General features: G+C 47.1%; 1 protein-coding gene across 1 annotated transcript; it reads right to left on the bottom strand.

Moving 5' to 3' along the window:
• Window positions 1–23,466: 23,466 nt before the first annotated feature.
• Window positions 23,467–59,485, bottom strand: KLF13 (KLF transcription factor 13). Its single transcript, XM_055003035.1, has 2 exons — window positions 58,436–59,485; window positions 23,467–24,848 (listed from the first exon to the last, which is right to left on the bottom strand). Exons 1-2 carry the CDS (start codon window positions 58,977–58,979, stop codon window positions 24,556–24,558), a joined length of 837 nt encoding a protein of 278 aa, XP_054859010.1. The 5' UTR covers window positions 58,980–59,485; the 3' UTR covers window positions 23,467–24,555.
• Window positions 59,486–121,896: the final 62,411 nt, after the last annotated feature.

Raw genomic sequence — 121,896 nt, 5'->3', positions numbered from 1 at the left:
CCATGCAAAGTGGCTCACAATTAAAACAGCCCAGCATATCTCATTTCCTCCCTACGCATCCTGTCTCCACTTTCTCCGCTGTCTTTCCTTCCCTCCCTCCCACTGACCTTTCTTGGTTCCCTCCCTTCACTGCCTCTTTCCCTCCAGTCACTCCTTCCCAGCTCTTTGCATCTCCTCCCCTCGCTCATCCCAAACCAAGAAAGATCTTCCATCAGAACCAAAATGAGACCAAGCCAAAGGCAGGATCAACCCCTCCCCCCAGTTTTCAATGGGCATCTCAATGCCATTAGCAAAGGTGTCCGGCAAAAGATGTTCCAGAGGTGTGGCACCAGTGTCAAAAACGCTTCTTAAGAAGGACCAACAAACAAGCTCTGGAATCTAGTGGAAAACTCCCAAAGAGTTCCTGTTTATGGTTGGCTTCCCTTTCTGATCACCTTTGTGTAGAGAAAGAGGCTTAACCAAAAAGGTCTCGCAGACTCCTGCCGGGTCCCTATTGGGGGACCAACTTGATTGATTAGATTTTTAGCCCACCCTCCCCGCAAGCAGGCTCAGGGCGGGTTACAATCATAAATAAATTACAATGGATTGCAATGGATAAAAACAATAAAATAACATCTCAGTACAAACATGAATTTCAGTATTCCAGGTGGGGTACCCTTCCCCATTTCCCTGCCCACCATACACCAAGGAAGAAAAGGGTGGAGGTGTGGGTTGGTGAAACTCTAACTCCCCAAGCATAGCATGGGGGGGGGTAGATGAACCATATGCTCCCCCCCATTGGTAGGAGACTGGCAGACCAACTTCTAATCCTTCAAGCCATGCTTGGCCCCCTAGTCACCCCAGGGAAGAAGAAGTGCATTGCACCATTCATAGTAAAGAGAGGCAGGATGGAAGGGAGAGAGAGCTCACGGCAGGAAAGAGTTAAGCGGCTATAATGATTCACAAGGGAGGGTTCCGTTTGGCACAACGAATATTCCCCGAGGACTTCAGCGCTAGGCTGTCATTAAAGTGGTGCCAAAAGACTTTCTAATTCACTGTAGATAAAGGCACCAGGAATTAGCATGAAGCCTATGATCAAATGACCCTCTCGCATTGCTGACTGCAGCGGAAACCTCCCCTCCGCCATAAAGAGCTCTCTTGTTTGGCTTCTGCTTTTGTTTGTTTTTTTTAAATTTAAAGAGTATATATTTTCAGGGGGAAGCAAAGTGAAGGTGAAGCCAATTTCTCTTGAACTGTTTTGGGTTTGTTTCATGGGGAGCAGGCGCATGTTGGTCTGCGTTTTTTCAGGTGCTATAAACCAGCTGAAACTCTAAAGAAATGTGTGACACCGTGTTCTGTTCCTTTGGCTTGGGATCTAGCTTGCAGCAGGCAAAACTTGATGTTTTAAACCAAAAGTATTTACTCTGAACTCTGCTGAGGGACAAAAGCGTACAATGAAGGCAGTAAGGTGACAATGAGCTTTAACACAGTCCATGTTATAAAGCAGTAAAGAGTACAGTAGCACCTTTAAGACTAACCAACTTTATTGTAGCGTAAGCTTTCGAGAACCACAGCTCTCTTTTCTCTCTTGACAAAGAGAGCTGTGGTTCTCGACAGCTTATGCTACAGTAAAGTTGGTTAGTCTTAAAGGTGCTACTGGACTCTTTACTATTTTGCAACTACAGACGTAACACAGCTAACTTCTCTGTTATAAAGTGGAACCTTTGCCAGCTCATTTGCCATCTTGTGTCTTCAGTGGCCTTTTTTTATACAATTTTTCCTGCATTTCTCACAAAGTGGGGGCACTAGCACAGACAACAACGAAAATAATTACACAGGTGGGAAACTCTCATTAAGAGTGTGTGTAGCAGGCCGGCTGCCTTTTTTGTTTCTCTACCTGTGGCCTCCTCTGACACCCAGGTGAAATTTTACCCATCACTGCAATTGATCTTGGCATGCCTTTTAAACATAGCCATTTCTGCTCTGGGCAGGCAGGTGGTCTCAGGGCCGGCACCAGGGTTTCTGGTGCCTGAGGTGAAATACCTGCCCTGTGCGATGATATCACTTGTGACATCATCGCGCAGGAGCGTCCCCCTCACCTGAGGCAGGCGGCAGTGGCGAAGGGGCAGAGAGGTGAGCAGGGACGTTGTCCACTTTCCCACTCGCCTCCCCACTCGCTGCTGCGCCACCGGGGCACCTGGCTCACCCGGGGCTGAGCTGAGGCGGGCACAGCCGTGAAGGGGCAAAGAGGCAAGTGTGGGTGCAGCCCAGATGGGGGGGTCATCGGGAGCTGGCTCGGTGCCTCCTTCAGACTTCAGTGCTCAAGGCGGCTGCCGGCACGGCCTCCATGGACGCACCGGCCCTGGGTGGTCTGACTCATTTGCCAGAAGCAGGGATGTAACAATATAAGTGATGAATAAGCTGCTGCAGTGAGCAGAGGTCTCATTTGCAGTGGCCCTTGGGAAACAAAGGGCTCGGCTAACCAGGTTGTCCATCCTGCTTCATGTTAACTTGGATAGCGTGAAAATTAGGATTTCCGTCTTGGTTCTAAAACCTTGGTTGTTCCAACATGGTGAGGCTTTGCTTTGGTTTTGAACTGAAAATTGTAGACATTTACCAGAATATTAGCAAAATCCTGAACAGAGTTATACCTTCTTAAATCCATTGACTTCAACAAACTTAGAAGAATGTTTAACACTGGTTGGGATTGCACTGCCTGTAACACAACCCTCCCAGAGCTTTGGTTAAGGTTGTGAGGTAGATTGATGGATTAACTCCAGGAGTCCAAATTCTTAGACTTGATCTTAATATGTAGCAGAATAAGGTGGGGCTGAGTCGGTAAATTCATAAGGCGGTAGAATGGACTATATAGTATATCTGACGGCAGGTAAGTGTTGACGGGAGAATCACAGCACGGAATGCTTCTTTCTATAAAAGGAAACTATTTGCAAACAGGAGCGGGTTGGCTTAGAACGTTTCTGTCTGCGCTGAGCCCTTTGAATCTCAAGGAGTGGCTTGTTTGATTTTTTTAAATGCGTGGGAGCATTATAGGGGGGGGGAAATGGTAGTTCTTACTTGCAGTATGGAGAAGTCCAACTACTCGACCTCCTTGAGGATTCTTCCACCACACCTAAGCTAGACCTTAGCTGCTAGCAGATGCCCTCTACCAAGGCTTTCTTCTCCCTATCCTTTTCAATATACTTCTGTAGATTAGAGCCTTGTAGCAGAATATGCTTGTGGGCCAGCAGAGAGGGCGCATTTGGCCTTTGAGCCCTTCCTTGCAAGGCCCTCTCTGGGCATCTGGTTGGCCACTGTGTGAAGCTGGACACTGCGCTAGACGATCCAACAGCCAGAGAGAGAGAGAGAGAGAGAGAGAGAGAGAGTGTTAACGATGGCTTTATTGCAGCGATCTCCCCCATGAATAAATGAGGATGTGTGTGATCTGTCCCGTGTTTTTTAAATTCCATTTTGTAAGCTTTGTTTACAACTCAGCAAGCGGGGTGTTTTCCATCAGCCTCAAAAAACACAGATGACTCAGTGAAGTTGGTTAAGCTTCCTGTGGAATTGGGAAACTTCCCTCAGACGGCGCTTGAGTCATCATCGTCGTCACTTCTTGTGTGCCAAAACCTGGCCTTACAGAAAACTCTGATCAGGAAAAAGAAAATTTTGCGGAGAAGGTTTTTCTTCAGCCTGTTAGACTCGGCACACAAATTGCTTGTCCGGGGCCTTGTTAGCAGCCGCCCCTGAACCCAGGTCTGATTTGTTTGCATATTCAGGAGCTGAACCGGAGTTTCAACATGGCTGAAAGAGGGACAGAACTTACTAGTTTCCCTTCCCTTTCGTTGTATTATAAGTGATGAAGGTGGACGGTCATCTATTTATTTATTTATAGTCCGCTTTTTTCATCAAGACTCAAGGTGGCTTATACAGTGTGAGTCAGTATAGTCAGTTTCAAGGACATTTCAAGAAACGATGTCTATAAATGCAAATTTGCAAAGATTTAAAGCCAGCGGAAATCCAATACGGAGTTGAATAAATGCCGAAACAGAGCGTAAGCAATTTTCCAAGACGGACACATTAAAATGCATAGAACTACCCAGTTGGATCATACTTAAAGCAACAAATAGCGCATAGCAGTAATCCCTGGTGAATATCTCTGAACCCACTTCCTTATAGTGCAGCCCTCCTATCTGAGTAAAAAAAACCCTCTTGAATAATTCAGTTTTGCATCATTTGTGGAAAGCCAGGCAAGTGGGAGCTTTCCTGACCTCCTCAGGTAGGCTATTCTATAAGGTTGGGTGCCACAGCAGAGAAGGCACATGTACGGTCAGCGGTCGATCATGCCACACTTCTATGCTTGACATGCGGCACTGTTCTCTTAATTGCCTGGCAAGGTAATAAGCGCAGCCCTCTGACCAAGTGTGCACAGTGATAAATTATCCCTTGATAAAAGGTCGTCTGTGCCCATCCGTCTGCTACTGCAGCCATTTTCAAGCTCTCCACATTAAGAAAACTCTGCATTGACTTGTCTGTTCAGTGAAGCTCTTTACATTGGCTGTGGAATTCCAGTGTCTTGTGGAGGTTTCTAAGGGCGCCTGCACAGCCGCCAGGCATGTTGGGCCCTCGTTGTGGCCTCACTGAGATGAAAGCACGCGCAACACCATGCAAGCTGCATGTGGCAGATGGTACTTTGTGGAAAGCGGCTTAAGGTGATACCCCTGCTATTTGAGCTCCCATACTTGTTATGGAGTTCGCACTGGATCTTTATAAGTGCATCAGGGAGCGGAACCACAAGTGACAAAAGGCACAGGTTGGACACTTGCCAGCTTCCCTCTAGTTTTGATGGGAAAAGTAGGCAGCTTGGCGAAATGTTGGACAAGTGACAGTTGAAAAGTCCGTTGGACAGCAGACAGAGAGCCGAGCTGCAAGACCAGGACGCCTACATTTCCCATCAAAACTTGAGGGAAGCAGACAAGTGTCCAATCTGTGCCTTTTGTCACTTGTGGTTCCGCTCAGGGTCTCCTTATTGATAGGATCTGTAGTAGCAGATAACCTTCCCACCATCAGGAAATGTTCTTCCAAATGTGACCAGTCCAAACCTTCCTCCGGCCTTCTTCAAAGTTTTTATTTCTTTATTTATTTTATTTATATCATATTTGTATTCCGCCCTCCCCGCAAGCAGGCTCAGGGCGGATAACAACCTTAAAATCATTTAAAAATGTTCCATATTAAAACATTAAAACATCATATAAAAATAGCAGCACTCTTTGCCTGTCGGCAGCAATACAACCATTAACGAACAATACAGCAGTACAACTAGATATAGCAGCACAGTAACAGCAGCTGAAAAACAAACAGTGGTGGGCAGCTTTCACAGGGGGGGGGGCGGGTAGACGTTGCAGCCTCCGGCCAGGGGAGGCCCAACCTCAGCCATGAGCCTGGTGGAACAACTCTATCTTACAGGCCCGGCGGAAAGATAGTAAATCCTGACGGGCCCTGGTCTCAGTAGACAGAGCGTTCCACCAGGTAGGAGCCAGGACTGAGAAAGCCCTGACTCTAGTCGAGGTGAGGCAGGCCTCCTTGGGGCCAGGGACCGATAACAATTGTTTTTCTCCTGATCGGAGGGTCCTCTGGGGAATATACGGGGAGAGACGGACGGTCCCTCAAGTATGCTAGCCCCAGTCTGCACAAGGCCTTATAGGTCAATACCAGAACCTTGAACCTGATCCGGTACTCCACTGGCAACCAATGCAGCTCGCGCAATATTGGTGTAATATGCGCCCTATTTGGTGCTTTCATAATGACGCGCGCCACTGCATTTTGCACCAGCTGCAATCTCCGGGTCAGGCTCAAGGGTAGGCCCGCGTAGAGCGAGTTACAGTAATCTAACCTAGAGATGACCGTTGCCTGGATCGCTGTAGTTAAGTCACAGGCAGACAGTTGCCCACAGTTCTGAGCGCAGTGACTGCTCACCCATCTTCTCTCTCCCATCAATGTGTTCGAAAAGAAGTTCAGCTGCTGCAGCACCCCCCCCCCCCATTTCCCAGACAAACTATTTGGTGCCAGAGAGGAGCAAGATGTAATTTCAGGTCTCCTTTGCTTGCACTTCAGAAAGCAGCTTCCATGAGTCATTCCGCTGAGATCTTCCGTGACATCCTTGTTTTTGGACTTTCAACAAGGGTTTTTTGTCCTTAGAGGAAATGATGGACCATCCTTACCCTCGCCACCTGAAGGACAAAGCTGGCTATTATGCTGCTAAAGCTTCAGGCACTGAAGTCTCTGTTGGTTGCTAATCATATATGCTGACTTGTTCATATTCAGAACGGTTCTATATCAGCAGGATTATGATGTTGGTAAATGAAACAAATGTTAACTGGAAAGGGGTTGGTGGGGGGGTGAGGTTTGTATGCGTTTGCATTTATTAAAGCAAATCCCGTAGGATGTGTTACAATGACTAGAGCAGCGGTGTGGATAACTGAGGGATACGTGGGCAAGGGATCTAGATGGGAAGTGAGGATAACTCTGGAGAACAGAGAAAAAGAGGGGTGTTTCCACAAATTCAAATCTCTGAAACTCTCTCCAAGTAAAATGAATGTATTTATTTACATTTATTTATGTTATTTATAGTCCTGCCTTTCTCACTGAAACTCAAGGCAGATGGAATAAATAATATACAGTGTAATTCAACACAATCAACAGCTGGGACATTCAATAAACAATACAATATAGAATGAAGAAATAAGCAATTTAACGTGACATATTCAACAACAGTAACAGCCTTTATCAAATCATATCTTTGAACTGTTTCCTAACAGTACAGCCCTATTACATCTGTATTACAGTCCTCCTGAATATAATTAGGTTTTGCACAGTTGGCAAAAAGCTGGGAATTACAATTTAGTGCAGTTATATTTTAGTAAAGAAGCCATTTACAGTGTATATACTTTGAAAAAATATTCTATGCCAGAACAGCTTAAATGCTATTACTTAGGGTGGAACTACATGTTACGTATAACCAGGGCATGCGTTAGACAGCCTTTTAGGCCCCCCCCCAGTCCCCCAACTTCTACTGTGAATATGTTGGTGTGCTGCTATATAAAAAGGGGAAGAGACCAGGGTTGTACTTCTGCAGATGCAAACTTGGGGGAGGGATAAACAGACCCAGGGACTCTGTCGGGGCCTCAGGAGCTCAGCTCAACCCTTGGGATGGAGATCTTGCCTATGCAGTGTCCAAAATGTTGCAACGTGCCACTGTTTGGCAAGAGTGTCAAGGATTGCCTATCCTCAAGGATCATTTAGGATTAGATGTGATGCTGCCGTCGCTGGGCATTTCCTCCGGTCCTGCCGTCGGTAGCCAATCACGTGTGCTCGATGTGGTATCGGAACACAGCCTGAAAGATCTCCGCTTAGAGGGAGCAAAGAAGAATTTGATTGTTCTTCAAAGCAACTGTGGGTCAGGCTTCACGCACTGTAGCAAATTGCATGGCATTGTATGGATTTTCTTTGTATAGCTTAATCTGCTCCTGCCAGTTTGGGGGAAAGATAGAGCACTGGAGCCTTCTGGGGAAAAAAATGATAGCCTTTCAAGTACCCTATTAACTTTGTGTGTGTGCGTGCGTGCGCGTGCGTGCGTATGTCTTTGTGGTATAAACACACAAACCTTCCTGTAGTTACTTCTTAGGCGTTATTTCATGATGCGAGAGAATCGGCTTGGAACGTTTGGCAAGGCATGTCCAGGCAACAACTTTCCAAGCTCCTGGTTTGGCACTGCTGTGACAGTCAGGAGGACGGGAAGGATTTCTAGAAAAGGCTTACGGTGGGAAGCGAGCCAAAGGATTACGCAGCCTGGGGTGGTCTTCATCGGGCTTGTGAACTAGGGACTCCAGCCCAGGAGGAAGGGCCTGGCCTTGTCCCTTAGAATTACAACCAACTAGCCGAGGCCTCAGTAGAGTAGATGCCTGCCGAAGTATTCTTGCCACTCAGAGAGTATCTTTTTGAAAGAAGGTCAGTTGGCACAGTTTTTCATTTTTTAATAGAACCTAAAGCAACAAAATGCCTTGATCTTTGCCTGCATAGTATTCTGTTGCCCGTTGCCCGTCCAAACGGATCTTTTTCAAAAATACCAAACCTGTGCTGCAACCTCTCTGACAATTTGTAAAGCACCATCAATTAATGCTACAGAGGACAGGTCCCTGCCCCAGCGAGTTGACACTCTGAATTTCAGATGTGCGGGGAAACAATGGTAAGGGCTGAGGGAAGGAAACGTTTGGAGTAACAAGGGTTGAAGTTAAACAAACAGAGTTGGCCCACAAGCGTGGAGCTGACCAGGCTTATACCTCTTCTGCAAGACAATGCAGTTCTATGGAGAGTTACTCTCGTCTAAGCCCGTTGACTTGCTTATCCGCCCTGAGCCTGTGAAAGCAGGGAGGGCGGAATATAAATATAATAAATTAAATTAAATTAAATTAGACGGGAGTAACTCAACATAGGATGGCACTGAGCGTTGAGAGAGTCCTGGTTCTGGCCCAGCAGGTGGCAGTGTTAGCCTCGCTTCTGATAAAGATGGGAAACCCCTTTGGCCGCTGAGTGTTTCGCTGCTTAGGAGAAAAGGCCTTGTGCAACTTCTCAGGGTAATTAGGAGCCCTCATGACTCGATTTTCCTTTGCACAGCTACTTTCCCCCCATGCAAAAGCTGCTTAATCATGGGTCTGGGTGGGTTTCGTGCAGCAGGAGTTCATTTCCTTCTCTGTGGTATAATTCTCAACATGGTTTTTCCCATGCTGGTTTTCCCCCCCAGAATGCCCATTTTATCGACCTCAGCCATTATTCCAGGACAGCACTCCATAACATTTTTTCTATACCTCTTGTCATGATGGACTTGTCCTCAGTAAAAGTCCAAGGAAAAGCACCTTTTGAATCATTCCTGGCTAGCTGCTGCTAAGAGGTGACTACAGGGTTACACGGTTGGGTCTACAGACTACGTGGTGTTGGGTAGCAACACAGATAATGTGGCCCAAGACTGCGACGGGCTTTCCTTGTGCAAACTGGAGAGCTGCACCACGCTTGATGTGATGATGGGGCTCGCTGGGCATGCCTGGTGCATTTACTGCCCAAACCACACATAGTGTGAAAGGGACAAGCGTCTCCCAACACAAAGTGAACGTGCATGTCAGAGTTGTGGCCAGCTGTTGTTCCCAAGTATTTGCAGACATGTTTCCCCCATATGTTACACACAGGGCTTTTTTTCAGCTGGAACGCAGTGGAACGGAGTTCTGGAACCTCTTGAAAATGGTCACATGGCCGGTGGCCCAGCTCCTGATCTGTGGAGATCTGGGAACGGGGCCACCAGCCATGTGACTGTTTTCGCCGAAGGTCATTTAAACTTTAAAAAACTCCCCTCTTGTTCCAGCTGACCCCAAGTGACATCATTGTGCGGTCCTGAGTTCCACCACCTCTTTTCCCAGAAAAAAGTCCTGGTTACACATCTACTCCAGGCCAGTTTGGCCAGGGATCCTGGAAGTTTTTTGCTATCTTCTGAGCATGGAGCAGAGGTCAGCGAGGATGCAAGTTAGTTTTGAGTTTCCTGCATTGTGCAGGGGGTTGGACTAGATGACCCTGGAGGTACCTCCCAACTCTATGATTCTGTGAAACCCCCAGAGGTCCATAAATGTGCTATGATGCCGTGGGGAAGCAGGGGAAAAAATCAGCTTCCCCAAAGCACTGAACTCAGGACAGATAGCCCGTGCGGAAGCCCCCGGTGTCTGAGAGTGCATGAGCGAGAGTGAAAATGTTCCTCTGGTTTATTTTCCATCTCCTCAACAGTTAATTCATGTATTCTTGTGGGGCTGTGTTCCAAATGGAATGTTTCATATCCTCTTCAAAATCACTGTGATTACCCAGCTGAAAAAGGAAAGTTTTGTGTTTGAGAAGCATATAAATACACGGCACGTCACTATGAAAATAAGGTGTGTAATCATACGTTTGCTGGAGGAGGGAAGGGAAAAGTTCCACAGCTTACCAACTTTTCCTTACTAGTTTTTTCTGCAATGGATAGATGCAAAGGCCAGTACTGACACGTACAGCAGAATCTTCCCCCCTCGCCCCACCAGATTCCCTGTTCTGTTTTTGAGTAGGGGGAGAAAAAACCAGCCCAGCTGTCTGCCTCTTCAAAGCTTCCTACTTGGGAGAAAACGCTTATCTTCGTTTCCCTTGCGTAGTAGCAGTGAATCTTTCCAGCTCCTGGACCCACCTTAACAGTGCAATTCTAAGCAGAGTTATGCTAGTCTGAGCCCACTGATTACAACAGTCTTAGACCAGAGTAACTCTTCTTAGGATTGCACTGTTAGCCCCTTAAATCAGTGGTTCCCAAACTGGTGGCCCAGAAGTCCAAATTTATTTGGTATTGTGACCTGCTTTTTAAAAAATCCAGAGTATTTATGAATCAAACCTCAGAAGCCCGGGACTCATTTTCACTGGCTCCACAACCCACTTTGGAGTCCAGGCCCACAGTTTGGAAAATGCCGCTCTTGCTCTCTCTGAGCACAACTTGCCTTGCCTTCTTATCCCCTCTGTGCTATGTAATCAAGCCTAAATATATAGGCTGTGAGTAGAAATCAGGAGCCATAAATTTGGTTTTTCAAAAGAGTGAAGAAATCGTGTGGGAAATTGGTGGGCAGATCGTACCTGATTTGCCCCTTGGCTGATTTCCCAGCAGTGGGGAAAGTCAGGCAAAAAGCACTGGAAAAATGTAAGCCAAAGAGCTCTTCTGGGTCTGAGATTGTTTCTGTTCCACTTGGACTCTTTTGGTATGTAAAGAACGTTTATGTAAAATGTGCCTTGAGTGAGAGGGAGTTGGCAAGGGGAGGAGTTGAAGAGCTCCAGTTGCTGTTGTTCTGTTCTGTTTGGTGTCCATGTAATTTTGTCTCCAGGATCTTGCAGGAGTGACTCATTTGTTGAGCTACCCGCAAGTACAGAGCCTGGGAAAGTGCAAACATTCACCTCTTAAAGACACATTAACCCATTAACGAAAGAACAGTGGAGCAAATGTGCTGGGTTCTCTAAGCCTGAGAGCTCTACGTCAGCATTCTCACATAGTAGGAGGTCAAAACAGCATGCCACTTCTGACATCACAGATTCCCCGTCCACCAGTAGTGCAATTTAGAGCCCTCCCTCCCCGTTGCACAGCTTACCCACCAACTAGAGCACCCTTGAACGTTTGGCAGCTGTGGCAAGATGTTAGGGGAGGCAATCATGCTTCTAAAAACCAGGGCCACATATGTGACTTGTGTGGAGCACATGCACCTTTTAAAGCAGTTGGGCAATGCATTGCAGTGCCTTACCATTGCCTTACTTTGTTGCTATTTCTGTCACAAATACATTGTAGTAGCTGTACATGTGGTGGGCAGACTCTGTCGCTAAAAACTAGCCTGTAGATCAGCATAACACCACCAGTGTGGCATGATCACATGTACATGGCTAGATGGCATGCTAGAGGGGTTCTGCTCCACCATATATGCATGCCAGGTCTCTGGTGCACCACGCAGAACCATCGCACTCTCTTTCTTGCAACCACTGGAGTGTAGGTTGGTAAGCGTTGTACATTGACCCCCCCACACACACACTTAAGGGGTGGCAATAACTGAGCAGATGTTCCAAACAGATTGCAAGTGGTTAACATAGGCACGAAAGGGAGAAGAAGGCGTGTCGGTGTAACCGAGTGGTTCCTCCCACCCCTTGGCACATTGCCGATACCCATCTGTTCCCCCGCCCTTGGCTCCTAAGGAACATTCGCTTCTGCCAACGAGAGCAAAACAGAGCCATGCGAAAATTTCCTCTGCCCTGATCAGGTTGGGCAGGTTGACATGGTAGTTCACCTTCTGCTGAGGCACCTCTGATGCTTTGCAGATGTGTGTCGTCTCTCGTTAAGCAGAGCGATTAAGTTCATATTGATTATCACGCCTTCACCTTTAGCAATGCTGTTTGTAGGCTTTCGGGGCTTTCCCCCTTTCTGAACATCCCACAGTGTGAGTGTGAGTCTTCACCTTCTCTTTGCCGGTTCACTTGAGACAGGTTCCTGCTTGCTTGCCATCCCCGAGGAAGGCCCGTTCTCTCAATCAGATTCTCCTCCCGCATAGGGAGCAAGGATTAATAAGTCTGTTAATGGTTCTCTATCATCACCTTTTGTTTGGTGGCAACCAGAGGTCACAGTGCAGGGACACAACCAGATGCGCAGTATTCCCTTCCCCGCTTCTTTTGCATATCTGGTTGTTCTCCCTGGCTTTCTGTAAAGCCCATACTCCAGTTTCGTTCTAGCTTTCTCAAGGTGGATCTTGACAGCTGTTTTCCAAGCAGTGACTTACCCTAGTGTGTATGCAGCTCCTCAGCACATTGGTTGTTCATGTCTGCATGGACAATGATTTTACCAAACTTTTGCACCTTCCCAGATCCATGAACTTTCAATCTCGAACAAGCCATGTCCATGTCCTCATTAAAAAAAAACCAGGTTTGTTTCAGTGTCTGAATACAGCCTCTGCGTGAAGAGCAAAGAAGCATTCGGCTCGTAAGGCGACAGTTTAGGGGGACGTGGCCCCAAATAGTTCTCTAGCTTTGTTTGACATCATCCTCAATGGGGTTGGGGCAGAGCCAGAAACCAGGGACTGGGACAGTGGCCTCCCTGGAAGACTAACTCAGCCACGTTTAGCCTGGAGAGGAGACGACTGAAAGGTGATATGAAAACCATCTTCAAGTACTTGAAGGGCTGCCATATGGAGGGAGGCGCGGAGTTGTTTTCCACTGCCCCAGAAGGTCAGACCAGAACACATGGGCTGATATTAAATCAAAAAGAGTTTTCAGCTAAACATTAGGAAGAACTTCCTGAGAGTTAAAGCCGTCCCTCAGTGGAACGGGCTTCCTCGGGAGGTGGTGGGTTCTCCTCCTTTGGAGGTTTTTAAGCAGAGGCTAGATGGCTATCTGACAGCAGTGCTGACTCTCTGAACCTGGGCAGATCATGAGAGGGAGGGCAGGAAGGGTTGCATCAGTGCTTAGTTCTCGTGGCTCCTTCTTACATGGCCCAGGGTCATGCCAATCACCACCTTGGGGTCAGGTAACAATTTTTCCCCAGGCCAGTTCAGCTGGGGATCCTGACGGAGATTTGCCATCTTCTGGGCATGGAGCGGGGCGGAGGGGGGGATGGCGGGTGTGGGGGGGGTAGTTGTGCATTGTGCAGGAGGTTGGACTAGATGACCCTAGAGGTCCCTACCAACCCTATGATTCTGTGAATGAACCGGCTAAAGTGCTTGCAGTCACCACTTTCAGAGGTTCTTAAGGAAAGGGTGGTCTAGCATTTGTTAGGAGTATTTGCCAGCCCTGTCTAAGAGCACCGGGCCATCATCTGCCCAACTCAATAGTCCTCTTTCAGTCCATTGTGAAATCATGCATCCTATAATATCTTTCACATGTGAAGAGTTGTGCAAGTGGCTGTGCTTTGTTTGAGCTGAATAGGCAAGCCAATTTGTGTGTGTCCCTTCACATGTGATGGGGCATATGCTTTTCCGTAGAGGCAGGGGGGAACAGTGGTTACTCTTGGCCCATTTGATATATTTTGGGGGCTCAGCCACTCCCAAAGGTGACCTAGCTAACCAAATAGCTGGGTGGCAGGCAATTTCTGTAGAAGATGTGGGGAAAGGTTTGTCTTTGGGAGGGGGGAATCTACATAACAGAATTAAGCTATCCCCTCTCCCTAAGAAGCTCTGCCAACCGTAGTTCTTTGAGGGAGTGAGAAATCTCTAGGAGGCAAAGGGCTGCTCTCACTCCAAGCTGCAATTCCCAAGGTTCTTTGGAGAAAGTTAGGGGATATCAGCTGGTGTACTACAGATTTAAATCTGTAGGATGCATTGTCTGGTAAGTGCTACTTGAGGTAGGGAACGTTCTGCTCAAAGGTGAAATCCAGTTGGTGGATTCCTTTTCCCAACAGTTGGGGAGTGACACTGTGACTGTCGCAGCTCATATGGTGTGTGTGTGTTTTTTCTCATTGTGTTTCCATCTCCCCTCCTCTGTGCCATCATTCTTCCCTGTACTGTTGTGTTTGTTGTAGCTTTAATTAGTCTCCAGTGATCAGCAGGTGGACATACTCTGGGGCTGTTTCCTTGAAAACCAGAGGCACGGTTAACCTTACGGAACACCCCCCTTGTCAGTCCCACATTCATTATCTCTGGCACAGATGGATGCGGTCCAAGGCTCTTCAGAGTTAATGATAAAGTGTTGAGTCAAGGGCAAGGCAGAAACTCCCATCAATCTTCCTGCCAACAGTGTATACATTCAAATGCCGTGGGTGTTTGGGCGTGTAAGCAGCTAGCGCTATCACATCTGAGGAGGAAACCCATGCTCAAAAGTTTCCAAAGAAGGTAGAGTTCTAGAAGGAAGGATTCGTGTGGCGCTTATCCCAGGTAACAGTGGGCATTCCTTGAGTTCAAGGCTCGTTGATAGCAGCCTGAACGTTCAAATAAGCGCCACGGGGCACATTGAAAGTACCGAAATGGTCTTGCAAGACCCCTATTGACCTCACTGTGGTTTGTACAGATGTTCTTCCAGATAAACTGTGCCCCTTCGCAGTACTTGAACATGTGAAGCTGCCTGATAATGAATCAGACCAGCGGTCTACTCAGACTGATGGTGACTATCTAGGGTCTCAGGTGGAGATCTTTCATGTCACCTCCTACCTGATCCCTTGAACTGGAGATTGAACATGATATCTTCTGCATAGCGAGCATATCCTATACCACTGAGTCACAGTCCCTTCCCCATTTGTTCTGTCAACTGTATATTCTTCTAGAAATCTGTAGCTTCTGCCCATCATAAATGCATTTCACAGGGTCACTGGGGGAAGAGTATCAAATTTGGTTATCAAATCTGGCGCATGATGTAGATAACAACCTGCACATTGTTTCACCTTGCAGCAATAAATGCCTCCTTCTTGATCATTAATTTTATTTAGAAATGCAAACATCACTAACCATGCATACAAGTTGACATTTGACATTTGTTAGTTTTCTGAATTGTATTTTTTTTCCTGTTTGTTGCATAGGAACATTGTCACACAATATATAAAATCTATGCAGTACAAAATACATTTTTTAAAAAAGATTACAGCAAAGTGAGGCGAGATCAAGATATCACTGTACAACTGCAATACTTCAATGTAGTGATTCATGAAAAAAAAATCCACAAAAGTGACCCATGAATGCGCCAAAGTGCTATTGCCAGAAGGGAGGAAGTGACAAGAAAGGGATTTCTTTTATCCCATACTAGGAAGAGACGTGCGGACACCTTTGGAATATTGCATACTTCCATTTGTGTATAACCGCACAGAGAATGTATAGCTATATCTCTATAGTTGTAGCTTCAACAATGGTGGAGTTTGGGGGGTGGGCGGTCTACATGTTGCGTTTGCCACACAGAAATGCTTCTGTGACATTCCTTGACTATGTTGCCTCTATAACATCACTGCTGTTTCTTTAGTGCCATCTGCATACCCAACACCTTACAGGAGTGACTTTTTTTTTCCTTTTAAAAGAACAAGTCCTTAATGGGTTTACAGTCTGAATTTTAACAGTGGCTGCGATAGCAAAGGAAAGAGGAGGGGAAGTTGGCAGTACCAGAGAAGGCATGCAAAAGATTCAGCCCTGGATGCATGTCATCCCAGCAAGTACGCCTTCTTCCCCAGCCAAGGATGCAAATATGTGCCATTTCCTCCTTGGCAAGTTGTTTGGATATACTCCATATCAGGGCTTTTTTTCTGGGAAAAGAGGTGGTGGAACTCAGTGGTGGAACTCAAGACCGCACAATGACGTCACTTTGGGTCAGCTGGAACAAGGGGGGAGTTTTTTAAAGTTTAAATCGCCCTCGGCAAAAATGGTCACATGGCTGGTGGCCCTGCCCCCTGATCTCCAGACAGAGGGGAGTTTAGATTGCCGTCCGCGCTGCTCGGCGGCGTGGAGGGCAATCTCAATTCCCCTCTGTCTGGAGAGCGGGGGGGGGCACCGGCCATGTGCCCATTTTTAAGAGGTGCTGGAACGCGTTCCACCGCGTTCCCACTGAAAAAAAGCCCTGCTCCACGTGACGAAGAAGTGGGATGTGTTTATCAGTGGCACTACACCAGTGATGGGGACAATCTATTCCACAGAAGGATTTCTGTATGTTAAGTGCCACATGTAGACCAACCTTAATACATGGAGGGGTGCTTCACTTTAGTCAAAGTCAAAGATATTTGAGCCTGGAATTTTTTGCCGGGCTCATCTCTTTTTGTAATAAAATAAATATCCATAGTTATTCTGAAGGCATTCTTGCTCCCCCCTCCCCAGTGTAGAGAAAATATAGATATATTTTAGTAGGGACTGTACTTGGATAGATTTGAGAGAAATAAATGCTGCTCAGATATTTTCTGCACTGCCTGTGTTGCTGTCCCTTTGCTTGCCGGAAGTTGTTACACTGTTCTCTGCCATGCACTCTGTCTACACAACAAGCACAATGCACTGGCAACTTCTCTCGAGCAACCAGAGAGCCGCACAGCGTTTGTTTCATTTTAATTGATCAGGGACCCCACAGATGCAGTCAGCAAGACCAAGACATAAAGGTTGTCACTGAACATTGGGAGGAGTTTGTTTCTCCCGTAACACACAAAATCGTATCGAAAGAAAAGAATGGAAGGAAGATGCTAGGCTACTTGAGAGGCTACTGCAGAGGAGGTACCCCGCACGGGGAAGCACGCAAACCACCCCTACCATCCCCATAAGTAGCTTGAATTGGTACAGTCCTGAAAAAGCATTCTTGCTTATTTCTGCAAACTGTATAAACTGGCCCTCAGTGGTAACCCGTACAGAAAACCCCAGTGGGGTTTTTTGTTTTTTTTTTTGCATTATTCAAGTTTTACATGGGAATAATAGCGCATTGGGAAATCAGTGTGCATATGTTGCTTGGTTAAATTAGCCATCCAGGGGAAAAAACGATTATGAGAAGGCAAGCTTCCTAGTTATATACAGCGTTTGTTTTCCTTACACCTGGCTACATTAAAACATGTTTTCGAAGGAATGCTTCATTCAAACTGCTTAACTTCTAGAACTCCCATCACTACCACCTCGAGGAGCTCCTAAAGCCAACGCAAGCCCTGCAGGCCGGTGCCTTAAAACCAGGCTCAGCGTTTATTACAAAGCACTCCAGTTTGTTTTAAGGCAGTGAGATTTTAAAACCCCGACAGGAGGCGGGTGTTATTACAAGGGGCACGCAGTAGCAAAGGTAAGCCTATTATAGTAATGCGAGTGATAAAGTACAGAAATCATATCAAACATCTATGTGCTCAGTTATAAATACATGGTTAGATACACATTTCTTGAGACACAGTTGGCAGAAGGGAGGGGGGCCAGATGTGAAACCTGGGGCCATCCAATATCGTGGAGCCTTCCAACCTTGAGTTTCTCTAGGCGGTCTTTCACGTGAGCTCAGCTGTAGCTTATCAGGGCTATAGACCAACATAATAAAATTCTAAATCTCCCCAATTTCCCCTGGTGAGCTTTTTAAGGGTAGTTTCAGATAAACAGGTGACAACTGGGGCGGAGGCACCATGTGCTTTTGGTCTGGATGGAACGGTGGTGGTTGGGGGGCTGACATGGCATCGGTTTAGCTGAGTGCTCTGGAACCTCCTTGATACACAGGGAGGGTGGTGGGGTTGAAACCCACCACAGCCTGGCTCATCCCAGGTTTTGGGTGTATTCTATGAGCTGGCGTCCAAGGAAGCATCCATCTATTGGAGCACTTGAGTGGCAGCTGCGCCCTTGTTAAGAAGTGCCATGGCTGGCCCTACCTCAGCAACTGGCCGGACTCCACTCTTGGAGTTCTTGATGGAAGCACCCAGGAAGTGGCCTACATGAGCACTCTCAGGTAGTAGCCCTGTTCTCAGACTGTACCTGCCCTTCAGGCTGCAGGTACAGGGAGTGGCTGTTAGCGTGCTCTCCTGCGCCAACCTCCCTGTGCACAGCACGTCAAGGGAGCAAGAACATTTTTAATAGGCAGCTTGAATAGACTCTTTCTAATCCAGGTCTGTTCCAGAGCTCTGGTGAGACCAGGCAGTTGCTAACCTTGTGGCTGAACCTGGCCTGCTCTCAAATACTGGTTGGATTGAGATGAAGAGTGGGGTAGATAATCCATCAGGATGGGAGGGGTTCCTTTCCTTGGTGGGGGGAATCTAGAGATCATTCATGACAATCGTCTCCGCGCTGATTTTTAAACACCCCGTTTTAACATTGGCCTGACTCCACTCTTGTCCTAGCACCTGCAAGAACCAGTCCAGGGTCTCCTATATTGCATACGACAACCCTAGAGAGCACTCCAAGGCAGTGATTGCGCTCACTGTTTTGAGGGTGCTGTTGTGGAATGAAAAAGGATTAACTGGTTAAAGGAGAATCCAGGCGAGACGAGGTGACATTCTCCTGTCCCCGAGAAGCAATGGATTCAGGGCATGGGGTTATTTGTGCAGCTGCCCGCCTAACCCACCCTTGGTACGCATGCATCAAGGGAGTGTGCTCACTGGGCCATGCACCCAGTGTGTGCATCAGACTTGCAGATGTGCACTAGTCAGTGCAGAGGGAGCCAAAGAAGCAGGAAACTGAACCCCCCCCCCGAGATTAATGCTTTATCACCTTTTGCACAGGAGGCCCTAATCGCTTTACAAATATGCTACATATAATTAACAGGTTCAGATTAAAATCCAAACCACGCAGACCTCCACACAAAGAAAAAAAAAAGCGTCTCCCCGTAACTGCTCTCATGCCTTGCTGGTATGAGCCCTTTTCCATTTAAAAATCCCAAACAGAGTTTACATCAGGCTAGATGCAGTTTACTCTAATGACAAGGGGTCAAACAAGTTGCTAGTCAGGCTAAAAGGAGGTTTTCTGATGCCTCTGACAGCAGAGAGGCAGCTTTTCTTAGCAAACCCTGAGTGTTTTGTTTTCTGGTTACTGTTATTTATGATATTAAAAAGAACGGAAATAATTTTGTTTAAATCTCAAGAGGGAGAAGCTTTGTTCATAATGAGCAGTGTTCCAAGTTAAATACATATATAACTCATTGCCTATTTTGATAACATACCTAAGGGCCAGAATTCTGACCGTTGTTGTTCTAGTATACCACGTTGAGGGGGAATTTTAAGTAGTTATGAGAGCTGCCTGTACCACTTTATGTCGGCACCCCTAAGGAGAGGATCCACAGCTCGGGCAGACAGCACCTGCTTTGGATCTGCAAATTCCTAGATTCAGCCTCTGGCCTCTCAGGTAGCATGCCTAGGAAAGATGGCGGAGATACGAAACCTTTGCAAGCCCACAGGCCTATATGGATCACTGATCTCAGCCAGTATACTGAAGCATCGTATGTTTCTACAAGCAACTCAGCTCAGATAAATCAAGCAAGGTGGGAACACCGCTGGACCACTTACACTGACCCGCATGCAGTTATTAAGAAAGCTTTTGGGTTACTATACCCTATGGATGACTGCTTGTTCATAATAGTAAAGAGTCCAGTAGCACTTTTTAAGACTAACCACCTTTATTGTAGCATAAGCTTTTGAGAACCACAGCTCTCTTCATCAAAAGACAGCTGTGGTTCTCGACAGCTTATGCTACAATAAAGTTGGTTAGTCTTAAAGGTGCTACTGGACCCGTTACTATTTTGCAGCTACAGACGAACACAGCTAACTCCTCTGGATCTAGGCTTGTTCACAAATATCTTTAATGACTAGCATCTGCTCAACTACAGCGGGGATAACAGCCACAGAGAGGCTCATGGTGCCCATGGATTGCAGGAGGAACTGATCCATAACCTTCCCATTCTGTCCCATCTTTGCTTTGGTTACTTAATACCAAGTACACTGACAAGCTGTATTGTCACTTCAACATGAAGGGGGTCTTTGCAAGATCAGCCCTGTGAACTTAATGCCGGAAATACAGAAGTCTAAACTTACGGCTTTGGTCAGTGGCTATTGAAATCCATGAAAACTTGAGGGGGGGGGCAAGATATAATATCTTGCTGAGCTCCCCTCCAAGGCCCACCTTTGCAAAAAAAAAAGAGAGAGCTTTAAATTAGATACAGAAGGCATTCAGCTCCTTTGCAAAATTTATCCAGTAAGTGCTTCCAAACTTCAAATCAAATTTTCTTTATCATTACTCTATTGGTAATTAAACATTTTTTTTCTGGAAAGAGCCATCTGCTGTATGTATCTTTGATATCTGGCTCTCATCTGAGGGCATATCTACACTGCTGATTTAAAAGTCATTCCTTCTCATTCTGTGTAAGAATGGCAGTTCTGTGCAGACCTCTACTTGAATTCTGTGTACCACACCAAACTCTAAATCCCAGAACTCTTTAGTGGAAGCCGTTAACAGTTAAACCATTTGAAGCGTCGATACGCCCTGAGTCAAAATACTTTGTTTTAAGCCTACTTGGTCCTGCTGCCTACAGCATTAGTCTGTCTTGGATTCCCTGTATTGTGAACTTGGTGCAAGAGCTGCGCAAAACACGTTGCCATGGTTGTATGCCTTATAATTGCATCCCTCAAGATCTCTTGCAGCAGTGGCAGACACACGGTTGCTGCCGTGTAACGCTTGGATCATGCAGGGCACACCCCATGAAGTCACAGCTGCTTTTAGCACCACTGAAAATAGATCCAGCCCAATGACCTTTGGGTTCATTGGTGCCCTTGGCCAGCCTTCAATGCAGGGGAAATTTCTTAATGCGGAATGATTTCGCGCAGCGAATGAATGAGAAATTTAAGAAAATAAATACAGTTTCCTTGGAGTAACAATGCCTCTTAAATGGTTTGATACCCAAGGCTAGATTAGTTGCTTATATCTCACTCGGCTTTTTTTCAGCTGGAACGTGGTGGAACGGGGTTCCGGAACCTCTTGAAAATGGTCACATGGATGGTGGCCCCTCCCCATGATCTCCAGACAGAGGGGAGTTGAGATCGCCCTCCACGCCGCTGGAGCAGCGCGAAGGGCAATCTCAACTCCCCTCTGTCTGGGGATCAGGGGGTGGGGCCACCAGCCATATGACCATTTTCTCCGGGGGCAACCCACTGAGTTCCACCACCTCTTTTCCCAGAAAAAAACCCTGATCTCACTTATTGTTTGGTTCAGGTGGGATAGCTGTGTTAGTCAGCTGTGGAACAGCAGGATTTGAGTCCAGTGGCACCTTGAAATCCAACCTAGGCCGATTCCAGACGGCCCCCCGCCTCGCGAAACGTCGCGTGTCGTCGCACAGAAAACGCGAAATATCGCGTTTTCTCACACGAGTTTTGCGCAATGTCGTGCAAAACTCGCGTGAGAAAACGCGATATTTCGCGTTTTCTGCGTGACAACGCGTGACGTTTCGCGAGGCGGGGGGGGCGTCTGGAATCAGCCCTATTGATATGCTCTTAAATTTTACCAACTAATGTAAAGGAAGAACAAGGAGACCTCTTCCGTTATATGGTGATGGCAGCAAGAGTAATATTCGCAAGAAAATGGAAAAACAATGCTTGTCCGGGTCTCCCAGAGTGGAGAGAGAGGATTCAGAAATACGCTTCAATGGCCAAATTGACTACCTACTTACAAAATAGACCGATAACAAGAGTTTTGGGAAAAAATTGATTTCTTTGATTACTTAGGCTAAACTAATTGACATAGAAGCTTAGAGGGAGGGAGGGAAGGAGAGAGAAGGAGAAATGTTATGTATTTAGGCTTAGGGAAAACAGAAACTTAAATGTATTGCTTGTTTTACTCCCAAAACTATTATAACTGTACTGTTTATATACTTATTGGTTGCATAAGATTGTATAATCTTTTAATTTAAGGTATAATTTAGAATATGCATAACTTTTATACTATGCACTTTACTTTCTTTATTTTTTTAAAAAAGAAATCTAACCTATATTCTGAAGGGGAGTGCCTATAGCCAGTAAACACCCCTTTCCTAATGGCCTTGAATTCTCTGTCGTCCACCTCTCTGGGCAGAGCTGCCATTTTGTTTGGAGTATGAATTTTGCTATCCAGATGGCCTCACATGGCCATCTTTTTGGATGCTACTATGGATCTTAAGTGCCTTCGTTCTGGGAACAGGGTGTTGTGCTTTTCTCCAGACCTACAGTAATCTGGCAACTCAACGCACAAACCCAGTGGAACTTTGTCCTCCTAAACCCGTCCTTTCATTCCGCATCCAGTTGTAAATCCACACCAACAAGCTTTGTGCTTAGCTAATTTTATAGCTGCACAAAGTTGGAAGTGCTCTTCTAAGGTGAACTTTGATATTGATGCCCATAAAATACTGAAGTATCTACATTTTGACCTTTGTTTGTATAGTAGATGGCAATACCGTACAGAGGGTGCCTGGTACTAGGAAGAATATTTGCATGTACCTAGAAGCTAGTTGCAAATTGATGATGTATTATTTTTCTATGACAGTTAATACACAGTACATTTTTAAAAAAAATAAGCTAGCAAAACAGAATCACTGCAAAGCAAGAACATCTTGGTGAAGACACCTTGGAACGTAGATAGGAGCCCATATTTTGTAAACATCGGGGGCGGGGGGTGACAGAGTCCATTTTACTGTGCTACAGTCGACTGCATTTATCACTTACAGTATTTTTTTTAAAAAAAGTGGAATATGACCACAAAGAGAAGCACCTGAATCTTTGATATGCAGCATCTGAACCTGTCGATCCAACAATGACAAGGTCTCTAAAATCTCTTAACTTTCCCTGTACCCCTTCAACAAATTGGTAAACCAGAGAACAATTCCTAGTTAAGGCATCTCTGGTCATGATGATCCAGTGATAGCCACCGGCAACTAGTTGCAGATGCCACATCCCCCTTTGCATCAAAAGATGGACCCATCCAATTCAGTGAACCCAGATGTGCATGAATAGGCACATCGGAATCGGCAAGGCGCGTGGAAGGCAGCTTGTGCACACAGATTTGGCTTGCTGTATGCTTATTTTTGAAATGGTCCCCATTCCCCAATCCTTTTGAAGATCATCTTACTGTATCATGTGGGCAACGCTGGCCTGTCCCGCTGCGGATGGGGGCTGTTCTCTTGTGCACCCCAGGCCTAAAGGTGTCAGGTGAGGCTTATGTGAGAGGCTATTGCAGCAGCCAGGAGGATGGGCGGGAGACCAATCTAGGACCCTTTGGGGGGTTCTCAAGACCATGCAGAATTGCTAAGGATGTAGGAGAAATATGACGTACTGTAGATCTAAACACTATTTTTGTAACACTTTCTAGATGCAGGTTTTGCTTGGGTTTTTTCCCCAGTAAGAAAACATTTTCTGATTACGACTACTTGGTACAACTACAGTTGCAGTATTGAATAGATGCTTTCTGCTTGTGAACATTGTGTTTAGCTTACCAAAATCCAGCAACTTTAGGGCCAATGAGTACCTTGATAAAGTTTTGATGAATTCAGACATACAGTTTCCCCAGTTTTGTTTATTTTTTTAAGTAGAAGCAGTTCAAGTTGATTAAGCCCTGCATGCCTTGTTCTTTTTGTTTGTCACATCATAGACAAGCAGTGCAGACTCAGGGACACAGGAGCAGTCCTCCGGGAAGGCCTTCTGCCCCCTCCATTTCAGGAAGGCTTGGCACAAGCAAACTTCCAGGAGGCACGGAAGTTGTAATGCCTCGAAAGCATGATCCTGCCATTGTGTACTTTAAATAAACTGTTCTTCAGTGTAAATACATTCCCCTCTATTTAAAAAAAAAAGATTAAGGCATTTTTTAAAAAAGAACTTACCATCCCACCCCAAAGTTTCTTTTAAAAATTAAACTTTGTAGACAAACTCTTTTGCAACAGGAAGCTGGTGTGGTGGAATCATCTCAGAACGAAATGGCATTCAGCAATTAAGAAAAATGGAATGAGAAAACATAGGGGCATGCCTCATAAGGTCCAGTTCCCCCCCCCCCCCAATATATTTGTATCAACTGTGAAACCAAATGGTATGAGCACAAAGTCCAGGACTGTTTTCCATCTCAGTTTGGGGGGGGGGGGAATTCAACACAACTGTTTTGAGTGCAAATTGGTATAGCAAGTGAGACTGCAGGCAGGTGCGTCTTCATTGTACTTACTGCGTTACATAAATATGAATCCCTGAGAAAGGTGAGAGGAGGAGGGGGAAAAATCCAACCCGGTTGAATGAACTGTACAGGCATTCCTGTTATGCAATCTCTTTCAACAAAATTTGCTTTGACACCTGAGCAAAAGCCTTTAAAAATATAAACGACCAACAGGAGCATCTTGTTAAGGCTTTAGGGAGGGGAAATGCCCCCCCTCCCCGAAAATATTGACCCAGAGAAAGTTGCTGGTGGAGGAGACGGGTGCATTTAGTTCCACTGTCTCCTTGGCCACGTTGAAGATTTTCTGCTTGAGAATTGCAAAAAGAGGAGACTGCGTACAAAGCAAGAGAGGTTTTTTTTTTTTTTTAAAGCAGTGTGCAATGCAGGTGAAAAATTCCAAAATATATAAAACCATAAGAGCAAAGTGCATCCAGTGCAGGCAGGTCTACGGGGAGCTTGCGGGACTGGTGGTGGGGCTGGAGGCATCCGAACGGCTGTAGTCACTCACAGAACCCGTCCGGGAGCTGCTTCCGCTCCTCCTCTTGAGCATGCTCGGGTGGAAGTTGGCATGCCGACGGGCGTGCTTTGTCAGGTGGTCGCTGCGCATGAAGCGCTTCTCGCAGAGAGGACAGCCGAACTTCTTCTCTCCTGTGTGAGTGCGAAAATGCCGCGCCAGCTCATCAGAGCGGGCAAATTTCTTATTGCATTCTTCCCAGCGGCATTCAAAAGGCCTCTCACCTGTGGAAAGAGAGGGAAAGTGCACAACCAGATTGGTCATGGGTTTCCTGCGTGGGAATGCTACAGGGGCCCCCCACCCACACACTGTCCATGCCGTTTCCCCAATAAGCATTTCTTTTCCTTTTCACACTGCCACTTTTACCAAAAGAGCAGTTACCAGGCTTTCTACATTAAGGGAACCCTTTCAATGCCTGCCAAGGAATTTGTGCATATCTGCCATGGAATCCCTTTCTGTTGCATTTCCTAGAGCACATGCTCAGCTTGTGCTTCAGAACACTCATCAGGTCTGTCACCTCAAGCTTAAAACCATACCCATTACACTCCTGTGGCAGCACGTGATCGACAGTAACAGGCAAGTTGACTCCCGAGAAATTCCACCCCTCATCCCTGCCCCATCCCTGCTGATCTTATTGGGAGTCATCTATGAAACGTTCAGTGAACACACATGTTCCCCAGAATGCAATTGCAAGCCGCCATTCTAAAAAACCCCGGAAGCCTCCACAGTCCTATTTCTGGGAAAAACTGGACAATATTGTCCTCCTAAAAGGAGAAACTTTTGAAGGGAGAAGATTTCCCATGGCTCATGTGTATTGTCTGACTGCCTTGCATGCTCTCTAGCTCATCTCCAACATCACAATGGGAAAATGGTTTCTCAGCAGAAGTGTTTTAAGGCCTGGGGTCTGCCCCTCTTCCCAGACAGCAATAATGCTATCAAGTTACTGTGTTGTGCCAAGTTAAGCAAAGGCTTCTTTCCTTAGAACTGGCATGGCTCAGTCCTTGTTGGGTGATAATGGACTTAAATGGGAATCACCATTGTGCCCACAGACACCTTTCTTGTCACCTGCCAAGTGTTTTTAGTAAGTTGGTGGGCCAGCTGGTTTTTTTGCCAAGCATGGCTTCTGATTGGCCATTGGAGATTTGATTGTATTGTCGAAGCCTTTCACGGCCGGAGAACGATGGTTGTTGTGGATTTTCTGGGGTGTATACGCCAAGACCATGGCTATACAGCCCGGAAAATCCACAACAACCATCGGAGATTTGATTGGCTGTGCGGGTATTTAAAAACATGGCTTTGGCAGAAGCTGCTTCCACAGCACAAGGATCTTCACTGTGTGACAGAAGGTAAGTGGTGGCAGCCATTTTGAGCCCTGCTTCGCCTCCTGCAGCAGCCATTTTGTGGGTGCGCCCTCCACATTGTGTCAGAATTCCAAATGTGTACCAGACTCAAAAAGCTTGGGGGCTCCTGGTCTAGAACCATCTTGAAATATGTCATGAGTCTCAAATCTGCAATGCCTTCTAGTAGAGTGGCCTAGTTCACCGGAGGGATGCATGTTTATGTGCCTTGGGCTGATTATGTCAGTTCCACAGCTAACAGGAAATACAAGAGGTATCTGAAGAAGTGAGCTGTGACTCACGAAAGCTCATACCCTACCGCAAATTTTGTAAGTCTTATTATGTGCTACTTATTATAGGTGCTACTGGACTCTTGCTCTTTTCTACTGCTACAGACAGACTAACACGGCTACCCATCTTAATCTATCTCCACAGAGGAGATACAAACAGCGTTCAAAATATGGGTTTGGCGCAAAGATTTTTGTTTTGTTGTATTTAGAAATTTTTGCATTAAAACTATAGAACTGTTTTGTATTCCTGTCTCTGAATGCCGTTTATATTTCCTGTTAGCTGACAGGTGATCAAGATATTCAGTATCTCTCGGCTTCCGGTGTTCATGATATGATATGCTGCTGTTGTACCCTCCACTTCACCTGTGACATTAAGCGATCTCCTTTCTTAGCAAAAGGGCTACCCCTCCCAACTTCCCCTTAATGGAAAGAATAAATAACAAATTTAATTCATGCATCATGACCAGGAGCAAAGGTTTGGCAGGAAGACAAATGAGTCGGCATGATGAGGGTGTCACCCTTCCTCTCCCCCCCCCCCATTATGTCACACGGGTTCCTGTTACTATAACAAGCACCCTCGAGTTTTAATCCAATCAGACCAGGGAAGCTGAGGACAGCGTCAAACTTTAATAATGCTTAACGATGGAGGGAAGAATCTCGGCCAAGTTGCCAGTGACATCTCCCACCCCCACGCCGAATAGACAATTAAATTAATGAACAGCCAGAAGCAGCCTGTCTATTCCTGTGTGTCCCCAGAGCTCCCACTTCCTCCCTCCCTCCTCAGCTGAGCATTCAATTCAATGATGCTCCCTTGCCTCATCTCTGCAGACTCGTGTGAGATTTTCTGCATGGTGCGAGCCCACTCGTGCCGTTGATTTTCCAGATATTGGGGTGAGGGTGTTATTGCAGTTCACAAGGGATTCTTTACGGTTTCTCACTGAATGTGTTCTCAGATACTCTTTGGTAGTTGCATCAGCCTAGTCAATGCCCATTGGTAAGGTAGTGGGCGGTGTCTTGGGAGTGCCAGATCTGAGAGCTCCAAACAGGCTTCCTGCCTAAGAAGGTGAGGCTGCCTAGCATCAAAGAGCTTGGAGGGTTGCCGTTCACTTATAGGGGAGAGAATAAAGGGGCTGTCATACTTTGGTCATCTCATGAGAAGACGAGACTCTCTAGAAAAGTCAATACTGCTAGGAAAAGTTGAAGGAAGGCGGAAAGAGGAAGCCCCCAAATGAGATGGCTTGACTCAATAAAGGAGACCACGTCCTCCAGTTTGCAAAATCTTATCAAGGCTGTTAGTGATAGGACGTTGTGGAGGCCTCTCATGCAGAGGGTCGCCATAAGTCAGAAGCGAGTTGACGGCACATAACACACACAATAAAGGGACGTCGCCGAGGCAGGGCTTAATCCTGTTCCTGGATTCCAGCCGCTGTGATTCAAGCTCATTCCTACTTGCTTAGCTCCACCCTTTCATCTGCCTAGCCCCCTCCCCCTCCCTCGGTTCTGTTTCTCGGCCACAGGGCAATATGAAGGGATGACAGAAATTGACCTTTGACCGTTAAGATTCCAGTCCCATTGCAACTGCTGATTCTGTTTCATTTGCAAGTTACTATTCATCATTTACTTCCGTCGTTTAGGCATTTCTAATGAGCATTTTTAATAATTATAATTATTGGTGTGCATTAGCTGCATGGCGGGAACCCTGCTTTCCCGAAGCCATCCAAATCTCATCTCTGTGGAAAAGCCACCGCCTGGATCAAAATGTAGCTGAATGTATGTTGGGTTCCAGGTTGCCAGCCTCCAGGTGAGGGGCTCGAGATCTCCCGGACTTACAACTGATGAGATCAGTTCCCCTGGAGAAAATGGCTGCTTTGGAGGGTGGACTCTCTGTCATTATAATGTGCTGAGTTCCACCCCTCCCCAAGCTCCACCCCCAAATCTCCAGGTATTTCCCAACTCAGAGCTGGCAACCCTAGTTGAATTTGACATTTGTTTTAAGCAACAAGGAGTCTTACGGCTCTTTGAAAGACTATTGTAGTGGCCTTTTTGCAACACTTCCTAAGAATTTCTGAATCGTCTGTCTCTTCCAACAGGGCAAAAGCGTTTGCTGTAAGTCTTGAGGCCAAGAATACCCCACACGTGGCGCAAGAGCTGTTGCCGGATCTTCCTGAAAGATCATCATTGGCTCTTTGTAGGAGCTTTTCCAAGGTTAGCTCTGGCAGTAAAGCACAAGCCACCCCCATCTCAAAGACCAAGGTTCATGTCAAATAACCTTCATTGACCTTCCAGAGTTCATTTGAGGCGGTTACTTGATCCTGCAAACACCTCCCCCCACAGTGGGCTTTTAGATGCCTCCTTTCCGCCAGAGGGGGTGGGAAGGGGCACGATTTATGTTCTCTCTGGTGCTTAAGTGACCCTGTGGAGAATGCAACGTGTCCTTAGGTTTGTTTTCCCCCTGAGTGCAATGCACATATGTTACCATGATGAATAGGCTTAAACTTTTGCACTAGCTGCAACCGAGAGAGAGCGTGAAGGGAGGTTCAGGCTTTATTGACCATAGTTAGGATGTGTTTTCACAGCAACCCCAGTCAGAAGCTGCCCTTTGGCAAGGAGGATTTTCTTTCTAAAGTTGAAACGAATTGCAGTGACGGGTAGGCGAAAATTCGCCGTCACGAATCTTCGCGAATTCCTCTGTGCAATCCGATGGCTGTTTGACTCCAAGTGCTTGCCTTTTAGCACTGGGACTTGCCAAAAGCTCAGACTTTCCTGCCCAGGGGAATGGTGGGTGTGGTATTTCCAAAAGCGTACAAGTATGGGCATTTGAATGTGTATCCTTTGTGTGCAAGGCCATGCCCAATACAGCAAATTATTTAGGGGTCTGCAGAGCTAGCAACAACCAACTCTGCGAAAACAACTTTGGAACAAACCTGCATTGTTTGGGAGGGGGCTTCTTAACGTGGCCACATTGCACCAGCACCTGGCATGGAAACATAGTCGTTGTCGGCTCTCAGACCGGGGTGGGTGGGGGGGGATGTGGTTTTTCTGGGCAGGTGAGGTTATAGAAAGCGCTCTGTTACTGGCAGGAAAGTGAGCAATCGAGAGGAACGGAGATCATAACAATACATTGTGTCATGTTTATTCAGGAACCAGCAATGTGGCAACAGCCTGAATTCTGCAGAAATTTTGTGCTGCAAAATAGCACCATCCAGAACTCATGTGTGGGGAAAGTGGCCCTCCGTGGTTTGCGGCCACCTGAATGGAGTTCCTTTAGCTGGCCGAGGATCCGTTCAGCCTGTTCCACAGTCTTTCATGCTCCTAGTTGTCAGCTTGCCTTTTTAGAAATATTTGGTTATGGCTTCTTCTTGCCAAGACACCAAGAGGAAGGTGTGGTCATGACACAAGTTGACCTCCTCTGCCAATGCCAGCTCAGATTTGCAAGAGGCCAAGGATATAGCCAAACACACACAAACACACCTGTTCAGTCAGTCTGAAGAACATTTATTACACATTCACATTCGTACATTCCCCAGAGAATGTGAAGTCTGAGTGCTGTCCATCTGCCCTGTTTCTTTCCTCCCTTGGGCTCACGCAATTCACAGCCTACTTCTCTCCCTCAATGATCTATTGCAGACAAGAAGACCATGCAAATTTAGTGTATGTAATTGCATGGAAATCAAGGTCAAAGGGGGTTACTACAGCAGGAAGGAGCTGTAGTAACCTTCCTCCACCCCGATGCCTTCCTTCCATTTGCATGAGCAAGTGGTGCACCAGTCAGTTTTAAATTTCTGTAATTTTATATTCTATAATCTGTATCACGGTGTAGGGAAATTTTGCAGGGGCAAGCAAGCAAGATTGCCCTGGTTGTGATTTATATCCCACTGTTATGCAGGTCCCCCCCCTCCTTATGTACCTTAGTCATTATTCAACATGTTTTAATTATGTGCGTAACCCTCAAGTCATTCACATAATTGAAAGAGATGTCAAAACCAGAGCAATAAACATAATTTTAAAAATTAGTAAAATAATTTCTTAGACATGTCTCTGTGGCAGTTTTATTTCTATCCACAGAGCATGCATAACACTAAGTACAAACTCCACCGACAGGTGATATTTATGTTGGATCACCAAAAATTCTTAGGAGTTGTGGCAGTTGACAGGAGGCAAAAGGTGTTTGATCCAAAGCTGCTGAAGCAGCAAACGCTGGTCATTCTCAGACTGAAGGAAAGGAGTGAGAAAGTGAGGAGGAAAAAGGGGAGTCTTTGTCTCTTGAACAGGAGCCTTCACGGTATTCCCCAGGTTATCCAGGAGCCATGCAAGTGCATTGTATGTTCACAGAATCATAGTGTTGGAAGGGACCTCCAGAGTCATGTAATCCACCCCCTGCACAATGCAGGAAATTCACAACCACCTCCTCCCCACACACACCCACAGTGACCCCTGTTCCATGCCCAGAAGATGGCCAAAAAACCCTCCAGGATCCCTAGCCAAATTGGCCTGGAGAAAGTTGCTTCCTAACCCCAAAGCGGCGATCGACAATACCCTGGGCGTGGAAGAAAGGGCCACAAGAACTAAGCACTACGAAAGGGCCACGAGAACTAAACCCTAAGAAACGGCCATGAGAACTAAGCACTAAGAAAGGGCCACGAGAACTAAGCACTAAGAAAGGGCCACGAGAACTAAGCACTAAGAAAGGGCCGCGAGAAAGTACTAAGAAAGGGCCACGAGAACTAAGCAGGTTGATGTCTGGACGCCACAGATACTATATGAAGACTTAAGGCCCATTTTTATGTGGCTTTGGGGACAGCACAGAAATGGCTGAGGGCGCTGATGCTCTGGGGAATGAACATGCACACGTTCTCGTTCCGAATGAATCTAGAGGGGGAAACCTAGTTAATGGTGTGATACCTTTACAAGGAGGATGCTACCTCCGATATAACCCTTATGCTGACAACCCTCAGCATAAGTTGGGTGAGGAAGAGGCTTGGTTCTGTATTGTGTGCATCTCCTGAGCCTTGCTTAGTCATATAACCACACAGAATTTTCTTTCACCAGAAGACGGGGGCTGAGGGGAGGAGGTGGAGGGAAGCTTCCAAATATAGATCAAGGGTACGTGATTTCTTGGGGTGGGACCATGGCTTCTGTCTGACTGAGCAAACCCAGAAATATTTTTAAACAAAGCATCCTGAAATAACGCTTGGTGTGGTTTGGGAAAATGTTTCCACTTCCACTGTTTTATATGGGCACTTCCAACTGACCAAAAAGCCAAACCTCCAACCCTCTTCAAGGCAACTGAGACATTAAGGCTCTCACTTTTGTGCTGTATAAAAGGTGCTTTCTTCTTTGGAGCATGTGTAGAATAAATGAAATCAGATCTCGTGGTCTCCAGTTTCCTTAAGCAGAAAGCAGTGCTATTTCAAGCTCAAGAATTTATTTATTCCTCTTAATGTTTTCATTTATCTAGAAATGGTTCCCCTGCCACAAGTAAAAGTTGTAAAGCCCGAGGGAGTCTCCAGTGCATACAAATGCCAACATTTGTTTAATCCCAACTTGATCTCATTTTTAATTGAAGAATTGGTGGTACTATTTTTCACTCCAAGCTCTGTACCACCCTGATGCTGGAAAGATGACTTGGAATAGATCTTACGTTTTTTCCATGAAAAATCTGAAAATAAAACCTCAAGCTCCCCTCTTCCTCCTCCACTCCTGAATTACTCATTTTCTCTGGTTCTCCTGGCTTATGCCTCCTTTGCAAATATTCATGAAAGTCATCTTGACTTCAGTGTTTTGTTTTTTTCCCCAAAGGAATATTGTTACGTACTGGGTGACTCCTGAATGTTAACTTTCTTGTTCCAAATAAATGATCTAAGAGGATCTGCTTCTCTGGAAATTCCAGGTCACAGCAAAGGTAAAAGTTCCCATCTCAAGCTTGGGAACAGATTCTACAACCATTTCCATTCTGATTCTGTTTTTTAAGCTGTATGCTGGGCAGTGAACTGAAGCACAGCAAGCTTTAAGCCTTGGAAGAGGATTGATTTTAGATGCTGAAAGTGAAAGAGGGAAAGCTTTTATTCTGGAAAACTCAAGGATCATAAAATCATAACAAATACCTTAGCAACAGAGAAACGAATACTTTTCATCAGGTTTTTTTTTCTGGGAAAAGAGGTGGTGGAACTCTCAAGAGCGAAAAGAGGAACACACACACAGGATTCTTTGAAATCATATTATTTTCAAGCGCTGTTGCTGAGTATTTTCAAGAGGTGCCGGAACTCCGTTCCCCCTGAAAAAAAAGCCCTGCTTTTTGTGATAAAGTTGCATGCTTGTGTTTTTGGAGAAGTGAATCAAAAGGACCTATCATGTCCCTGTGGATAATTCTAGCACTCTTTAGGTGGGGGAGATAACGACATTTTATGGAGCAGAGGAAAGTGGCGTGCAGACTGTCGAGCCGAAAAAGGGAGTGGCAGAAACCGAAAATAAGAAACTGGAGAAAGGAAGTGTTTTTGAAATGGAGTTCACTCAAGGTTATCGTGTCCCTCCAGAGTTTCTTCAAGTCCCAGCAGAGAAGTCAAGAACAAAGGAGTTTCAGAAGCATCTTTTTTGTCTTGTTGGCTGAACCTTAACAAAAATTAAAGTTCTGCACCCAGGCAATCTGTATTCTGTGCAATTCCATGATCTTTATTAATTATTCAGAATCACTCCATGCCCTGTATTTTGCATAATTCATTATTCTTCTGCAAGTCAAGAGGAGGAACAAAGATCTATGCAGGACCCTGAATCCCAGACTCCACCCGTAGAAAATCTCATTCCTCCATAGACAGACAGGTTTCTCGGTGCGGAATATTCATTTAACTTATTTCCAGCTTGCCTTTCCATCAATAATGTTTCAAGTACCTCACAGTAATTTAAACAGTCGTAAAAGCAAAATCAAGCAACAAGAAGCAAAAAGCAAATTCGAGCAAAGTGGACCAATGGCTCTTTAAAATGATCCATCTCCTAAGCCTCAGGACGGTTGTAGCGTCTTGGGCAGAGTTCTCCCCCACACCCCTGTGTTTCTGCTGCTGGCTCCCATTTGCCTGGCTTGTGTTGCCTGCAGGGGAAGGACTGCCACAGAGGTCTTGGCTGTTTCCACACTACTCACCTTCATCCGGAACGCTGTGGAACGTCATGAAAAAAACGCCGAAGATGGCATCTTCTCGTGCGAGTTTTGCGCGACATTGCGCAAAACTCGTGCGAGAAGATGCTATCTTCCGCGTTTTTTTCGCGACGTTCTGCAGCGTTCCGGATGAAGGTGAGTAGTGTGGAAACAGCCAATGTGAAGAAAGAGTTCTGCGGTTTATCTCACTGGGGAGGGAAGGGGCTAAAGAGTCTCTTCTTCAGTTTGTTTAGTGGACAAAGCCAAGGCAATATCATTAGCCCCTTCAGAATATTAAAAATTTGGACCCTCGTAGTGGTCAAAGATTTTGTGAACTCTACACGTTGTCAGCACAAGGGCTACCACTACGCCAAAAAAAGGTTGTAGGTGTAGCCGGTAGCTTTAGGATGTGAATTCTACTGCTAATGAAAGCTTGTGAGGAAGGTGTTCCTGGCATCTTGCGTTCATGAGGTCCCACCTGCTTTGAGCATAAATAAGTTGGTCAATGGAAAAATTACGTAGGCAGGCAAAGAAAGCCAGAAGGGCGTCCCCTGTTCCTTTTTCACACATACACATCAGGAGGGAGCAAGCCCTGCCAGGATGAAGAAAACGGAACACCTCTGCAAGGAACCTCTTAACGGAGAGGCCAGGAAACACACCGTTGCCATTAACACACAAGCTGTCCACATTCCTCCTGCACAAACCCTTGCGGCTTTTCATTTCACGGGGGTTTGTGCTGAAGAACTTTACGGTGGCCTGTACCCCAAGGCTTTCTTCAAGCCTCGGCTCCTCATCATGGGAGAAATTCTGCAACACTTTCTGGGACATTGGGAAAGATTTATCTGTTGACTTGTGTTTGCTGGCACATTGTAGGGTGACCCGAAGCCTTTTTTGGATTCACAGCGCACCTGCATCTGACTCATTAGGAGTCCACGTGGGTAGAAATCCTACTCATGCGAAAAGGTTTTCATCGTGGGATATCATTTGCCAACAAAGTATTGTGAACAAAGAAACACAAGCAGACAAATCAACCTTTGGAGCCCCTCCCAAGGAGCTGAGCAACATCTGCTCTTCTGCGTCAAGAAACGCCAAACTCTTCAGCCTGTATACATTACACAAAAGATTATTTGTTCATCGGCAACAACAAAAATTTAAAAGAGCACAGAAGCAAAAATAATCCAGATGGCCTATTTAGGGAGACTGAAAAATTGAAGGAAGCCTAGCAACCTAAGTTTGGTTTAGGTTTATTTGATTGTTAGCCCTCCCTCCCTGTGAATGGGCTCAGGGCGGGTTACAACAATAATAGAAATACAGGAATAAAACCATAAAAATCACAAATCACAAAAAACATAACTTCAGAATTGAAGAACTCGACAATATATTTTGCGGCATCCCAGGATGGGGCCCCTTTACACTTCCCTGCCCACCAAACATAGAAAGAGGGGAGGTGCGGGTTGATAATACTCTGTAACATCACGTTTGTGGTGAAAGATCACTATATAGACAACCATATAGCCCCTACGCTGGCAGGAGACTGGTAGGGAGGCTCATTTGATGGACCTAACACTGGCCTGAACCATGTGCCTGGTGGAACATCTCTGTCTTACAGGCCCACAGAAAGGATGCAAGATCTTGGCTGGCCCGAGTATCCTCCAACAGAGAGTTCCACCAGGTTGGGGCCAGGACCGAAAATGCCCTGGCCCTAGTCGAGGCCAGGGGCCACCAGCACATGTTTGCCCACTGATCTCAGCGCTCTCTGGGGTACATCCAGGGAGAAGCGATCCCTCAGGTATGCTGGTCCCAGTCCATTTAAGGCTTTGTAAGTTAAAACCAAGATCCGATGAGGCTGTGAACGATCGGATGTTTTGGAGATCTTTCATTCATAGCGTCTAGGGATGTGCGTTTCGGCATTCAGAATGCCGAAAGAATGCCGAAACAAAAGTGTTTCGGCTTCTTTCGGGGAATGCCGAAACGTTTCGGGGAATGCCGAAACGTTTCGGGTAGCCGAAAGAAAAAAGCCGAAACGTTTCGGGATTCTTTCGGCTTTCTTTCGGCTTTTCTATGGGAAAATGCCTCCGTCTTCCAGGACGCCTGGAGGAGGCATTTTCCCACCGAATAAGCCCAAAATTGGTGGAGACCTTCCTCTAACCCTTCTCTAACAACCACCCAAGTTTCAGACAGATTGGACTTTGGGGGGCCATGTTATGGCCCCCCAAAGCAGGTCCCCCCATCCTCCCATAAGAAAGCGAAGGAGCAGCATATTGTTAGCATGCTGCTGCTGATCTTTCTTCATTATTTCCTATGGGGAAAAAATGAAGAGGCAGGCTTCCTTTGCCAGGGGTGGCATTTTGCATGCAAAATGCCCCCCAGCCCTCAGGGGCCCTTCTCCCACCCCTCCTCCCACCCCCCACCAAGGCTCAGCCTGCTCCCACTTGGGGGGGGCCATTTCATGGCCTCCCCAAGTAGGTGCTCTAATCTCTACCACTGACAGCTGGGGGAGGCTTGTGTTGCCAGGGGTGGCATTTTGCATGCAAAATGCCCCCCAACCCTCTGGGGCCCTTCTCCCACCCCTCCCCCCACCCCCCACCAAGGCTCAGACTGCTCCCACTTGGGGGGGCCATTTCATGGCTTCCCCAAGTAGGTCCTCTCAGCCCCTAAAGTCCACCCCTTACAGCCCCACACAAACCCAATTCCCCCCCAGCTGCCACACACAGACCCAAATCCCCACATTAGCCCCTCACAGACCCAAATCCACCCCCACCTGCCCCACACCCATAACCCCAGGAACAGGCTGGCAAAGGCCAGCCCTCTCCCTTTGTTCCCTATGCTGGGAACTTCTAAACTCTCTTTCCCTGGGCAATTCTGCACAGCCCAGGGGTGCCACAATGGTGGGCACACTTCTGAGTGCCAGCTGGTCCCTGTGAAAGAGCACCTGAACCACAGACACCCTCCCTCAAATTCCCCCACCACCTACAGATAGTGTAAGATAGTGCTGCCATGCCCTTTGGTGTCCCCCCCTGCTGTGTAACCTAAAGCTGTTCAAGAAATAAAGTGTTTTTGACAGGAATCCTGCTTTGTGATTCTCTGATGTTAAGTGAGTTTTGTTTTAATTTTTCTGTGTGGGGGACTGCTGGTGTAATGTGTCATAATGCTTTGCCTACTTGTACTTTGGAAGGGAGAATATAATTTTTTTAAAACTTTATTTTGTGTTGTTCTTGTTTTATTCTTTGTTGTGCAGTTGGTTCCCATCATAGGGAACAATGGGGCTGGCTGGCCAGCCATCTCTGTAGGTGGTGGGGGAATTTGAGGGAGGGTGTCTGTGGTTCAGGTGCTCTTTCACAGGGACCAGCTGGCACTCAGAAGTGTGCCCACCATTGTGGCACCCCTGGGCTGTGCAGAATTGCCCAGGGAAAGAGAGTTTAGAAGTTCCCAGCATAGGGAACAAAGGGAGAGGGCTGGCCTTTGCCAGCCTGTTCCTGGGGTTATGGGTGTGGGGCAGGTGGGGGTGGATTTGGGTCTGTGAGGGGCTAATGTGGGGATTTGGGTCTGTGTGTGGCAGCTGGGGGGGAATTGGGTTTGTGTGGGGCTGTAAGGGGTGGACTTTAGGGGCTGAGAGGACCTACTTGGGGAAGCCATGAAATGGCCCCCCCAAGTGGGAGCAGTCTGAGCCTTGGTGGGGGGTGGGAGGAAGGGTGGGAGAAGGGCCCCAGAGGGCTGGGGGGCATTTTGCATGCAAAATGCCACCCCTGGCAACACAAGCCTCCCCCAGCTGTCAGTGGTAGAGATGAGAGCAGAGCACCTACTTGGGGAGGCCATGAAATGCCCCCCCAAGTGGGAGCAGGCTGAGCCTTGGTGGGGGGTGGGGGGAGGGGTGGGAGAAGGGCCCCTGAGGGCTGGGGGGCATTTTGCATGCAAAATGCCACCCCTGGCAAAGGAAGCCTGCCTCTTCATTTTTTCCCCATATGAAATAATGAAGAAAGATCAGCAGCAGCATGCTAACAATATGCTGCTCCTTCGCTTTCTTATGGGAGGATGGGGGGACCTGCTTTGGGGGGCCATAACATGGCCCCCCAAAGTCCAATCTGTCTGAAACTTGGGTGGTTGTTAGAGAAGGGTTAGAGGAAGGTCCCCACCAATTTTGGGCTTATTCGGTGGGAAAATGCCTCCTCCAGGCGTCCTGGAAGACGGAGGCATTTTCCCATAGAAAAAAGCCGAAAGAATGCCGAAATAATGCCGAAAGAATCCCGAAAGCTGAAAGCCGAAAGAGATTCTTGTTTCGGCTTTCGGCTTTAACGATAGAGAATCTTCTTTCGGCTTTCTACTTTCGGCTATAGCCGAAAATTTTTGGCTTGCACACCCCTAATAGCGTCGCCATAACTCAGAAGCAACTTGACAGCGCATAACACACACAGCAGTATAAGAGAGAAAGTAGCAGCACAGTCGTTTCAGGTGGGTAGCCTTGTTGGTCTGCAGTAGAACAAGGTTGGAGTCCGGAAGCAGCTTGAAGATCAACAAGATTTTCAGGGTACACGCTTGGTATCTGACCAAGGGAGTGTTGAATTTTGAAAGCAGGGCCGTTTCCACACGGCTTACCTTCCCTCGGAACGACCCGGAACATCGCGCAAAAATTGCGGAAGATCGCGCTTTCTTGTGCGAGACTTGCACGACATCGCGCAAATCTCGCATGAGAAAATGCGATCTTCCGCGTTTTTTGCTCAATGTTCCGGGTCGTTCTGAGGGAAGGTAAGCCGTGTGGAAACGGCCCTGGAAACGACATCCGTCAAGAGAAAGAGTCAGTACGTCTGAAGTGAAAACATTGTTAATGATGCTTTAATTGCACTTGAAAAAGCCGATGTGTGGGAAACAAACTCGGCCAACAGTTTGTCAGGCTGACTTGGAACCGTGAGCTCTTCGTGGGAACCTGTGAGATTTGAAGCCACAAGCCTCTGGGCTTCACTAGAAGTCACTACATGATCGAGGAGAGTGAAGAGCCACGGGAGGAAAGACCAAATACCAACCTTGAAGATATAAGTGGATTGCACTTTATACGGACTGTGCTTTGAATGTATTTATTTATTGCCAGTTAATATTGTTTTTTGGAAGTAATTGCTATTTATTGACTTGTATTTATTGTTATATGCAGTGAAGTGTAAAAAAATTATGAATGTATGTTGTTCTATTAACAATAACCATGGAGCACTTTATATAAATAGCACATTGTTCACCTTACACGCTTAAAGAACCTAGTGTGGGAACTATGGGCCAAACTACAAGTGACGAATGACACTTGAACAGCAAGTGTATTCCTCCCTGTTCACTTGCCCTCCACTTGCTGTCCACTCAATCCACTTGCCATTCAAGTGTCATTCGTCACTTGTAGCTTGGCCCTTTGTTTTGTTAGCTGTATATCAGTGACAAAGGAATCCTAAAATATGGGTGCCACGACAGAAAAGCCCCTGTCACCTCCTACCTTACTTCCCAAAGACTTTTTTAGATTACCTGAAGTGTCAAACAGGCTTATATGGTAGAAGACGGTCCTTTGAGTATCCCATTCTCAGGCTGTTTAGAGTTTTAAATATTTTACATTGTGCCGAGAAGTGAATTTGTTGCCTGTGAAGCTAAGACTGGGTGAGACAGGCGCCCTGTAATTTGCACCGGTTGGGCATCACATGGGTGTGATTTGTACCTATTGAAAGTTTCCAAACCATCTTCAAAAGCAATCATGATGATCTGCATATTTGTTTTTGTTTTACTTTCCGCTATTTATTTTTGCTGCTGTCTGATGTGGGGAGGGACAAAGACACGCCAGATGCCGCAGCCCCAACAGAGGAGATACCCACAGATTTCCCATCCTGACACTGAGAGGGGCCAGAATTTTTTTTCTCTTGAACGATCACTGGGCTGTGAAGAGAGGGAAGGGGCAAGCCACACCCTTTTGTAGTGTTGCTTCTCTGATCGAAACTGGGGGCGCCTTCTCCCTACATGTGCTTCAAAGGAAAGAACAAAACGGGGAATGGTGCTCCCTTTGTCTCCATATTGCCAGCCCTGACAACATCAAGCAGAAGTGCAAGAATGAACAGGGCACACCAGGCCAGAAGTACCTGCAGGCTACATATGGTTTAGCAAAGCAATCTGGATGACTCAGCACCACCCAGAAGACGGCAAGGGGAGGCAGATGCACTCAGAAGCAGCCAGACCTTTGGGTGCCAGCGAACACTCCCTCTGGCTCCAAATTAAGTGGTTCAGTCTGCTTCTCGCAAACGAGAGGGTAAACCCGTCCCTGGCCTGCACTGCTTCAGGCAGGCATGACTGATGCTTCTCCATGCAAGTAGAAGGCTAGAACCTTTCTCTTCGGGGACGAAGGAGCAGTCGGTCCAGTGAATTCCCTCCTGGAGAACCAGGTTCGCCTCCCCAGCTGCTGTTTGCAAGAGTTAAGCACTGGATCCTGAATATTATGGGAAGCAACTCAGATAGTGCAAGAGAATCGTTTCTTGACCAGCAGCTACAGCCCACCACTGGGTTGTGTCTCTAGTGGAATTCCAAAGTGAATTTAGAAGGCTGTCCTTTGCTTTTGTGCAGGCTGGACACATTTGCTTTGGAAAGAGTCGGAACAACAGAAGCCTGGTTATCTTCAGGCTAATTTCTGTTCTCCTGCTGTTGGCTGCATTCTATTACCTGTGTGCTCTTGCTTCACCATTCTTCTCGCGTGCAAGGCACAGACAAGACCCAGTACGTCTCAACCTCCGAACGGGGTCAAATGACAAAGTGGGTTTCTAAAGCAAGATTGAACTGTGGCCCAGAAGTAATTTGACAAGTCATGTTTTCATCCCGTTCGGAAGACTCCACAAACTGTGGAAGACATCAGAAGCTGTTCGTATCAAGCCACGAAGTCTTCAAACCGCACTGTGTGCGCAAAGAAGAGGAAAGGAGCATCCGACCCTGAGGGCCACAGAGTCTTATTCTCATCACAAAACAACCAAGGCTTGTTTGCAACATTTGAAGGTAGCCTCAGTCTCTGGCCAAACAGGGTTTGCAAGTTTTTGAAGTACTACAGAAATCTGTTTTCCATAGACAATGGTAGGATTAGTGTCGGCACGCAGCACAGCCTCTTTGGCGCCCCATGCCTCAGAAGCAGGCCTCGTCTGCAATCTTCTCCTCTGTAGACTTCGGCACAGTTTAGCCAGCAACCTCTATGTCCAGAGTAGCAGAAAGTCTCGAAAAGAAAGAGGTGTGGTCTGGTACTATGAGTTCATGACTGCTGCACAGTAGGAGGTAGAGAGGAAAGGGGGCATTTCCTTTTCTTCCCCCCAACTGATTTATAGAAACTTTGTTGCACAAGACAGCAAGCTGGGCAGGGGCGTCTGCAGCAGTTTACGGCAGCGCTGCCCAATTGGAAAACATCACTCAGTAGCTGTGAACGGGGAGGCCCGAGCTTGTCGTTTCATTGGCTGATAACTCCAACGTTCATTTTGTGTCCTGATGGCTTGACAAAGTGCAGTTGCTGTTTGCAGTGTGTATAAACCTGTCGCGTTCACTTTATAAAAGCTTCCTCTTGAAAATGAAAGCTACGCTCGCTTGGGAGCAAATGCATCTCTGCCTCGGTAGCAACCACCATCTGTGCTGGAGTTGCATCCCTCAAAGCTGAGCAGGTTTTCTTTTTTAAGCAGTTTGCATTGTACGGGGAGCTCTCGGATGATTACAGAAATTAGTTTATTTGATCGTCTAGCCTTTTAACCCATTAATTTTCAATAAATGCACCTATTACCAAAAACCAGAACTTGGGAAACAGTTTACAATTCAGTCAACAAAAACTACAGCTCCTCTGTAAAAAGGAAATCAGGAAAGTATGACTCTTAGGGCCAAGCTACAAGTGATGAATGACACTTGAATGGCAAGTGTATCCCTCCCTGTACACTTGCCCTCCACTCAATCCACTTGCCGTTCAAGTGTCATTCGTCACTTGTAGCTTGGCCCTATCTTGAATGGGTTCTTTTTCCTTCTTTAGGTCCAGAAGCAAAATAGCTGAATAACGGAGGGGTGACTCCATAAACTAAAACTTGTCCTTTAGGAAGGGGGAGCAGCCCTCAACGGCAGAGCACAATCTTTGCGTAGAAGAACGCTCATGTTCAATCCCCCTGGTGTCTCCAGTTAGAGGATATTTCTGCTTTAAAATGTTGGGAAAGACTTTTTTTTCTACTGCAGAACCATTGCCAGTGAGAGTGGGCAGTACTAAGTCCAGTGGACCGGTGGCGTCACCTGACATATGGAAGTTCCATTAAGTTCTATGGTTTCCCCATTAAATTACATGGACTGAGTTAACTAACATACTAGTTCAACTGAGTAAAGTATTTGTCTCTTCAAAGCAAGCAGCATGCCATAAGCTGAAATCATTCATGGTCATGGGAGAATGGGTCGGCCTCATGTTCACATTCAAGAAGACCATTGGATGTGTTTTAGGGTTGCCAGTCTCCAGGTGTGGCCAGCAGGAGGGGGGGAAGACCTGGCATGTACCTTAATCATCTTCTTTGCGAGCACTCCTGGGCCTGCATGATGATGTCACTTCTGGGAAATGGTGTCATCATGCATGCCCAGGAGCACTTGTACATGCACTTCACATCAGGCTAACTGGGGCCCATGCAAAGCACAGAAGCGTGCCCTGGAGGCTGGTCCCCCATGTTCCCCCCCTGCTGGCCAGGTGAGCGGTGGCGGAGGACAGAGGGTGGGAGCGGTGGGGGATCTCTGCCCCCACCAGGGAAATGGCAATCATAGGCATAGACTTCTCCCAGCATTAGAGCTGACCTCCAAACAACAGAGATCGGTTCCTTCAGAGGAAGTGGCAACTTCAGGGGGTAGACTTGATGCCATTACATTTCCACTGAGCTCCCTCCTTTCCCCAAACTCTGCCCTCCCCAGGCACCCCCTCCAGAAATTTTGCAACCTGACATCATCTCCGTTTAGGGTTGCTAGCTCCAAGTTGGGAAATTCCTGGAGATCTGGGGGGTGAAACCTGGAGAAAGTGGGGTTTGGGGAGGGAAAGGACCTTGGCGTGGCATAATTCCATAGAGTCCACCTCCAAAAGTAGCCATTTTCTCCAGGTGAACTGATCTCTGTGGCCTGGAGACTAGTTAATTCTGGGAGATCTCCAGCCATTACCTGGAGGCTGGCAACCCTATCTCCATTTATTTAATCCAACCTCTCGGGCCTTCTGGATATGCAGGCAGTCACAGTATTGGGACAAGGTGAATTTTAAAAACTTGACACGGTTTTGTTCAGTCCTTTTTACTCTCCCGCTCCCCTGGACTCCTATCTTAACAACTCGGACCTTAAAATTTACAACATTTTTGAGCTTTTACAATGGTCGAGCAAACATCCCTTTTATGACTTACAGATTTGCATGGAGCTGCAAGATCTGGTGAAACTTTTGTCCCTGTGGCACTCTTATCTAGGCCAACGTGGGTGGGCCAGAACCTTTCACTTCTTCCTGGTTGCTCTGGATGGACCTGGTGAGTTGAAAATCGGGAGCATCTTACGTTTTACTGTTCAGCACAGAAAACAATCTGTTAGTGATGCTGGTAACTGGTTGTTTCCCTTTGCATCCTTTACTGCACTTCGTAATGATGGTTGTTGGTTTTTTTAAATGGTAGCTTGAGAAATGGACAGAAATGTATAGAAATAAAAAAAAAACAGCCCCAATATATCATTAGGACTTAAACAAATAAAGGAATGAATGGGAAATCAAACATAAATGCGGCAGGAAGACTTTGTTTTCTATAAAAGCACTGTAAAAAAGGCTTTTGGCATTTTGATATATGCCATGAAATATCTGCCATTCCTAAAGAGACCCTCTGTACTCCAGAAGCAGCCTGTGCGTTGTTCTGGTTGTCCCGATGAGCAAGCCAGCGCTAAATATACAGGCAGCAGGAAGGAGATCGTTAATGGCCAGAACATAAATTCCGAGAGCCCCCGGCCCCTCTACTTCTCGTGCTCTTAGAGTCTCAGGGTTTGTTTAAAGGGGAGGGAGGCCTGAACATCGACTTTGACTAAGTAAGTTGATTCATGTTGCTATCGAAGATTGTTGTGGTTTGCTCAGCTCTGACCGTCCGCATATTCTGGCTGGAAAAAGAGCCATGACACCGGGTTCTTTCTGACGTTGCCAGAGTCATGTAGGATAGAGCCTCACATTGATCAGGGTACATCTGAAGAGCCCCCAAAGACTACAGCTCACCCTTCAGGCACGATGAAAAGTGTGTGTGTGGTTTGATATTTGCATGTCTGCAGCTGAGTACAAAATGTCAAGTGAAAATTCATCCCCTGGCAATGGCTGTTAGGTGACTGCAGAAGACTGAGGGCCAAGCTACAAGTGAGGAATGACACTTGAAGAGCAAGTGAACAGACTCACATATATTCCTCCCTGTTCACTTGCACTCCACTTGCCCTCCACTCAATCACATGTGATCGAGTGGAGCACAAGTGAACAGGGAGGAATATATGTGAGTCTGTTCACTTGCCGTTCAAGTGTCATTCCTCACTTGTAGCTTGGCCCATAGTGGCAGAGAGATAATGTGATAGTCCACATTCCCTTAGAACATCTTGCCTGTCACTGCCAGTCTTCTTCTGCCATGCACAGTGGGGAGGGGGTTGTGCATTTTCAGGCATGGCCAGTGCGCTGCACAAACTGCCTTAAAGCAGCAGTTCTCACATTCTGGCCCACTTTTAAGCTTACCGTGCTTATTGGATCCCACCCCTGCAGGCTGCTGGCAATATAGATCATTGAATGCATCTAACATATCCGGCACCACTGGTGGCTGAGAAAGAGCAAAACTCCCGGGAATGAACGGCAATATGGGGGTGGGGGAGGTAATGCAACAGCTCTACTCTCTCTTTTTCCTGCTATGGGGTACTAAGTGGGTAGGGCCTTCTTTCTCAGCTCCACTGTGCGAGTCTTGCAACCCTCCTGTAAAAAAGCTGTGACTTACTTTGGGGTTGTGACTCATAGTGTGTGAAAACTACTGCCCTTACATGCCTGGCTTCAGCGGCAGCTGGGCAAATGGTTCCTCGGCAAACAAAATGGAAAGGATTCCCTGGAAGTCAGTTGCAGCTTTTCCATTATGGAATTACCTGCCCCTGACGTAGAACAGCCTAATTCTGCTCAGGATAGAGCTGCCAATGTCTTGTTTAATTGTTTGTATTCTTGTCTCCATTTTAGATTCCTGGTTAACATTATTTATTATTGTTAGTTTTATTATTGGCTTGTAGTCTTAGTATTTTTAATTTTTTTGTTTTGTATTTTAATGGTTATTTTAATGTCTGATTATTGGACGCCTCCTGAGAGCAAAAGCTGAAAGTGTAGGATATGAAATGTTAATCCCCTGCTGACCTCCTGCTATTTGCAGTCACAATGAAAAGTTTAGAGTGCTTCTGGTTTACACAGGGTGATTGTGAGATCCTAGAGGCCTGGCTGGTGCTCTCCAAGACATAGCACACGTCCCAGAATTTTCTGTAAAATATGCCCTGTTTGTGCAGCAGATGCATCAATGCAAAAAGAGTCCCTTGAGGGTAGAACATTTGGAAAACAACTGCTCTGTACTAACAAAAGTTGCAGCAAGAGAGAGATAAAATTTGGCAGACCTTCAAGTCTGCAGTAGTCAGTCCAAGCAAGCAGTCATGTATTAAACCGAGAGGACCTGCCAAGAGGTTTTAAAATAAGTTCACAAATGGAGCAAAAAGATTTCCCTTTGATAAGGTGAATGGAGTGGGGGTTTCCCCCTTGAAGTAGCCCTGTTTCTAAAACAGATCGTGCTGGAATGCCACAGAGGCAAGAGGCAGGGAGGAGAGCGCTCTTGCATGGAATGACCAAGCTAAAAGTGACACCTGACACAGGTTGGACACTTGTCAGCTGCCCTCAAGTTTTGATGGGAAATGTAGGCATCCTGGTCTTGCAGCTTGGCTCTCCACCTGCTGTCCGATGGACTTTTCAGCTGTCACTTGTCCAACATTCCGCCAAGCTGCCTCCATTTCCCGCCAAAACTTGAGGGAAGCAGACAAGTGTCCAATCTGTGTCAGGCGTCACTTGTAGCTTGGCCCAAGTCTCCACAGCACAAACCTTCTGCAGGGCCAATAGTCCACAGAACCACGTGGGACAGCTTTCCTTGTGCAGGGCCACTTCTGCCAGCAGATAGGAACGGCTGAGTGTGTGGCCTTGGCTGCTCTACAGGGTCCGAACCCCTCTGCCTGTGCAAAGATAACATGTCAGGGAGAAACGTCGTTTAAACTGCTTCGCTACTTTCCAACTTGCGGGATTTGAATGTTCGGCCTCAGGCCCCCAGACTTCTTGTGTTAGTGCAGCTCCTGTCCTGAGACTGTTTCTTTGCAGGATTACACAGTTAATATTTCTAACTTATTTTTTTCCCAAGCCCAAGTGGATGTTTTATGCAAAGTGCTGAAACAGCAAGCTTGGCAAGCCACAGGATATGTTTGTCTGGCCTCAGAGTCTGCACTTAAATAACTCTGATTGTCTGCCGGTTGTCTCACAATAGGCAGGCAGATAATGATCTCACAAGCCACGTGACCCTCCTTGTCCTCTTGGATGGCCACGGCCAAGAGTGCGAGGAGCAAGCAGCAAATATAGACGTGTTTCAAGAAAATGCCTCTGAAATGGTTGACCTTCGTTTAGGTTGTGGTTTCTCTCTCTCTCAGTCTCTCTCTCTGTCAGCAATATCTGACTTCCAACCAGCTGATCCAGGATAATTTGGAGTGGAAAGGGGGGGGGAAACAGAGCGGAGGCTTACTCGAAGTTATAAAACAGCTACAAACCACCTGGCTGAGTCAGACTCGTTCCAGGTTTCCACGTTTGGACACGCTGCATCTGTGCACAGCCAGACAAAGAAAGAATGCAACTTTTGCACTTTGAAATGTTAGAATTGTGCTTCTCTCTTTGCGTGCATTGTTGTTTTCTTTTGACATCTTTTGAATCCCAAGTGGGTGGCTGTTTAGGTGACCCCTCGCTCAAAAAACACAGCGCACACGACCACCACCGCCCCCAGAAAGAAGTGATCTTGGGCCCACTAGTTGCAGCCAAAAACTCTCTCGTGTCCCTGCTCCAAAATTTTGCACCAGCATAGTTGCTTTCGGCTTTTGTGTCACATCCCTGCAACATCTGCAGTGCTGTGTTTTCTGACATCGTGCTGGAGCATTCTTGACCGAGAACTTCTTTGCTTGCTAGAGTTTCACTGGAGTTTGAGTTCTGGGCTGCAGTTTTTCCTTAACTCTTACTTGCATGGCCTGAAGCTGCCAATCAGTATAATTGTTAGTGGTGGAAAGGTGAGAGATGTACCATACTGTCCATGCCCCTGGACAGGATAGGGTTGCCAGCCTCCAGGGGGTAGCTGGAGATCTCCCAGAATTACAGCTGGTCTCCAGGCCACAGAGATCAGTTCACCTGGAGAAAAGGGCTACTTTGGGGGGGGGGGTGGACTCTATGGAATTATGCCATGCCAAGGTCCTTTCCCTCCCCAAACCCCACTTTCTCCAGGTTTCACCCCCCAGATCTCCCCCAGATCGCATTTCTAGAATCACCCACATAGTCATTCGGGATTGCCAACTTCTGCACGAGCACCGAAGCAGGGATTTTCTGCCATTGAGGACTCTCATGCCTAGGAACAGGCCTGGCGGAAGGATTCCATCTGATCCCAGCATCCGGGGCCCAAGCCCGGAGAGAAAATAGAAGCACTTTTCTAAAGCCTTGGAGATCGAAGAGGGTTTGGCCAGGGTTGAAAGGCTGCAACCTTTATACGATCAAGCTTTGACTTTTCAGAAGTAATTTTTTTGATGTTCTGTTGCAACTCACCACTACCTATAAGAATGACTCCAGCAACATAATTTGCATAATTCCATTCGGTTTTATTTGAAACCCTGTGCCTTGTGATTTCAACGCACAGTCGCAGGGCAAGGAATTTCTCCACAGGCGACTGCAACAGATTTCATGGGTATTTATCTCAAAGCGTTCAGTTAACCTCGTTAAGGCAACCTTGTCTTCACCTTTTGATAAACTAATATTGTTGGAAGGAACACCCCCCAACTAAATATTAGAACACATTTGGAACATGTACTTTATGTTCTATTGGAAAGTGGAAAACAAAGGCTGTCAGATCAACATGTTAGCAGGACTAATTAGTCACTTGGCACATGGCTTGCCATTATCTCTGGTTAATGTTGCCAAGGAACAGATACAAAGCCCTTCGGCTTATTATTGGGGTTGGAGGAATGAATTATGGGTGCTGGATAAATAGAGTCCTGGAGACAGGGAAGCATCAATTAACTATTCTCTTGTCCTAGGCCTAATTTATTAAAATGACAAATGTACTTTATTTTTTTTAGTGTTTTTATCAGAATTTTTATAAAAGAAAGAATAACAAATAACAGGGAAATAAAGAAAAGAAAGAGAAAAACTATATAAACTAAAAAGAGGCTTCTGATGTTCTCTGCAACAGATATAATTACAAAGTTTTCTCTTACTCTGTGTTTACAAAGAAAAGCTCTCTTTTTTTCTATTGTAAATCACAAATGTAATTTAGTGCACCTAAAAACAAGAGACTTTGTGCGCAAACGTTTTGTCCCAAGGCCTCCTTCATAGACGTCTAGATTCTATTTCACACTTTAGCTTTTAGATATAAACCTAACATTGTTTAAAGCAAGACTTAAAAGCATGAATGTGACAACCAGGGGTTTCGAAATGTCTGTCACACCGTTGCAATCATCAGAGGACTTTGATAGGTTGTGGTTCCCTGTTCTTTCAGTGGCACACCTGGTTTTGTTGTTGCTCAGTATATTCGACAGGGATTCTTGGATTGGCACCTTTTGCTGGTAGACTATGGGCTGCACTTCAGTTGTTAAGATATCTTGTGCGGTAAGAATGGGTGAAGTAAACAGGTTTCAGAAAGTTACTTGTAGTTCTGGGGACTGTTTTGTTGAGTCTTTTTTCTTTTACAGATTCTATACGGGATTCTGGCATGGGGGAGATGTCTTGGGATTTTAGCAAGTGTCTTATGTTTAGTCATGAAAGTGTTAAATTGTTGTTCTGTTTATTTAGTTAGTCAACTAGTTTGCATAGGACCACTTAGCTGCCGAGTTAAGGTTCCAGCCATAGAAAGAGGAGTCTATATGCTTCATGAAGATATCTAAGATTCACTATTGGCAGGGCCGGGTCCAGCGTCGCTGGCACCTGAGGCAGCTTAAGGGCTGCCGCTGTGCGCACGCGCATGCACACTGGACTGTGTGATGACATCACTGCATGTGACGTCATCATGCAGGGCTGGATGTGCATACGGGGGGCCTTCCAGCCCTCCCGTTCAGTTGCTCCGCAGGCCAGGTGCAGCTGGCCACTGGCTGTGCCTGGCCCACAAAGCAACTGAACGGGAGGCTGCCCGCTCAGCTGCCCCACGCTGCCACCACCAGCACGCACTCCTGGCTGGCGGCAGCGGCAGCAGCTCCGTGGCACGCGCCCCTGCCCCCGGGCCGGCGCCCCCTCCGGCACCTCAGCGCCTGGAGGTGGCTGCCGGGCTGGCCTCAGTGAGCGGGCCAGCCCTGACTATTGGGCAACCAGTTTATTGGGGGGCAGTTAACTAGCAACTTATACTAAAGGTTTACTGCTCTTTGTTCTGTTCAGGCTTCAGACTTTTTGCAGTCTTAGTACGGATTGTTTAGAGTTCTAGTCTGACCATCTGGATGTAGCAGTTAGTTAGCTGTTATTCTTTATTTTCGCACCAAATTTACCCTTTATCCCTAATATGTAGTAAAGGGTTTTTCCCCCTAGAGCTAAAACACTGGAGTTTGTTCTTCTTTTATTCTACTGCGTACTAATTTACTCTGCTAATTTACTCCAACAAGCTTTCCCCTTCCCCCCGTTTTCCAGACACAAATCACCGCCCCATATTGCTCTTGCCCATACCGGGGGAAATCTGATTGGGAGAGTCGATTTGCAATGGGCAGATGAAGTGAAAGTGGCTTGTGAGGGGGTGGCGATTTTCAGCAGGAAAACAACAGGTGTTTCACGGGCAACTTAAGGAGCAATTGGCCCTTCTGTGCTCTGGAGAAGGGAAGCGCTAGATTTCTCAAACTTCTCTGGCAGTACAAGGCAGCTTTCTGTTTCAGGAAGCACTAATGCTTTCCTGAGAAGAAGCATTTATAAAAGTCAACATTGCAGACTCTAAAGAGTTGGGTCATTTAAATTCCCACCCCCATTAAAAAGCAATGAGTGCCAGCGAATGTGGGAGTGCACAGAAGAAGAAAATTAAAACAATTAACAGTGAAATTCTCCCCTGCCAGTTGCCCTCCTGTAGGTCAAGCAGGGTCCTGAAAAGGTTAATAGCTTTAGCTGCCCTCAGGGCCAGTGCAAGCGTATTCTGTTGCTTGAGGCTGAGTTTTCATTCATTAATGGTCAGACACAATCCACAGCCAGATTTCTTGTGCCAGCGTCCTTGAAATGAATAAACCCACTGGCCATGTGCCAGTGGGTTTAGCAGAAGGGCTTCACTGGCACACCTCCTTTCCACTCTGCCACCTTGCATGACTCTCGAGTGCCTCAGCAGCCCCACAGGGGGGCTGCTCAATTGCCATCTGCAGATGTAAATGAGGGGATAGGAGCCTACTGAAAGCCAGAATCCAGTGAAGGATAAAAGGCCTTCATCCCAACTTGGTCATAGATCCAGAGGAGTTAGCCTTGTTTGTCTGTAGTTGCAAAATAGCAAAGAGTGCAGTAGTACCTTTAAGACTAACCAACTTTATTGTCGCATAAGCTTTCGAGAGCCACAGCTCTCTTCGTCAGATGCATCATCTGGTTCTCGAAAGCTGATGCATCTGACAAAGAGAGCTATGGTTCTCGAAAGCTTATGCGACAATAAAGTTGGTTAGTCTTCAAGGTGCTACTGGACTCTTTACTATTTTACATCCCAACTTGCCTTTCTGTCTTTGAAAATAACAATAGTAATAGTAATAAAGTGTTGTCAAGTTGCAACCAACTCATGGCAATCCCTTATGGAGTTGCAACGCAAGAGATGAGCAGGTGTGGCTTGTCATTGCCTTCTTCCGTATAGTAACCCTGGTCTTCCTTAGTAGTCTCCCATCCAAGTACTAACTCTGCTACTTGCCAGCCCTAGTTAATCAGGGGTATATAGGCAGCATCTTTGCAAGATCCTGAAATCAAATTTCACACCTTTTACAGGCTAAAATGCTCTGATTTTCTTGGCCTGCGGAATCAGAACCAGGATTTGTGTTAACATTGAAGAAAAGCTCCAGCTAAGATGCAAATAAGCGAGGGAAAGAAGAGAAACTCTTCACCAGGTAGGTTGCTGGCTTGCTGCTCTGGCCAACCTCTATTTTTATTATTGTTATGAAGGATTTGGAGAAGAGCGTGTTGAGGAGAAGCCGCCTGCTTTTTAAACCTTGTGCAACTGTAAGAGCCTGCCTTGGTTCGACTGTCACACGTCTGAGCTGGAAGCTCTAATTCCAAATGAATGGGGAGTGGGCAACAGCGGTTCAGGGGTATGGGGGAGCATTCTGCACGTGCACAGAGGTTGTCTTGTCACTGCGGGCAGAGACAGATTATCCTAGCAGAGGAGGTGAATGCCAGGAACACCACACAGGCCTTCAGTAAAGTGATAAGGAACTTATCAGAGTGCTTCACAACAATATAGTCGCGGTGATTGTTTTTCCAGGCTCTCTGTGTATTTTTGTCATTGCTCTTTACCCTTACAGATGACTCCTCCGGGACGAGTACAAAATATTCTGTTCACATACAATAGAAGGGGACAAAGGGCCATATAATGCTGAGCTTTGCAGTGTGGGTAGGTGAGTGGGGGGGGCGGGTGATTTATTTTGCAAGTCAAGCTTATTGTTCACTCCAGAGCAGAAAGCCTAGGGTAGGAAAAGTTGCTTGATAACTGGTTATGTGGGCAAGAGTCAGAACTGGACCCTTTTGAAACTGGCATGCGGGAGGGAGGCTAGGACCCAGAGGGGCTGCAGCTGAAATAACTTCCCAGAGAAGTTCAAAATCAGCACATTTTCGGATTTTGCAGTTTGGATTTAAGGTGGCATTAAAACGTAGCAGCGTCGCAAGGCTGCATTTCATTCTATATTTAAAAGTGCTACTAGAATGCTGAGTACATTCTTTCAGGTGGGCTTTGACTCACAACAGCTTATCCCTCTGAAAATTGTGTTGGTTTTTTAAGTTGCTGCTGGACTTGAATTTTGTTCTAATTCTCTACATACGAACACTGGCTGCCCTCCAGAAACTGGTCACCGCGAGGCACTCATAGCTTCAAGGTGGAATCTGGTGGGAAGTAAAGCAGCCCCCTTCCTTCCCTCTGAGAATTTTGGCCCCCTTTTCTGTGGATTGTCCTGTGTGGCAAAAAGAAAGTGCTGTGCAAACCTCCTTTTGCTTCAATATATTGTTGAAGGCTTTCACAGCTGGAGAACGATGGTTGTTTTGGATTTTCCGGGCTGTATAGCCGTGGTCTTGGCATTGTAGTTCCTGATGTTTCGCCAGAAGCTGTGGCTGGCATCTTCAGAGGTGTAGATCTGAGAGATCTCTGTCTTTTGGTGCTACACCTCTGAAGATGCCAGCCACAGCTGCTGGCGAAACGTCAGGAACTACAATGCCAAGACCACGGCGATACAGCCCAGAAAGTCCACAACAACCATCTCCTTTTGCTTCGCTGAAGGCAGAGACAGAAGCACCGGTGCAAAGTTGCCCAGCGACTTGGATGCCCACAGAGCATCACACGCTACGTTTAGGAGAATTCTGTAATGAACTGATGTGGAGGCTGGTTTTTATTTCTGCATTTAGAAAGATGCCTCGTTTCTGCTGCAGGCTTTCTGAAGAAAAACGATGTCAGCAGTTTCGTCAATGTAGGGGGTTTGGTTGTTTTTAGGCACATGCATTAAAACATTTTAACGTTTGGCCATGAGAAGAGGTTGTGATTAACCTGTACCTCACCCTGTTTGTGCTCCAGATCAAACAACAACGACATTCTGTTTGTTGATTGGCTGAGGCGTTCTGGAGGGAAAGTTTAAAATACTGAGCAGGTTTTTAAAACAATTTTTAAAAAACAATAATGTTGCAGCATTGTGGTTTTTAAGAAATTTAAAAACAAGATAAAATATCTAGACTAAAAATATAGGAAACGCAACATACTCCCACGCAAGCTTTTATTGGTGAGAAGACCATTCGACTGCCAAGGTTAACATGAACACACAACACATAACAATGACATTTTGTTTTAAACGATAAGGGGTGGGAGTGGTGGAGGAAGAAAGGGGAGGAAGGTGTGGTGGTTATACATTGCTGATCAACCAATCAGGACGCAGGGGGATGGAGGAGAGGGCGAAAGGCAGGCCGCACACCGAAGAAAGCATTCTACGCTTCAAAAAAGCCGTGGTTTGGCCTCACTGTGGAAAAAAACATTAGGGTATGTGCCCAGGGAGAAAACCCACAGAAAACCTGGAGGAAAATTGATTCTGCAGAACGCAAAAAGTCTGCGAAGCAGTTTGGAGACTACCATGCAGAACTCTGGAGAGAAATTAATGCAGTATGGGGCCAGAACTGACAAAAAAGCCCGGTGCGGAGAAGACCTAGTTTACAACATTTCCATAAAGCTTAGAGCAGAACGTGGGGATAAACTCATAGAAGAGCAACTGAAGGGGCTTGTATTTTGGGGGGGGGGTGCATCTGTACCAGAAAAAAAGGAACGCTGCATCCTATCAGTACGCAGGGTTTCTCTTGTTTTGCGTTCTTTATTCTGAGTTTGCCAACCCCATGAAGGTTCAAGGAACTCCGCAGGACACTAAAGTGCTTCCTCTGACTTCTTTGGGCTTTCATCCATCACAGCTAAAACCTGGCAGCTTTCTAATGGAAGGTGAAATTCACAAGAATCAGATTTATTTATTTTTTGCTCCAAAACACCCGCCGCACTTTTTGTGTGCTACCCAGGGCTTTTTTTCAGCAGGAACACGGGGGGATGGAGTTCCGGAACCTCTTGAAAATGGTCACATGGCTGGTGGCCCCACCCCCTGATCTCCAGGCAGAGGGGAGTTGAGATTGCCTAAGCGGCGTGGAGGGCAATCTCAACTCCCCTCTGTCTGGAGATCAGGGGGTGGGGCCACCAGCCATGTGACCATTTTCTCTGAGGGCAACCCACTGAGTTCCACCACCTCTTTCCCCAGAAAAAAAGCCCTGGTACTACCACAGATTCGTGGTGTGCCACCCTAGCCCTGGTCGTGCTCCGCCCTTCCACAAATCCCGGCTGGGAAGCTTCTTCTTTTTCCTTGGGCATGAGCTTAGGCCTCTTGGATCGCTTTGCAGTAGGAAAAAGAGATGTGCACGCGCCTCTAACAAGTACAAGCTGTACCTTGTGTCTGTGTCTACCTATAATCAATCATTACGTGATGCTGTGCTCCTAGCCTGAAGGGGTTCTCTTAACTTTCAACTGGTTTACAGAATACTGTACAAGCTATTCCAGTCTGGCAGAAAATGCAAGTGATCCTGTTCCTTCACCACTGTGTTCATGCAAGAATCGAGACATGCCGGGGGCGGCAGGAGGTGGGTATTATTCAGGCCAAAGTTTGCCATTCCTTGCAGTTGAGAGATTCTCAAAACAAACAGCAGATTTCAAGAAGAGTAAAACAGTCAACGTTTTGGGTTGGCAATCAGCGTTGTTACAATTAGACAAATTACCATACACGCCTAGATTGCCACAAATTAGTGCTAAATTTACTGTAAAAATAAATTCCTGGAGCCAGAATTTCTGTTCTGAGCCTCGGAACCATGGATATAAAACAACCTCTATCTCTTCCATCTGTGTTGTGAACAGATGTCTTTCCCGAAATTCGAGCTCACTCCTACGCAATGTACCCTTTTCCATCCATGTTTGAATTCCCCGTTTCCCTCGCAAAGTCCTAATGAAACTTCACACCCTTCCTCTTTAAATAAGATTTAGAGCCACTGCTAGATTCCTCCCAAAGTAGAACTTCGGCTTGATTTCAAACTTTTGCTTGGATGGAATCGGTGGCAGATTTCCAGGAGACGTTGAACTCAAACTGCAGCCTATGAGCTGGAATCAAGCTGGGCCTCTTCTTGCGGTTATTACTTCTGTCTTTCACATTATGCATTGTGGATGTATTTGTGTATGCTGGGTGTTTTGTAGTCTCAGTTACTTGTTGTCTGTGGTTACTTGCTTACATGGTTAGTGACGTTTTTGTGCATGCAGATAAGCGTGGAGGTGAACAATACAGCAGGAATAGACTTCAAAACCCATGATGCAGTTTAAATGTGAGCAAACTGAAAACATATGAAGGCAACTAGGAGGTGTCTAACTTTAAGAAATATTGGCAATCTGAAGAGGATCAGGCATAATCCACTGGGTCAAACAACGTTTTCTTCTGGCCCAGAGTAAGAAGAGTTCTCTATAAAGGGGTGTCACTCATCCTTACACAGCTTGCTCATTAAAGCCACCACGTAAAGGCAATCTCAGGCTGATCTGTATGGCTGCTGCTACTATACGATGAGCCATTCAGATGTCGCAGCTCACTTTCCACTTGGACCAGTTTTCGATCTCTCACTGCAACGTTTGCAGAGGGGCTGTGTAAAATAATCCTGACATACTTGATGGACCATTTCACGTGAACAGGCACACATAGAATGGCCTCCAGATGGGGACTGTACTGGGCATATTGGTGGTAGAAAATGCCCTTAAGCCATAGCTGACTTATGGAGACCCCTGCTGGGGTTTTCAAGGCAAGAGACATTCAGAGGTGGGTTGCCATTGCCTGCCTCTGCGACCCTGTTCTTCTTTGGAGGTCGCCCATCCAGTTGCTAACCAAGGCCGACCCTACTTAGCTGCGCTGGCCTGGGCTACCCATATCAGGGCAACGGGCATATTGGGCCGAGCCAAAAGAGAAGGCAATTTTTTGTAAACATTTTCGGAATCATCTAACAGCATACTTCTTTGGATATTTGTTGTGGTCACTGCAAAAAGGAGGCACAAATGGTGTTTGCTTCTTGAGGGTCTCCTATCTAGATGGAAAACTGGGACAGAAGTACTCCAGTTAATAGAATTTGTTCGGCCCCTGTGATTTGTCCCATGCCTGATAGTGTAGGATCAGCCAAATGATCTGTTTAGGAAGCACCGCCCACACCATTGCTGGCACCATGAGCCGTAAATGAGCACCATTTGCCCTCCAAGATAGCAGGAGTGCAAATGGTGCTCATCTGATTAACATAGTGTTGTGAATGATACCATTGCATTCACTATGTGATCCCTGATTGTTTGGGATGACCCTACAAAGAAGGACAGGGGCAGTTCCAGAATGGTAATAGACGGGGAGCACAGTGGCTGTAAAAGGTGAATATTCTCAATCCAAAAATTGAAGCGGGCAAACGTTTAATGCAGGCCCCATGGAAACGTTCCAAGTAACATCCCCTCGATTTTAGAACTCCCTCCTGCAGAGGGAATTCCACCGGAGCCCAAACAGCACCCAAACAGCAAACACCGGAGCCCTTCTTGTATGGGCTAGCCTTTGTGTCTCAGGAGTACGGTGGGAAAATTTAACGCAACTTCACTTTTTCATGGAGCAGGACAGATTTTTTTTTAATTGCTCACCCAGAGCCAGCTATAAATCAATAAATGAAGTAAACTGGTCTTTTTGAGAAAAAAACTCAACCTCCACTCAACATACACTTTTCTTTCCAATTGTTGTTTGTGTCACTCACATTGAATTGGAGATGTTCCTTCTCATGGGAAACGGCCAGAAGGGAGGGTGATTCTCTCCCTTCACGTCCAAGAATATTAATAACCTTTGGGACTACTGAGAACATTCCCCCTTCCTTTCGTGGCTGCTGGCAAGAGCTGCTGTGGTTAGCGTTGGCCTCCTGGGAGACCTGGAAGAAAGGGGAGACCTTGACGCCTCTTATTGGACTTGGATGTAAAACACTTTGTTGTGGGAGGATTGGTAGAAAACATTTGCCGAGAGAGAGTTTTCCTCTTCTTGCCAAGAAGGGGAACCTTGGAAGGTGTGTTTTTGTCTTGTCTTTCGAGTCTTGCCCGAGGGGAAACAGTTAAACAAAGAAGCCCAAAGCCTGTGGGATTCAGCCACTCCCACAGAAGAGAGACACCCAGGGCCACCTTGGCTCCCATCTTGCCCTTAGCTTGCTATGCCAACAGCCAGACTAAATCCGGCAGTCCAGAGGAAAGGAGTGAAGTGGAGGGTTAACATTTTTGAAATACTAATAACAAAGAGAGCGTGGCTGGGAGCCCGTGTCCCTGAACGACTCCTGCTCCCCAGCCCACTCCAGAATGACGTTGGCTGCCTCTTTCCTTCCCTCCCTCTCCCCAGAGGCTGAGCAGCCAAGCCCTGCTTCTTGGCATCAAAGAGAGGAGTTTTCCCCAGCAGCCTCCTCCGCTTAAATTTCCAGTTGGTTTTATGAGCTTAAAATCCTTTTGTCTCTGTGTTTAAAAGGAAGCAAAAGAGAAGTTTGGGCAAGAGCAGAGGGGGCGTGATTCATGGACGCTTTGCCAAGTTCAAGTGGCAAGCGAGGAAATAAATATTCTCCCTTAAACATGAAAGCCACGGCAAGGAAGGGGGGTCGAAAGCGACAGTGCGAAGAATGCTTGCTTGGAAGTGACGCCCTTTCCACCGAAAGGGACTTACAGTACTTCTAAATAAAAATTTTAGCATCAAGACACCCACCATCCAAGGGAATCTTGTATGTCCTGTGTACCGCATTACTTTGATATTGTTGAAATTTCTCTCCCACCCCAAGCAAAACCCAAATTCATTTGATGTACTTCAGCAAGGGAGGGCACTGGGAAGCAAACCGAGGCAGCCTTTTTCTGTGGCAAGGCGTCTCAGTCATCAGATTTGGGGTACATTTAAAGATAGATGTCAGGGAACCTGGAATCCCTCCTGACATGATGAGGAACAGAGCAAGAGCACTGGTGCGAGCACTGGTGCAAGAGCACTGGTGAGTACTGGTGTCCTCACACACGATCACTCACTGATGCCCAACACCAACGAGTCGAGAAAGAATGCACCGAAATGTCTTGGGGCCTGCCAGCCCTACAATCACACAAAACTATTACACAAGATAATCCACACGAACAAATCCAGTTACCAGTCATTGGTTGGATGAAGTGAAAAGCAGCCTCAAGTATTAACTGGAAAAAACTGGGGTCTGGCTGCTAGGTTCCTAGCACTCTGGCCCATGTTTTCCTTGATAACAGCAAACGTTGACCTGACCCACAGCCTTGATAGTCGTTAAAAGGTGGCCGTGCTGTTTATACTTTCTAGCATTAATATTTATCTAGTGGGGTTAATACATGCAAGGGGGAGGCAGCTGTGAATTTCCTGCATTGTGCAGGGGGTTGGACTAGACGACCCTAGAGGTCCCTTCCATGACTCTGATTTACCGGATTATATATCTCGCCGTTGACGGAAGAAAAGAAACGGAGAGATTATTTGCCAACGTCCATTCTGGGAAAATGTCAGGATACACTTTGTTTTCGATAGCAGCTGCTCACCCCTTGAAGCTCCTTCCACTTATGCATCCCTCTCATCTTCATTTATTTATTTCTAAGCTGCCTTTCGACCAAAGCTAACTTCAGGGCAGCTTCAGAAGAACAAAGCAAATGATGCTTTGTCCTTCAGAAGTTGCACAAACATACCAGGCAGTACCAGAAGACTCAAAATGCAAGCAAGTGCCACAAGTCCCAATACCTCTACATCGTTTTGAAGAAACTGGATTGCACAGAATGAATGGCAGCTATGCTGCTGTAAGGCAGCACTGGAAGCCGACGCACCAAAACGGTGCCTGAAAAGTGGCAGCAACAAGGTCAGAGCCGGTGCAGAAAGAGGGCGGCCAGTAGCAACTTCTGTGTTCAGAAGTGCCCGTGCGTGGCTGAATTACCTGTAAGCTGCACTACGGTTCTGTTCGTGGGATGTCCTAATGTTGGCCGGTTTGCTCCCCCCCCCCTCCCCACAGTGCCATTAGAAGCAAGCCCGTGACTCACCTGTGTGGGTCCTTAGGTGAGCTTTCAGGTGGGACGACTTGCCGTAAACCTTTTCACAGCCCACATAGTGGCATTTATGCTTTTTCTGAGGTAACTCAGGGTCAAGCCGGCATCGCCCTCTCCTGCTCCTTTGTTTAGGGCTCGGTGTGTTCGTTGCTGCCAAGCTGGTAGGTGTGGTTGCTTTCCCTCCTCCACACTTGCCAGCCGGCAAGAGACTTTCTTCTCCAAACTTTTCACAGGTGACTGAAAGGTTTGGCTTCTCCCCTCTGTCGGCGCTCTCTGGTTTCTCCACCTGGGGGGACGATGGCTTTGGAACGTGCTGGTTTAAGTCTGCTAAAATGCTGGCCACCGCATAGACGGAGGCCCCACTTCCGTTGTCTCTTCCAGAGTCTTTCCCTTCACATTTCTTGTCCCGGTTTGAGATGATGAGCGGTGAAGCGATCACCGCTGGTTGAAGGGCTGATTCTCCTGTGGGGCTGTGGATGACAACACGACTTGACATTGAGACAAGGCACTGGGCGGCAAAGTAGGCAGCGGTTGCCATTTTTCACACCTCTTCTGGTGTCAATGGCAATTTTCCCTTTTGTGTTCGCTTAAAAAAAAAACCTCCACCTTGCACCTGTAGATCTCCACACACAACACTTCTTGTCTTGCAGCGACCAGAGAAGTACTTTCTTAGCAAGGGTCACACCCAGCTGCTTTCTTTCTCAAGAGAAATGATGTCCAGTGAAAGGGAAAAGCAACACAAAACCCATCCGGAACAGCCTGTTGTTTGGAACAGAGTTAACGACGGTTGTCTACAATAACAAGCCTTCAGCCCTTCCAGGACTGCATGCTGACGGCAGAACTGAGCAAGCTTGTCCGTTACTGCTCTTCAGATTATTCCAGACCCCAGTGCGTGGGGGTGTGGGGTTCTGCCAAACATCTGGCTGTGATGTCACAGAGCAGCCGCATCCTGGGCTGATCAGGTTAAGCAGCAGACAGAGACTTCAGCTGCTGCTGCTGCTGCTGCTGCCACCAGAGGAGACAGGCAGTAAGGGGAGCAGCAGCAACAAGCAGACAGCGATGTGGCTGGGAGCCTGAGCTTGGCAAGAGCATAAGAGCAAGTTAAATGAAAGGAAGGAACTGATTGGCTTGGGCTAGGCCAATCAAAACAGAAAGAGCCACACTTGCAAATTTCCATGGGCTAATGAATTTCTTTTTCCTGCATGACCCAACAGAAGGCAAGACGTTCCAGATAAGTCTTTGGCTCCTTTTTATGCAAAACAAAAAATATATCCTTAGAGAAAGAGGCTGCCTTTTCCTCCACTAACTACAGCGCAAGACGGCAAATGTGCCATTGAAAAGCACTCTTTGCACGCATGCGTTGCCATGCCCGAGGTGACTTATGACACAACTTACGATGCCGGTCGTTAAAACTCTTGTTTGTTTTCAGACACATTCCTTGGGCAGCAACTCAACAACTGCAGGGCACAAAACAGTAAAGTGCTTACTAGGAAGGAGCAGCTTAACAATCCTGGACTCTTCTGAGCCCAACATTACTTGAAATGCACCCTTATGGCCAAACCAAGAAGACTCCACAGAATTGTGGCATCGAGATGAACCCATTGCCAAAACTGCCTTCTCCAATATGAGATGCAAAAGACCTGTTTGAATTGCTTCACTTTCTTCACCAAACCCTTCCAAATTTCTCAAAAGCACCGAGGTAACCCATTGTGTGCTGACAACTTCAGTCGTTGGCAATTGCTGTCATGCCATGAACAAGAATTGCTGTTCAATCCCCTACTATAAGCAGCCACCACATGACACACTGGATCACTGCATACTCTCGTGACCAAACATTTCTATGGATCTTTATGATTCAGCAGAGTTTCTAGCTCAAATGAAAAAACGAGGGGCGGGGTTTGCAACAGGGGGAAACTTTGGCCTCTGTGCCCTGTTTATAGGCAATCTGGTTGGCTGTTTTGTGGAGCAGGTTTCTGGACCAGGTAAACCTTTAGTCTGATCCAGCATGGCTGCTGTCATGTTCTGACATTATATAAAGTTAGATAGGTGTATGAAGACCCCTGAGAAATTTTGCTGATCTTACAGAAATCTTGGCCGTTTCCACACGTCTTACCTGCCTGCGGAAAGACCCAAAAGACAGTGTCTTCTTGCGCAAAATCATGCCAGGAAGACACTGTTATCCAGGAGTTTTATGTGAAATCGTGCAAAACTTCCAGGTAATGGCGTCTTCCTGGCACGATTTCAGGCGAGAAGACACTGTCTTTGGGTCTTTCACACGATGTTCCGCAGGCAGGTAAGACGTGCGGAAACGGCCCTTGTTTGATTTCTTCAAAATTCCCTACAGTTGTTTTGCCCTCCAAATTCACCCCAGATTGCAGCTTAAAAACAAAAACAGCAGTAGGCTAAAGACTTGACAGTCAGAGAAATCTGCTCTTGAGTTTCTACTTTCTTCGGAGCACAATTCTCCTGGTGCTCCTTAATCAGAAGAGTAAGGACAGAGGAAAACATAGACCTTGCCATTTGAACGGCTGCAGCAATTTAAGAATCGGACCAAGTTGAAAAGTGTCGTAGATGTCTAAAAGGCTTAGAGGGGCCATAAGAACAGGACCTTCTATGGAAAATTAAATAGACTTTTCTATTGGATAGAAAATAGACTTTTCTATCCAAATGCTCCTACTTACAAACTTGAGGCATAGTCCACCTTTTACATCCACTCTCCCACCCCTGGTTATTGCCCGTCTCTTGCCATCTAAAGTTATCCAGCCATGTTCTTATCTGAAGAAGTGAGCTGTGACTCATGAAAGCTCATACTCTACCACTAATTTTGTTAGTCTTATAGATGCTACAGGACTCTTGCTCTTTTCTGCTGCTACAGCCATGTTCGGCCTCTGTATGGCCTGTGCATTTCCAAACTGCCGCTCAGTGACTGCTCATTGGTCAAAATTCATCCTGTGATCTGCAGGTTGCTATTGCCAGGTGGTTCAGAGTGCTCCCCCCTCCCATATTTGTCACTGGAGGAGAAGAAAGGCCCATTTGGACACTAAGGCCATGTTCACACAATCAGCTACTTCACATGGGCCACTGCTTTTAAGTTACTGCATTTTAACTGCTTTTTTGTTTACCCTGTGAGATGAGTGAAAAATGAGAAAGGAACAAGAGGGCCTTAGATGCCACACAGTTTGTGTTACGCTAAGAGTCTGTGTAACCTGCCTTTCCTGTTCCACAAAGAAATGCTGGTATCCAAGGAGTGTATGGCTACTTGCGCTGGAGGAAGCCGAGTCTGGAAGAATTCTGGGATCTCACCACATGATTTCAGGGAGCATAACAGTGTTGCAAACTCATGGACTTAGCTGGGTGTGAACAATAAAAGGTTCAGGTGCACTTTCCTGGAAAGTTCCAGTTCAGTTGGTTGCCGAATTTCGGCTACAGTGAAATGTCGGAAGTCCCCACACAAGCAAAACCAGCGAATTTCTAATGAAACAATTTTAACTATTCGGCATGCCCCTGAATTGCAATTGACATGTTTTAAAACTTGAATTTGGAGGTTTCTGCTTGTGACAAACATCTGCATAATTTGAAGGGAAGCAAAAAAAAAGAGAGAGTTTTGATTAGTGAAATCCTTCCAGGATGTCTGTGAAACTGCACCCATCACTTACTTGTACAGATCCAGAGGAGTTAGCCATGTTAGTCTATAGTTGCAAAATAGTAAAGAGTCCAGTAGCTCCTTTAAGACTAACCAACTTTATTGTAGCATAAGCTTTCGAGAAGCACAGCTCTCTTCATCAGATGCTTCTGACGAAGAGAGCTGTGGTTCTCAAAAGCTTATGCTACAATAAAGTTGGTTAGTCTTAAAGGTGCTACTGGACTCTACTATTTCACTAGTACAAAGCTACCGATTCGCATTAATTTATGTCACTGTTTGAGAAGAAAGGTGAATCTTTCGAGAAATGGGGGGCAGGGGGTGTTGGTCTGTCTTGATTTCAGTACACTGTGCTAGCCTTGGAAAGACAGCCCATGCCTTTTAGTTGTACCTGGGCTTCCACACATAGTCCCTGCTTCCTCGCACTCGCTCCGGTTGTACCGCGCCTGCAAACAAACAGCTTGATTTTGTGACTTCCAAGAGCATTTTTTAAATGTGCCTTATTGTCTTCTGCTTCTCAAGGCCTTGCCCTGCCCCATAATTGCCCAGAGAGTGGGATGTTAATATCAGAACTGCTTTTTGGTCCAACCTGTACAATGCTGGGGTTGAGGACAAACATTATTCCAACCCCCAAATCAGTCATGGCCTCCTAGACTGGTGGAGGATTCCATTAGTTTTTCAGCTTTAGCCTCTGCCCCCATCTATAAAATGGGCATCATAATAAGGTCTTGTTCCATAGAACTCTTATGAAGAGGAATTGAACAAAGTACAATATTTTGTGTTAGGAGTTACTGGAGAGGTAGTGTAGATAAAGTAAATCAGATCTGGGTGACCTAGGTTCATACTCACTGGCTGAGTGTGGGCCAATCGTACAAACTCACCTCGCGAGGGTTGTGAAGATGAAATAGATGGAAAGCCTCGTGCATTCTCCCTTGGAGGAAGGGTGGGGGACTATGATGATGATGCGTTATTTGCAGTCATGGTAACAATCAGTAATGTTGCATAATGCAAAGTGATTTTTGTTGAAAGGACTATCTGCTCCAGCTTTTAAAATAGTTGGCCCTGTCTGTTTCATTCGTTTGCTTTCTTGCCTATCGTACCTGTACCGCACCTTTCTGTCTCATGTACGATCCGCAGGGCAGATTTCCAGAACCATTTCTCAGGTCGTATTTTTCCCCAAACAACAGGAGCGTTCTGGAGGTTTACTACTAGTGCCAATAACATTGCTAGGGAAGAAGCAAAAATAGAAAAGAGTCCAGTAGCACCTACTGTAGCATAAGCTACAGTAAAGTTGGTTAGTCTTAAAGGTGCTACTGGACTCTTTTCTATTTTTGCTACTACAGACTAACACAGCTAACTCCTCTGGATCTAGGGAAGAAGGGATCTAGATTTCTGTTTCCAGGGAAAAGACGTCTAGGAACTCCCCACTGCTCCCATGTTTGCCCAAGCACTCATTTAAACAATTAACATTTGGAGTCAGTTAATTCAGAGCTGTTATCCTACCAGGGAACACCCTTTGTCTACTTAAATAAAGAATTCCACTGTACCATGTACACAATTCCTTTCTACATTTGCTCAAAACATTTCTCTACAAATACGTGAACGCACAGAGCTCACAGCCCTACTAGGTAGTTTCCCATACTGGGATGAACAAAGTTAAGTCATGAATCTCTGATCTTCTCATCTATCTTCAAGCATGATGCAAGAGCATTTAAGCTAGGGTTGCCAGCCATCTGATGGGAGACTGGGGGTGTTGGGAACATGGGGGGGGGGTGCTGCTGTTGCATCAATGGTGTAATGTCATTTCCAAGGTGAACCCAGTCCATCAACCCAACACTAGGATTTGTCAAAAACTCTGCGGTGAATCCTAGAGCGTTGATGTCATGATGTCATTTCTGTGTCTGTCCTGAAAATGATGTCACAACGGTGATTTTCAGCTTGTTTTCCCCCCGCTGCCCTATCGAGCGGAAGCAGTGGTTGAAGGCTGTCCCTGGAGGTCTTCCGCTATAGTGGGAGATCTAAGCCCTATAGACTTCAATTTGGTTTTGGGTTTTTTTCAGTCCCAAAGTTTCTCTTAAACCATAACTTCAACATGGACTCAACATTAATTGTAATTTTTGTTGTGGGGGGAACTGGATCTAAATATTTTCCATACATAACCATATATTTATTAAAACATTTCTATCCTGCAGAAAACTCTTAGCATAGGGCTTCCAAGGTACTTCCAAAATAAAATATTTTTTTTAAAAAATTACAGTGTGCAGGGCTTGCAGCAATATGCTTGCGTGTATGTTAGAGAGATGGCCCACCTTAGATTTGGCTGCTACTCAGTTTGGGGAACCATCTCTTTGGCTGAAAACCAGGGCTTTTTTTCAGCTGGAATGCGGTAGAACGGAGTTCCGGAACCTCTTGAAAATGGTCACATGGCTGGTGGCCCCGCCCCCTGATCTCCAGACAGAGGGGAGTTGAGATTGCCCTCCGTGCCACTCAGTGGAGTGGAGGGCAATCTAAACTCCCCTCTGTCTGGAGATGAGGGGGCGGGGCCACCAGCCATGTGACCATTTTCACTGAGGGCGATTTAAACTTTAAAAAACTCCCCCCTTGTTCCAGCTGGCCCAAAGTGATGTCATTGTGTGGTCCTGGAAGTGTGTGCGCACTTTGTGCATGTGCATGTGCATGTGGTACCAGGGGCACTACCTCCCACCAAGAGTTGCCCCCTGTGCTGGCAACTCACTGAGTTCCACCATGTCTTTTCCCAGAAAAAAAAGCCCTGCTGAAAACTAATAGTCTAAATTGAAGACCGCCCATTGGCTTTATCGAGCGTCTGAAAGAACTTTGTCTGGTTTTGTTGGGGTGCAATGCAAACCCATAGCTGTCTTGAACGATAAGCATGGTGGCAATGGAAAGGACTGCTGTGCTGCCCTGCCTTTCAGGAAACGTGTTGGTGTCTGTGTGAGGAGTGAATGTCCTTATACCATCTGAGAGCATGGTGTGCTCTGTTCCTTCGGGTCCTTCCTAACTCCTAGCTGGGGGCAACTTTTTCTTTTAAAAGCCTAACCATTTATGAGGGGACCGAATGAATCCAGCCCCATGATTCGTGTCTGGGGAACAGAGTGGCCCCCAAGAATAGAGAGTTTGGGATACGTGTCCAACTGCAGCATGGGAGAGCTTTTCTTAAGATGCAGTTTTTAAGCATGTATCTGAAAATACCCTACGTTTAGAAGCTGTGAATAAAGAGTGTTCATGCTACTAAACTATAGAACAAACTGTCCTTCTAGGGCTCTGTTAAACTCATTTTAATGCTGTTGGTGTTGGCTTTCCATTAGCCCCCAACCCAGGATCTAGTTCCCTTGTTTTACTTTAATACGTTTTCCCGTTTTCACTGGATGAAAATATATAATGCCAGCAAGAGAGGATAAAAGGACCAGGTTTGAGAAGAACAAATTGTTCTAGTTGGTTTATATATTCTCTTGTGTTATCAGCACATGGCATGTGCAGGAAATTCCACATCTGTGCAGGCTGATGTCTACTCTTTTGTGATGTTTGTGCTTTATTTATTAAGGGTGTTGTGTTATTTTACAGTGCGTTGTGGGAGAAGGAAGAGAGAGTTTATTACTTCCTTATTTACGTTATTTATAGTCCGCCTTTCTTACTGAGACTCAAGGCAGATTACACAATATGAGTCAGTACAGTCAATTTCAAAGACATTTCAATAAACAATGTAATAGGATACATAATTGCAAATCTGAAAAGATTTAAACCATCATAAACCCAATGCAGAGTTGACGAAATGCTGAAAGAGAGCATAAGCAATTCTAAGAACTGAACCACAAGATACGAATTACACGAGACTGAGCGAGTGTCAGGAGTCCTGTCTTACCCCAAATGCCCGTGTCCAACATTCTATCGATGAGCACGTGTCCTGGTCCAGGCACGCATTCAAAATTTTCTGCTCCAGTGTAGCCACAATGGTATGTGTACGTGGTCGCGATCAGTAAGTCGGCAATGCAGAGCATCCTTATTTCCTATATCTTCCGCTTCCTATCTGTGCAAAGTGGAGATGCATGATGGGATATCTTAGAGGTACACAGAGAAAACCCGTGCCACCACAAACACGGGTTCGATGGAGGTCCTGCAGCCCTGGCGCATGTAGTTGAAAACAATGTTGGAACACGTGTAAGTAAGTTTTCGTGTAATTCGTATTGTGTGGTTCAGCTCTAAGACTGACATTTTAAACAACAAGAAACTACCCGGTAGGATTGTACTTACAGCAAGAGGCAGTACATAGCAGTAAAGTCTATAGTCTCTATCCCTTTACTAATGCATCATTTTGGGACCAGTTCCACACAGTACAGCCCTCCCGTATGAGGAAAAGGCCCTCTTGAATAATTCAGTTCTGCGTCGTCTGTGGAAAACCAGGTGAGTGGGAGCTTTCCTGACCTCTTCAGGTAGGCCACTCCATAAGGTGGAGGTCACCGCAGTGAATGGCCGTGTTTGGGCAGCCATTGATTTTGCGAGCAAAGCTGCTGTGGTGGAACATAGGCAGAAGGGTGGTCCAGTAGATATGATGGACCAAAACCATGAAGAATTTTGTATGTGATAGCCAGTACCTTGAAATGAGCCAGGTAAGGGATAGGTAACCAATGGACTGAATGGGAGTGATATACACGCTCCTCCTAAGTCCCAGTAACAACCAAGCTGACACATTCTGCATCAACTGGAGTCTCCAGGTGGAGGCCTGGAAAACATTCTTTCCCCAGTTGAGCTACTCCTGGTAAAATCTACCCCTGAGCCCATGCCGTGTTTCCTTCCATGCCCGCCCCCTTCCAGTTTTGTTCCCCATTCTCTCATCTCTTTGGCACAACGCTTCTGTGCCCTTTTGAGTCCCAGTGAGAGTGGCGAACTATAAAAAAAAAACCATAAATAAATAAATAATAAAAATACACCAGTGCATTCAACTGTTTACCGAATGCTTAGTGATTCAAGCCCACCCAGGGATGTGTCTCTTGGCTCAGCAAGAGAAGCTCCCCAGCAGAGCTCTGTTTGCATGCCAAAGGTCCCAGGCCCAGTTAAATGGCCTCAAGTAGCAGTACAATGATCCGTTAGAGTCAACTGCAGGCAGCTCAGAGCGAGAGGGACTGAGGCCGCTGAGCTTGGGCTCCGGCAAGGAATTACTAATAAAAAAGGTTAGCAGGGAGGGCCCACTGGCCTCACTTTGCCGGAAACATTTTACAACAGCCCTGCAGCAGTTGTGACTGTCCAGAGGGGTTGCCAATTCTGGCTTGGGAAATTCCTGGAATTTTGGAGCTCAGGGAGAGGGTGGGGTTTAGGGACAGGAGGGGTGTCAGTCGAAGTGCGATGCCATACAGTCCAGCCTCCCAAGCAGCCATTTTCTCCAGGGGATGATCTCTGTATTCTAGAGATGAGTTGTAATTCTGGGGGTTCTCCAGGCCTCACTGCACACTGGCATCCATACCGTCCCGTGTAGCTCATCAGCAGTGTCTTGTGGCCTGACAAATGTCTGTCTGTCTGTCTCACACACCATTGAACCTGTCTTTGCAAAGCTGTAAAAAAGATAAAACTTTTCAGGACAGAGCAGGCATCACGCTTGGCCGGTAAGCTGTATGACGCGTGCATGCCCGGTTGAAAGTGATAGGAATTTGGGTCAGATCACCTGAGGCAAAGAACCTGCCTGTCTTCCAGAAACGGGGAGCTTGCAAGAGCGAATGGCAACGGTAGTTGAGAGGGTGAGCTGAGAAGTATCTCGCTGAAATCTCACCTCGGCCTCAGACAAGCCACTTCCTGTGTGTTCTCAGCCCCACCCTCCTCCCACATCGGCAGTGCGGAGATGAAACGCTGGCCTGTCTAGCACAGCTGTTGTGAGGGCCACAGAAATAGCAGGGGGCTGTGAACGTTTGGGGCGAGTGATGGAAACACCAACATGACTGTGATAAAGGAGCTTCCAAGAGTCTGAAAGGGCTGAAGGTGGAATGAGGCCTGGCAGGGAATGCACACGAAGCATCCCTCCGCCTGCAGTTGCATCTAAGAACATGAAAAGCACTATGCGGCATCTGCCATTCTAACTAAATGCACCTCTTTATTGGCCCAAAGTGATTTTTCTTCTCTTCCTTTGGCTCCTGTGAGGATTTGCAAAGTAATGAGGTGGGGGGAGCTTGCTCGCCATTCCCTTTGCACCCCCGCCCCCCCAGATATCACTGGAGTTTGTCTTGGGCTTGGGTCCGGTACTGGAAGACCTTGCACCCGGTTGCTTTGGATAGTTTAGCATAGCTAGGCGCATGGGTAAGAATTTCAGCAGAGGTCTTTGATACGGCTTCCCAAAGACATTTTAAATGCTTGGGCCACTGACTTCCTTGGAAGCGTTCACAGCGTGCCTGCGCCTTGTATGATTAACTTCCTGTGGTGCACAATGTGTTTGGAAAACCATTACAACATCAGGATCAACCGCCCTCCCTCGCAAATGCACAAGGCTTTTTCAGAAACGAGGCGGAGAAGAGACCGCTGGAGGTCTGGCGGCTGTCGTGTCACCTTTGTACCACTCTGTAGCAGGTAGCCCGTGCTTTCATGTGGTTGTTGCATATTATAAAACCCTAGTTCTGGGCATGAAGCTGAACTGAGTCTATCAAGGTCACTCGTGTTTCCTCTGGCTGGCAGCAGCTGTCCAGGGCAAGTTGTTTTCCTATCCGAGCCTCTTTTTGAAAACTGGAGAGGCTGTGAATTGAACCTGGCGCCTTCTGCACGCGTTGCTGTGCCGCCGAGCCACGGCCCCACCTCGCAGCTGCAACGGACGACTGTTGAGAGGCTTTTCAGAGGATTTGGAGCTCCAGTTCTACTGTCCCAGCTCAAACTTCTCCAAATTCGACTGTTTGTTCCAGTACCAGCTCAGATCCTCTCCTCTGAAGCACACCCCTAAACTGTTAGCGGATTGCAGGGGAAATGCCACATTCTGGCTGCAGAGAGAGGCTGCCTTCTTCACTCATCCTAAGCAAGGGAGCCACCATCAAAGGCCCTGGAGGGAGAAGCCCGCTAAAATAAAGGGTGTGACTCAATCAGCTTACCCCGGGCGGGCAGGCCCTTGTGCAAAAGTAACGTTTCCCAGGTAAGCTGTTTGCATCTCTTTTCCCTCCTCTGTTTATTATTTAGAAACACTTCCTTTCCAGTGACATGCTCTGAGAATAAGCCGTGCACAATGCAACTGCAGCAACTCCATAGATGCGTGTGTGGAGGCCCAGGAAGGTTCCTTCTTGGCCTGGGATGTTTGCCGTGTGGGGGACCCTGTTGGATGTCAGGTGACGTCCATCACCCTTCTACTTTGAGCTCTTCTCAGATGCCAACTGCTGGTTGGGCTTTCAGAAGATAAAGAGCTGCAGACCCCAATCGTCCTTGACTTCCCTTGGTGTATGCAGCTCTGTAAAGCTCTAGATATGCTGAGGGTGCTTTATGAAGAATAATAGTGATAAATAACAATAAGCATGGTGGGGAAACCCTGTCCAAATTCACATTCAGCAGCTGGATTCTGGGAATGAATTTTGCACCCTCATTGAAGACAGCTAGTATTTCCACATCTGCTGGGTTTTTAAAATATCGTTTTGTGCTCTGGCTGTTACAACCTGACCCGCCTAACCTTGTTTCCCCCCTTTCTTGTATGCGAAAGAATCATTGGCCAGGCATAAGCAGAGCTGGTGGCAGTGTGTCTAGCAGGTGCCAAGCTAATTGGATGTGTTCATTTGGCAGCTGCCGTGTGGCCCAAATGTCCGGCTGAGACAGACCCCAAAAGTTCATGTGAACCCCAGCGTTTGGCCAACAGCCCTTGGGAAACAATGGGGCCATTGTTCCTACGCAGGGGTGGGGAACGCCCAAGGGCAGTGCTCCGAGATTAACACTTTTAAATTATTCTGTGCTGTACAAATGCAGAACAAAGCCTCTTAAACAAGCAATAACATCATGCCATTTTTAAAAAAAAAATAGAAAAATGTAAATATTTTTTCAGGGAGATCGAACGCCTGTGAGAGCAAAGAGGATTTTCCCCTCTCGTTGCAATTGATGTGCTGAACCTCATAATTTCATTACTGTTACTCTAACAGTTTGCAGCTGCAGTGAAGTGCCAGATGTACGCTGTGCTCATTAATACACGTTATTTCCCCCCTCTATCTTTCCCCCTAGGAAGCTTGTTTTCCTTTATGTTCTAGCCTGGTCAGGCATGAGGGGTGGGAGTTCATAATAAGGATATTGTGTTGGGGTCCAGAGATGGAAGTTTTAATCACTTCTTATGGCTCTAGTTAGCGTGCCCCTGTTGCCGTAGGACTTCATCAGCCCTGACTTCATAAAATCACATTGTATAATTTGACTGAACTTCAGTAGACCCTAATAGCTTGCAGCTTGCGTTGTCTAGCGCCGTGCCCGTTGTGTGTGCCTCTGCTTGCAGTAGCTCTCTAAGGGGACTGCTTAGCTTAGAACCTCATAATGTTTAATGCTATATGGAAATGTTTTATTGATTACATGGGAAGAAATAATAAGAGTACGGGGAACGTGGCCTCAGGTGTGGCCCTTTTCCAGCATTCACGCAGATGTGGCTTGGCAACTTCTACTATACACTTCCCTGTATTCCCTCTGCCTCATGCGGGGTCCTAACTTGGCAGCTGGCGATAGTCCCATGTTATTCCTGGGAATGGCATATTGTGGTGACGTGATGTTTATTTATTATTTTATTTACTTTAGATTTTTATTCCACCCTCCCCGCAAAGCAGGCTCAGGGAGGATTACATTAAGTAAAAACATTCCATATAATTTACATCCTAAAAGCAATTTAAAAGAACAGTATCAAAACAGTGCAGGATAAGAATAAAACAGCTTATATACGAGATAGCAGCAATCAAATTCGCTAGTTGGAGGCAATCAGTCCGCCAATCGGGAAAGCTAGATGGTGGACGACTAGGGAGCGCTCAGATCTTCCCTTCTCCTCCACCAGACCGGCAGAGGCCCAGCCAACCTCAAGCATATGCCTGGCGGAACATCTCTGTCTTACAGGCCCAGCGGAAGGATAGTAAATCCTGCCAGGCCCTGGTCTCACTAGACAGAGAGTTCCACCAGGTCAGAGCCAGGACCGAGAAGACCCTGGCTCTGGTCGAGATCAGGCGGGCCTGTCAGTCCTAGGGTGTCAGTCCCTGGCAATTAGATCCCCAAGTCCCTCACAGCAAGCAGGCAGGTGCATTGGTTGAAGAAATTTTATTAGAGATCCATACAGTTCAGGTGTTCACTCACAGGTAGAAGCTGGCGGAAGTAACTAGGCAAACAATAGGACTACTGATATAGAGAGATGTTCTCCCGCCCCCTTTGCATTTAGGCGCGAAAGCCTAAAAAGTTACATGGGAACCAAAAGCAGTTTAGTCTGAGATAAGGTACACAGTGGAATCTTCTCTCCTGTGAAACAGACACATTTCAGTGCCCAGCAGCCAGCTCTCAGCCAAGGCCACACAGAAATGAAAGTGCGTATTTCTTAGAGATAAGGGAGAGCTTGCTAGCTCCTTTGGCGATTAATATTAAAAGTTTAGGCACCCACAGGAGTCTTCTCATAAAATGCATAAGATACAGTATTATACTATAAAACGCAGTGTGAAATGCAGCAGACCACAATGGTAGGATTGTCTACATCATTCTCAGTATAAAAGTCAGAACGCAGTGATGGCATACAACACAACCGTGGCACGGATGCAGGGCATACATGGCAGGGCCTCCCTGGGGCCAGGGACCACCAATAATTTCTTATCTCCTGATCGGAGCGTCCGATCAAGAGATGGCACCCTACAAAGTACAATGTGGTGTGACATTGTACCGTGTAGGGTGCTGTTGCCCTTTTGGTATTTTTAAAAAAATTATTATTCTGCCACGTAAAGTATAGAGCTTTTAATTCTGCATATGGTATTTATTTGTTAATCGATTTCTACCCTGTCCTTTTTCCCTCACTCAAAGCAACTTTAGTTAATATTTTAAAAATCGTTACTAGTAGCGGCAAAAACCTCCATAGCTCTTAATAGGAAATCTCGTAAGTTTCCCAGCTTGAACACATGGTATCACAAAATCTGGGAACAGCTAATTATGGAAAAATTAACTGATAGATTGCAACATGGAGAAATGCCACACTGCACAACAAATTTCTATGCAAAATGGAAACCGTATTTAGATTATCTGACGAATAACGAATTTTTACTAACAAAACTTCCTTGTCAAATGATGGTGAATCTGGACTTTTAATTCTTCTGGACTTGAGTTCAGCTCAAATAATCCATCGGAATTACTCTGTATACCTACTCTATGGACCTTAGCTTAAATCTACTTGTAAAAGCAGTTATTCGATGTATGGTTGATAATGACAGTTGCACGTTACCTCAGTTGTTGTTGTTATTGTTCTAGTTCTTGTTCTTATCATGTTATGACTGTATTAATAAACGTTTTTTTAAACAATCACTATCCACATTACGCATTGCGGAAGAGCCCAGTGATCCACAGTTGTCCCCGGGGCGCTCACCAAAGGTCTACTTAAAAGGACTTCCCGGAGGGCAACAGAGAAGATGCCCTTCTAACTTTCTCCGGAGGGCCACAACTGCGTGGGGGCTCCTTGCACCAGATTACATGGTGGTACCTCTAACAGGAGCAGGGCTTTTTTTCAGCTGGAACGCGGTGAAACGGAGTTCCGGAACCTCTTGAAAACGGTCACATGGCTGGTGGCCCCGCCCCCTGATCTCCAGACAGAGGGGAGTTGAGATTGCCCTCCGCGCCGCTTAGCGGCGCGGAGGGCAATCTCAACTCCCCTCTGTCTGGAGATCAGGGGGCGGGGCCACCAGCCATGTGACCCTTTTCTCCGAGGGCAACCCACTGAGTTCCACCACCTCTTTTCCCAGAAAAAAAGCCCTGAACAGGAGCCACATGTGGGCCATAGGTTTTTGCCACCGAGTCTCCAGAGTCCGCAGGCAGAAACCACAGCATGTGGCATGAGAAAGTCTTTAATTTCTGGAAGCAAGCGGTGAGGTGCTGAAACAAGAAGCCTATTTCAGAACTCCTTCATGGCTACCGTGAATTGGGACACAAAGACGACACTGGCTGTTCACTGCATTCTCCGTCCGCCCCCGCCAGACACCATCACAACCATCTGCATAGTATACTACACACTCCGGTGTACAAAGTCTTCATTGTATTCCACATGCAATACCTATGTATATTTCAACAGGCGTAATGTACTGTGGTAACTCAATGGGGCAATTACACCCAGTGCCCACATCACACATCAAAGGGAGTTCTTTCCCATGTCTGAAAGAGCGGGATTTTGCTTATTAAAATATCTCAGAAGACTGTAAAGTCTCACTGTTCATTCCCATTTTCCCTGCCACATCTGACAGGGTTTTCGATGTTTGTTTTTGTTGTTCAACTAGGACAAAAACCAGTCTTCTCAGTCCTCCTCGTTCACTTTTGGATTGTGGATCGGTTACATTCTGTTTATGTACTTAGACGAGTAGCCCGCCCCGTCATGAGGGTTAAAGGCAGTAGAAAAATGCACATACTATATAACTTCAACAAAATGAATGCAAAATATAAGCCAGGTAAACGCTTAAACCTCAAGAAATGATCCTGGCAGAAATGAAAGAGGGGAGAGCTTATGGCTTTATAGCAGAGCTCCTGCTCTCCATGCAGAGGGTCCCTGGTTCAGTCCCCACCATCTCCAGTGAAAATTATCTTGTATAGCCGATGCTAAGGAAGGCCTCTCTCACCTTGAGATCTTGGAGAGCCCCAGCCTGTCAAAGTAGACAACCCAGATCCGAACAGACCGACAATCTGACACGGCATAAAACAGCTGCTTATGTTCCCGGATATCCAAACAGAAGTGGGGACGGTGGCCCTTCTCCAGAGAAAGAGAAGGAATAACCACTGAGTGAGAGGACACCAAAGCGACTGTATGGTTTGCGCGTGATAGCACTGCAATAATCAACAGCAAGAACTTGACAGATCTCAGAAATCAAAAGCTAGTAGGGAGAAGATGCACAGCTCACAACAATTAGCCAATAGCTGTGGCAGATAATCCATAGGCATTTTGGGAAATTGGCTTAATTGTGCAACATGCCATGCAACAAGTTACTACCCCCTCCCCCGCCTCCAGGAATAAGACAGCTGTTTGGAAACTTCTTGCTATGTTTGAAATGCTGTAACATGGTTATTTATTGCATCCCAATGGGGACGGAGCAGGGGGAAGGAATGCGGGTGACATTGCAATAAGCTCCGGCCATGCCATGAGTCCAGAGAGGGCTCATTCGCCAACTAGTGTGTTGCCATACCTCTTGGAAGTGCTCACAAGGGACTTTTAATGCTCACACATGAGACATGGCAATCAGATGTCACATAAAGCCCAGCCTGAATATCCGAGGCTGCTCAGCCCCTTTGTTTCCACCCAGTTGGTAGGGGTCTCGCAGGAAATGCAGAAAGTTCTGGTTGTTGTGGGTTTTCCGGGCTGTATTGCCGTGGTCTTGGCATTGTAGTTCCTGACGTTTCGCCAGCAGCTGTGGCTGGCATCTTCAGACGTGTAGCACCGAAAGACAGAGATCTCTCAGTGTCACAGATGCCAGCCACAGCTGCTGGCGAAACGTCAGGAACTACAATGCCAAGACCACGGCAATACAGCCCGGAAAACCCACAACAACCATTGTTCTCCAGCCGTGAAAGCCTTCGACAATACGCAAAAAGTTCTGTTTAAGCAGGAGACTGAAATGTCAATTGCCACTGCGTTCTTAGCCCACGCCTTTCCACAATTTACGACTCGGTGGCACTCGCTTAACACACCCAGGCCATTGTCTGAGATGAGCCGTTGTTTCTGAAGCAGAGAGAAAGACACTGAATAGAGGCAATTATTGTAAGCTCTGGCTTCATTCCACCCAGTTTAGCAATTCATAAGTCTTCTCTTTCGTTCTGAAATTTACTCTTGGCTGAAATGCAAAAGTACAGTACAAGTTGCGCTTTCTTGTGCACTGTACTTTTTCCACGAATTGGCTTTCTAACACAGGCTCGTATTTGCTCTGCCCGGACCAACATCAATAAATTTTTTGGCAGACAAGTTTTCATAGGCATGTTTGCCAGAGACACAAATATACACACACATACACACCTTACGTGTCCCTTTGTGAGGTACGTGTGAGCTGTGCACTGCTCACCGGAAAGCACTGGCAGCAAACAGAAAGGCCAGCCTGGCAGTCTGATGCAATGGTGGTAACACCTGGTCCAGCTCTCTCGGGTTTTGTAGGAAATATAGGAGAGTTTCCAGTTCAGAATGCAAAGAACCTCTTAATGGCTTCCGAGGCCGCAGTAAAGCCTAGAATTCAGCGAGAATGAGAGTCGGGAATTCTTTCTCCGAGGCATTAAAGACCAAACAGCATACCTTGTCCTCTGGTGCCCTTCCCGTCTTTCAGCCTCTCTTGGTGCAGCTGCTGCCAGTTTCATAGATATTCTAGCAAGGCAGTGGTCTAGCGGCTCCTGTGGCGGTGAAGGAATCCTGCTTTTGTGATCAGATGAACCCAGGCCTCTCACAAGAGCCCGACCGGTAGGACTCACCAAAGAACGGCTGCCCATTTGTATGCAGTGATTCGGGGGCCTAGTCCAGGATGGGGCCTCGGGATCATCGCACACAAGTAAAGGGCAGCCCTTGAGCTGGCTGCTGAAAGGCGGGTGGTACGTGGCCAACACCAAGCTGGTGGCCCGAGTTCTAGATGGGGCAGGTGTGTGCAGAGGGAGGCCCTATTCACCGTGTTCTTCCCCCCTCCATCAGGGGACAGCGCCATGGGTTGTTGGGGCCCTGCCCAGCCCAGAGGCTGGGGTAGCTGTAGGGATCCCATTCCCCTGGTGGGGACGGGAGATCCCCCACTTTCACCCTCCACCCCCCGCCTCCACTTACCTGGCCAGCAGGAGAGGAAGGCACTAGAACGGGCCTCCTGGGTGTGCTCCCAGGGCAGCACGACGACGTCACTGACCTCATTGCGCCACCCCTGGAGCACTTCCATGTTTCGCCATGGGCCAATTTGGGCCACAAATGGGCTGAACCGGGCCCGTTTGAGGCTGAGCCCATCACAGGCCTGCTGTGATGCAGGTTTGCACCCTACGCCTGCATGGTGACGTCACCAGAAGTGTTGTCACCGTGCAGTCATGCTGCACATGCGTGAGTGAAGAAGAAGGGGAGAACAAGGTAAGAGCCAGATCCTGCCCCCTCTCCCGCTGGGAGGGTAAGGGGACCTGGAAACCTAAGGTAGCTGCCCCAGATGCCCTGTAGCTAAAACCGCCTCTGCATCTGGGAAGAAGACCGGCTTTCTCAAGTAGAGTCCATCAGCAGTGGGAGAGAACAACCAAACAGATCTTGCTCAACTAACACCCTAATGAACATTTCTTATCACTTGAGACTGGCCGGCATCTGGAAGTCGCGCCCACCTAAGTTAGTATTACCGGGCGGGGGAATTATCGCTGTTCCTTTTCTTCCCGTGCAGGGATAATGTGAAAGTGCAAAGGGCAGCTTTGCTGTTATTTTGGCTCTGCCTGGTGCTTCCTGCTACAGACAGGGGCGCATGTGCACGGTAAGGTGATGCGCCTATTTTTACCAGCACGCTCCCCCGTCCAGCTGCTGGGTTTGCTTCCTGCAGGCTTAAAGCTCATCCAAGAGGCTTCCCGTTCCTGGCAGAATCTTTCAGGATTCTCCCCCACCCCTTTTTCCTTTGAACCACATCGCAAATTCTTTCAGAAATCCCGTCTCTGTTTCAAAAGCAGTTTGCTGGAAGGCAAGGGGGGGAGGGTGTCTACCTTTCAAGAAGAGTAAGAGCCAAGCTACAAGTGACGCCTGACACAGGTTGGACACTTGTCAGCTCCCCTCAAGTTTTGATGGGAAATGTAGGCGTCCTGGTTTTACATCTTTGCTCTCCATTACAGCTGCAAGACCAGGACGCCTACATTTCCCATCAAAACTTGAGGGAGGCTGACAAGTGTCCAACCTGTGTCAGGCGTCACTTGTAGCTTGGCTCTAAGTCTTAAACTCCTCTTGTGCTCACTGAACTGATCTCAAGCTCTTTTGGGATCCTTGCAGTGGTTTCCTGTGTCTCGTTTTTGCTTCTAAGTAGGCCTAGGATTTCTTCTTATGCAGGGAACAACGTGGTGTAGTAGTTAGAGCCCTGGGCTGGTAACAGGCCCTTTGATGCCTTGATTTGGTACGATACAGTGAGATGAGAGCCAGTTTGGTGTAGTGATTAAGAGTGCGGGACTCTAATCTGGAGAGCCGGGTTTGATTCCCCACCCCTCCTCTTGAAGCCAGCTGGGTGACCTTGGGTCAGTCACAGCTCTTTCAGAGCTCTCTCAGCCCCACCCACCTCACAGGGTGTTTTGTTGTGGGGATAATAATGACTTACTTTGTAAACCGCTCTGAGTGGGCATTAAGTTGTCCTGAAGGGCAGTATATAAATCTATTATTATTATTATTATTATTATTATTATTATTATTATTATTATTATTATTATTATTATTTCTTAAGGCTATGATGTGTCAAAATGACAGCACCCATCTGGAAAACCTATGAAAGATCTGCTGAGCCACACTGTTCTCCCCAGGATGGCCACTTCTAGTAAGAAGATGCTGGCCTCATTGGCTCCTTGGGCTGTTGAAGCAGCATTCTGATTGGTAGAACAGAATTTAAGTCCCGTAGCACCCTAAGGACATTCATACACAATGTTCCAGGCTTTAAAGTGCTGCTGGACTTGGAAATGCCTTCTGCTACTACAGACTAGTACAGACTGATCCTCTGATCAGTAGGATCTACGTACCCTTGTGGGATCCTTCCACGTGCAAATCATGTACGCTACCCCACTGTCACTGCTCAGGAAAAGAAGTCGACTCCTGTGCGTGGTAGTGATAACACAGGACTCGCTTGCCGCAGGCTGGAAGCCAGCATTTTTAGTTTCCATAGAACATAGAGCAGATTCCCGAAGAACGCTCAAAGCCTCCTGCTTCCGTTCTGGGTCTCTCTTTCTCTTTCCCCCCTCCTGAAACCATAAAAGCCACGGCATGCTTCCCTGACTAAGCCTGCGGCCTTTTAAGTGGGGCAGTGTTTTGCCGTAAGAAAGGGTGGAAAGGCCAGCGTTTTGGTCCCACCCACTGCCACATCACTTGGGGAGCAGAGGCAAAGGGCTGGTCAACCCTTTCTCCCTCTGCTTGAGCAACCAGCGGCAGAGGCTGTGGCAGAGCCCGTGTGCTTCTCAGCCCCCTTCCTCTTGGCTCTTGCCCCAGAGAGACCAGCTGAGGTGGGCTTGTCTCCAGCCTTGCCTTCATCTTGATCTCCCGAGGGGGTTTGCATTTGCTCGGCATGTGGTTGGCGCTGGGCAGCCACCCCGGCAGGATGCATAGCTGTATTGTTGCAAAACAGAGAGGCCAGAGTTATGGGAAAAGGCCACCCGCTGCAGAAAAAGAGAAAAAAAGTTGTTTTTTCTGTTCTTGTGGTTACTCTAGAGTTAGGCAATATTTCATTTCCCAGCAGAGGTGCTCAACATCTCTTTTCTCTAGTAAGCGTCAACACCCCAAGTGTCAGGAATCTCACAGAAACAACACACAGGTTTTTTTTTCCCCCATAGGGTTGAATGATTGTAGACTTCAACAAGGGTGTGGGGAGGAAGAGAGACCAGGAGAGGAAGTGTGCGGCTAGGAGTCTTCTTCTGCACAAAAGGCTTCTGCTCTCTGTTCTCTGTGAAGTGTAAAAATGTGTGAAGGAGTCTTTGATCTGAGAGCTGGTGCAGCAGAGAAGAGAAGGAGTTGTGAATCTTGGGCCACCCCTTCCCTCTCAGCCTAACCTACCACACAGGGTTGTTGTGAAAATAAAAGAGAGGAAGGGAAGACTGTGTGTATTGCTCTGAACACTGTGGAGAAAGGGAGGTGGGTAAAATATAGATAGCCATATATATATATTCTGATAAAAGAGAGACACGCACAGAATTTTTAATAGAGGTTAACAACCCAGGGGTGTCTGTTATATGCCGTCAAGTTGCCACCAACCTATGGCGACCCTATGAATGAAAGACTTCCAAAACATCCTATCATTAACAGACTTGCTCAGATCCTGCAAACTGGAGGACGTGGCTTCCTTTCTTGAGTCCAGCCATCTCATTTTAGGACTTCCTCTTTTCCTACTGCCTTCCCCTTTTCCTAGCATTATTGACTTTTCCAGAGAGTCTTGTCTTCTCATGATGTGCCCAAAATACGATAGCCTCAGTTTTGTCATTTTAGCTTCTTGGGAGAATTCAGGCTTGATTTGATCTAGTACCCGCTTATTTGTCTTTTGGGCTGTCCAGGGTATCCGCAAAACTCTCCTCCAGCACCACATTTCAGATGAATCTATTTGAGGAGCTCTTTAGGCAGACATAGATGCTGCTGGCAGCAGGAGAATGAAAAGATCAGCCATTTTGCATTAATGAGTTGAGGAGCAAGTGTTTCAGTTAGGTAGCCATGTTGGTCCGCAATAGAACCACAGGATTTGAGTCCAGTGGTACCTTAGAGACTAACAGGGTTTTTCAAGGGTATAAACTTTCAAGGGCCAAAGCTCCCTTCTTCAGATATCTTCTGCTCCTGTCTTGAGGTATCTGAAGAAGGGAGCTGTGACTCTCAAAAGCTTACACCCTGAAAATCTTGTTAGTCTCTAAGGTGCCACTGGACTCCGATCCTGCTGAGGAGCTATGGGAGATTGCAAAGGGCTAGCAGTCTTTGAGAGGTAACCTTCCTTTCCTAGTTTTGCCGTTGCTCTGAGAAAAACCTTCAAGGACTGGTTCTGAAGTCTGAGGGATCTTGTGCAAGATGCTTGCCCTTGCTGCCAGTCCTAGTAGCTATTCAGGCAGGTGCCTGAGGTGTGGCATTGTGTGGCAGAGGGGGAGGCCCCCCCCCACCTTCCGCTGCAACTGCAGCATGCGTGCCAAGGGAGGAGGGCAGGGCCCAGCAATCGCTGTTGCAGGCCTGGGACCGCAGAGAACAACTCGGTTTCTGTTTGCTGTCTTCTTGACCCTCCCTCTGGATCTTGCAAGTACTGAAGCTTAGCCCCATTTCAGCGCCCACCCCGAGGCCATGCTCTGAGAGCAATCCTGATACCTTTTCCTACTTGCTTTTTGTGGGCATGGCGGCTTGCCAGGTGCTGGCAGGAGGAGGAGAGGTGCAGAAGAGCAGTGCAGAATCTTGCCGCAATGTGCACGTTTCCACAACCCGTTTTGTGTCGCAGTCCTTGGGCATCGTTTGCTGGACTTTTCCCACTGCGCCCCCCCCCACACACATCCCCTTGGCTAAAGCAATTAATTAAGAGGTTAAGTGCACATGCCCCATCGCTGGCCTGAAGTGACCTGTGACATTCCCCTTCAGTCTCCATTATGTAAGTCAATTATTCCTGCCTTTTTTCCCCATTCAGCCACTTGCTGATCCATGAAAGGCGCTCCTTGTTATCCCCCTAATGGCTCCACTTCCCAAAGAGCCACTGGCAAAGGACTTTCTGAGCATGATCCGGCATAATGAGCCGCCTCTACCCTCAGAGAGGTTCAGCGAGCCCAGTCTCAGCGTAGTTCCCCTGGACCAAAAAGTCCACAGCAAATCCCTGGGAGAAAAGGTCGGAAGGAGCGTTGTTCCCTCGGGAGCTGTGCCTGCCTCTCTTTGCAATGAACGAGTGCCTGGAGTTGTTCCCGTCAATCGAGCTCCCTTCTCTCTCTAAACTGTCCCAAAGCAGCCTGGGCAGAAGCTGTGCAGAAGTGCCATTCGGCCTCATCCTGCCTACCCCCTGGAATTAAAGGGACTGGAATGGGAGGAAGCAACGGGGGGGATCTGCAGGGGCATAAGGCAGAGCCCCAAGTGGCCATCCTTAAACATAAAGGCCTTCTCCCTGCCTGCCCGCCTGGATCCCATACCTGCCCACGAAGACATGGGGGATGTGGGAGCGGTGGAGGCATGCCTCAGGAAGGTGTGCGAGGGAACTCACGCCATGCTGCACTTGCCTCCCCTGGCACCCGGCCACACCCCAGTCTGTGCCCTAAAGCAGGAATTGGGAACACGGGAAACGCCTTCTGCTGCTGCCCTTTGAGAGAGCTTGCGAGACACTGAACCGCTCCCCTCGTGCTCCTGTTCGGGCTCCCCGATGCAGCTTAGAAAATGAGACTCCTCTTGCCTTTAGTGTTCTGTGTCCGGGAGGGAATCTGGGGGAGAACTACAGGGGTGAGAAGTGCTGCACCAGCTCCCAGTCCTCCGTTTCCTTGCTGCTCGGAAGCGGCAGGTCACAGCAGGATTACTGCACAGTGCCCAGGGCCCCCTTGTTGCAAAGGAGGGTTTTAGCAGAAGCGGGTGGGAGAGGCTTCCATTCTTGTGGGCCCCACAAGAGTCTTGGAAAGAACAGGGGCCGAGCTGTTAGATTCTAAGGGTGAAGGGTGGCAGTTGCCCGTGGCTTGGCCTTGGCTGGGAAGTGAGAATTGGGGGTGGGGCAGAGAAGGCCATCGCCCTTTTAAGCGTGGAGCGGTTCGCTGCTGCTGCTGGTGTCCTCAGGTGACCCTGCGGCTAAGCAGCTCCTCCAGACTCGGCTGAGTTATTAATACTCACAAAAGAGGGAGGGCTCACTCGCTGTCAGGCACTCGATGAGGAACCCTCCCCTGCCCTGCCCTGCCCTGCCAGCTCCGGGAAGCAGAGAGAGCTATCGCTGGCTGGCAGGAAACCCCAGCCCAAACCAGCCCTCTCGGGGGGGCGCCTTCAGCTGCACAAACATTGTTTTCAAAAGGGGACCAAGAACCCAGAGCGAGAAAACAGGAAAAGGATGGTTTCGGCCTCCGTCGTGCCATTCACAGTCGCCATTGGCAAGTCAGGTTAGAGAAAGAAGCGAGGCACTTGTGGGTTTCGAGTCCCAGATCGAAACACGTGTAGCACGCATGTCTTGCCTTGTAGTGTTCAAAGAGCTGTGCTGACACCGCCTCCCTGAAACTTCGGTCTTTATTCCTGCATTGCTTCTTCCATCCAGGCTTTGGAAAGGCAGCAGATGCATTCTCTAAATAACAAGAAGAAATACATATTACAGACGGGTGGGCTGAGGCTATTGCGTTCCTCCCCCATCCTTCGGTGAGCTCAGGGCACCATACATGATTCTCCTGTTCTTCATGCTCTCCTCACAACAGCCCTGTGAGGTAGGTTAAGCTGAGAGGGAGAATGATTGGTCCAAGAGTCTCAAGGGCATTTGTGGCGGTATGGGAATTCAATCCCTCTGTCCTAGTCCAATACTCTAACCACTGCACCACCGCTGCTTGAGACAGACAGTGGCTAACTTAAGGCCTGCAGGAAGTGAATTCATAGGAGAGACAAAATCCATTACAAGAGTTTCCTTATGTATATGTTAGGCTCTGGCTCCAGTCAGTGACACCAGCTTTCCTGGATCACTGTAAATGACACATTGATTTCAGTGTAGCTCTATTTCTAGTATGTTTCTGATTGGGAACAAATTTCAAAGCTCTTTTTAAAGCTCTTCAAATGACGTATGGTGCCTCTGTCTTATGTGTAGAAACTTAAAACGTACTCCTTTTTATTCAGAATGTGATTTTAAAAAATGCTTTTGAAAACCTGGAAACCACTTAGCAGCACGGTCTTGGCCAGAGGGCAGCTGCCCTCCTTCCCAATTCGCAGCTTGGACCCATAAGCAGCCACTGGAGGTAGTGAAGCCTATCGACAGGCACGCTCCAGAATCTAAACGGTGAAGTGCCAAGAGGCTCGAAAGCCGTTGGTCATAATTGGCTAAGCTGATGTGATGCTATGGAATGTTCACCAACATCTGCCCATGGAATCAAACCACCAGCTATTGAGTGTTTGTCCTCAAACCGGTTTCTGTGCTAGGAAGCAAAAAATCTGGCTTGTCGGGGAAAACCCCTCTCAAGAGGAACTGTGTGGGAAGGAACTTAAAAGGAAAAAAATCCCAGGAGGCAGGTGTGTGAAGGTGCTTAGGAAATGGAGCCGGATTTCTCAGTGGGCTAAGAAGTAGCAACAGTAAGAAAGGGTGAGATGGAAAATGTGGAGAAGGTGGGGCTGGTGAGAGAGGGAGCTTTGGGGGACATTCCCAGTCTTCTGGTGGGAGGAGCGGGGAGACAAGAGGTTGGTCCACAGCCAGGATGAAGTAGCATTGACTCGGGTTCGAAACCAGGCACGTGAAGAAATGCTGTGTGGATGAGGCGTGAGGCTAGGAGCGGCTCAGGCGTTTTCAGAGGGAAACTGCACAGTGGCTGTAATTTGTGCAAACCACTACAACACACCTGTGCCTTTTCCTCGGGTGTGCGCACATGCTTTGTTGCATAGAGTTACATTCCACACCCGATTGACAAGCCTACGCAGAGTGGGAGGAAATCCTCAGAACAGGGGACCTGAAAGCAGTCCTGAAGGAGGCTTGAACAGCAGACTTCCGTTCCTCTGAGCTGCCCATTTTGTGTCTGGTTGCACATTTTTCAAAACCCCTGGAAAAGCCACAAAGAGAGTGAGGGGCGGTGCATGGTCAGAGGGGCTAAGAAAGGCAACGATCAGGAAAAAATATCTTCAGTTCAGCAATGAGGGGTAGTGGGAGGGGGGTGCATTGGCCGTAATCCTCAGAATGAGAATTGGGGGATTGTAACTGCCCCTCTTCACCTGTGAAACATTGGCAGCTGTGCACAGATCCGGGAACACCAGTGCGATACCTTCCTGAGGATTTCAGCACTTCCTCTTGGGATTGGGCATCAGCTGGTACCTGCGGGCGGAGGGCTGCCTCTTCTGCAAGTGTGGAACTGCCCTCCTGGTGCCCCCAGAGTCACAAACCGCCACCTGAGCCAATTATCTAACTGGGGGAGGCCAGCTGGAAGGTGATCTAAGCCTATCATGTGCTTCCTCTTCCTTAAGCTGATGATGTGAACTCACCTGGTGGGAGGGGAGGGGGGGGGAGCTGAGCCTTGACCTTGCCATGCCCTGTAGCTGCCTGTCAGGCCAGACCGAGACGCGGGGCTTTTTTGCAGCTGGAATGTGGTGGAACGGAGTTCCGGCACCTCTTGAAAATGGTCACATGGCTGGTGGCCCCGCCCTCTGATTTCCAGACAGAGGGGAGTTTAGCGATCTCAATTTAAACTTTAAAAAACTTCTGCCTTGTTCCAGCTGACCCAAAATGATGTCATTGTGCGGTCCCGAGTTCCACCACCTCTTTTCCCAGAAAAAAGGCCCTGCCGAGACTTAACTACCGCCCGAGTTGGCTTTGTTCTTTGACCTGTCAAGGTGAAAGAAAGCAAAAGTTGCTCCTGAAGGGCGCAGGACCGTTTGTTGTTACTCCCTGCTTCCCTGCCAGGTGTGGCCTAGGCAAAAGCCCAGGACCCCAGAATCACTGCCCCTCTGCCAGGGCCGAGCAGGGGGTGGCCCTCTCTTCTTGCAAAGTGGCCAAGAGACGCTGCTGCCGGCCAGCTGCCCGAGTCCCACGTGGGACAAGTGCAAGAGGGGACCAGAGCTTCCGAGCAAGCCCTGCATCTTTTCTTGAATGTTCAGTTTTCCGTCTTCTTGTGTTTAGAGAATCATAAAGGAGACTGTTCCAGAATGCTGCTTGAGTCTGGCAAGCAGGTGGACAGAAATGGTTTGTGCAAATGGAGTGTCTGGCAAACTTATTGCCTGGTGAACTGGGAACTGCTACCCAAGCTGCAGAGCTTTCACTGGGCAGCATGCTCTAGGCCAGGGGTGGCCAAACGTGCTTAATGTAAGAGCCACATCGAATAAATGTCAGATGTTTGAGAGCCGCAAGACAGGATGCACTGAAGTGACTTCAGATTTGGGGCTGTGTCCTGAAAGTGACATCACAAGAAGGGGTGGGGTTTTGCTGCAGTATGCTGGAAGTGACACCATCGGAAGGGGTGGAGCTTGGGAAAAGCCATCATCTGACCTTTGACGTGGAAGTGACAACACAAAAGTGATGTCACATCCTTGCTAGGCTTCACCCCCAAAAGTCCTGAGGCATTTTCTGAGTCAGACCTAGCAACCTCAACATTTTTATTGAAAATATGAAAGACATGATAAGAAAGATTGAAGGAAAAAAGGGAAAGGGAGGGAAAGACGTGGAAAGAAAGAAGGAAAGGGAGAGAAATAAACTAAAATAAAATGTATGGCCATGGTGATGCTCGGAGACCTCCAGGAGCCACACTGTATGTCTAGAAGAGCCACTTGTGGCTCCCGAGCCGCAGTTTGGCCACCCCTGCTCTAGGCCTTACCCACTCCCACAAACTAGAAGGTGCTCGTTAGCGTTATCCCACGTCTGATTTCACCATGCAAACCAGCCCTTGCAAGCATGTGTCTTAGATCCAGAGGAGTTAGCCGTGCTAGTCTGCAGTAGCAAAATAGAAAAGAGTCCAGTAGCACCTTTAAGACTAACCAACATCACAGATGCATCTGAAGAAGACAACAGTGATTCTCGAAAGCTTGTGCTACAGTAAAGTTGGTTCGTCTTAAGCACGTGTCCGTAAGCGCTGTCTGTTGGAGAGTGCACGGGATGTTTTCAGCGGAACCATTTGCATATGTCGCCTTTTCAATTTCATTCTCTTCTCTGCAGCGGGAGGGTCCTTGATGAGAATGATTTACCACCACTGATGCTTTGTGTGACTGCTGCCCCCAACGTCCCCCGTTGCCTGTTTTTTGCCATGTACCATCCATCATCTTGAGCTCTCCATTTGCAGAAGCCATTCCTTGATGGTTCACATTAGCTGTCTGAGCCTTGGTCCCTGCTCTCCTTCCCCCCCCCCTCACTGGTTGCAACAGGATCCCGTGGTCAGTGGATTCCATGATCAATCAAGAAGCATTCTGAACAGGCAGCAGTATTTTTAGGGGTGCCAACAAAACGGGTGCATAGTCCAAGAGGTGCACCCTGGGTGGGGTTCTTTTGAAAATTGCAGGGGGGGCCAGGACACAGTTCAGATGATGTGGGGCCGCTTACTCTCCCAGAGTTACCCCAGCATCCATTAAACAATGGGATCCAGGTTGTTTTCCGGGAAATTCCGGGATTTCTCGGAAATTTATCAGGGTTTGTGAATGAAAAAATAACTGAGAACGGCCAGGCTTTCCAGGGAAGCACGTGCATTTCATTTAGTGCAATGGTGCGTTCCCACAGTGCGGCGTCTGGGGCCTAGAACCTGTGCCCCATGGGGCAGACCTGCAGGAGTTCCTCAGCAGCGGAGTCAGGGTGGAAAGGGCTCCCTGCAGGTAGAAAGTCCGCAAGCCATAATATTGCAAGGAATTGTGGGTCATGGGCTAGAGCTCTGTTAGCAGCAGCCCTCATCCATCCTTTGTTTTCAAAGGGGCTGTGCTCCTTTCTGCCTGCCTCCTTTTCCTTTGCGGCCCTCGCAAACAGCAAAAAAAGCTTTTTCAATGGTAGGATGGCCACTTGCTCTGTGCAACTCTTGGCGCCCGTTCCCTCCTCGGCCCCAGCCGTATCTCAGATCAGTAACAGCCAGAGTGTGTGACGTACGTTCAAAATAACACCCATTCCGGTCTTGCCTAGGCCAAGGGAGTCGAGTTCTTGCGAAAGGCACGCATGAGTCACAGAGGGCTTAGAGAAGACGGGGAGTGTCTTTCTGGCGCATTCTTTGTGCCTAGCTTTTCAAACAAAATACCCCAAAGGAGGGTTTGATCTGTGCTGGCGCTGGATACACAGCCTGCTTTTTAGACGGGCTTGCCCATCCTCCGTAACATCAATACACTTTTCCTGTCTCTCTCCTGACATTCTTGGGGGAGAGTAAATCTGTGTGCGGCAGCAACAGTTAACACTGAAGCAGCAGAAGTAATCTCTTAAGCGGCAGAGACGCCCTTGGCCCACTGAACTCCGACATGGAAGCAGGAGACTGAAGTGCACACTGGTGATGCGCTGCCCTTTTGCCCCCTGCCGAGGCCCAGGCCTGCAAATGCTTTATGAACCCCCAGGGACCTCAGGGACCTGTTATTCTTCCAGCCGTGCCACCAGGCATTTCCTCGTGCTGTTACAAACAAGGGCTTTCTGTCAGGCCCTGTTAAAGGGTCATGGAAACAAGCCCCCCCCCACCAGTGTTACCAACAAGGCCTTTTCAGCCCCTGGGGAGAGGGGGGAAGATGAGCCACCCAGCTCCATCCTTGAACCAGAGCAGGAATCTGTTTGAGGAAAGAAATCTATACCATGTCCTTAAATGCTCTGTTTTCACACAGAGGCAAATGAGGAAGTTTTTGAAAGAGAAGAGGGGCTGCGGTGTACATTTCCCCAAGAATGCAGGGCAGATTATTTCTGGCTCGCCGAATGAACAAAGTGGGTTGCTGCACTTAAGAGATTACTTCTGCCTCTTCAGTTCTGCCTAGTAGTAGATGGTTCAATTTTATTTACTCATTTAACTTAATGTTATGTAAAGTCCGCCTTTGAGACTCAGGGCAGATTACACCGTAAAGTCAGAGTCTCTCTACACGAGACGCTTCGGCGTGTGTTCGTCAAGTGTAGGGAGATGCAGTGTTAGCCAGGAAGCTTAGTTTAAAAAGACAGAACCGGCGGAGATCGCTCCTCAGAGGGTTTGTTCATTTCATCTTGGCCTCCCGGAAGGCTCTGTCAATTTCACTTCTCCAGTCTAAAACTGTGTGGGATGGCAACCAGAGGGCAGCGAGGAATGGAAATGGGCTGGAGCTGCCTTCCGGAGCCGGGCTTGGACCTGGAGAGGTTATCATGGGCTGAAGTTTCCCTTCTGGCATTTCACAGCCCCGTCACACAGCTCCAGTATATAGCAAAGCCTTTGCCCTGCCGCCAGCTCTGTCTTTTTAAACTACCCTTCCCAGCTACTATTGCAGCTCCCAACACGTGTTCTCCACGTGTCAGATGTCTCGTGTAGAGAGACTCTCAGTCTGTGATCTTATCCTTGCAAACACTGCAATCCCAAGAATGTTTTAGGGTGTTCAGGATGCTGTACCATAAGCCCCATGAGATAGATTACAAAGATGTCGGCCACAAAGGAGAGGCAGGAATAGATTCAACCAGAGTGGAGTTGTGCCTTGAGCAGTTCAAGGCACAACTATTGACCTTGGAAGCATTTCCAGGCCTGGAGCCTGCAAAGAACACCTCTCCTTGCCTCTGAGGATCTTTCGGGCAGGCGCTGCGGGGAGCCCCTCCATCAAGGGGGGTGAGAACATCCGTGGGAAGATGTAGGGCCATCTTGGTGGCTGCCTCAGTCTTCTGGGGTGATTTGCTGGAGGAAGTTCTGTTGTTGCGCCACACTCTTGGGTTTTAGAAAGGAAGGTTCTCTCCGTGTTTGTTTTTTTAAGTATAGAAAATTGATGTGATTGTGTGGATTGTCATCTGCCTCGAGGGTTTGGAGGTCTTTCATACGTTCCACCAGTGAGCTTCGTGAGGCCGGGGCTGTTTCTTCCGCTAGGCCCACGTTCCGCAAAGACACAAACGTTTTCTTTTCTCCCAGCTTTTCCCCCTTGCAAAGATTTCTGTTTTTGGCTGATTATATATTCTTCCTTGGCAAGCGGACAATGCTTAGGCTGCCAAATTCCCAGTAAAACTGAGTTCAGACTTTTTCCTGTGTAGTCAAGAATTCATTCTCTCTGGGATTCATTACCCATATTTACTCGAAGTATTACTGATGGTTCCAACTCCTTAAATGCCGTCCCTCGAAACGAAGACCTGGAACAGAAATCACCTGTTACGGTTTTCCTTTCAGTGGGAGGGGGCCTTCAAACACACACACACACACACACACCCCATTGCAAGCTGTGTGCCAGAGTTTCCCTTGCGGTCCCTCCCTCGGCCATTTCCCTCCCGCCTGTACAAATATAATGTGCATCTCTCGGAAAAGCAGAAAAGAAGAGAGGTTATATGAGTCACAGCGTTGCTGCGGCAGGCCAGCTTTGCAAAACAAAGCCCCACCCACCCCAACAGGAACAAAGATTTCTATCTGAACAGCACCTGTTGTACAGTAGGGCAGTGTTGAGCCGAGGGTTCCAGCGATGAACACAAATAGGGAAAGTAGGTCAACCCTCAGGATTTGAATGGAAGAAAGGTCGTTTTGGGTAGTGTGCCCTTCAAACTGAAATCCGGAGAGAGATTTTGCATGCAACTGTGTGTTCGTTTTTTAAGATTACAACCGAAGAGACAAAAGAGAGGGACAGAGAAAGCATGCGGAATTGCCCTTGGCTGAATTGGGGGTGGGTGGAGATTGGCTCTCTTGAAGCATCTTTTGAAGACTAACGGGCCTAACAAATAACAATACAGTTTGGAAAAGTTTGCACCAAATTTGGTCAAAAGGTAAATTCAAGGCACGTTTGGAGCATCCTGCACAGGCAAACATTCTTTAGGGATTTTGAGGCTTTCAGTAAAGGTTGTGGGATTTTCCAGGCAAGTTTTCTACGTAGCCCTCGGCTCTGAGTTCCGCACAATTGACTCAGAGCATGGCAGGCTCATAACACAACAACCTTGCTAGAGTTAAGAAATCCTGGTGTTGGTCTGGGCCCCGGAGGAATCCCTCTGCCCAAACTGTAAGGGATATTGGAGTTCTGTAACTTTTGACTTCAGATGTCTTCATTATCCTCCCAGGTTCTCGAATATTTATGCAAATCCGCTTGAAGGATTTGGAGTTCAGGCTCCTCTGCACTGTAAGTGGTACAGTTTGCAGGAGTCAAATAATGGGACTTTGGTCCCAGGAACGCAAAGGAACCCTCTTCCCATCTAGGCTACTTCTTCAAGCTGTTGGACCCTGACAGGCCTTGGAGCCGGGAAAAGTACAGAAAGAAGAATGTGCCTTTGAGTCTCAGCAGACATATGGTGGTGGCCCCGTCGGTGGGGCATTCCAGGCAAAAGATGAGCAGAGGTGGTTTGCCCTTGCCTTCTGCTGCATAGCAGCCCCAGTCTTCCTCGGTGGTCTCTGATCCCAGTACAGACCGTGGCCAACCCTGCTTAGCTCCCAAGCTGTGACCACCTCAGGAGAAAATGGATAAAGAGAAACTTCACCTTCTCCCATGGTATTAGGCCTCTATGAAATTGATTGGCATGGGATTCAAGACAGAAAAAACATAGTGGCTGATTGATAGCTGACTTGCGGAACTCACTGCCACAAGATATCGAGACGGCCATTACTTTAGATGGGTTTTATAGGAGGATGGACAAATTTATGAACCTCCCTTTACTCACCATTGATGGACCTGTTGTCTGTGAGTCTCTCTAACCCCCTTCGAAAGCTGTTCTGCAGCCATCCATGGAAGACTGGTCTATTGCTAGTTATTAGCCCTAACAGCAGGCTAATAACTAATTGTCAGATACTGGCCAGCAGCACTCTGCCAGTGTTTTTTGCCTGTTTGTGGGCTTCCCTCTGGCGCCTGCCTGGCCCCTACTGGAAGCAAGATGCCGGGCTATATGGACCACTGGCCTGATCCTGCAGGCTTGCTGTGAGCCTCAGACCTCTTTCTCGTAGCGCTTGTCCTGTTCTGTTGCTTATAATGTCTGCCAGTGCCCAGCAGGCTTAGTGCATTTCCTTATTTTCAGCTTGCGTGATAATACAAGGAAATATGGCTGGCGGGACTGGGACCAGTGGCAGCCGTCCATTCTGTTCTGAGGAGCCGTAATGTGGCATGTGGGAAATTCCTTTAAAAATAAAGTCCGTCTTTAAAAATAGAAAACGGTTGGGAACTCTGATAATGGGCCCGAGGCCAGGCTCCGGCAGTCAGTGGCTTGCTAGCCCCATCGGCTGGTGAGAAATGGTATGGCAGGCAGAAGCGGAAATGCATTTTTGCCTACAGTGAAGTTTCAAGGTGTATTTTGAGGCTCCTGTTTGAGTGAAACTCCTGTTGAATTTTAATAGAAGCCACACTTTCAATAAAAAATTTCTCAGGGTTGGGCTGCAGACATCCCTAATGCAATTCCACCTGACACAAACAACACCTCTGGTCCTTTTCTTCGTTCTGCATAAACAGCAAAAGAAGCGGATAGAGCCTGAAGAGAGATTGCTCTCTTCCCTGCCATGTCAGATTGTTCAGGCAGGACAGAGAAAGCCTGTAGGTTTTACATTTTAATGACAGAGACAGGAGAAGCAAAAAGTGCTCTTAGTATTCCGTGGGGGCTGAATCAGAATTTGCACCGATTTGCTCTGGAACCTGTTGATTGTGCTTTGCTCAGGTCTGGGCATGGGAATGAGTGAGGCAACGTAAGCCTGAAGACCACAAACTCCAAAAGCTTGCTTTTTGCCACGGAAGAACCAAGCTGTCGCTCCCTTCCATGCTTCTGCACAAACGGTGCTTTCTAGCAACTGCCTGCATCTAAATGGAATTTTTAAGCAGGCCATGTCCAACCGAGAACCATGAAACTGGATTACTGGTTATCTCCACGATGGCCAATGGGGAAAGTTTGCAGGGCTGGTCTCCTGCTACTGAGCTGCTTTGGGATTGCAGCCGCCACTCCCCCCACGTCGTAATGTTGACCCCTGAGCAAGCTGGCGATGTACAGTTTAGCCCAACATGCCTGAAGAATCTGTCAGGTGCCCACCACCACCACCACTCCTGCATACAGCAAAAGGTCCCCCATCGCACCGGAAGAGGTTATTTTCAGGTGTGTAGCCATGTTGGTCTGCAGTAGAACAAGGTGCGGGTCCAGTAGCACCTTAAAGGCCAACTAGGGTTTGAGCTTTTGAGAGTCAAGGCTTCCTTCGTCAGATGCTCCAGAAGAGGATACGTATCTCATTCTAACCACTACGCCATACTGGCTCTCTGTATTAAGTTGTTTTAGGTTTAAAATGGAAGAATGAACGTGCTTCTTTTAATCTGAAGGTGAAGATTTAGACACATGCTCGTGCCCACCGTTGCCCCCCTTGCTCTCCCGCTCGTGTCTGACCCAGCATGGTTGGGTCAGGCAACGGGAAGTTTCTTGAGCAGAGCCTAGGATGGCTGTTGGCAGCAGAAAAGCTGAATTGAGGGAATTAAGCAGCAGCATTACCCTAATGCCCTGAGCTGAGCAGAGCACCTCCTCCCTTCCCTTCCCCAGCACAGCAAATGCCAAGAACCTCTTGGAGTAATAAGCCCTGGGTACCGTTCACTTCTGACCCTGAACTCTGCACTCTGTGAGGTCCTCTCACACCAAGGAGATGCTGCTATCGCTATGACTGAGAAGGAAGGATGTGTATTTCCATCCCCCCCCCCATGAATCTAAACTGTGGTGGAGTTTAAAATGCAGTGATGGGGAAGCTATTGGGATAGACACGGTGCAGCATTACCCGTTGGTTTGTGCGTCGGCTCTTGAGTGGGTCTCCTTGGCGCATCTGCCCAAGGCATCTGCCCAACTCTGCACATCTCTTTCTCAGTCCATGGGGCTGCTGCCTCTTTCACTTCGGCCTGGCTCTCGCTTCTGATTGCTCCACTGCTGATTCCGACATGACATGATTCAAACATAGCATGCATGTTTGTGTTGAAAATAGATGTTGGGCCCTTTAGAGAGAACTGCTCCTGAGCTGCCTTTCATAGCTCAAGCATGCTCAGGTAGGCAAAGGTAAAGGTAGTCCCCCCGTGCAAGCACCGAGTCATTACTGACCCATGGGAGACGTCGCATCACGACGTTTTCTGGGCAGACTTTTTACGGGGTGGTTTGCCACTGCCTTCCCCAGTCATCTACACTTTACCCCCAGGAAACTGGGTATTCATTTTACCGACCTCGGAAGGATGGAAGGCTGAGTCAACCTTGATCCAGCTACCTGAACCCGGCTTCTGCTGGGATCGAACTCAGGTTATGAGCAGAGCTTGGGCTGCAGTACTGCAGCTTAGGAAGTAACTGAGAATAAGTTCTGACACCTCTTTGCTATATAAGTGCCATAAATTCCTAGGATAGGTAGTTTGCCATGTTGGTCTGCAGTAGAATAGCAGGTTTTGGGTCCAGTGGCAGCTTAGAGACCAACAAGATTTTCCCGGTATAGGCTTTCGAGAGTCCGAGGTCCCTTCATCAGAGAGCTCTGGCTCTCAAAAGCCTATACCGTGAAAATCTTGTTGATCTCTAAGCTGCCACTAGACCCACATCTGCTATAAATATCTAGGAATTCTACATGTGTAATATTTCTGGCCTTCCCTCCAGGTGGGGAACAATGCTTGATAAAGTTTCTCGCTGTTGATTGTTCTGGCCAGAACCCCGAAACAGGCAAAACTTCTGAGCTCTAGTATGTGTGGAAGAACCCAACGAACAATAAGGCGGACTTCACAGATACGCAAAATGCCATTTCAGAATCGCTTCTCACAACAGTGGTGGTTCAAGATATCTCTTGCTTGGTGAGAGCCCGAGGCCCAACTTGGGAGCTTACGAAAAGATAGTACATTTCCAAGGGGTGGCCCTGCCTGTTTGTTGTGGTAACATCCAAAAGGAATCTTCTGGCAACTTAATGACTAACAGGTGCCTCGCGGCAGATGCCTTTGTGGGCTTTAAAGCCCATTTCATACTAACACGCATTTGCATTGTTTGTGAATTTGCTCAGTCTATAAATAGAGTTAACTTCAAGCCCTCTCCCTTGATGGAGAGAACGCCCCTGAGCTCTCTGCCTTCCCTGTTGGCTTTCAAGGAGGAGGCCAGGCGTGCAGAATTGTGGCGAGTCCTTAGTCCCTCGTCCACCGCCAGAGGCCGGCCTTTTTCTGCAGCCAAGATCAAGTGGGACCTGAGGTCAGGAGTGACGCCAGGTGAAAGCCAAGCATGTGGTCAGGGTCAGAAGGCAGTGGAGCAATCAGAAGCGAGAGCCGGGCCAAAGTGAAAGAGGCAGCAGCCCCGTGGACTGAGAAAGAGATGTGTGCCAGGGCAGATGCCCGGAGACAGGTGGCAGATGAGGAGCAGAAGGCATGGCTCGTGGCCGACGCAATGAAGTAGGTGGCAAGGGCAGAGGGGCTGGTCCAAAGGAGCAGAAGAAACTGTCCTTCCAGCAGGGCGGCTGAGGGTGGGGACTGAGGGGGGCGTCTGGCCTCCTTGGACATCCGTGGAGCTGGATAGGTCATGCAATTTGGTTTCCTGTGAGGATGTGTGAGTCGGGTCTGGGGAGCGGAGAAAGGGATCTTTGTCTAGTGTGGCTCTTGGCAGTCCTGCCCGAAAGGCAGGGCTCATTCCCGTGACCCTCATCTCTGGACGGCACGTGTGTTGAGCCAGACCAAGCTGGAAGCCATTTGAAGGAGCCCTCTCGGTGGGGCTCCTTTAGTAAAGCAGCTGCCTCTTTCTGAATAGCCACCCCCCAATATACCCCATGTCTTGTCCCAGCCTCCGCACTCAGCACCCTGTGCTTCTGGCTTTGCTTTGCTGCAGCCGGGCACCCGATCTGTTTCCCGACTCTGTTTTTATCCCTGTTTATTGGCCGTAGCTTCCCTTGGAGAAGATTTGGAAATGTAGGGTGGTGAGGATGCTGGAAATGCCCCATGAGAGATCCCAAGCACTTCCCACCCTTCTGAGAGCTACAACTCCCCGGGGACAGGAAATGTCTCTTTTGCCCATTCGGCTTTGTCTTGCCCTCCCTTCGGCTTCTGCCATTCCTGTACGTCTGGCTGCTCCGTGCACTAAAGTGAGCTGGGAAAATAGGTTAAGAAGTTGGGGAGGGGGGACTAAGTGGTGTTACCTCGAGTTGAACGATGCAGCTGGGTGTCTGGAGAAGGATTCGTTTGCTATGGAGAGCTTACAACCAAGCCAGGTCCAATCTGTGTCAGGGGCTAATCTTGGCGTGATCCTATTAGGGCAAGGTCCTTTTGCGGATTGCTGCACTTCGTTCGCTGGATTCCCCTGCCTCCCGGGAATAGGCCCACACGTGTTGGAAGCATGTTTGCTTAATCTTGGCAGCAGCGAAGGTTTTCTGTGCCCCAGTGTTTATCACATCAAAGGCACCTTCATGTTTTGCTGTTTGGTATTCTCTTGGGAGTGTCAGAGGCAGGCAGAAGTAGGGGGCTATAAACCATGAGGTGTGATGCTATTTTCACCCCAGTGCTTTGGCACAAGGGATCACACAAGCCAGAGTCCGATCTCTCAGTGCCGTGGCCAGTGGGCCACTGTCGATATAGTAAAAATAGCCACAGTAGCTGGCAGTCCTTTGCTGACTTATTGGAAACCGTGCAAGGGGCATTGATGGATTAAAAGACGCTGTGGAACATGCAAGGCAAAGCCACAAGGTCAGGGCATTATGAGGCATGGCAGTATGATCTGACCTGTGACTGTTTCTCTCCCCAGTTCCTTTTGTGTCCTTGGTCGTCTGCACATATGCAGGTTCAAGTTTGCAAGTGCAATACAGATGTGTTTTTCTGTACAAAATTATATTAAATCATTGCTGTTTCTTCTGAGCTTTGGACCTTAGGGAACTAAGTTATGAATAGGTAAATAAATGCAATTAAATATTATCCACAGAAAGGAATACCTTTTCCAAATATCCAGCAGAGGGCAATGGTGGTGTGAAAGAAACCAGAAAACAAAGGATAGGACCCGAAACAAAGGGCTTCAATTACATGCAGAAAGCTACCGGCTGGTTATTAGGGAAAACTTTTTCACGGTCAGAGTAGTTCAAAGGTGGAATCAGCTGCCTGGGGAGGTGGTGAGCTCCCCCTCACTGGCAGTTTTCAAGAAGAGGCTGGATGAATATTTGTCAGGGATGCTTTAGGCTCATCCTGCACTGGGCAGGGGGTTGGACTAGATGGTCTCTGAATGGCCCCTTCCAGCTCTGTGATTCTGTTAAACTGGTGCCCTCCTTCAAATCAGTGGTGTGAACTGAAACATTGATCATATCTTCCCAACCTAATACTTAACGGCGATGCAGTCTCTGAATTATTATTTTATCGTCTAAAAGGAAATCTTGCCTGATTTGACCTCTGATTGAGATTCCCAGGACACTTTTGATGTTCCTTGTAGTCTTTTAACTTATAGGAAAATGGGCAGAGCAGTTTGTGGTCAACGAGTAGAGCACTTCCTCAAATGTATGGAAGGCGGTTGCTCAAAAGCAGCCCCTTTGTTTGTGCAGAGAATCCACGTGACGCTTCTGACCATTTGCGTTTGCTTTCTTGCACTCTGGAGCAACTGCTGGCTCACTTCCTAAATAGCTGAACTTGATGAGGTCCGAGCCTTAAGCCTCCGGTTTCCTCATTCCTGCTTATCAGCTGCCGTTATATGAATGCTCTCCGCCCACTGCTCCTCTTTCTGTGAACTTCCTCCTCTTTTAATGGCATTCTTTTAATATTGCAAACTCCCCAACAGCTGTGTCCAAATTCCCAGCAGGATTTTTTTTTAATAAGAAGCGTTTATAGCCTTTCTAAAAATACCGTGTGCCCATTCCTTATTTTTTAATCATCATTCATCTCTACAACATTTTTCTAGTGTACATAGTCCATACTGCCAATTCTGTGAGGTTAGTTGGACTAGGAGAGGGGGAAAGATCCCATCTCTACCCCCAAAGAACAAAACGCATCCAGTATGGTCCTCATGATCCCATGCATGGAAGGCGGGGGTTGCCCAACTGAATGCTGCTTCCACACCAGAAATGATAGAAAACTAGTTTGCCAATAAGACAGCTAAGTTTAAACTTCCCTCCTCTGACATGCTAGATTTGCTTCGACCGGCAGATTCTAGAGGGATAGCTGTGTTAGAGCCAAGCTACAAGTGAGGAATGACACTTGCCTGGCAAGTGAGCAGACTCACGTGTATTCCTCCCTGTTCACTTGCCATTCACTTGCACTCCACTTGATCAAGTCGAGAGCAAGTGAATGGCAAGTGAACAGGGAGGAATACACGTGAGTCTGTTCACTTGCCAGGCAAGTGTCATTCCTCACTTGTAGCTTGGCTCTTGTCCACTGCAGAAGCAAAACCAGATGGGAGTCTTGTGACATCTTGAAGGCAAATAGATTTTTATCCCGGTTGTGGTTCTGGTTGTGCTGTATATCCCACTTCTTCAGATGCGCCAACAGTTTTTGATGTGAGGAACATTGAGCGGTGTGATTCCCCCACCTGTGTTTGGCCACATGAACTGTGAGATACTGTGGTGATCTCAGATCAGAGGACAGATTTGAACACCCCTGAAAAGATGGAGTTATATTTTGCACGCCGAATCCTCCTGCTATTGGCAACTGATTATTTATCCGCTTGTAACCATTATGAGAGTAGAGCGGGCACGTTCAATTAGCATCTGGCCAGAGATAAGGAAGAGAGTTGGGATAATCTCTGCGGCAATTAAAATCATAAGGAGAAGAATTGTTGGAGACAAAGTTGGACATATGGTAGAAGAACTGGTGTTTCCCACTTTTTAGCTTACCCCATGCTGAACAAAGGAAAGCATATTGACGAAATACAACCTATTAAGAGACTAAACTATTCCATAAAATCAAAATTAAGGCCGCAATATGTGCTAAAATCTCTTCGCCCCCTTTCCCCAGAAGGGGTTATTGGAACTTGATTCCAAATAAAGATTAAAAAGAAGATAAAAGAAACAAACTTCAAAGCCAGTTCTGTCAAACTCTACAATGTTCAGAAATAATAAGCTACAAAATGGGAGAAAAAGATTATCAGAGTTCTGTGAAAATAACATTGGAATGAGGGAATGAAGTGGAGAAATGAAAGTAGATTGGAGAAATTAATCCTTGGCCTTTCCTACAAATGAGCTCACCCCCAATATTTGCTAGACTCACTTCTTGATTGATTACCAAGGCTGGGCTAATTGTTCCCCTTCCCTGCCTGGTGACCCATTCCTCTGTTTCCAGCTACCCCTAGCTGGGTCACCAGACGGCTTTTCAAGCACACCCTAACCATGGATCCTGCCCTTGGGCTCCTCTACCTTCTTCTTGACAGCTTTAGCCTAGGGCACACCCTCACCAGCGAATGCTGGCCAGTTATTTGTAATCTAAATAAATGGCAACACTTGCGTGATGGGCCATTCTCGGTTTGTTGCCCTCAAAATGAGCCCATGTGGGTCAACTCGGCGTCTGGGTACAAATCCACGTGGCCACAGAGCCACTCCCATCCTGGGCCAGGCCCCTCTGGGACCAACCACAGGCACACAGGGCAGGATATCAATAGCATGTGATTTTGTCCTTTTTCTAACTGTCCTATGCTGAAATTGTCACTTGCAAAAAACAAATTGGGTTAGAGGACTCCTGGGAATTCAGAAACAAACTTGATTTGCACCTTTTAGTCTTTTTGCATTCAGTGTCTGTAAGCATTTCTCTGTTGCCATGAGGGCCAGGAACTTGCGGCGCCATTAACGTAATATCCGCTTTCTCAGCATTAGACACTGCAGTCGACATACGGCCCACTCACATCCTTGGCTGTCTTCAGGTTCCGGTCCACGGAGTGCCCACCCCCACCGCTGTCCCACTCTCCCAGTGTTAGCATCCCACCAAGTTTCTAGTCCTCTGCGTGCCATCTGCTCCTTTCCAGTACCTTTCTACTTGGCAAGCCAAGAACGCTTTCCATCTGACCGCTCCATGCTTTATGTGAATAAAAACCTTTTGGGTCTGCTGCTTTCCAAAGTAGATTTACCTTCAATCACCATTTATTAAATCTCTGTCCATTAGAAACCGTCGCTTGCAGGAGCCCTGTGCATTAAGCCTGATTACAGAGATGTCGGGGAGGCGGGAGGGAGAGCCGGTTGCCAGCTCATTTGCTTGCTTTTCCCACTTGCCCAGCCTGGTGAGTCGCTCTGCTTTCCAGCACGGGTGCTCTTCTGCCCGAGGCGGGCATGTCCTTAGGCTTTGACTCTGTCGATACCCATTTGCACGTTCTCTCTGGTGGCCGTTGATTAGTTCCTGGACTGGTTTCCGTGGACCAAGCTTGGAAGATGTAGGTCTTGCCTGGGTAGCTGGTCACCCATGGAGGGCAAGGGGCCGGGAGCTAAAAAAGGGCGAGGAAGGAAGCTCAGCGGCTCCCTCAGGAGGATGAGCGGCTCCTTCAAACACACTTCGCTGAAGGGCTCGGCATCTGGATCGCAGAAGGTAAGCCTCGCAGCTTGTCTTTTGCACGAAGCCCACCATGCAGGCCGAAACTCTAGCCTGGACCCTTCCGTCGTGAGTCCCACAGTTCACTCTCCACCCTGCTGCAGCCTGTGATTGGAGATGCCCTGTGGCTGTTCCTTTTGCCTCCTGTGCCGTGTCATCACAGAGACAACCCTTTCTCTAGTGGCTGTCCACTTTAGCTCTGGAGCTGTGGCCATAGCAAGGGGCATCCAGTCCCAGCCGTAGGTGATGGATACATCTGCACTGGATGATCTCCCAGTAAACCAGTTGCTGAACAGGGCATGAAAATGCCTCCGTTCACCCTAAGCGTGATGGAGGAAGGTGCCTAAGGCTGTAGCTTTCCCCCTAACCCCACACACTGGTAATAGGCGATGCAGCTTTCAGTCTACATAAGGGAGATGATTAGGCCATGAAAACTTTGGAGATACGAGATTGATAAGCGGAAGCTGCTTCATCCCAAGATAGTTCATAATCGTTCTGAATTGATAATCAGGGCAGGGTGACAGCTTGGAGTTTGCACCCGCACATCATATTGCACATCATATTTCACATCATATTGCACTCTCGCGCCTGGAGTTTGCTTTGTGAGCGAGACAGACCTTTGTGGGCAAGATAACCTGGAGTTTCCTTTTTGGGCAAGACAACTCAATTGCTGTTGGTTCCCATCGCACAATGAGTATGCAATATCGATCAATGTGTGAAGCCCACCTTACAAGAAAGGGGCTGAGCTGAAATTGGGTCTGGTCCACTGAAACGTAGAGCAGCTCATTCACTTTTGCTGACAGTGAGCGTAGGAGGTGCTGTAGAATTATCCCTCCTTCATGTGCATTTTTAAATACTGCAGTATTTTTTCCTACTTTGGATCATTCGGGCTTGAATTTGGACCTCCTGTCATTTTAGCACCAATCTTTGATTTTATGCTCATCTTAGATGTTCATTGAAATCTAAATAAAAACTGAAGGCTGAACATCATAGCCTCGTCTACAATCCATGCAGTGTTTTATGTTTCCACATGGCTGTGGGATCAAGTTTATTAATAGATATTTATTAATTGGTATTTATGTTTCTGTAATGTTGCAACTGCATTTTGCTGCAGCTTAGTTATGACTTCAGAAGTGGCGGGCGACTTCTTTCCATGATTCCCATCTCCCCATCCCAAACTACTCTTTTCCCCAGGAGTTAGTTAAACTGTAAGCCAGGAGGAAATCAATATTTTTGGGCTGCGATGAGGGAGTTTGGTGGCCTCCAAGTTTCAGATTCCTAAAATCCTGAGAGGGGGGGGAAGGGGACAAGATTTTTCTGTGTCTTCAGTTCCTTTTCATGGGGCTTTATTCCAGGAAAAGTCCCAGGAATGGTTCTGTCCAAAGTCAAGCCAGTATGGTGTAGTGGTTAGGTGTGATGGACTAGAATCTGGGAGATCCAGGTTCAATCCCCAACTGCCATGGAAGCTCACCAGGTGACCTTGGGCCAGTCACATAGTCTCAGCCTAACCTACCTCACAAGGTTGTTGTCAGGATAAACTGGTGGAGAACAGAACAAATGGCGACCCACTGGGGAGAAGGTAGGTTATAAAATAAGTAAATAAATAAATAGATCTTTCTAGAGAAACGAAGAACATCTTTGGACCAGTAAAGCAGAAATGCTCTAGTTCAAACACTTGTGTCTCTGATAAAAACATTCAGGCTTCCAAATCTGACCAGCAGAAAACTGTTTTAGTCTGCTGTGGCCTGCAGTGACCCCACAAGCTCCCTGGCAGAGAAGGGTCTTCTTTTCCTGCCCCGCTACCAGAGATGTTCACGAACGAGATACTTCTGCATGCAAAGAAATTGTGCAGCCGCTCTGCAGTGGATCCTTCCTCTTGCCCCCTCACATTTCCCCACCATTTCCATCACCTTCTCTGAAAAGAAAGACATTAAAAGAGCTATTTTGTAAATTCACTTAGAAATGGCAGGCAGAGGTGGCCTTTTCTGGACAAAAGATTAATCTGATAATAGCATCATCAAAGATGTAACAGCTGGTCTGGATTAATATTTTGCAATATCTGCTTTCATGTGATTAATAGCAGTATGGATAAAAGAAAACCCTTCGTAGCATAGGAAGCAAGCAGAAGTTATGAAGCTATGCTCCATTTGCCAGTTGCCCTGTCAGTGCCCCCCACCCCCACCCCGGCAAGCAGTTAAATCTTAAATTGCAACTATGATGCGTTTGGCATGTGTGTGTGTAATTTTTAAGATGATTAACCTTCCAGGTCAAGCAAATGTAAACTCAAAAGAAGCATTTTCTAAGTTTCATCTGAGAGTCAAGCTACCAGTGACGAATGACACTTGCCTGGCAAGTGAACAGACTCACGTGTATTCGTGATCAAGTAGCGCACAAGTGACTGGCAAGTGAACAGGGAGGAATACGCGTGAGTCTGTTCACTTGCCAGGCAAGTGTCATTCGTCACTTGTAGCTTGGCCTGTAGTCTTAATTGTCTGCATTACTTTGGGGCCTCAGTGAGATGCAGGTTTTTCACAGGGAAGTTTCCCTCCGTTTTGGGTGCCAACCTGCAGTGGGCATTATGTCTGAGCTATCTCATTGCAGCTCAATTGGCGAGTCTTGACCTCAGTTTAGTAGCTGTCGGAAAACCCATGATTGTGGCAGTGCTGAGTTTAAAAAGAGATCGGTAACTTGGGTATTGTTGCGTAAAGGGCGAGAGAGCGGAGCAGGCGACTGTTTTGAGAGTTGCGAGGGGCATGACAGGAGTTTCCCCCTCCTATTCTTATGCACACATACACCCACAAATCCTTTTTCTTTGCTTAAGGAGGAGGGAATAGCCTGACTTGGTTCGTCTAAGCGCCCCCCTGCTGAACCGGTCCAGTGGTCCATCTACTCAAGCATTCTGTTTTACACCGTGGCCTTCCAGTTGCCCCTGGAAGGCTTCCAAGGAGGTCATAGAAGCCAGTGTTGACGCAAGGTACATGTCGGACCGTGTCAAGATTCTTCCGTGCAGTGTTTTTACTCACGTGCTCATAAGCACCTGTGCATCCTCCAAAGCGGTGGCTCCTCCCTTTTATCTTCACAACAACCTTGTCAGGTAGATTAGACTCAGAGAGAGTGACTAGGCCAAGATCATACAGCGAGCTTCATGGATGAGAAGTAGACCCAGAGAAGTAGCCATGTTGGTCTGTAGTTGCAAAATAGTAAAGAGTCCAGTAGCATTTTTAAGACTAACCAACTTTATTGTAGCATAAGCTTTCGAGATCGGACAAAGAGAGCTGTGGCTCTCGAAAGCTTATACTACAATAAAGTTGGTTAGTCTTAAAGGTGCTACTGGACTCTTTACTATGGAGGAGAAGGGATTTTGCCCAGCTGTTCCCAGTCACAGCCTGGCACTACCACTGCCCCTCACTGGTTCTCCACCTAGCATTTGCATAACATTTTAAGAGTTCAAAACGTTTCATATGTCATAAAATTTGGAAACAGAAATAGTGAACATATTGGAACAACTCTGCTTAAGATTGCACTATCCAAGCTCCAAAATCCGTGAACAAATTCGAGAAGAAAAATCCAGAAGGAGAGTTCTAGAGGCATCTCTAAATCCCGCCATGAGACTTTCTTGTAAGGCATATTCCTGGAGAAGAAGAAAATAATGTTAGGGACCATTTTTCTTTTTCCAAAAAAAAGTGTAAGCAGCATCGAATTTAACAACTTACTCATGGGTTTTTGAATTTGAAAGCAGGGGGGATATGTCTGAGTCTGTGTTTGGGCTTAATTTGATTTGGGGGGGAACAAATCAGAAAACGAGAATTTCAGAAGTGTTTTCGAGAGAAATTGGATGCCAGTGATGTGAACAACCTCGTTAATTCTGGAAGCTGGAAAGCCAGAATCCCCATTGTTCTTGGAGCAGCAGGCTACAGAGAAACAGATGAAGCTTAATAATGAAATAGGCTGTTCGGGGTCATCTCTCTTCCATAGCAGAGCCATCCAGCCCGTGTGCCAAAAATCTTAGTGCTATTAGAGGCGAGGCAGCTGCGTTCTTCCTTTAGGCATCGTTACAGGTGGTCTTGCGAAGCTGTTTGATGAGCGCACCCAATGATTCTTCCAAAAGAAAACATTTCCAAAGAGAGACGAAATTTGCAAATAGTGGTATTAACAGTTCGATCCTGTACAGAGTTACTCTTTGCTAAATCTGTTGGTTACTGGAATAACTCTGCCTAGGATTGCGCTGTGAGAGTCATTCCATACAAGTATCTCCATTGGCTGACTTCAAAGATGCTGTGATGGGCTACAGAAGCTCTGGCCCTTCTCAGTTTCTGTAGTCATAGAATGGCCCATGTCCATGTGCCTAGCACCAAATCTTTTGAGTTTTTGGCACCTGGTTGAGGATCACCTTTCCCCGCAGACGCTGAGTTGAGTTGTGTTTGCCTTTGTGTTCTGCCCCTGCTGCTTGCCTCTTAATGATGCTGTTAGAAAACAATGTTAATTTTACACTCCTTGTTTTAATCGCATCACTGGAGCGCTTTGAGCATTGATTGAACACCTTATGAGGCTGGGCCTGCTGGCGGCTTTTAAGGCCTTCTCTGACTGGTTTAGCATTTGTATCTGTTCTGTTTTGGTATTTTAAAACTCGCTTTGACAGATGACTCGCATGCCAGAGATTGACTAAGAATATAGGATCTTAATGGTTAGGATAAGGGCATGCCTTGAGAGCAGATCTTTGTCATATATGCCTGCCTGCACATCTGCCACGAATGTATGATGTACTGGTCCTCTGAGGGCATGAGAAGTTTCTTATTGATGTTAAGGCAGTAGGTTATCTCACAAGTATTTACTTTTCTCTTTCCCCGCTGCCTCCAGCAAGTGTCCTTGAAGGCCGGCTGCGGCCAGCTCGAAATGTATCTTACTTGGGAACTGAGATTATTTCATTCTTTGTTCTGTCTAGCCTAAACGTAGCTTCTCCCTGACAACACCCCTGGCTCTTTCATGTCCAAAAACTTTAACGGCCCTTATCCTGATGGCAGGAATGTTCCCTATAACTAACACCACCAACTCTAGTTATGTCACTTCTGCCAATGCACTTGTCTGAGCACCTTGAACTTGCTGGGTCTCTAATAAAGTTACTTCAACCAATACACCTGCATGTTTGCTGTGGAGAACTTGGGGATTCTACCTGCTGAGGACTGACAGTCTTCCTCAAAGAGTTCCTTCCGCAGAGCAGCCCACCAGGACCAAGAACCTTATGGACTGCATCAGGGAAGCTACCAAGGAGTGCATATGAGGACATGCACTTCAGTGACTGCAGTTCAGGTGTGCAAGGGGTGTGTAACTGGCAGGCAGGGTGAATCGTCTGGATTGGCTGGGCCAGGCATAAATCCCAGACTCCTGCTGGTTTCGCCTTGTCAAAGGAGCGGCCCCCTTCCCAGTGCTTGCAGCTGATGATCTCAGGGCTTCTTTCTGGGTGGAAGAGCGCACTCTTGAAGTCTGGATGGAGATGTAACTGTCTCCGCCTTCAAGAGAAATGGGCTGCTTCAAATCATGGCAAGGATTCACCCCTCTCCCCCAAGGACGGGAGTGGCTCCCCCCGGCCTCTCCAAAGGCAGGCTACCGCGGCTGCTTGCCCCTGTTCTGTATGGGCCTCGGGCAGCTGACCTCTGGTGGCAGCAGCAGCTCTTACCCACCTTGCATGGGGCAAGGGCCTTGGTGGAGGGGCGGAAGTGGCGGTGGCAGCGATTCTGAGGCACCGACCTGGACTTTTGCTCACAGCCCTAGAAACTTTAAGACCAGTGCTTTTTTTCTAAAAAAAATGTTTAGGGGTACTCTCAGTTTGACTCAAGAAAATCACCATTTTATAGTTCAAATCGTGAAAGGAAATGATGTCAGAAGACTGTCGGTGATGAGAATTATGGGTATCAATATTACCAACCAATCCCCTCTATAGTGACACATGTGCACAACCAAAGAGTTCGGTATAGACAAACTCTTTGCACAAAACGTACACAAATACACAAATCGCTGCCATTGGGGGTAGCAACAAGACTGACCAATCACTGTACTAGATTCCAACTACCAGAGCTCCAAGTGGCTTAGAGAAGACTTGTTTGTATTTGTCTGCACCCTAACCATCACTGATTATGCCAGCAATCTCGGTGGCGTGTTCGATGCTCAAAGACGTTCCATTTTTTGTTAGACGAACAGCGCTCCTAGTGAGTTTAAATATAACTAAACATCTTTGTTGCCAACATACGCTACATAAAACTTAACAAATCACATAAATATCCATAATAATACATTTGGAGTTGGTTTAGCGGGAATTCCAACATTTAAAAATTTTTACTTTCTCCTGTTCACAAAATGTTTAGGGGTACACGTACCCCCAGAAAAAAGCACTGTTTAAGACCATCCTGTTTGCGCCATTCAAGCTTGGTCCAGTTCCTCTGGCACAATTAAGCCGTTAAGATAGAGACAACCTAAGGAAATGTAACGTGCCTAAACATTTATCAGAGGGCAATGGCTGTGGCTGCCGATTGTTGTGGCTGCCTCCCAAAGTTTCCTTACGTTGTTCAGCCAGTGTGTGGCGACATGCAACTGGGTAGACGGCAGCCATTCAGTTGCACACCGTCAATGCACGCTTTCTCACAAATCTGACCTCTGCTCGTTGTTATGAAAGCACCAGTTTTGCAAAAGAATGACTGTGGAAGTGAGGTTAGGGATGGCTCCCACTTTATAGACACCGTGTAAGATTAAAATATGGAGAATCATGGCTGTGCTGCTGAATGTTATATAATAGGAGCATTCACCTTGGAATTACTGCCGTTCCTGCCCATTAACTTTCTGGGATCCTTAAATCTCACATGGCAAGAGCGTGTTTTTTTTGGCTTTATAAATATTTTTGCTTAATTCCTTAACCTAGGACATGCAAGTCCTCCAGTCTTCCTTGAAAGGGCTTTAATCCTAGATATGACCCTGGTTAGGCTGGATGGGGTTATTAAATGATGGGGAGGGGAAGAATTCGGCATATGCTCAACGTAGTCTTCATTACTGTGTTGTGGGTTCAGGTGCTGACCGCTGCCATTTGAGAGCGTTGTTGGAGCTCAACACTAGTGGCTCATTGATCAAAGAGATGAACAAAGTCCCGTGTGATACATCTGTGTCAGGGCTATATCTGTTCAGACATGACAGGGATCAAATGTTTGAATGCTTCTTGATATCATTACTCCCAACATATACAAAACTAACATGTCTAAGCAAAAGTAAACCTCAGACCTTCTTCCTGGTCTGCTCTTTTTGTATGTGCACAGTCTACACATGGAGGCTTATGAACCCACTCTGTGATTTTTCATGTGAGTCCCAGGAATATAACACAAAGAAGGAAGAACCACGCTCAGCCCTTCTAGAGAGCTGATGCCCTCATGGGTGCATCCCGTGACCCTAAAATGGCATGCGCACCTGAGAAAATTAAAGGATAATTTACCAGGCATAGTTTCATTTTGGCCACGTGATCCAACGAAATCCTGAGTGAGCCTAGCTGAAGGGAACGAGGGAGCTATGCATTAACTTCCTATGAGGCTTTGTAGAACTTTCCAACGAACGAACTAACGAACGAACGAATGAACGAACGAACGAACGAACGAACGAACGAACGAACGAACGAACCTATCTATCTATCTATCTATCTATCTATCTATCTATCTATCTATCTATCTATCTATCTATCTATCTATCTATCTATCTATCTATCTATCTATCTATCTATCTATCTATCTATCTATCTATCTATCTATCTAATACTATGCCTTTCTCCCCAATGGGGATCCAAAGTGGTTTGCATGCTCCTCCCCTCCTTCATTTTATACTCACGACAACCCTGTAAGGTAGGTTAGGCTGAGTGTGTGTGACTGGCCCAAGCTCACCCAGCAAGCATCCGTGTCCGAGTTGGGATTCAACCCTGGCCCTCCCAGACCCTAGATTATGTTTTGGATTGAGCCTTAGGTGTATATTTTCCCTTAATTTTTGACATTCAGTCCCGTCGCTTCATTCCTGCCAATAACGTGGCAGCCTGCCTTCTGGCTGGGTTGCTCAGTAAATCTCTCCAAGGATCAGCTGAGGATTAGGGAGGTGCAACTGTTTCTGGCACATTTTCAGTCCGTTTTTAATGCCCTTCTCTGAATAAATCCTGCCTTTCCTCCCCTCCCCTCTTCTCTTCCTCCCCCCCCCCCGCCCCCCATAGTGGTTTGGCTCTCCTCTGAAGTGTCCTGCCTCTTCTGCTACTGACATGTGGTGGCTGAAGAACAGCAGAGGAAAGCAAGCATGGGGCTGCCCCTCCAGAACAGGAATTCAACAAAACACAAAGTTGATTCGATGAGCCCAGAATATGTTTGTGCTAAAAATAACAAAGCTGTTGAGGAAAAGGCAAGATTTGTTTTTGAATTGGGCATGAACTGGCAAAGAGAAAACAGTGGCAATCCCACTGCAATCCAACAGCACAATGTGAACTATACAATCAGAAAAGACCCACAGCAGCGTGCTTTCAGGACTGCGCCACTCCAGGCTGAAGGTGGTGAATGGCCTGTCAGAAGGTCATGGAAAGTTAGAGAGTATCAGAGAGAAAGGTTCTTATAGCCTAGCTTTGGTCCTGTTATGCTAGCTTTCTAGTTGCAGGTTTTCCATGTGGGGAGCGTTCAGAACCACAAGTCTCACATCTGCAGCTCAAAGTGGTGCAATTCCATAAGAATCGCACATAACGATAGTGGTTCACCTTCAAGCTGTCGCAGAACCCATGTGGGAGTTGCTTCCCCAGGGTCCACTCCTTAACACATTCGTCTGCTCTTGGGCCATTGTTGCACGGCCGGCCAGCGGGGTCCGGCAATGCACAAAACCCTGTGCCACACAAGGTGGGCTTTTAGTCCTGCTGCCTCTCCACCACTGGCGTCATTCCCAAACTTGGTAGCTTCAAGGAATGCATTCTGCACTGATTAATCTGTTGAGGAGAGTCACCGTCATAGGATTTGGGGACATATCGTAGGGCGCATGGTGTGCTGGCCAGGCCTTGATGAGGTCTGTGTGAACCGGAGAGCATTCCCAACCCTCCTCTGGCCATAGATTGCCAGGAACAGATCAGAGGCGATGGGTGAAAGCTGGGTCTTACAGGGACTCCTATCTGCTGTTCCTAACTGGTTTTCACTGATAAGCTTCCAAGAATCCAGCATGAGAAAAACAGCTGCCTCCCAGCATGAACCTGGAACCGCTTCACAAGGAGAGGGGGCAATTCTGCGTCTTTGTAACTGTACAGTCATTCCCTGTGGAGTATCTCCATCATGTACTAACAGATGGTTTGGCAAGTTTCTCGCTTGCACAACTTGCCAATGCGGTAAAAGTAAGCAAAACTTTTCAGAGTTAGCGCTAGTAGAATCCTGATCTTGGCACTTTGTCCAACGAGACAGGCCCTTGTGAAATCCCCCCCCCCTTTTAATTTCCCTGGTTGCTTTTCTATTGCCTGGGTAAAAGTTAAGAGTTCTACCACAGGCTTTTTAAATGCTGAACCAGAATGCTAAAGCCAGAAGAAACCAGCTTGGCAGTGCCCTACGCAGATCTGCTACCACTACTGTGGCATTCTGCGACCCGCAATCTTCTCTGCCTCCGGGCAGACCTGTTCCGTGCTGCTGGTTGGACGTGAGAGCTCCTGCTTTGGGTCCACATTTGTCTCATGCTTTTTGTATTTCTCGAAGCTGCTGGGTAACCTTCCATTTCTACGCTACTGCTTGGCGTTTCCAGTAAAGTTGCTGGCTGATCGAAGAGCCAGTGAAGATTCTGGGAATGATAAAACAGGGCAGGAAGAAACTGGGAGAAAGAATGCAGAAAAGATTGCCTAGCTGGGTTAGATCCAGTGATCTGCGCTTCTTGCGTCTCCCACCCCCCTACCAGACGCCCTGGGAGGCTCAGTGCTAAGCAAGAGGCTGGATTATATATTCTAAAGCAAAGTTATCTCCAAGCCACCCAGGGAAAGTTGAACTGTGACCTCTTCGGGGCATAGCTATGAGTCTCTCTACACAAGACATCTGACATGTGTTTTTCATGTATCAGGAGACGCAGTGTTAGCCAGGAAGCATAGTTTTGAAAGATAGAGCCGACATAGATTGCTCCGGAGGGTACGGATTCTCTCATGGCCCTCTGCCACCTCTGGCATTTCGCCTTCTGGAGCCTTTGCCTTGCCAAGGCTCAGTTAATTCAAAGTTTTAAGCAGCAAAGGCGGCAGCATGAAAGAGTCCAGCATGGCAGAGGCGGCAGAGGGCTGTGAAAGAATCCGTTCCCTCCAGAATGATCTTCACCGGCTCTGTCTGTCAAAACTACGCTTCCTGGCTAACATTACGTCTCCTGACACTTGACAGACACGTGCCCAGATCTCTCATGCAGAGATTCATATGTCTGACATGGGTGCAAGTGGGGTGGGAGGGAACTGGAAACTCCTCTTTCTCCTTCACAGGGCTCCCTCACAGCACTGAGCAAGCATTTTTAAGGTGAGCTCTCCCAGTTGTACATCTGACTGTGAGTCTGGTTGCATATCCCACAACCCAGCCCATATTGGGCGTATCCCAGACAGACCAAGTCAGTTTTATTCTGCCCTCCTCTTAACTGATTGCTGCAAAGAAATCAGTTTCCTCCCTGGCTAGTGTAATCAGACAGAACACTATTATTTCTTCTAGAAATTTTAATTAAGATTTTAATGATTTTATCCATTTTAGCACACTGCTGTCCTTAATTCTTAGATGTGTAAATTTTAAAATTAATGCACTTATTACTTGTGGTATCTTACAGTTTATCTAGATACAAATATTTATCTTGGATTGTTCTAATAAGAGCAGTAGCATATTGAACAGTATCAACAGTAGCAGTAAGCCATTACTGAAGGAAGACACAAGCAAGACAGCACAATTTTATGGGATAAGGCTGCTATAACTATTACAGCTTTTATTAGGAAACATTTATATATTTATATATATATATTATATATATAATATATATAAAACTTTTAACCACTAATATATATTGGTATCATATTTTAATCATATGTCGTTTTTGTACTTTTGGATCATGAAATGGGGGTGGTGCGCTTTCGTGTTTCTTTGACTGTAACAGTAAAAACTGAACTGATATTGGGCATATCATGTAGTTACTCCTTTAGGGACCACTGGATGTATAAATGCTCTTTGGGTGTCCGGCGTAGTCTTTTGGCCACTAAGAATGGAATCTTGAGGGCTGGGCAAGCAAGGAAGGCTAGCTTGGAAGGCAGGGCACCCGTCCCTGCCTGGGCAGGGGCTGAGAGTCGCCCTTCAGAAGAGGGCAAAAGAACCAAGCCAATGTGACCTGAGGTAGACAGTTGCAGATGGCAAGAAGTGGTCCGGCAGGATTGTGTCTGCTTTGGGGAAACGGATGCCGCTTTTAAAATCAGGACCCAATCAGCATTGTTAAGAGGAATTCTCTCAATTCCTCCTTCCCCAGTTTCTCCTTGAAATTCAACATTCTTGTTTCTTTTACTCTTTTTTTAAAGGAATTTTGAGTCTGTTTCTCATCGATTTCGATTTGATTAGCCCAAAATACAGGGGGAGCAGGAAGGGAAGAGCTGCACAATTTCTCTCCGTAGATGTTCAGAGGCAGGCGATGTCTTCCCAAACCTCCCCATTCTCCTGCCAGAGCACCACCTTGTGGTGTGTAATATAAAACAACGGCAAGAGCTGAAGTATAAAAAGGGTTCAAAGAGAAATCTCTCTTTTGAAAGAGGAAAAAAGAGAACGAGAGGAATTAATGGCTATATCTTCAAAAAGTACATTTCGGAAAAAAGCAACTCTCCTCTCCACATCTGAAGAAGGGAGCTCTGGTTCTTGACAGCTTACACCCTGAAAATCTTGTCGGTTTCTAATGTGCCACTGGACTCAAATCCTGCTGCTTTACTACAGACCAGCATGGCTACCCACCTAAATCTCCTCTGAAACACTAAACCCACCTGCCTGGCTGGCTACTGCTTCTGCCCCCTGCTCTACCTGTATCCTTGTGAATGAAATCTGAACAGGGTCTCCTGCAGGTGCCACCCTGCACATGGGCGAAATCAACAGCAGCCTGTACATGGGCTTTCTCTGTGGTGGCCCCCACCCTGTGGAATGGCCTGCCAGAGGAGGTCAGGAGCACCCCACTCTCCTAGCTTCCCACAAACGATGCAAAACTGAATTATTCAAAAAAGCTTTTGTATTGTAGGGAGGGGCTCTCAGATGCTTCGCTAACGAGTTAAGGACCGTAGACCTCACCACTGTGTTGCCTTACATACTATCTGTTGTCTTAAATATGTGCTCCTATGAGCTACTTGTGCTTCATGTTGTCTAATGTCAGCTTATGTTGTGTTTCAGCATTTCTTCAACTCTTTATTGGATTCTTAGTAATGCTGTGTCTTTTAAACGTGTGTTTATTTACCCTGTGGTGTTCTTTTTGGAAATGTCCTTGATCTTGAGTGTACTAATCTCACACTGTGTAATCCTCCTTGAGTGTCAGTGAGAAAGGCGGACTATAAATGACATAAATAAAAATTAATAAAAATTAAAATATAGTGGCTCTCATCTGGCTGCAGCTATGCTTGGTTGCGTGCAGCCTGTGTCCGGGAATGCCATGCCTGACTGTGTCCGACGCACCCGTCAATGAGGACTGAACAGGCATCTCTGCCCGGAGGCACATCCGCACCGGCTGAGTCCATGGATGAGTCTCCACTAGCCCCCCCCCCCCCCATCTTTCCACAAGGAAACCAACCCCGTCGAAAGTTGCCTCTGAAACTTCCTAGCCGTGGTAGAATTGGGGAGCGGGTGGCCAAGTGGGGAGTATGTAGCACTACGGGGGGAGCACCAAAACAAGGCAACCTGGGCAGGAAAGCTGCCAATTTGGAGGTCTCTTGTCAAAGTAAGTGAGAGTGGCACAGCCTGTATAATTTAGCTGTGCAGTGAAGCACGTTGAATTAGAGCTCCCTTTCATCTGTCCCTTTTACAGCCACTCTGCATTTCAGATCTGTTGTTTCAGTCCAGCATTCCAGCCCTCTGAAAGCTTTGCTTGGGCTCCCTTTCTTTTAAAGATTCGCAGCCTGTGAATCAGAGGGACGCGGAAGGTTTGCAGAGCCGGGGATACTTTCTCACCATTTCTTTTGAGCAAAAAAATAACACACATAGCATTCGCGCCCACTGCTTTCTGTGCACGCAGTGGCAGATACATTGATATTTTCTGTATTATCATTTAGCAAAAGGGTATCTGGAATCCCACAGGAGCTGGAAATGCAGAGTTGCCGGTGTGTCGAAGGGACTCCTGCCTCCGTTGGCTGACAGCCAGAAATCCCTCATTAGTGCTCGTTGCCAGTAACGCTGTACATAATCAGGAGACTCAAACAAAGTCAAACTCGACTGTGTTTAGCCAGCACTTCCCATCTCAAAAGTAGATCAAGCTTTGCCAGTGTTCTGTGGGAAATTCTGTTCCAAAGTTGGGTTGCCAAAAAAGAAAGGAAGGAAGAAAGAAAGAATAATAACAACAACAACAACATTTGATTTATATACCGCCCTTCAGGACAACTTAATGCCCACTCAGAGCAGTTTACAAAGTATGTTATTATTATCCTCACAACAAAACACCCTGTGAGGTGGGTGGGGCTGAGAGAGCTCTGAGAGAGCTGTGACTGACCCAAGGCCACCCAGCTGGCTTCAAGTGGAGGGGTGGGGAATCAAACCTGGCTCTCCAGATTAGAGTCCTGCGCTCTTAACCACTACACCAAACTGGAAAGAAAAAGGAAGGAAGGAAGGAAGGATGGAAGGAAGGAAGGATGGAAGAAGAAAGAAAGAAAGAAAGAAAGAAAGAAAGAAAGAAAGAAAGAAAGAAAGAAAGAAAGAAAGAAAGAAAGAAAGAAAGAAAGAAAGAAAGAAAGAAGAGTTCCCTGATTTGCAAAGATCAGCGGCTGGAACTGCTTGTAGCATTGGGGCCGATGTGTTATCTCTTACTAATGTCTGCTGACCAAGTTGGTGCTGGTGACCGAGTTGTGGGAGACTGGTTGAAAAGTTGGCAACACTGCCCCCTCCCCCCACAAAAAACGACCCCCTTTTCTGATTGCATTCCTATGTTTGTAGCTTTTTCTTTAACAGGTAGAAGTTCAGAAATGGAAACATTCTCCCATGTGGCATCTCTGTGCTGGGAAAATCTGGGCCTTTTGAATTTCTCCCTCTACTAAAAGCACAGCCGGGGAGGGGGGGGGTGCTTGACAACCTGAACCTGTATGGATAAAAACAAGGCAGTGTACCGCCTGCGTCAGCTGTGTCGTGTGCCCAGCTGGGTAAGGGCTGAGAGAGTGCCACAGCCAGAAGCGGTACTCTGAAGCGCACGGGTGAATTGCACAGAATTGCTTTGGAAAATGGTTTTCAGAAGGCACACTGTACCCTACGTCCACCAGATTGAGCTGTGGGATGCTCTTGGTCATCTCCTTTCTTAGTGATTTGGAAAATGGTTGAGGAGGCGTCTTGTTCCCAAGAAAAAGGACGCGAGCCGTGAGGACGGTGAGGTTGGGAAATGACTGTACGCAAACACTTTGCAAGCAGGCTGAGTGAGGCAGGTAAGTGGTCACCAAGGAGATGCATTTTCAAGGGGTGGGGAAGGAAACGGGCACTTGAGGGCCAAACCCAAGTTATCTTAATTTGGGCTCACTTAGAAGCCATTTTGGTGTTAGGATACTAGTAGCGAACTAGTAGCAGATACTAGTAGCGAACTAGTAACAGATGATGTTCATTAAAGCTACATCCCAGAGGGCTCAGGCCACTGTATTCCCATCTGACTGGGAAAGCTCAGAGTAAACTGGGAGTCTGAAAAATCCAAAGATAGCATAAGAGCAAAAAGTACTTTGGCTTGGATTCCCCACTGCCCCCGTTTTTATGATGGAAGAATGAAAGGTTGGCTAGACTTATTATTACCAGTCAGTAAACATACTTTTCTGGTAAAGCAAACCCATTGGAAATAGGAGTTCAAAAACTCCAAACCTGTAACATATTACAAGTGTCAATTTGTTTAATCAAGGCTGTAGTGCCAGATGTGCCTGTCAAGATAAAACGTGAGCGAGTGCCAAGGTGTTCTGCTTCTAAGGAAGCTCACACAGCAGCGCCGATGAAGATTGTGTTCTGCAAATATACATTGTGGCGTACCAGATCAGATTTAAGGCTTTGGTATTAACCCATAAAGCCCTATGCGGACTGGGACCGGCATATCTGCGGGACCGCCTCTCCCTACATGAGCCCCAGAGGACGCTTCAATCCAGCGACAAACAGCTGTTAATGTTCCCTGGCCCCAGGGAGGCCCGCCTAGCGTCAACCAGAGCCAGGGCCTTCTTGGTCCTGGCTCCAACCTGGTGGAACGCTCTGTCTAAAGAGACCAGGGCTCGGCCGGATTTGTTAACCTTCCGCCGGGCCTGCAAGACGGAGCTGTTCCGCTACCTGTATGGTTGACGCTGGTTGGGCCTCTCCGCCGGCCGACTAGAGGAAAACATTCCCCCCTACTAGAAGTATCTACCACCCAGCCTGTTAAATACTTTTGGAGATGGTTGGGAGGTAGTTTTTGGAGAAGTCTGCTGTTGTATGTTTTAAATATTTATGTGGTTTTATTGGTTTTAAAGCTATATGTATTTTAAATGACTATATCGATTGTAATCTGCCCTGAGCCTGCTGATGCGGGGAGGGCAGAATATAAATTGAAATAAATAAATAAATATTTAATTAATTTCTGGATTACAGATTACGGATTGGTTCTCAACCATAGACAGCTAATGGATGGGGTATGTGTGTAAAAAGAGGTCTAATTGGCCTAATTTACATAGATCCAGGCTAGGCAGAATTTCAGCCTCTAAAAATAGATGCCTGGCCCAAGATAAATAAATTGTCCAGTCTTGGCAAAGAAAAAGAAAGTACAAAATTATACTGGGTGGTTGACCTCCCAGGACAGCAAACCGTACAATTCTGTCCTGTGAGCACAGCGCCTAAAGGAATCAGCTCCAATCCAAATGGCTGCTCGTTCAGAATTTATCTCTGGGGCAGAAAATCAATAGGCAGGTGGCCTCAGACAAGCCACTCCCAGCCCCCAAGATGGGGACAATGATTCCCAGCTCTTCCTTACATTCCAGAAGAACTGCATAATGCTAAAGTGCCATTTAATGCTAAATATAATTATTTGTTAGTGGAATGAAATTGCCTAATTGTGAGATATTATCAAGCAGCTCAGCTGGCTGGTGGACACTGGAGAATGGTTTAGAGATTAGAACATGCCGGTTTGTGTCCAGCGATCTGTTCGGAGGAAGGCCGAGTGGAGTGATAAGGCCTCGGATTTTTCTGTTTTACTTTGTTATATACGACGGCCTAAATACGATGGTGCAATTTGTGAAACGTCTCCTCACTTGTACATTAGTTGCATTTTACCAAAATGGGGGGAAATGGAAGATTCTAGAAAGCTCTGGCTGGCTTTTTCTTCTGGCCTCTTGCCTCCGTCTCACCCCCTTGTGTGGGATAGCATAATATGGTGGAAATATGAACACTGGTGAATGTTGGAGGAATTATTTTGCAGTTCTGTTGAACAGAATGCTTGACTGCAGAACCCGTTGCTGTATGATGATTCTTCAAGGCAGTTTTCAGTCTGGGTGTCGGGATTATTTATTTATATTTCTAGGCCACCTTTCCCCAACTGCTGGGCCCCAAGAGGTTTAGAAAAGCTCGCTCCGGCGTGCCAGCACTAGGAACAATAAAACATCAACCTAGGGTTGAGGGCAGACGAGGACTGAAGATCTCCTGGAATTACAGCTGGTCTCCAGACTGGAGAAATCAGTTCCCCTGGAGAAAATGGCTATTTTAGAGGGTGGGCTCTATGGATGTATACCCCACTAAGGTCCCTCCCCTCCCAAACCCTGCCACCCACAAATATCCAGGAATTTCCCAACCAAGACTTGGCTATCCTACATTAACCCGTAATCAGGTTGCAAGAATTTAACACACCATTTTTTTAACACGAATATCAATTCTTTTCCTAACCCTAACCCTTTCCCGAGAAGACAGGGAAAGTATCTGAATATTCACACTTCGGGTGGTTTGCGATAATTTGAAAATTATTATCTGCAAACTTAAAATCTAGTGCCAATGGTAGCTTTTCCTTATCTTATTATATTTATAATCTGAGTAGCAATAATCGCTAGAGATGCGGAGCCTCACCATGTGATACTTGCATATTTTTTTGGAACTGTGAGAAGGTTAAATCACTTGCTAATGGGGTTGCCGTTCCCCAGCAGGGGTGGGAGATCCCCCATTCCCACCCTCTACCCTCTGTCACCACTCACCTGGCCAACAAGGGGGGGGGGAGACAGGAACAGGCCTCCCGGCACTCTCCTGGGGCAATGTGACATCATCATTTCCAGGAGCGACAGCATCACACCACCACAGGTGTGCTCCTGTGCTGCGCACGGGCCCGATACAGGCTCCAAATGGCCAAATCAGGTTCATTTGGGGCCCAAATTGGCCCACTGCAAAGCACGCGCTTGCTCCTGAGACTGCACGATGATTTCACTTCCTGGAAGTGACTTCATCACACAGGCCTGGGAGGGCACACATGCAGGTAAGTGCCAGGTCCCTCTCCTCCCGCCAGCAGGGTAGGGGGACCTGGTAGGCTTTCCAGCCTCCAGGTGATCGCTGGAGAGCTCCCGGAATTACAACTGATCTCCAGGCAACAGAGATCAGTTCCCCTGGAGAAAATGGCTGCTTTGAAGGGTGAGCTCTATGGAATTATACTCCACTGAAGCCCCTCCCCTCCCCAAACCCCACCCTTTTCAGGCTCCACCCCCCAAATCTCCAGGAATTTCCCAACCTGGACCTGGCAACCCTACTTGCTAAGGAATGCAGACAACATGCATTTATAGGAATATGAGCAGATCTCTTGTATGTCTTGGTTCAGACATAATGTGAAAGTTTGGTTTATTTTAACTGCAATGAGTAAGTTTAGGAAACCAGGATTTGGCTAGCCAATGGTCATTCAGATCCTGGCTGGCTTCAAAATGCTGGTTTCATCTCCTTTGCCCGGCCTCTCTTGCAGAGACACTGGGATATCCCAGCCTGCAATGCAATGAGGGCGGGGCTGGGAAATGCCGCAGACTCAGTTCAGACGTAACATGAAACCATCATTCATCACACCATCTGTGGTTATATGATTGTCTGATTGCAGGCCACTCGACTAACAGTGATTAGTTCGGGTCCATCAAACCAGGGCCCAAAACTATGGCTTGGCAACTGGTTTATTAGCTACATTTAGCCTTAACTATAGTTTGATATTCTGCCTTTGCCTTGGCTTTTCCCCAGTTATCCTCATGTCTGCAGAGAGACCTAGCCAGAGTGAAAGTAACTAACCAGCATTTGTCAAACCAAACCTGGATTTAGATGATAGTTAAAATTGACCAAGGTTTCTCTTATGTTGGAACCAAGCCAGGAAATTCACATTCATACATCACAGGAAACGATCATTAAGGTGATGGTTAACCAGATTTAAACCATAATATCAGATCCCGTTTTGTTGCACCCTACCTATCCACAATTAGTGGAATGGCCCACATTTGGGCCATCACAGTAACCATAGTTAGCTTTTTCTCCATGGTTTTGTGTGACTTCTGAACCAGATCATAAGGATATTTAAAGTTATTTTTATTGAAAAAGGGGATTTGGAATTAATTATTAATCTTCTAAATGAAGCCCAAATTTTGGTTTCCTTACTTCTGGAATTCTGCAATTTCCCTACTTCTGGAGGCACGGTTTTGTTGAATATAAGATTCGACTAATTCCATTAAATGAATGTATTCTGCAAAATTCTAGGTGGGCTAATTAACAGAAAATCACTTTATATGTTTTTAATATGTTCGAATGAAAAAATCAAAATAGCATTATCAGATTTAATGTCGTATTTTCCTTTTTCATAAAGCAATAAAAAGTTGGCACCATATAGCAAGAGCTTCATAATTATAGAGCATATGCACAGAAATCAAAAAGTATATGCCCTAGCATATTAAATCAAAAAAGAAATGCAATATCAGAATCTTTATGTCATCTTTATTTAACCTCAACACAAATGAAATTGCCTGAAGGACTGCAGATACCCTTCGATGTCACAAGTTACCTTGCATGCTTTGTGTTAGGGACACATGCAATCTGTTGTGCCAGCCAAGTAGGGTTATAAATTATTATCTGTCAGTTTGTTTCCTTTCAAATGTTTGTTCATGTGAATCAACACCCACATTTCACTGTTGTTTATATTTAGCAAATGCTTTTAAATACCGCTGATCATGGAGGTAGGGTGGAGCTGGGAAGAGAGGAAAATAATTTGCATTATTATGTGATACATCGTCGCCATTGCTGTGGGAGATTTGTATAAGATTTGCTTTGGCCTGGAAAGAAAAAATATTCCCAAGGGGAAAAAAAACAGTCGCTCTTTTTAGGCAGGTGTCTGAACTGCAAATTCTTCTGGGCTGCGTTCCTGCCCAGATTAAGATGTTTTCTTGCTGGAAAGGGGCCAAGAAGGGTGTAAGAATGTTGCGTCGTGGTATTTTCCCATCCCCACACCACCCAATGAGATGGGAAAATATCACCCCGACCCAGTTTCAGTATCCGTGCCGCCCAAGTGAGAAAAACGGTAATAATTGTGTGTGCTTTAGTATAACGTGAGGGAGTTAGCTGACTGGCTCTTGACAAGTGTTCGAACCCCGCCATTCCTGCCTTTGGCAGGTGACCAAACAGGTTGTTAAGATGATTGGCCAGTTTCTGGTGGACCACGAGCTAGTGAGATGAAGCACGTTGGTCCTCCTTGTGCCTGTGGGGCAATTGACACACCCTATAAGCTGGAAACGCTAAATGTGTGATGGGTGAACCCTTGCCCCAAAGCATGATGTAACGTGATGGATTTTTGTGAGTATGCGCACATCCCCCCCCCCCACACAATGTATTGCATCGCGTCGTGTCTGCATTTTGAAGTGGGTGAACGGATGCACTCTGGTGTCTCCAAATACATCCCAGTCTAGCGCCCAGCACCCACTGCAAGGGCAGGAAAGGAGCGCTCATCGATGAGAGCAGCAGACCCAGGCAGAGCTTCATCTTCTTTACGTCGCGCTATTTCCTGGCACCAACTGCGAGTCTCTGGAGCCCTTCCCACCGGCTGTGTGCAGGCACCCTCGAATGCAGGCCTCTTCCCCCTCCCCTTCGTCACTCTCGTTCTCTCGGTACGGTGGCTTTTCCACTCACACTATCTGCATTCCTCTGAACTATTGAGTGCGCCCTTCGCCCAGTGCTGCCGATGCAACTAGTTAATTCAAGTTTGAGAGGTAAAGGAGGTTCTCCTGAACAAGTCCTGGGACCTTGCAAGAATATGGGCTGTTGCTTTAGACTCTTTGTCCATCTAGCCCTGCCCCGAGTACTCCAGCAGGCGGCCTCTCTTCAGATATCCTAAGCAGAGAGGAACCAGGGGCCAAATGCAAAGCCAGTGCTGGCCACTGAGCACCGGTCCAAGGGCAGACTGTTTTCCCTGTCAGCGTTCAGGACAGGGCTTTTTTTCAGCTGGAACGCCGTGGAGCAGAGTTCCGGAACTTCTTGAAAATGGTCACATGGCTGGTGGCCCCGCCCCCTGATCTCCAGACAGAGGGGAGTTGAGATTGCCCTCTGTGCTGCTCGGCGGCGCAGAGGGAAATCCAAACTCCCCTCTGTCTGGAGATCAGGGGGCGGGGCTACCAGCCATATGACCACTTTCTCCAAGGGCAACCCCACTGAGTTCCACTACCTCTTTTCCCAGAAAAAAAGCCCTGGTTCAGGATATTATTGTGTGGGAAGGGGAGCATCAAGGGACATTTGAGCTATTCTTAGCAGAGATTCTTTAAGGGGCCAGTCCTGCCCTGCCATGTAACCCATTGGCTGACCAAGCACCTTCCATGTATTCATTATTACATTTGTACAAGACGGAGTCTGGAGGAGGAAATCTCTTATCCAGTCCTGTCCTATCCAGCAAGGTGGCTGGATCATGCTACCTCCAACTGCGCTTTGGGGACAGGCTTCAGTGTTTGAAGCCTCCATTGACACCGTCTTTTTAACGCACCTCCTGGTGTTAGTAGCTTTGTGGAGCGGCAACAGTCACCCGCAAACAAATCACGCTATTTGCTATTAATAGTTTTAAAAGCAGAGCTGCAAAACTCCCAGTGGAACCAATCTAAGCCAAAAGGCCATGGCAGGTCTGAAAATGTGTGCTATGGTTCCCCGATGCATGACCGACGGACTGCTTTTAACGTAGACGGCCAGCATCAGTTCAATTTGCTCTAAAAGGATTAGATATAATTAATGCTGTTTGACCTGCTTTCCCCCAAGAATGTTGAGCTGTACACCTAATGAGGAGCTCTGAAAGGGCTATTCTGTCCAATTGTCTCAATTATGCAAATGGCGCTGAAATTTCAGCCATCAGAGACAGAGGGTGTCCTTCAGATTAGAAGGTTCAGCCTCTTGGTCCGGCTGGCCGTTTCTGCCGAGCAGGCATTCCTGCGAGTTGTTCTAAGCCCCTTGTTTGGAGAGAGGGGAAAGGAGGTTTAACAAATTGGAGATTTGGGCAGATTTGTTGTGCCTCGTTCTACCATGAGTTGGAAACACCCTCTGGGCAGGGAGATGGGTCATGAGGCTTCCGAAGGATTACCTTCAAAGGAAGTCATGGGATTGGCTTGGACAAAGAAGCAGCTCACATGCTTCTCATATGAGGGTCTCTTCTTAAAGTGGTGGGACTGGCAAGGGAGTCTTGTGGGCTTCAGAGAGGCTGAAGATAAGAAAGAAAAATCTAACCAGTGAAAAGAATGGCAGGCTGCAAGCCCAAAATGTAACTCTTCTTCTAGATCTATTAGAGAGTCCACCATCTTTCCATACTTTTGAAATAGAGTTGTCCAGAGAATAACAGGTAGGACTGTTTGGTTTATTTCCGATCTACATTTTACATTGTTTTCGTGGCTTAATACTTATTTTGCTTACAAACATGATGTTTTAAAGATATGCAATATGTGAGCTTAAATGTGGCAGCAACAAGATATGGCAATTTTACTTGGGGCTCTCTAGGAAATCTTCAGATGGAAGATCTAGCATTAAAAGAAGAGAGTGGATGGAGGTGACGTGTGGATACTGGTGTGCCTCTCGAGTGGCAGCGTGAGAATTCTAGGTTGGGACTTGATTTTACTACTGGAGCCAATGACGTTGTATTAATTCTATAGATCCAGAGGAGTTAGCCGTGTTAGTCTGTAGTAGCAAAATAAAAGAGAGTCCAGTAGCACCTTTAAGACTAACCAATTTTATTGTAGCATAAGCTTTCGAGAATCACAGTTCTTTTCGTCAGATGCATGGAGGGCAAGAAGAAACTGGTCAGATATATACTGCGCAAAAGAATAAATGGACACAAATCTGACATTAGAAATGGCAACGTCCAGAAACCAGAGGGAGAACACTTCAATCTACCAGGACATTCCATCAAAGACTTAAAGGTCACTGTAGTTCAACAGAAACCTTTCAAAAACAAAATCCAACGGGAAGCTGTGGAATTGGAATTCATATGTAAATTTGATTCAGTCAGGCTGGGATTGAATAGAGACTATGAATGGTTATCTCATTATCAGAAGTAACTGACTTCCTTAACAGAAGCAAACTGATCTCCGTATCAGAAGCTACTGTTGGCATCTACTCCTCCCGCCCCTCTCCTCCTTTATATCTGACCAGTTTCTTCTTGCCCTCCATGCATCTGACG

This window comes from Eublepharis macularius, chromosome 18 (assembly GCF_028583425.1).
Source record: "Eublepharis macularius isolate TG4126 chromosome 18, MPM_Emac_v1.0, whole genome shotgun sequence".
Lineage (NCBI taxonomy): Eukaryota > Metazoa > Chordata > Lepidosauria > Squamata > Eublepharidae > Eublepharis > Eublepharis macularius.
Note: the sequence above shows the minus strand (reverse complement) of the source record. Positions and strands in the feature narration are given on the sequence as shown.

Excerpts from the sequence above, each read along its gene's own strand:
- KLF13 (XM_055003035.1), bottom strand. The coding sequence starts at position 58,979 with ATGGCAACCGCTGCCTACTTTGCCGCCCAGTGCCTTGTCTCAATGTCA. Across the intron at positions 24,849-58,435 it reads TCACCTAAGGACCCACACAG|GTGAGAGGCCTTTTGAATGC; the intron begins GTGAGTCACGGG and ends CTCTTTCCACAG.